The sequence below is a fragment of the Megalobrama amblycephala genome, linkage group LG6 (assembly GCF_018812025.1).
Source record: "Megalobrama amblycephala isolate DHTTF-2021 linkage group LG6, ASM1881202v1, whole genome shotgun sequence".
Classification (NCBI taxonomy): Eukaryota; Metazoa; Chordata; class Actinopteri; order Cypriniformes; family Xenocyprididae; genus Megalobrama; species Megalobrama amblycephala.
The window spans coordinates 33,622,780-33,754,520 of record NC_063049.1 but is presented as its reverse complement, the minus strand read 5'-3'; the positions used below and the strand labels follow the sequence as shown (position 1 = coordinate 33,754,520).

Genomic DNA, 131,741 nt, shown 5'->3' with positions numbered 1-131,741 from the left:
CTGTTTATAATGTATATTTAATACAAAATATTAACATATTTATGATCAACTTATCAGTGAAACCCCTTGTGGCTATACATCTGTGGCATGTGGTCCATATAAGCTGCAAATGCTCTGCATACCCAAGCTATTCATGGACTCGGCAATTAACATTAACACTATCTATAACATATCTATTACATTAACATATATGGTTGACTAGGAACAGGATATGTAATAAATCTGAGCCACAGCAAAACTGACTGGAAAAAGAATTGGCTTCAAATGCATTTAGCATATCTGTGGCTTTGAGCGGTCCAATACCGTAAAATTAGCACCTTTACGGAAAGACGTAAGCGTCTGGACAGGAACCAGCCAGAGCACTGGGGGATATTTTGGCAGCTGCAGAGGTAGCGGTTAATGATGGAGCTGATAATATTTCTGTTTTTATTGACCTGTCAGTTCTTATCAGAGACTTTCTCTAAAAACATCCCTCGCCTTTCAGCGCCACTCTTCAGAGGTTGAGAAGTGGAGGAGGCTGCCGCAGGGGTCAAAGTTCAGTTGAATTGTTCTGAATTAGCAGGAGAAGATTCAAAGAATATGACATTTGGAAAAAGAGAAATTAACGCATGAAATTTAAACAAAAGGAGTGTTGTACAGATTTTTGTCCCAGTGACCTCATTCTTGTATTGTGGTCCTAAATCATCTTCAAAAGAAAACAACAACAACAAAAAAAAAAACACTTTAGCTTTGGTTTTTGAGTGAAGACTAAAATGAGCAAATGTTTCTAATTGTACATAAAATACACATTGCAAGAGGGCTACTCATGCTGACAGGTCCAAAAGAGTAGACATCATGCAGATACAAACGGCTCAAACCCAGTATACAAGCTGCAAATCCTGACAACTTTGCGCATGAAGTTAGGTTCAGTTTTAGCCTCCAAAATAAACCATCATTCCTTGGCCAGCCCTCATGCTTCATAAAGACCCAGTGTAGTTATCACCTAAAGTGTGAACCCACTGCTCACACTGTTTTTTATAAACAACAAGGCACTGCCAAGTACAACACACACAATTCCAACTATTTACTATAAAAGATTTGATCTCTGACTGTAAATGGACAAAATATCCTCAATACCAAAGGGAAAAAATAGCTCTCTTGCAGGTCCACCTTTGTTCATCTCACTTTGACTCACGAGAGGAATGTACAAACTTATCAATTTACTTTTTCTTCTTTCCTCACTGAGTTTCAAATATTGCACTTTCAGATGACGCCAACAGAAACTGAAACTAGACACTAATATACCACTAAATTAAATATCCATTATTATTTGCAACCCAATTGTCTCTAGTGATAATAGTAGTAAGAGAAATATTAAAAGATGTATAAAGATGTCCATTTCTAAAATATATATTACATCTATGCAAAGTCCATCAGAGTGCAAGGGATGTTTTTCATGGTATCTGAACAAACCGAACATATTCCTTTATATCATATAACTGCAGTGGTAAACAAACATTGCAAAACTGCATGGCTGAAGAGCGCTTCCACCCTTTGTTCTTGACACCAGAAACACAGTAAACGATGACCCCTGCAATCAGCTCCTACCCCTTTGTGCTGAAGCCAGAGTTCCACAATAAATCATGCAGGCAAAAGATTGTTGTGCGCGATGTGGAATCTTCATGTGATGTGATGATATCTAGAACACGTACATGTGGTGGCTGCCCTCTCACATGCCAAGAGAAGCTTCTGTCTCTGCTTTTAGACCATCCACTCACCCGGACCTTTAATGTGAAAAGCTCTTGCCGCTGTAATTTGTAGCCTGCTGAAACCTGTCAAGAGATTCAGGGTGGGAAAATAGATGGTGGAATGTACCCAGAGATTGGGTACATTTTCAGTACCTAAGTGTCGTTTTAAGGGGGGTGGGGAGACATGACCCTTCATCCATGCTGAAAAGAACTGAGTTTGAGATGCCAGTAAATGAAGCATTGACAGCTACAGGGCTCATGCATGGTGACAATGAAAATTAGAAGTGACTTAGGACCTTAAGACAATACAGGCTGAGGCTTGGGGCTTTAAGGGCTTCACTTTAATTCAGGTCAGCATCTATCTTGCAATCTGTGCCACATTCCAATTCTATTGGATTTGGAGAGGGTGATTGTGAAGGCCACTGTCATATCTGAGAAGTGAGCTTGAGCTGATTAGTGTTTCGGGACAATGTGTGTAATTCTAATGGAGGCAGCCACTAATGGGCCTTTGATTTTATTTATTTATTTATTATTATTATTATTATTGGATAAAATTATCTGCTAAAATGCCTAAATGTAAATGTAGGTAGGCTGAGGCATTTAAAATAAAATGAAAAATAAATTATATATATACAGTGAAAACAGTAATATTGTGAAATATTATTATAATTTAAAATATATTCTATTGTAAAATGGAATTTATTCCTGTGGTGGCAAAGCTGAATTTTCAGCATCATTACAGTCTTCAGTGTCACATGATCCTTCAGAAATCATTCTAATATGATTTGATGCTCAAGAAACATTTATTATTATTATCACTGTGGAAAAAAGTTGAGAAAGGTTCACCCAAAAATGAAAATTCTGTCATTAATTACTCACCCTCATGTCGTTCCACACCTGTAAGTCCTTCGTTCATCTTCTTAACACAAATTAAGATATTTTTGATGAAATCCGATGACTCAGTGAGGCCTCCATTGCCAGCAAGACAATTGACACTTTTAATGCCCAGAAAGCTACTAAAGACGGATTTAAAACAGTTCAAGTGACTACAGTGGTTCAACCACTGCCAAAGTCACACCCCCCAGTGGTGAACCATTGAAATTTTGAAACACTTATAAAGTAATGAAGCCTCGTTTACTGAAATCACGTGACTTTGGCAGTTTGATACATGCTCTGAACCACTGATTTGAAACAAAAGATTCGTAAAGCTTCGAAGCTTCATGAAGCGGTGTTTTGGGATTGCTCATCACTAGATATTGTTGAATAAAGTTATTTTGTTTTTTTGGCACACAAAAAGTATTCTTGTTGCTTCATAACATTAAGGTTGAACCACTGTAGTCACATGAACTGTTTTAAATATGTCTTTAGTACCTTTGTGGCCATTAAAAGTGTTAATTGTCCTGCTGTCAATGCAGGCCTCACTGAGCCATCGGATTTCATCAAAAAATATCTTAATTTTGTCTTGCGGGTGTAGAATGACATGAGGGTGAGTAATTAATGACAGAATTTTCATTTTTGGGTGAACTAACCCTTAAATATTTTTATAACATTTTTATAATATATTTTAACATTTTTCTCAGCATCTTTTGATGGGCAGAAAGAACAGCTTTTACTTGAAATAGAAATATTTTTTAACATACTAAGAGCCAGATTTACTAAACAGTGCAATTCCAAAAAAAACACAGATGGATAGTTCTGTTCTGCGCATAATCTACTGACAATGCGCAAATTAAAGAACACAGATGCAGCTGGATCATTTCCATAATGAGTCATGAGTCACCAACACAATCCAGGAGCAGCGCAAATTAGCATCTGGTTTAAAGGTGCCATCGAATTGAAAATTGAATTTACCTCGGCATAGTTGAATAACAAGAGTTCAGTAAATGACATACAGTGAGTCTCAAACTCCATTGTTTCCTCCTCCTTATATAAATCTCATTTGTTTAAAAGACCTCCGAAGAACAGGCGAATCTCAACATAACACCGACTGTTATGTAACAGTCAGGATCATTAATATGTACGCCCCCAATATTTGCATATGCCAGCCCATGATCAAGGCATTACACAAGGGCAGCCAGTAATAACGTCTGGATCTGTGCACAGCTGAATCATCAGACTAGGTAAGCAAGCAAGGACAAAAGCGAAAAATGGCAGATGGAGCAATAATAACTGACATGATTCCTGATAACATGATATTTTTAGTGATATTTGTAAATTGTCTTTCTAAATGTTTCGTTAGTATGTTGCTAATGTACTGTTAAATGTGGTTAAAGTTACCATCGTTTCTTACTGTATTCATGGAGACAAGAGCCGTCGCTATTTTCATTTTTAAACACTTGCAGTCTGTATAATGCATAAACACAACTTCATTCTTTATAAATCTCTCCAACAGTGTAGCATTAGCCATTAGCCACGGAGCACTATCAAACTCGTTCAGAATCAAATGTAAACATCCAAATAAATACCGTACTTACGCGATTAGACATGTTGCATGACGAACACTTTGTAAAGATTCATTTTGAGGGTTATATTAGCTGTGTGAACTTTGTTTATGCAGTGATAGAGTCGTGAGCTCGGGGCCGGGGAGCGCGAGCAATTAAAGGGGCCGCAGCCTGAATCGCCGCATTTCTAATTATGCCTCAAAATAGGCAGTTAAAAAAATTAATTAAAAAAAATCTATGGGGTATTTTGAACTGCAACTTCACAGACACATTCAGGGGACACCTTAGACTTATATTACATCTTGTAAAAAAACGTTCGATGGCACCTTTAAGACACGTTTCTTTTGGGCGGTAAATAATGGTGCAAATACCAGTAAATTGACCAGCGCAAACCTTAATAAATCACCTTGCATGATTCATTTAAATACTCTCCTCCCATAAATTTTGTGTCTGAAAGGTGTCTTTAGTAAATTTTTGGTTTGTGCTGGTGCAAGATGTTAGTAAATCGGGCCATAAATGTTTTGTCACTTTTTCAATTTAATGTGTCCTTTCTGAAAAAAAGCATAATTTCTTTCAAAAACACTATTACTGATAAACTAACAAATTAACAATAATCCTTACACTGACCGTCACAGTCGGCTCACTTCTGGCCATCACTTCATGTTTCTGACTGTGACTTCAGTTAAGCAGCTCCGCTGACCAATATTCATCTCCCTCATCACTCAACACCAACATTGAAGCACAGTAATTACCGGCCCTAAACTCATCTCCACTCAGACTTCAGACAGAGACTGTCCACATGCAGCTCTAAATCCCTAACCAGATGTCACAGTGTACAACTTACTAGGTATCTGCATATCAAATAGCCAGCCAGAACTGTCTGTACTAGGGACAGCAGAAAGGTCATATTAGAACAGCTGAAGACAGGAGTTGCATTTCTCAGTTTGAAGCTGTCTAGGCCTCTGTTCTCAATAATATGAACTGATAGATCAGTCGCTGACTGATGAACAGAAAATTTCTGGCTAGCCATCTTAATTAGTTAAATAATGTTTCTAGACATATTTTGGTCTTCAAACTACAAAACGATTTAATTAAACAGTGTCATCAGACTGATGCTGTCTGAAATAAATGTAACGACCTGGTGACACATGTATGGTGTAAACTATCAGAAATGTGGCACCAGGACAGAGAGAAACATATCCACCGATATTAGATTACATTAGTCTGCTCTCAAGTACAGCGATGGTCACGATGTGCCGTGGCCTTCTTACTCTGTGCCGTAGCGCTCATCAGAAACCGATGGAGTTTTAATTATGCACTTTGGATTTAATTACGCTCTGCTTTGCATACCCGTAATGTTATCTCTACACTCTATCCATTACTAATGCGATTTTAAAAATTACAAGCCAGCATAGTGACATAATGATGCAGAAAATAAGTCTCTGACCATATAGTTTCTCTGCAGGGCACCGCACATTGTACCGAAGATGAGAATATAGCAATTTGTCAAGCTGAACATAATGAGTAACACCTGCTTCTCAGTACAATGCTGTACACGACCACAGTCACACATTGTATGTGGCCACATACGCAGCGAGGGTCAGTCGCATTCTCTTGTGACACAGAACACAGGTGGCCGGTTCACTCAAGCCTAGCTATGATAATCCCCACATCCCATGCCAGTTTGTTCCAACATCAACTGGCAAGACTGAAGACCTTGCATTGTAACAGGACAATTACTACAAATTTACCTTTGACTTACACGTCGCATTTATTCGAAGCATTTTCGCTTGAATGCACTCTTGTGTTGCAGCTGGTTTTAGGTTATGCAATATAAGCCGATAAGCTGGGCTATAAATGAACAGAGAAAAACAATTAATGTAATGTAATATATTAATTTTTATCAAAAATATATGTTGATCATCCCGCTGAAGGTGAAAGGTTTGTCTCATTACGAAGTCTGCTGTTCCTCCACTGCCCCATGGTGCTGAAACTGAGGTGTTAAAATGAGGTCTTGATTTATTAAGTACTAATTGTTGGTGTGAATGTCTCTGCTCTAGTCTGGTGCGGGTTACTGACAGTCTCCACTGAGTGTGAACTTTTAGCGGCTGGCAGATTCATGGGATGAACCCCTGCTGAGGAAAGAATATTTTTGAAAAGTTGCAAAGTTGTTGCCACCACTCGAAAATCGCCTCTCGTGTCCTAGGGGGGTATTGTTTATTTTTTTCACCTCCAACAGGCTAGTGATTGATGAGAGGAGGGCTGTCAAAAAAGAACAGAGACAGGAGAGAGAGAGAGAGCGGGGGTGGTTGGGGGGCAGGACAGGGAGGTGGAAGAGAAGAACAGGCCTAAAATAAGCTAGTCATGGGTTTGGACTGCTCACAGGTCAGTGGCGAAGATGTGTTCACAAGCCATCACATTGGCCACATGACAGGCATGGCAGGACATTGCTGGAGGCCCAAAAAAGAGAGGCCCGCAGCTCTATTTATGGAGCAGAAATTCAGCAATGGACACGCACTGTCAGCTCATGATGGATCAGTGAGAGGAGGCCTGGGATGGGTGGGCAACAGGGTTATATTATTGCAGCACTGGGGTTTTAGGGACAACATTTCACCAAGCATGCACAGGCCCCATTCATGGTACACACTGACATCTGTGCTTTTATAGCTTTACTAAAAGAACGTGATCATGTCAACAACCTATGTAAAATGAGCTTTATCATTATATAATTGGGGTGTAACGGTACATGTATTCGTGACGTTTTGGTGCATGTAGTCAGACGACGAATACAGTCAGTCACAAGCGATCCACACTCCAATCCAGAAGGGGGGGGGGGGGGGGGTAATGCAGTGCTGTTTGCTAACCGCCATAACAGGAAAAATCTCAGAAGAAGAAATAAAAAAGCTTGAGAATAATATCTCACATAGCATTACATTTACCTCAGGCAAGTCATTTAGTGTCCACAGCATGTTAGTTCACTAGAGAAATGAACTCTAGAGGGGAGCAGTTCACTAAATATAGTGATAATATTAGCTTATTTATTATATTTACTTTACCTGTTAGTTATTTCTTAATTATTTAATATGTTTAAATAAATGTGTCACGAAAACAAGGTCTGACAGTATATTTCAAAATTGAATTGGAGTAGAAAAATAATTGAAAAATAATTTTATATTTAGATTTAGAAATTAAAGCAAAACCTGCCTTATTTGCAATTTACATGTTTTTTATTATTGTTATTATTATTATTTGAGTGTTGATCATTATATCTAAAAATAAATAGCAACTGAATTTATATATTTTTTTTAATATATATATATATATATATATATATATATATATTTTTTAATATATATATATATATATATATATATATATATATATATATATATATATAGCCTATATATATATATATATATATATATATATATATATATATATATATATATATATATAGGGTTGTGTGTTTAGGGGTCAGGTTAGGGTTAGGAGATAGAATATACAGCTTTTACAGTATTAAAATCACTATGTCTATGGCAAGTCTCCAACGCGCGTGCCTCTGTCTGTGTGTTTGATCAAAGAAATGCAGCCTTGGTGAGCATAGGAGACTTCTTTAAAAAGACTTTTTTCAACGTTTAAACAAATTATATATATATATATATATATATATATATATATATATATATATATATATATATATATATACATATATATAGTATAGCTTAATTGTAATATATATTGCAATTATACTAATATATGTTGCATAATCAATGAGTCTAAATTAATAATTGATTATGGTAAACAGATTACGGAAAGTCATGAATGATGTCATGTTCAATGTGTTTCCGCACAGAGAAGTTGTTTTCATAGAACAAAGCAGGGCTTCCTCTTACAATCCAGCATTTAATACTCTCCAGAATGTCATTATAAAGGCTGCTGAGTCTGTCTCCCAGCTTTCTCCAGCACAGCTGCTGCAGAGGGTCGGGTGCGTTCTCCAAGACTGAGCCAGGTTTGGAATAGCAGTGATGACCCCTGGAGTGAAAGTCTGCAGATCCCGTTACGACCCCCCTTCAGCCGTCCAGCCATTTGATTTATTTATCTGCTCAGAATTTACAGCTTGTGAAATAGTCTCAGTTAACAGCACAGAGTGGGATGGGGCACAGAGCAGTGCTGGGGGGTAGGTGGAACAATAGAGTCCGCTTCACGGGAGGCGCAAAATCAACCTGTGCGCGTACCAGCGTTTGCAGCTGGTGTGTGCGTTCCTCCTGTCTGACGCACCTCACTCAAGGAGAAGAGTATAAATCCAGGCCATAAGGAGGAGGGGACGTGTCACATAACTGGTTGTCGTTTTTTTAAGACGTGAGGAAACATCACTCGGCTTGATTTCTTTTTGAAATACAGCAATACCATGAAAGCTTGTGCAAACATTTATAGATAAGAGCACACTGGGGTCTATTAGTGCCACTGACCCCTACAAAGCTGGCGTATGGCGTATTTGTTTAAAAACACTCGACACTATCGTTAAAACCATCCACACTAAGGTTTGCTGGCATTTTCCAAAAGTTGTTTGTCCACACTGAAACCTCAAAAAAGGCTTAAATGGACAGTTCAGCCAAAAATGAAAATTATCCCATGATTTACTCACCCTCAAGCCATCTTCTTTCAGACAAACACGAGTTATATTAAAAAATATCCTGGCTCTTCTTTATAATGGTTTGAATGGCGCTCCTGATTTTGAAGTCCAAAAAATGTAGTATCCATCCATCATAAAAATATCCACACAGCTCCAGGGGTTTAATAAAGGCCTACTGGAGTGAAGCAATGGGGTTTTGTAAGAAAAATATCCATATTTAAATCTTTATAAACTAAAATAACTAGCTTCCAGCAGACGGCCTAAGCAAATCGACTTATGCCAAAAGAATAACATCTGACACGTGACCTGCGGAGGCACAAAGGATAGAGCAAAACAAAACACCGGTCATGAATTAGAAGTCTAAAACAAGAGTTTTTAAAGAGAAATATCGGAGAATTTCGATATGAGAGAAGAGGAGCATGCAGGTATGGGCAGGGCTGACAATCACACTAGCCAAATGGGCAGAAATATTTGCATGCTAAGGTGCGAATTACGGGGTGTTGTTGCCTAAATTACTTGTAAATATTAATATATTTATATCTCTGATTGATTATATCTCCGGCGCATACTAAAATGGGTCATATGAGCCGTTAAAATGAATTCAAGAACGTGCATTTATTGCATGGACGAAGCAAGAACATAATGTGTTTAAAATGCATATGCATTGTTCATTTGAAACCTTGCCATCTTTTGCTTGCTGTGCTGTTAAACGTACGAGGCAAACTGTCTGCTTAAATAACAAAGATATGCTTAAATAACATATCTTTCGACTAGTCAAACAGAACGCGTTTTAGCGGATAAAATCGCGAGAAGTTGAACTTATTTTAACTTAAGAGCCACGTTTTTAGAACACTGCGTCATGCGCAAGACTGTGCAAAGGGTGTGAGACGTGAGCGCAAAGGTCAAAGTCTCAATTCAACTCAACTCAACTCAATTTTTATTTGTAGAGCACTTACAAAACCATAAAAATGGACCAAAGTGCTGTCCATAAATAGTAAATAATTATAAAAATTAATACAAGCATAAAAAGAGAACCAGGAAAAACATGCAATCAATTACTCACAGTTGACCAAATCAAACTCCAAAAGCTTGATGAAATAAAAAGGTCTTCAAGTTCTTTTTAAAAATATCTATGTTTGATGAAGATTTAATAGAAAACGGAAGCACATTCCAGAGTGCAGGAGCCGCAACAGAAAACGCGCGGTCTCCACTACGCCTCAATCCAGACCGAGGGACGGTTAAAAGCATACTCAGAGGAGCGCAGATGACGTTGAGACTGGTAGGGAATTAGTCTTTTACATACCCAGGTGCCTGATCATGCAATGCCTTATAGACAAACATTAACACCTTGTATTGTATTCTATACTTTACAGGTAGCCAGTGAAGGGATATCAGTACAGGTGTTATATGATCCCATTTTCTAGTGTTTGATAAAATTCTCGCTGCAGAATTTTGAACAAACTGGAGACGTCTAGAGCGTCCGTCTAGAGCGTGTTTAAACAATGAAAAACAATAGAAAAGTAGCGCAATTGAATTGCTAAACCTGGTGTGTGTGAACGGCCCAATTCTGCGTAATTAAAGTTGTGTTCATTACTAAAATAGTAGACTTCCGTCGCATTTACTTTCTAAATTGTCACTGGACAGTAGAAAAGTGAAAATGGTAGCATTTTATTGAAAGTGAAAATAAGATAAAAACTCCCATATAATGGAGAGGCATGTTATAAAAAATGCTCAGTTTAAATAATTAAGAATCTATCTATCTATCTATCTATCTATCTATCTACACCCCCCCCCCCCCCCCCCCCCCCCCAAAAAAAAGCCTACCGTATATACCCTTCTAACCAGGCCTTGGAGTTGAGTTTGTTGCCCATATGGATATTTTTCTTACAACAACCCACTGCTTTGCTTCAGAAGGCCATCCATCATTAAAGCAATTCATATGACTCCAGGGGATTAATAATTCACTTTTTTGGAATCAGGAGCTCCATTCACTATCATTATGAAGCTGGAAAGAGCCAGGATATATTAAATATTTTTTAAAATATTATTAATATTATAAAGCTGGAAAAAGCCAGGATATTTTTAATATTTTATTAGCAAAATATCCCATCACTTCCTGGTGCATCATGTCCAAGTTGCACTTAAAATCACTATTCCATGTATGGTCTAAAATGCAGTTACCCTCATGTTTTGACACAGGACAGCAACTGTCTGTCATCTTTGCAGGAATAAAAAATGTGTACAAAGTAACATTCATTTTTAACGAAACTATGAAAATGGGTAGCAGGCACAACAATGCAGGTATAACCATATATAATATGCGTCACATAATTAAACATGCATCATTTCAGAATACCTCAATTTTCACAGTCCACAATACAGTGTGCTAATGGCATTTTCAATTTACCCACTTGGGAGAAAGCTCACTTTTTGCAGGACAAAATTGGGGCAGATTTCAGGCTGACCCGCTCATTTTCACGTTAAGTCATATCACAGTTTTATTTGCCATGCGATCCACAAGTTAAAGCTTGGCGAGCCGCGGAATGAGTAACACTGGTGTAGAAATGTAGAGAAAAAGATGTATCCGTATTAATGCAGAGGTAGCCTTAAAGGGTTAGTTCACCCAAAAATGAAAATAGTGTCATTTATTACTCACCCTCATGTCATTCTACAAAAATTGGCCATCACTGGAAATTGTTGAAAAGTCGTTATTTTGTTTTTTTGGCACACAAAAAGTATTCTTGTTGCTTTATAATATTAAGGTAGAACCACTGTAGCCTACTCACATGAACTGTTTTAATTACCTTTCTGGATCTTGAGAGGTGACACTGTCATTGCTGGCAATAGAGGCCTCACTGAGCCATTGGATTTCATCAAAAATATCTTAATTTGTGTTCCGAAGATGAACGAAGGTCTTACCAGTGTAGAACGACAAGAGAGAGAGTAATAAATGGCAGAATTTTAATTTTTGGGTGAACTAACCCTTTAAAGGTTAAAGCACTGAATATTCACAGGCACTCCTGTCCCCTTTTTAGTTCTCCACGCTGTGGTTTATTTTGCTCTAAAACTCACGCCTCTCAGAAGCATAAGCACAGAGCTTGGAGGTCTGTCAGTGTGTGGCTTGTAAAACACCCCCTCCGCATAGCAGTGCTCTCCCAATTTCTTCACTGATATCACACTTTCCAAATAATTATCTCCTTAATTAATTGTAACAAACAGGTTCTTTATTAAAAGCATATGCCACATGATAATTATGCAGTTGGTCATGGGTTTATTTTTATTTATTTATTTTTTTTATTGGATGAGTCAGAGAGTGCCAGAGAGGGGGTGTGACAAACCTCACTTCTTTGACTTTATCCTGTTGTGAACTAGGCTGAGGTGAGTGTTTGTGCTGGTGGTTGTGGTCTGGACACTGTGGGGGCCAAAGGTCATAAAGACTTACCTCATAAATGTCTGCTCTGTGCCTGCAGGTCATGATCTCAATGTGGCAGTGGGAACGTCTGACTCTATGCATATATTTCAATATAGTGGCCTCCACTGTTAAATATTTGTCTTTCTGTGCTGTTTGGCAGAAGAACGATGCTGGTTGGGAGTTGAATAGCTGTCGGGGGACCTGGGGATGTAGCATTTGAAATCACAATGTACCCTGTGTTACCATTTATATGCCCCTGATCTGCTGGCATGAAGAGATGCTTCAGACTGATGTGAAACAGGGACTTTTGTGAAGAAAATTTTCAGCAAAAGATTTTTATATAGATTTCACATTAATAAACAGGCCAGCCAAAATAATAATATATGTTCTGTAATAGCTGATAAAATGCTTTCAGTTGTTATTGTCTAAAAAAAATATATATTACAAAAAAGACAAAATTCTCTTCAATTCTCTTTAAAATTCAATGTGTTTAACAAGATATATATCACAAGGTTATTCTTCCAATAAGACATAAAATGACTCAAATAAGAGGAAACTGATGAAAGAAGTAAACAAACAACTACCCACCCCAAATGTCATCAACCCAAAGTGGGGGAGAGTTGCAGGGCTGGGGGGTAGACTAAAGGGAAACCAAGAGTGGAAATGTCATAAATCAGCTGGATTTTAGAATCTGATGACAAACCTAATTCCTGTCTGAAAAGAGCCGAGCCATCCCCTCCTGACTGTCATCGAAGCCGGCCTATAAACATCGCAGCTGTCAGCCAAACTCGCGAGGCCCGCGAAGGACATGCCATTGTACCTCTCGCATGCTCTCTTCCTGGGCCAATTCTGGAATGGAGGTGCTGGTGAATTCCATTTTACATTTTGTCACATTCAACCCTCTTGCTCAAACTCCACAAAACTCCACCCCGACAACCCGATCCACCAGCCAGCACCTCCAGCCCTCACTTCATTTGGTTGTGTCTGACCATCTGTTGAAGGGCATTAGTTCTTTAAAATCACTTCATCCTCCTATTGCTTCTAAAACAGGTTGTGAAAACTTAATATGGAAACATGGGTGATGGTGGGATGCTGAGAAAAGGAAAGGGGGGGATAGAGCTGGGGGAAGGGGATATACATACAGTGCTAAATGTTACCACTGCGAAAGGTGAGTAGAGGAGCTTAAGAGGCCATTTTCCACTCAACAAATGTCCCCCGCTGCTGCCAAACATACACACACACAGTAACTCTCCACACAGATCGTATATATATATATATATATATATGTGTGTGTGTGTGTGTGTGCGCGCGCGTACGCGTGTGCGTGTGTGTATTGATGATGATTATATTTATTAATAATAAAAATAATAAAACATATTTTAGTACATAAAAATTTAATTGGGCAGGAAGCAGCCCCAGTGACATTTTCCTGCTTATTTGTGACGTGTCACATCCAATGTAGAGGCAAAATAACTGAGTAAATGCAGCCTTGGAAAGATCAAAAAAGCAAAACAAACCCAAAAAAGCAACCATTGTCACTACAATTCAGTCATTTTGTTTCTGTGGACAGACTTTACAGAGAAACTCTGTTTCGCCTCACGCAGAGGAAGTCTAGGGACCCGACTAATTGCAGCTTCCTTCAAGTTAAAGTGGGACATAAATGCTACAAAGAATTATGGCTTGAAATAAATTTGTAACAAACTCCAAAATGGGGGGCTTCCACCTCATCAGTTTTTTGGCCTCTGCATTGGACGCGACACATCATAAATAAGCTGCAGAATGTCACAGGGGCTGCTTCCTGCCTAATTAAATAAACGTGCTGCGTGATGCTGTGAATGCCCGGTGTTGTGTGTGTACCATATGTACTACAAATGTACACATCTTGCTGCAACACACATGCAAAGGTCACAAACACAAACTTCCTGCCTTCATCTTTCTCTCTCTCTTCTCAATCAAGTCCTGACAAACATACAAGAATAAATCAGTTCCTGATCTCTTAATAAGGACTATACGTCAGCCTCTTTTTCAATATAATACAAACCCTCTGCAATTCATGGAGCAGATTACAACATCAGCAAATACCTATTTTATACATTTTGGCATGCAATAAATATAACCTGACAGTAACAGAGAAATAAAAAAGCTGATGTGTGATTTATTTGTATTCATATACAGTATGTACACCTCAGTGATTTAGTCACCCAATGCCGCACAGTCTCATATCCTTCTCAAGTCAAAAGCAATCTAGTTCAACTCTGTTGGGAAGGCGGTCACCAGACCTGAAAAAGGCCCTGAAACATTGAGTTTAAAACCCTTAAACTCACACCCCAGGCTCAGAAGATGTCAGTCAACACCTAAATACTCTTGTCTAAGCTCAACCCTAATTGTATCCATCATCACCTGCAGTGATCGAGACATCCAGCCAACGCAAAGCCGGTTTTGCCGAGGCTGGACAGACCAGCACTAGGGCAAATGGCTGCCATTGTTTCCATTCTCTAACACACCAACTCCATTGTCATTTTTGGGAGGGTGATTGCTGTAATAGCCTTGTAATTGGCTTTAAATGGATTAGGACCAGGCACAGCAGTGAAAGTCTGGACCGCATACAGCTACACACAACACATAGGCTGAGCTGGACACAGACAGTCTCTTCATGGCAACTTAATTCAGTGGTGGTTCAAACAGTTTGTAATGGAAACAGTGCAGAATTTAAGTTGATCATTTACAGGTTAAAAAGTAGTGAAAATGGTACCATATAAAAAGTACCACTCTACAGTTTTGTTTTTATTTAATACAAGAAGGAATCCATTTACCACTACCACATACATTTGCACAACTCTGTTAAGAGGTCTGCAGTGAACCAGATCTCATAAGCTTTCACAGGTACTCATATGTAATGTTAAACTCACATTTTTGTCTGATATACTCTGAAACATAAAATATCGGTATACTGACAGGATCTATAACATAAAAATATAATTACGAATGCACATTTTACTATTATATAGATATTTTGGATACCCTAAACTTAACCACTTTTCAACAATATAAAACACAAATAGGCAGATAAATGAATACAGTGAAAATACTTTGTTACATTATACTATTATATTCCACATTTCGCTGGGTTAACTGATGTGCATATTTTGCAAAATCTGACAGATTATTACTTATAGTTGTGACCGTAACATGCAATCCGTTGAGAGTAATGTCAACATCTGAAGTGTGAGATTCACTTATTATTGCCCAGTTAAGTTTTATTTTGTGAACACAACTGAAGGGGCGAAGTCACTCGTTTCTTTCAAAAACTATGTATTTTCCCACATGAACATGATTCCAAAATGCACATAGTAATTATCATCTGATTACATAGCATTTTTCTTATGCAGACTAAAATCTGAAGTATTTTGCAAACATTTATAAGAATGATGCTGATTAATGAAGATGAATGATTAATGTACATTTTCAAAAAAAGTTCAGTGTAGTTGAGATAAATAAGAAGTTAAACAGCTATTATATGGCAGCTACTTTCATGGTAACACTTTATAATAAGATTCCATTTGGTATAACATTAGTTAACTAAACTAGCTTACATGAACTAACAACGAGAAATACTTCTAAAGCATATTTGTGACCCTGGACCACAAAACCAGTCATAAGGGTCAATTTTTTTTTTAATTTATACATCTGAAAGCTGAATAAATAAGCTTTCTATTGATGTATGGCTTGTTAAGATAGGACAATATTTGGCTGAGACAACTATTTGAAAATCTGGAATCTTTGGGTGCAAAAAAAATCGAAATATTGAGAAAATCACCTTTAAAGGTGCTAAAGAGTTAGTTAGTTAGTTATTTATTTATAAAGCACATTTAAAAACAGCCACAAGGCTGACCAAAGTGCTGTACATTAGAAACAATACATAAAAGAAGAACTTCAAATACAGTAAAAATACACACAATCAAATTCAACTGTTGTTAAACACTGTAGATAAAAAATAAGATTTTAGCTTTGATTTAAACATGGAAAGAGATGGTACCGTTCTAATTGACATTGGTAAGCCATTCCATAGTTTGGGGCCAGCCTTTGCAAAGGCTCTGTCCCCTCTATGTTTTAGCTTAGTCCTGCACACAGAGAGTAATCCTAAATCCCCCGACCTAAGTGACCTAATTGGGTTGTGAGTGGATAGCAAAACAGAAAGGTAGTCTGGAGCTAAGCCATGTAAACATTTATAAACGAAAACCAAGATTTTGAACTCTATTCTAGATTTAACCGGAAGCCAGCGCAGAGAAGTCAAGATTGGAGTAATGCGATCAAATTTTTTGCTGCCAGTCAACAGCCTAGCAGCAGCATTCTGAACCAGTTGTAGACGCCCAATTGATGAGCTATTAGCTCCATAATAAAGTGAGTTACAGTAGTCAAGACGTGTGGTAATGAATGCGTGGATAACAGTTTCAAAATTCTTGAGGGAAAGAAATGATTTAACCTTTGCAAGGCGCCGTAGATGGAAAAAACACGATTTGACAACAGAATTAATCTGTTTATCAAACCGAAGTCCTGAGTCAATTAAAACGCCAAGGTTTTTAGCACACGGAATAATATAAGAACTTAAAGGGCCTAGATCCAGATCACCACGGTCATAAAAGTCACTTGGACCAAAAATTAAAACCTCAGTTTTTTCCTCATTTAAGGCCAAAAAATTTTGCGATAGCCATGATTTCAGATCTTGTAGGCATGCTATCAGAACCTCAATAGAACAGGAATCATTGCGTTTAAGTGGGAGATACAGCTGGGTGTCATCGGCATATAAATGAAATGATATTCCATATTTAGAAAACAGGGATCGATCCCTGGGGAACACCACAGGAGAGGTGTGCAACTGAAGAAGTGTGTTTTCCAATACATACAGAAAACTTCCTATTGGTTAAATATGATCGAAACCATTTTAAAACAACACCCTGAATGCCTACATAACTTTCCAGTCTAGAAATTAAAATGTTATGATCAACCATATCAAATGCTGAACTGAGATCTAAAAGAACCAAAGCTACAGCATTCCCGTTGTCAGTAGACATCATAATGTCATTAGTAACTTTCAATAATGCAGATTCAGTACTGTGTTTTTCTATAACCTGACTGAAATGTTTCATATATTGAATTTGAACTTAGAAAAGACTGTAGTTGAATGAGTACCACCTTTTCTAAAATTTTTGAAACAAACGGAAGATTAGAAATCGGTCTAAAATTACTTAACACAGAAACATCAAGATTGGGTTTCTTCAAAAAAGGGGTGACGGCAGCATGTTTTAGACAGTCAGGAACAGTACCAGTAAGCAGAGAGCTATTAATAAAATACAAAAGATCAGACCCAACAATGTCTATAATTTGCTTTAAAAAATGTGAAGGAATAAAATCATAATGACAGGAGGTAGGTTTTAAGTGTGCAATAATATCTTTACAAGAGGATGTTTTGTTTTATACATTTTTGCAATATTACTTGAAACTGTCTTTACTAACTGATAAAAGACTATTTATTAGGTGCACTGAAAGGAATAATATTAATATACATCATCTGTGCACGAGGTAGGGCCTTAAAAACATCAGCCAATCGTTTACGTGATCATCGCGTAAACGATTGGCCCTCTGGCTTGTCAATCACTGCCATGACGTTCCTTGTGCGAGACATGCGCAGTTGCACGCTCCAGTGACTTTCCACACTCCACAGGCACCGCATGCAATGTTTTTGTCAGGAGACAGGAGTAACAACTGCAGATTATGAGTTACCTGCGGTGAGTCCGACATAATGAATCCACTAACACGACACAGCGAATGCCGGTGGTAAACACTCGTGTTCCAATACTCGTGCATGAGTTTTGGGAGGCGTTCCCTCGAAATGAGCTGTGAAGGAGGGGGGTTGTTCTTACGCATGCGCTCATTTCAAAAACAGTCTTTGGTTTCTCAGTCGACGAAAAGATCCTCTGTAGCACCTTTAAAGTTGTCCAAATTAAGTCCTTATCAATGCATATCCACTAACAAAAATACATTTTTGATATTTACAGTAGGAAATGTATAAAATATCTTCATGGAACATGATCTTTACTTAATATCCTAATGATTTTTGGCATAAAAGAAAAATCGATCATTTTGACCCATTGTTGGCTATTGCTACAAATATACCCGTGTGACTTATGACTTATTAAAATCAAAAGGTGTACTTGTTAGTATTGGTCCCACTTTATATTAAGTGGCCTTAACTACTATGTACTTACATTTAAATTAATCATTTGATACAATGCGCTTATTGTGTACATACATGTTTTTGCATTGTACTTATATTTTAAAAACACCTGCATGTAATTACATCTGTAATTAATTTCTGTAATTGCATGTATAATTACACTGTTGACCCATCCCTTACACCTTACCCCACACTTAAACCTACCCATACCACCAAAGCTTTCCCTAACCTTACCCGTGTCCCACCTCAATAGCAGCAAAAGCGTTTTGCAATTCAATATGAACCCAATAAGTACATTGTACTTATTTTTTGATGTAAATACATAGTAGTTAAGGCCACTTAATATAAAGTGGGACCTTAATATTTGACTTGAGCTAACATGAACTAACAGTGAATAGTTGTATTTTTTATTAAATAATTTTAACAAAAGATTATTAAAAACTAGAACAAATTCATTGCTTAATGTTAGTCAATGCATTGTTGTCATTTATCTGAAATAAATGTATAATCTCCATTAAATTTAGCCTTACAATAGGGTTGCATATACAGAATTCACAACAGCACCTCAAAAATAAGCATTTCTTACATGCACACTCAGTAATAAATGAATAAAAGTGAGTGTTTGTTTTAGTGGAAGAGAGAAGTCCCTTCAATTAAAAGACCGTCTCTCACTGGGGCTCTCCTTACTGCAGTAAATTTAACTTGGCATTCCTTTGTATGGAGCAGGTGTTTGGGATTACTGAGCAAACCCTCTGTCTGAAGAAGGCTTGGGAGGAGGGAGGGTGGTCACAGAGATGGAAAAAAAGGTCCAGGGTACAGTTGTTGTGGGACATATGAACTTAAACTTCATGCCATTCCTATATTAAGATTTGTTTCCTCTCTCAAACTAGTCCACAAACAACCTGGCTTGCTAGAAAAGTATATTAGTGGACGTCCACATGCACTGATTAGGTTAAATGACAATAATGGAGCGCTTCATCTCTATTATTACATTTATAACATATTCCACAATGGAAAATTTCTCTGTTCGTGCATTTACAACTGACTCCCCTGCACCCTTTCAGCACCTGCTTTCTGTACCAATAGAACAAGAGTGTAACATAAGGATGCTAAGCTAGCCATAATGTTTATTGTTTCCTTTAAAAGCCTGTGAGACTGTGAAACAAAAGCTGCTCACTAATTCCAGTCATCCTCCTGCTTGCTGCTGTGGTGAATGAGGTGTTATAGGGTTAAACTCAAACTATCCTGAGTTACAGAGACACATGGGTTGCCAAGCAAAAGGGCACATAGGAACACACACAGACAGAGGGGTATTTTCATGTAGCAATCATGCACCCTAACAACTGCCTACATTTCATGGACTTAGAGGAGCTTTATCTTGCAATCACGAAGTAGCCCTGCAAAGCCATTATGCACAAAAACACCCCAGGTTTGAGATCTAAACGGGTGCGCTGATGCTAAATGCCATAGGTGGGGCAAAATTAGGGCAGTAATGTAATCTGGGCCGGCCTATAGGCCTGCACTGCCAGAGAGTTTCCAGCAGTCTCGCTAGCTACTATGGATTCGTTGTGCGATGATAGCGTTTTGCGACCATGTTAGAATGCCATTTTTACACAAGTAACTGCTCTGAAAGGAGATTAACATGGAGCTTTTTGGAAAGGCTGGCTTGAAGTTTCCATGAAATCAATGGCCCAGGTAGGGGGCAGAGAAGAATGCAGCGGCTGTTTGTCAAACCTGCATTCAGACACACACCAACACATATCTGCATGTCTCGACAAATAGATTGATGAGCGGCTAACGTAGATGGCGAAGCACTGGCATGGCCACTGTTAGGCCCAACTCTACAAACACAATCTTAAGCCAGCCATCATAGTAACATTTTATGTGACAAGCATTATAAAGGTGATTTATTGTTCGCATGTGTGTTGGCAGAATATTTCCCAGAATATTTAACTGTTGGGGAGGGGGTCTGGATTAGCTCTGCATTTTCAAGCAGCCAGAATGATGGCTGTTCACGCTGTCCATCTATCGACCGTTAAACAAACTTCCTGTGAAAATAATGAGCGGAACGAATCAAACTGCAGAATGTGGTGCAGAGTCCTACTCGAGGACTGAGGAGGTGCATTGGTTTATAGAGAGAAGAAAAGCGTGCCAAAAGCTGTGTGGTGTTTTTACAGGCCTATATTATTTACGGCTTAGGGATTTACTCAAACGTTGCTGCACTGATCATCCACCCGAAACAATTTCTACAGGTCAATATTTTGGACTATAAATACTTTATCCTTGCTATATCATTTTGCAAAGGCAACGTCTAGTCAATCACAATTACAGTAAACATGACTCTAAGGCCACATTTACACTGCAGGTCTTGATGCCAAATTCCTGATTTTTTTGATGACCAGCTTACTTGTGTGGATTGCAATATTTTATGTACAGCTGTAGGCCTACTATTGCTCTGATAACTCAACCTAGCTCAACCTTCATACTGATGGAATGTAAAATCAGTTAAGATGCATATATTGAAGTGAAACATCCAACACTATATAGGCCAGTGTTTCAGTTTTATTGTCCAACCCTGTATATATATATATATATATATATATATATATATATATATATATATATATATATATATATATATATATATACGCTCCACATTATTTGAGCGGACTTTGCTTTTCCGGTGAGCGTGAGTGGTACATGAGTGGAACGTTTGGGCCGTAAGCAACTGAGTAGAAAGCGCACACACGGAGCGGAACATTGGGCAGGGTACACAGCGCGCACACGGAGCAGAGCGCGGAGCGGAACATTGTGCAGAGCACGCAGCGCGCACACGGAGCAGAGCGCGGAGCGGAACATTGGGCAGAGCACGCCGCGTGCACACGAGCAGAGCGCGGAGCGGAACATTGGGCAGTCGCTTCGAAGTTGTGCATCTTCGGATGCGGAGCCTTTTGCAAAGTAACAAACTTGAACACGGAGGGGCGGGCCGCACATTTTTGGCTTATAATTTCGGCCTTTTTTCTCTTGGCTTTGCTCAAAAGCAAGATCAAAGTCCATGTCAAGTCAAACTAACAAGAAACTATGCTTCTAAGTTACCACAGGTCAAGAGCTGTAGTTCCAACCACACAATTTTGGGGATGCTGTTTATGAATGTTGGTTAGAACTATGGTTTTGGGTAACCGACAGAATCGCTGGACTATGTTGGTACCAACAGAACTTGCGACCAGTTGACTAACAATGTTTTTGGGAAATGCACCCCAGAAAGCAGGTTTCTCATGTGATTTGTTTTGACAGTTTGGAATTTCAGCCACACTCTTCGTACTTGACATATGGTTTTCGGGATGCTTAATTCAGCATCTGCTTCAGCAGGGTCAATAGCAGGATCCATGGGACTAGGCCAGGCCGGACTTCTCTCATTAGAGGAGGAAGTGCCTCAGTGGGGTGTTTCTGTACTCCGCAGGTACTGAACCACAGGAAAAAGGGGTCTGGCCCCAGACTCAGCTGTTTCCATCTGGAGTTATCGTTTCATCAGAACCACTTGCTTTGAGAGGGTGTTGGTATCTCATACATCTCTTTTCTTCTCTCAAGAAAAAAAGGTTCAAACACTTCCTTTTGACCTGAATGTCTACATTTTATTTAAATAGAAGAAACCTATTAAAGGCACATTATGTGATTTTCGCCTCTAGAGGTTGCTTATTCAAAACAAAGGTGTAGCTTGATAATGCTGTGAATGAGCGTGGAATCATGGGAGTTGTTGTCTTCACCTCCGCTGATGGAAAGCAATCCGACGGACTCTGGCAGAAATCATGTAGATGGATGAGAAAATGCATAAAATTTATTATCTTCATGGTGATATGAAGCAGGGGCGCAGAGAGCCGTGGCCTGTGGGAGCAAATGCTAATGAGAGACACCTGCGATTCACACCAGTCTCGAGAACAGCGGAGCTTTTATTATGCTGCAGTCGGCCACTTCCGCTCTTTCCGTTGCATATGTGGGGTAACGCAGCACTGTTTTACATGGTCAAAACAATCATACTAAATACATTTGAGTGTGTTGAAAGTTGTGTTAACATGATGTACATTCGCTCGGAGGCTGGATGAGACACTCGTTGCACATTGCAGTAATCTAGATCGATATTAGAATATCATTAATAAAAGCTGGATGACTAAATGACTGTTACTAAATGACATTAATTTTTAAATGTATGATGGAGAAAGCTTTCTCTGATTATGCCATGTTAGCCACTTGACAAAATAGTGCTGTCTCTGAGGTGTGGTAAAACATTGTACTCGTGGTAAATCAAGAAAACAATTCAAACAATAAGACTGTGTTGAGCTGTATAACCATGATCAGTTTGTTGATAAATGTATCCAAACAGTTGCTCACCTGTCTAATAAAACACAATATATTAAATACAGTATCTCACAGAAGTGAGTACACCCCTCACATTTTTGTAAATATTTAATTATATCTTTTCATGTGACAACACTGAAGAAATTACACTTTGCTGCAATGTAAAGTAGTGAGTGCACAGCTTGTATAACAGTGTAAATTTGCTGTCCCCTCAAAATAACTCAACACACAGCCATTAATGTATAAACCGCTGGCCACAAAAGTGAGTACACCCCTACGTGAAAATGTCCAAATTGGGCCCAAAGTGTCAATATTTTGTGTGGCCACCATTATTTTCCAGCACTGTCTTAACCCTCTTGGGCATGGAGTTCACCAGAGCTTCACAGGTTGCCACTGGAGTCCTCTTCCACTCCATGACGACATCACAGAGCTGGTGGATGTTAGAGCTCCTCCACCTTCCGTTTGAGGATGCCCCACAGATGCTCAATAGGGTTTAGGTCTGGAGACATGCTTGGTCAGTCCATCACCTTTACCCTCAGCTTCTTTAGCAAGGCAGTGGTCGTCTTGGAGGTGTGTTTGGGGTCGTTATCATGTTGGAAAATCGCCCTGCGGCCCAGTCTCCGAAGGAAGGGGATCATGCTCTGCTCATTCATGGTTCCCTCAATGAACTGTAGCTCCCCAGTGCCGGCAGCACTCATGCAGCCCCAGACCATGGCACTCCCACCACCATGCTTGACTGTAGGCAAAACACACTTGTCTTTGTACTCCTCACCTGGTTGCTGCCACACACGCTTGACACCATCTGAACCAAATAAGTTTATCTTGGTCTCATCAGACCACGGGACATGGTTCCAGTAATCCATGTCCTTAGTCTGCTTGTCTTCAGCAAACTGTTTGCGGCTTTCTTGTGCATCATCTTTAGAAGAGGCTTCCTTCTGGGACGACCAGAAGACCAACTTGATGCAGTGTGCGGCGTATGGTCTGAGCACTGACAGGCTGACCCCCCACCCCTTCAACCTCTGCAGCAATACTGGCAGCACTCATATGTCTATTTCCCAAACACAACCTCTAGATATGACGCTGAGCATGTGCACTTAACTTCTTTGGTCGACCATGGCAAGGCCTGTTCTGAGTGTAACCTGTCCTGTTAAACCGCTGTATGGTCTTGGCCACCGTGCTGCAGCTCAGTTTCAGGGTCTTGGCAATCTTCTTATAGCTTACGTCATCTTTATGTAGAGAAACAGTTATTTTTTTCAGATCCTCAGAGAGTTCTTTGCCATGAGGTGCCATGTTGAACTTCCAGTGACCAGTATGAGAGAGAGAGAGCAATAACAGCAAATTTAACACAAGTGCTCCCCATTCACTCCTGAGACCTTGTAAGACTAACGAGTCACATGACACCGGGGAGAGAAAATGGCTAATTGGGCCCAATTTCGACATTTTCAGTTGGGGGTGTACTCACTTTTGTGGCCAGCGGTTTAGACATGTGTGTCAAGTTATTTTGAGGGGACAGCAAATTTACATTGTTATACAAGCTGTACACTCACTACTTTACATTGTAGCAAAGTGTAATTTCTTCAGTGTTGTCACATGAAAAGATATTATAAAATATTTACAAAATGTGAGGGGTGTACTCACTTCTGTGAGATACCTTATATATATCTGCCTTCAGAGGATGCATTCCAAGGTAGGAAGGCATCAAGGCAAGTCCGAATCCAATGTTAGTGTAACACTGTTCGTAAGTATGTGAAGAAGGAGGCGGGAACCGGCGAACGTTCAACAAAACTTTAATTCAAAATAAACAAATACAAAACGAAAGTAATGCCGGCAGACCCTCGTGGATGTCTGCCAGCTACACAAACATAATAAAACATTAAAAAAGTCCTGGCCTGGTCCTCTCTCGTCCTTCACTGTTATTGCTCCTCCTTTTATGCTTCCAGAGCTCCTCCGTGAGAGACTCGAGGCCGGTGCGACTCGCAGGTGAAGATCGTTAACACTCGTGTCACCGGCCTCGCGCCGTTCCCTCACAGCTCTCGCCCGCCCTGCTCGTCACATACCCCCATCGCCCCTCGCAGGCCGGGAGGTACTCCAGAGACTCCCCCCCAGGGCCTGTCTCGGTGGCCGCAGCAGCTGGGTGTAAGGACAGACGACACGAAAGAAAGGAGACGAAGCACAGGGAGTGACAGAACGAGAGAGGGAAGAGAGGGAAAAAAAAAATTCTTGGTCCAGTTCCCGGACAAACTGCCGCTCGGTCCTCAGCCAGCCGAGAGGCTCTTCTTCGCGGTGCCATGCGATGGTACCGGACGCTCTGTGGACGGCTCGATCCTCCTCTGCCCCCTGGCGGCCGGCGATGGCTCCTCCGACTGAGGGCAGCCGGCAGCAAGTCCGCCGTTCCCTGCTCCTCCCCTTCATGGCGGACGGCAGCAGGCTTCGCCCCACGGCGAACGGCGGCGACTCCTCCGCTCCGTCTTGGACGGCAGCCACCCCACCTCGTCCCAGGAGCACCGCAGCGAGCTCTCCTTCCCACCTGTCACTAGGCACCAGCACCACAGCCTTGGGCAGCCTCTCGCAGTCTTCACACTCCCGCGCTGCCCGAACTCCGCAGCACCGAAGGCTCTTCGACAGCATGTCCCTCCTTCCTCCCAGGTTTCGGCACCAATGTAACATAGTTCGTAAGTATGGGAAGAAGGAGGCGGGAACCGGCGAACGTTAAACAAAACTTTAATTCAAAATAAACAAATACAAAACGAAAGTAATGCCGGCAGACGCTACACAAACATAATAAAACATAAAATAAAGTCCAGGCCTGGTCCTCTCTTGTCCTTCACTGTCGTCGCTCCTCCTTTTATGCTTCCGGAGCTCCTCCATGAGAGACTCGAGGCCGGTGCGACTCGCAGGTGAAGATCGTTAACACTTGCGTCACCGACCTCGTGCCGTTCCCTCACGGCTCTCACCCGCCCTGCTCGTCACAGTTAGATTCACTTCCTCTGTCCTGAGATACCTTCATCTGAATGATTTTTGAAGGCAGAAAATATGTATCCTATGCTTTCCATTCAGTGACAGTTGAGCTAGAAAAAGAAGGATGCCATCTGAAAGTTGCAGTTTCTGGTCAGTTTATGTGTAAATGTATGTTTTTGACCAACGTTTTCCACTTCTGATGTCATTTCTAGCGAGAAATTACTAATAAATATTTGTTTAGTTCTCACCATTTTGCTGTAGATCATTAAACTGTTATGACGCCTCAGAAGTCTGCCTGAAGTCTGTTACCTTCAAACGCAAATGACTGCAGAGCCATTGCCTATAAGGCAGCGAGGCAACAAGTCAGTTGCCTAAGTTTTTAGATGCAGCCCATGTCCTCATAGAGCTCGTAATTACAGCTTGTAACTTGTACAATAACTTGTACCACCTGAGCTGCAGATTCATTTAGGTGTTGATAGTGGTGCCATAGAAACGCATTATTCCCACCCTGCATCTCAATCAGCTCCCTAGCTTCCTAGGTCGTAAATCAGTATATTGTGTAAATGAATGTGGCCAACTACTGAACTAGGGAGCTGATTGAGATGCACGCCCAGTCTGAGGACGTAAACAGCTCCGAATACAACATCACGTGTTGTTATGTCGAGACTATGGTAATTACGACATGGCGTAAATACAGCATTTCTTCTCTGTTGTGATGTATGTCCGAGAGAAACATATTATTTCCAATAATTATGTGTATTTATTTGTCTGGTACTTAGAAACAATGTTGTGCCAAAATTTCAAATCTGCCTGTTCTCTGTGAAAATAAATTATGTCCTCTCACACCCAGAATGGACAGGTATTTAGGAAATCTGAATGCAAATGTGTACCTCTACCCTTTCTTTCTGTGTGAAATGCACTACTGCAATGCAGAGTAAACAAAAATTCACATTTGTGTAGTAATTCCGACATAAAGGTAGGAGCATTACATCAGACGATACTGGCATGATTTAATTTTGATGTGCCGTTACTACAGTAGCATTCCGGATGAAACTTAGAGTTATTTACTCAAATAACACGTTTAGTGCTGGTAGAATCATTTGGAAGAGAAACACAAGAGGGCAATAGTTTACCAGAAATGTTATTTTATATGGCCATACTTCAAACCAGCTGTGCGGATTGTCAGAAGACACACTTCCGATTTCACAATGAAACATATTTGTCCTTTTAATTATTTCAAGACTGAAATGCCTGCACTCGTTCTGATTTTGCTCAGGCTGATGGAATGTCATAGCAATTGTTAAAGGTCAAAATATCTTGCCAATATGAATTTCACTTCTGAATGAGAATTTCATGATAATTTACTCAACCCCATGTCATCCAAGATGTTCATGTCTTTCTATTTTCAGTCGAAAAGAAATTAAGGTTTTTGAGGAAAACATTTCAGGATTCTTCTCCACATAGTGAACCCCAGTGGGGTTCACTGGGTTGAAGGTCCAAATTGCAGTGTCAGTGCAGCTTCAAAGCGCTCCACACAATCCCAGACAAGGAATAAGGGTCTTATCTAGTGAAATGATCTGTAATTTTCTTTAAAAATTTTTTTTTTAAATGTATATACTTTTTAACCACAAATGCTCGTCTTGTACTTCTCTGCGATGTGCCACACATTACGTTGAAATGTCACGCGTGACATAGGCGGAAGTACCGCAGTAGGGTGAAAAACGTAATCTAATTTTCTCCTCCAACTTCAAAATCATCAGATATCATTGTTTTACCTTTTTTTTGTTTTGTTTTTTGTAAAGGCCGTTTAGCTTAATCTTTGCACATTCACTTTGTAGGATCAGTATTTACGCCTACGTCACGCATGACCTTTGTAACATGATTACAAATGCATTTGTTGTTAAAATATACAATTTTTTTTTTTTTTTTTTTTAGAAAATGACAGATCATTTCACTAGATAAGACCCTTATTCCTTGTTTGGTATATATGGAGAAGAATCCTGGAATGTTTTCTTCAAAAACCTTAATTTCTTTTCAACTGAAGAAAGAAAGACATGAACTTCTTGAATGACATGGGAGTAAATTATCAGGAAATTTTCATTCAGAAGTGAACTAATCCTCTAAATACTAATAATTAAAATGTGTTAAAAGAAAGAGAATTTAAGCAATTCTGGTTTATTTTCTGAAAACAACACAGTAGTAAATAGTGTGGGGTTTTTTTGTTGTTGTTGTTGTTTTTTTTTTGTAAATATGAATGAAATCTCTCTATAGTATTTGCATTCAGATTTACTAAATGTACCTGTCCATACTGGGTGTGAGAGACCATAGTTTGTTTTCACAGAGGACAAGCAGATTTGACATTTTGGCACAGTGTTGTTTCTAAATACCAGACAAATAAATGCACATAATTATTGGAAATAATGTCCAGACAGATGGAGATGTGCCAAATTATGAAATCATGCACTCTTCGATTGCATATCCAGTTATTACTAGAGCTGCACTTGGAAAACAGGTGTTTCTAATACAGAGATGTCTCCACGGTTTTCTACCCCGTTTACTTTCTGATGATGATTCAGATATGATATTTCATGGCTGGAACTGAGCACATGATGGGATGTGATCTGAGAAAGAAGAAAAATAAAGAGGAACAGAGTGAGAGAGAAAAAAAATTACTCACTTCTGAAGACATCCATGTAATGGATGCTGATTGTGCTTTTAAATCAACGAAGTCTGTGCCGGGATAATGAGGGCCAAAGCCCAGACATGAGAGAAGTGATCATAAATACTGTAAACGTATTAAGAGCAGACATATTAAAACCAGAAATGTAAAAATTACCCACATCTAGCGTCTAACATATTCCTCTCGTCCCACTCCCTCTTGCCCCCATTCGATCTCTTTTAACAGGTGGCATATTTATATGCATCACCACAGTGAAAATGATGAATTTGAGCCACATGGTCTTCTCTTTCTTCTTTATATCAAAGAGAACAGCAGGATCAATCCCTTGTTTTTGCACATTTATTTTTACACATATTGACTTTCAAATAATCATTTTCAGTTTCTCTTTATCTCACGCCTATGATTATAATAAAGGGGAAAATAAGAGGGCATGAGAAAGATTGATTAGTAAAAACAACTTTTTTGTAGGACTAGTAATGGGTTTCAGATTGTGAAGATGAGAACTTTCTTTCGATCCTCCTGCTTTCTCTATGAAATTATGCACATGGATTAACATTTTTAATTTATTCAAACATATAGGCTACATAAATATTCACTTGAGTAGGTCCATATTTTGATCTGTGATAATTTCTGATTTAACATCCACCATATACTGCATGATATCATTTCAAAACCACAACCAAAAGCAACAAAACCCTTGATTTTTTTTTTTTTCAAGAAACAAAGATGACTTATAATATGTTTATTTAATGAGCTTTATGTGCTTGGCACTTGTATTTACAGTCTTAAAAGCCTAAAACAACATTTGTTCATTCCTCCCACACTGGTTTTAATTCAACATACACTGGCCATATAATTGCTTAGCATTTAAATATATTCATTTACAAACACTCCAAAGCATATACCTTAATTACCTTGTCTTCCTATGGTTTTTACCCACACAACAATTTAAAACCTATGTGCTTTACGTGCATTCACTATTGTTTATATGTTTATGTTCCACTCAGGATATGGTTAAGCCATTTCCAAACCAATAGGCAAAGGTTCAGCATTTCAGTAACAGATTGTCAGAATCACACAGACACCCTGTTATTACAGGAGGATTTAACTTTGCCATCCTGAGAGAGTCAGTTTCCAACATTGTATCGCAACCACTATGACAAGCATTGTATATTATCGACAACAAAAACAACATACTGACAACATTTATTCGTCACAGTTTTGAGGATATGTTTTGTTCTGGCTGATGTCTCTGTTCATGTGGGCCATTATTGCGGTTATTATTGCACCAAATATGAATCCTCACCAGAATCCATCTTCTAAAAATCGGACCTCATTTGATTTAGTTCAGTTTTTGCACATTGTTGAGGACGGCAGGTCAGAAACAACAACAGTCAAGTCATTTTTAGCTTGTATATCCATTTGCTTTGACGCCATATTAAGTAAGAGATGAAAACAAGTAACACTTTAACTCCATTTTAGTCTGATGAGTGATAAGGCAATGAGATGACAATAAGTCCACATTGAACGGCTGGTGTCACCAATGTCATGATGGCGAAATGCTCACACCAATGTATCAGACCTTTTGAATAATGAAACTCTGAAAACCCTGTAATGCTGAGCAAAAAACTGCAGCAGCTGTTCGTGTTTTTATCTGTTTTTGGTTTATTTTACTTTTTCAAGCGCTTTAAACCATGTGCATGGACATCTGTGAAGAGGGGCCATACTGGCGGCCATCACAGCTGCTGGCCCCCTGTTGGCTGCCGGCGGGGTTGCCGATCATGTGCATACTGTCCATGCCACTATTGGACAGGTACTGGCGTTCTGCAAATGCTCCAGCAGAGGAGGAAGAGCACAATAAGCCACCCTGAGGCTTCTCTGGGCTGGCAGCCAGGCGCGGTGATGCCGGGAAGTTGTATCCGTACAGGTTGTAGGGATTGTGAAGGGAAAAAGCGTTGTATGTGCTCTGCTGCACATGATGATGGCTCCCAGAGAACATATGGGCGGAGGAAGGGGATGAGCCGGATGAAGCTGATGACCCAGAGGCGGAGCTCGCCCCTGCCTGCATGACGTACTGCAGCTGGGATGCGGGAAAAGAGGCCAGCTGACTTCCATACGCATCCATCTTACCCCCACCGCTGCCACCGCTGCCGTTACCAGCAGCCAATGAGGCATGAGCCCCTCCCTGCATTCCTGCAGCGATGAGAGAGGAAGTCCTCTGAGGCAAGAAGGAATCGGAGGCCTGGGCGGAGGTTACAGTGCCTCCTGTGGTCTGGAGGCGGCCGTAGGAGCCGTCGGCCAGTCCTCCGTAGCCCTGCAGGGCAGCCATGTTGCTTCTAGCACATGCGGGGTACTCAGACAAGCCCAGGTTACATAGCTGGCTCTCCCTGCAGCCCACATTGAAGGTGTTGGGTGCCAGATGGAAAGTAGGAGGGGAACAGGAAGGGGAGAGAAGGTGTGTCGCACCGGAGGGAGATGGAGTGCCAGTGCTGGAGGTAGTGGGAGAGGTGCCAGTGCTCCCTCCTGAAAAACACAGTCAGCAAACATTCAGAAACATCCAAACCCCAAAGACACACTGTGGATACACGTTCCTATGCATGAAGAATAAGTACACACTCAAGAGGAGAACGGCGAGACAGAGCCAGCTCTGAAAACACACGCACTGTCCAACAATCACACTGAGAGCGTATCTCTTATTTCATCCCATGGACCACGAGCAGTCACTGTGACTCCTTAGGGAGAGCATTTCATCTGGTTACAAGAGAGGCCTGTTCAAACCTGGCAACAAGTGCCACGAATTAACCCATAATGGAGCGCTCATCTCTAGTGCTATTCTACATAACAAAAATCATTCTTTAAAAGTGGCTGAGATTTCTTGAAGGGATTCTGTCATTATTTACTCACCCTCATTTCGTTCCATACCTGTATGACTTTATTTATTCTGTGGAACACAAAAGAAGATATTTTGATTTTGAAATGTCAATGTTTTTTGTCCATACAATGAAAGCCAGTGGGGTGTGGGTTTTGGACCACACTGACTTTCACAGTTCTTTAAAATATCTTTTGTGTTCCACAGAATAAAGAAAGTCATTCAGATTTGGAAAAGCATGAGGGTGAGCAAATAATGACAAACTGATGAATTTTCATTTTTAGGTGAACAATCCCTTGAAGGTATTTTTTATAGTTAAAACTGTAAACCCGAGATCATTCTAAAAACTGAACTAACATAACCCAAGTTAACTTTCTTCTTTGCAGATTTACGTTGTCAGTATGATTGATTGGATGAACACAGTATGCAGCCTGCTTAAATAATGGCTTGTCTTGCTCTTGCAGTTGGGCTCATATATGCCTGATTTTGCCATTCAGTTTGACCTCAATAGACCTTTCAGACCATGAGTATAACAATAAAAACACTCTTCTTCACTCCAACAAGCACATTTTCTGTCATTGCCTTTTTTATTTTTCCCTCAAACACTGAAACAAAAGACAATGTGTAAAAGTTTATGATTGATTGATTGTTGCTAAACAACTGGCCATTACATTCTAACACATCTGGCAGCGAAATGCACACACTGTGTGAGACGTTGAAGAAGCGGGGTTTAAAGAGATGATCACCAGAGGTGAGGCGCAGTGTGAAAATCCCATTACATGTCTTGTCAGCTAAAACCATCTCAGGGATACTGTGACAAATGTTGATCTCAAATGTGGCTTGAGTTTGAGAATATGCATGTCTGTTCAACAGCACACTGGCCGTTTTCTCTCAGTATGACATGCAGCATTTGGGCATATGTTCATAGAGGGGGAAAAAATTCACTGGCACATATGCACAGTGAATAAGTCAAACACATGGAACTGAATGATAGCAGTAGGATATCTACCACATATTTCTTTATTAATGAGAAACTGGCCAGCACTCAGTTTGTTGTTTTGAAAATGTAGTCTGGTATATGGCTCTGAACGGGAAAGAAACTAAATAATTCAGAACTCTCTTGGCTGAGGCTTGGGCCAGCTCCATATGCGTTCGATAATACAGCTGAGTCGAGTTCTGGTTCGCTCGACGTGGTTCTGTTCTGTTGGCTGAGGGAAAGGAGACCTCGCGGTGATGTCATGTTTTTCCCCTGTTGTCAGGCTGGGGTGAGAGAGGCTTCAGCGGTGCTTTCGAGAACAACTAATTACGCCAGTAGATCTGCATGTACTTCTTGACGGCAGTCGGTTTGGGCTGCGGGGTGGGGGCGGAGGGAGAGAACACGACGTTTTGTCAGCCGTGCGAGAACTTTAATTAACATTTAATCTGTTTCGAGAAATTTGTGATGACAAACAGATGTCTACTCAGACAAAATACCATGCTCGCATTACTCTGACCTTATGACGAGAGAAAAAAATAGTTACATCAACATTTGATCATCTGGGCCATAACTAGCTATGAGTAAGACTGAGCTAAAGAGATGATTTTAGCAAAATCATCTGTAAACTGTAAGAGCAAAATTCACTTTCAAAAAAGACTTTTACTTTTGAATAATTTAAAGGGTTAGTTCACCCAAAAATGAAAATTCTGTAATAAATTACTCGCCCTCAAGTCGTTCCACACCCGTATTCATTTTCAGAACACAAATTAAGATATTTTTTGATAATAAAAAAAAAAAATAAAAAATCAGTGAATCAGTTGTTCTGAGTGTGTATCAAACTGCCAAAGTCACGTGATTTCAGTAAACGAGGGTTCGTTATGTGTTTCGAAATTTCAATGGTTCACTACTGGGAGGCGTAACTTTGGCAGTTTGATACACGCTCCAAACCACTGATTCGAAACAAAAGATTAATAAAGCTTCTAAGCTTCATGCATTGTTTTGAAATCGCCCATCACTAGATATTGTTGAATAAAGTTGTTATTTTGGGGGGGTTTTTTGGTGCACAAAAAGTATTCTCGTCGCTCATAACATTAATGTTGAACCACTGTAGTCACATGAACTGATTTAAATATACGTCTTCAGTAGCTTTCTGGGCATCTGAAAGTGTTAATTATCTTGCTGACAATAGAGGCCTCTCTGAGCCATCGGATTTTTAAAAAAAAAAAATCTTAATTTGTGTTTTGAAAATGAACGAAGGTCTTACGGGTGTAGAACGACATGAGAGTGAGTAATTAATGACAGAATTTTCATTTTTGGGTGAACTAACCCTTTAAATCCATCAACATTAATTCACCCTTATGACATTTCAAGCTTCAAAATATACACAAAAATACCTTAAAAGTATATTAAAAGTGGTCGAAACACCTTGTTGGCTATATTTCAAGTCTTCTGAAGTCATACGGTAGCTATGTGTGAGAAACAGACTGAAATTTATGTTGTTATTCACTGAATCAATATAGTCGCTTTTCCACTGTTGGGCCAAACCTTTCTCAACTGTTCCATTCCCTGCTGATCTGGCCCAGCTGGTATGGATATGGTTTCATTTTCCACTGTGTGAGGTTGATAACGGACTTTGGAATGTAATACAAATGCGTCAGTTGTTACATTGGTAACTGTTTACAGACGATATGAGATGTAAAAAGCGACTGCGTTAGATATTTCTTTTAATATTTCTTTTATTATTAATTTGTGTTTACATCGCTCAAATAGTGAGCCAGCTACAGAGGAACTAGCAGCCAGGCAACAGACAAGTGACCAATCCTGAGTTGTGACGTCACTACACGCATTCTACCATCACTGTTTAGCACAGTTAGCCAACCATGCTGAGAATTTCCAGGCCAAAACCGGTTTGTAATCATGCCGTGCCGTACCAGGCTCAAAGTGGAAATATAACTGGAACCGCTCCTTACCATTCTTAGAACCGTTCGGCCCAGTGGTGGAAAAGTGGCTAGTTGAACTGGAGAACTAAATCAGTTCGATAAGTGAACAGATTGAAAAAGATCAGATTGATAATTATTTTATCTACAAATAGAATGTTATGAATGTTACATTTTTTTTTTTTTAAATATGAACACATTTTGGTCTCTTTTTCATATAAAGCTATAATATGGTTTTAGGGTGAACTGTTCTTTTAAGAGTCTGAGGAAGTGAAATAACATTTGATCTATTGAACAGGCATATAGACAACCTCACTCTTGGACACAAAAACCCAAGATTGTCCAACTTGTCCCACCCATTGCAGAGCTCCCTACAAGCTTACAGTCATTCATAAATCCTCTGTGGTATGTGATTATTGCGGCCACACAGTAACTTTAAAAATGATTTATGAAGCAATATTTTGAAATCCAAAGCCTCTGTTATTTAAGTAGGCATGTTATAAACATCTCCAGTCACAGGGACCATGCACATACCTTGCTGTTTCTGCATGTTTGTGAAGTCCTCAAATGTCAGCGTTCTCACCGGAGGTCTCCAGAAAGCATACGTCTCCATTATTGCCTCCAACCCAGTCCTGCACAAGGGATAGTGACAGAGAAAGCCGGAAGAAGAGACGTGAAATGGCAGAGAAAACAGGTGAGACAGTCAGATTATGCACATGAGAAAAAAGGGAGAAAAAGAGAGGGGGAGTTTGAGGAAACTAGAGCCCGTAAAAAGGAGTAGGTTTTTACTGTGCACATAAATCTTGGTGATGTTTCATCTCTGCTCTGTACATGGCTCCCCTTCCTGTGTGATTTACTCCTCTTTGCAGAGCTCCCTGCATCAGCCCTCGCCTTGCTGCTTAACAGGCAGTAATTCTCTACTCCTTTCTGCTCGTTAGTGAGACGCTCTAATGACTGACTGAGACTGAATCCAAATACTGCTCACCAAATGACAGATTTTTCCCATTAATATCACAAATAAGAATTTACATTAAAATATTGATTTATATTTAGGTTAAGCAGATTTGATTCCACTGATCATCAAAAGTTAACAACTTAATCTGCGGAGTGTAAACCAGGATGAGCAGGATTCATTGCATAAATGGAACTGTGGTTACTTTGTGACAGATCAACTGTTTTGCTATATACACATTTTTTTACATTTTTTATTGTACGGGCAAGAGTGTTTTATATATATATATAAAATCTTACTCCTGAATAATCTTTTCATCTCTATTTTTCTGCAATGAAAATCTAATGCTAGTTCATAAATCAGGCGGTCTATTGTTTGAAAAATGAAAAAAGATGTCTCAAATATCTGTGGCGATAATACTCTCCAGATGGAAGTGTGCTTTCATGTGCTGAGGGTCTGTCTCAGACTTTCTCGCAGTATTCTGACTCGCATCTTATAGAGACGGAGCAGTGAAGTGCATGGAAATACAGCGAGAGGGAAAGAAAGGCGAGTGAAAGGGTGGGCGAGATTGAGGGAAGGGAGTTAAAAAAGCGAGAAAAGGAAAGAGAGGCATTTTTCTTTCCGCTGCTCTCAATCAGATCGCTTTATCACAGATCGACCAGGTTTTCTTGGCAGCTGAACGAGGGAGTGATTTTAATGTAGCAGGACGTGGGATTAGGAAGGATCCTCCTGGGGTTCATATCCATATGAAAGGCCACTGCCGAGATATGTGTGTATTTGCACACGCAGCATGGACAATACAGAGCAAGGGTAAGATTTCCTGAAAATCTACCTGTTTCTCCCTGAGTCCCGGAATCCTTTGGCAAATGGGTTGCGGTCGATCTTTAGACGGGTAATCTGTTATAAGAGAAGAAGTCCAAAACAGACTCATTTAATAATATTTTGACATATTCAGAAACTTCAAACACATATTCATCATAGCAATTTAATAATAAACAAAGTCTTTTTTCAATGTTTTGTTTTTGAAACTGATGCGTGAAATGGGATGCACAAAATATTGCCACCATATTGGTTCCTGGTTCCTAGAATTTTTTGAATTTATCAGTATGTGAATATTATTGGAATATTTTATATATGTGACCCTGGACCACAAAATCAGTCATAAGTCGCATGGGTATATTTGTAACTGTATGGGTCAAAATTGTAGATTTTTCTTTTATGCCAAAAATCATTAGGATATTAAGTAAAGATCATGTTCCATGAAGATATTTTGTAAATTTCCTACTTTAAATATATCAGAAAATTATTTTTGTAAGTAAGGTGCATCGCTAAGGACTTCATTTGGACAACTTTAAAGGCGATTTTCTCAATATTTTGATTTTTTTGCACCGTCAGATTCCAGATTTTCAAATAGTTGTACCTCGGCCAAATATTGTCTTATCCTAACAAACCATACATCAATGGAAAGCTTTTTTTTTTTTTTTTTTAAATTGCCCCTTATGACTGGTTTTGTGGTGCATATATAATATTGTATTTATATTTTTACACTCACTTAAGGTTAATCTTTAAAAACACTAATATATATTAATATTAACATTGTTAAATGTAATCAAAATGAATTTCCATTTTTCATACTGAAAATCATACTAAATTCACTCAAACAATTGATTTTAGTTTTTAGTGTCTGTCATTTAGACAAAACAGTATAGAATTTCTCTAGTTGTCAAGTTGTATTATGCCTATTAAGACCCGAACTATGCGTTTCATAGTCACAGTGGTGCTGTACACTGACAGTCAGTAATGGACCTGTTGGTTCTGGTAGGCTGTGACCGTAGTGAACACGGTCTCTGGGAAGCTGAACGTCTTTACTCCTTCCCCTGTAGGAACAGGTTTAGTTGGAGAAAGCTCACTGCTGAAGTCTTTCCGGATCACGTGGACACGGGGCTGATACTTGTGCATCGAGTGCAGGATGATCTAGAAATAAAGAGTTATATCATCAACTACTCTGCCACAACCACAAGAGCGCACTTACACAGCTGTATGGATTAAATGTCTGTGGCATAATGAGGCTGTGAATATCAAAGCTGCCTGGACCAATATGAGAACATGCTGTATCACAGTGTGTACACATGTTGATGAGATATGAATCAGGGCAGCTCGAGGGTGAGTATCTCACACCGATGTGTTGGCGTCAGAGCATAGAGGCTGTAGCCTTCCCTCCGGCCCTTAGTCTGTTTCTAATTACTCCCAGTGTCAGTGTGCGTCTCCTGGGTCCACCGCAACCGAGGAGGTCAGGCAAGAGAAGAGAGGCCTTTGCAAAACAGCTTGATGACAGTAAATTTAATATTCCGGCTCCCCCCATTCCTATCCAGTCCAAATGCACAGCCCAGGAGAGCCCAATGCTGCCCAAGGCCAGACAACACCAGCTCAATGAAGACCGACTGAGGAAGTGTTCAAAGCCACACTGCTGTAATTCCACAGATCGGAGATATTCAGGATTGAGAATATTGTCTGGGGCCTAAAAGGAATTTACAGGTGATATATGAGCACAAAAATTACACATTACGAGTTTAAATGTTTCAAAAGATGTGTATGTACACCCAAAATTACAAAATTAGTATTTCATACTAAGTACACTTCAAATCCATGAACATATTTATTGACATATCACTTAAAACTTACTGATATAAAATTATAATTAAACTTTATTTGGAGTATTTCTTTATTGCACAATGCACATTTCTTAATATTACACCTAAAATATGTTTTAATATCACTATTAATAAGGATTGTATGATCTTTGTATAATATCAGTCTTTAGGTACACTTAAATATCTTGCATTTAAAGTATACTTGCAAAACTTCCACTTTAGCTTAAGTATGTCTTTAGTTGGACCTCAGCACTACTTCCACACAATTAAAGTGCATTAAGTACAAAATTAGCTTTTCCAATTTAGCAGACTTTAAGTTTAGTGTACGAAAAGTACAATTGCAGGGTATTTTATTAAGCACATAAATATGTAAATGTATTTGTAGTATACTTAGCACAAAAAAATGTATTTCAAATACATTTTAGTATATTTCTTTTCACTAGGGCATATATATACATATATATATATATATATACAGTATTTACATACACACTATTTAGATATAGTGTGTGTGATTATATATATTCATTCTGAAAGTATACATCTCAAAAGTTGTGTATTTATATTATATATATTATATATATATATATATATATATATATATATATATATATATATATTTATAAATTAATTCTGATATTAAAGTAAGATGCCCCTTATTCTACACCAGTAATATTTAAATCCTCTTTGCAACGAAACTGCGATCGAAATGATTTTTGGTCAGGAGGAGGAACGTGAGGTTCATATATTCCATGGCGGCGTGGTCCCACACAGGACGTTCCAGGGTTAACTTCAATTCCGGCCCTCACTCGCCCTCCAGGCGAACAAAAAATAAAGTCTCTTTTTACGAGGTTGTGGTATAAGAAAAGTCCCCTCTCCTCTTCCTGAAAAAACACCAGCCTGCTACAGTTGTAACACCCATATGTTATTACATTTGTCAGAATACTCGAGTGATAGCATCAGTGACTCGAGTCAAAACAGCCCCATATGCAGAGGAGATGCCAGTAGAGCAGCGAACTGTGCAGACGTGGCCTAAGGCGACTATTCTACCCACATCAACCCTGCATCTAAAATACTGATACACTGTATCTTTTGGTAAGGAATACGCAGCCTGTCAGGTGCAATTATTCTATACTTCCTTTCTGTGCTCTGGCTTTACAACACCATTATACTGCTGGTCATGGGCAGATGCATAAATGAAAAGTGGATGATCGCATGAATTGAAACAACGTTATTGATCTGCTTCAATAAAAATAAATAATAGGTATAAATAGATAAAATATTGCACTTTATTTATTTAAATCAGCACTTTATTTATGTTAACTTTTATTCTTAACTATTTTCTGATTGTTTTTTTGTTAAAAAAAACACATACACAGACAGATTTTTCAAAACAGGATTTTCTAACCCATGCACTCTTACAGATGTGTCTAGCTAACATCACATGACATAACTCATAGGGCTACCAACACAACAGCACAAATGCAAACAACGTAATAAACTATTAAATTATTAATTAGTGAGATTTATGCTACAGTGCATGATGGGAACTGGCTATCACATGCGCATCTGGTTACGACCAACGAAAAGAGAATTCATGTAATCTCAACAAAATTGGATTAAGTAAATTTTCATTTTACACGTTTAAATTGTTTGCTCATTTCAAAATTACTAATATTGTTTTAATACACAGGGTTGTCTTGGACCCCAAACACAGTCAATCTCAAAACAGGAAACATTATAACAAAACATGAGGGCTTGGCCTTTAAAACCATACTGAGCAACTTAAGCACATTTTTCTTGTGGGTCTCATTATTCTGGATAGAGTTGGATGTATCACCTCATTTCTCAAAGTCACTGTCACTGCGATGATACATAACCAAGACAACCTAAGAAAACATGCTGGGGATGAGTGTCATCTGATGCTCTGATAATGAATTCATTCCTGTGCACTCACTGCCTCAGCACAATGCCACAGAACAGAGCCAGGCACAACACAGTCACACGAGAACAATGAGAAAAGATGCACTGGACACAAAAACGGGGGGGGGGCGGTGAATACATTTCCAAATAATAACATGCGCTTACATTTCGTTTGTACTCAGCTGTTGTTCAACACAGACGCATGGGGAATATCAGTCAAGTACATTCAAATCATTCTTTTTCCAATTTTGCCAGTTCTTCAGAGAACACACTGAATAATGGTTTTCTTCCTTGAGAGAATATACAGATGTCTTCGGGGGAAATGGGGGTTGTTATCCATCAACTAATGTATGTTATGAATACAGCGATGTGGATAAGCAGCTGTATGCAAAGTCTCTTAACTCAAAAACATACATTTAATGTGCAGAAATTGCATTTGTTGTAGTATGATGAGTTGGTGGCTTTAGTAATCATATGCATGGGTCAGTAAGATTTTTAAGTATATTATGCACATCAAGGCTACATTTATTTGATCAAATGTTTTGAAATATTATTACAGTTTTCTATTTGAATATATTTTAAAATGTAATTTATTCCTGTGATGTCAAAGCTGAATTTTCAGCTTCATTACTCTTAGTTACATTTCATTTCATTAGTCTTCAGTGTCACATTATTCTTTAGAAATCAATCTAAAATGCTGATTTGATGCTCAAGAAACATTTCCTATTATCAATTTTGAAAACAGTTGCGCTGCTTAATAGTTTTGTGGAACCATGATAATTCTTTAATAAATAGAAAGTTAAAAAGATAATAAATGTAATTAATAAATGTTTACTGTCACATTTGATCAATTTAATGCATCCTTGGTGAAGAGAAGTATTAATTCCTTTAAAAAAAATTAATAAAATCTGACTAACACCAAACTTTTAAATGGTAGTTTGTAATATATAAATACTGACATCATTACATTAACAGTAATCAAATGTGCACTTACATGGCCTTGATCATCCAGTTCATTGTTGGTGAGTTTGAGTTTGTCAAAGCTGACCACTTGTCTCATCCAGGTGTCTCCTGAAGCCAGTGAATCCGGGTGGATATAGACTCTGGGCGGCACTGGGGAATCTGCATTTCCCGCCACCATCCACTTTGAGCTGTGATACACGTACCTGCAAAAATACATGCATGACTTGATACCCTGTTCCAGCGGCCCATGAGTCTGTGTTAATAATACCAAAAATTACATGTGCTCTCGCATCCAGATTTTGATTGTTCAAAATACTTCTAACAGACCATACAAATTCAAGATAAACATAATATCCTATTAAACCTGTTTTGGACTGAAAATAATAACCTGTACTAAATGGTATGTAAAAGTATGTTAACATTAACATAATTAATGGAAAGCATTAAAAAGATTCTAATACATGTGTTTTTAGGCATTTCTAAAGTGCTGTTTGCAGGGCATTCCCTCAGCTGGATGCCTTTAGTTCTGGCCATGCATTTGAAAGTGCTTAACTGCGACGCCTCTGCCAAAGTCATCACCCAGCTCTCAAATATGGACAAAACTCTCATTTGGCTCCTTTTTGTTATTGCTTGGCAGCATTAAACATCCTCTGTGTCTGTCTTATTCTCTCCCAGAGCACCCCACTACTACGGACAAGAACACATGTGCACATTCACAGGCATTAATCGGTTAGATCTAAAATTGTATTGATAAAGGGCATATATATTTGTACAAAAACATGTGCGCTTTGACACAAACACTAACACGTTGTCTGTCCCTTGCACACATATGTATATAGAGCCAGGCGTTTTTGTAATTTCCTGTTTGGAGTGCTGTTTAGGGTTATGCTCTATGTAGCAGGGAAAGTGTTAAAGCAAAGGGAAACCTAAGACCAAAAAGGACTGGAAATTTGATTAGCTCTCTTTCATCTTTCATAAATCTGCCATCTGGCACTAGCACAATCAATAAAGATCCAACTTTATGTGACACCTTTTTGGACAGATGGTGGAGCGACTGCCCATTAGAGTCCAGCAATATTTAACACATGCATTACACTGTACACATGCGGAAGGCAGCATTTATATACATTTAGATGATAGGGGGGAAAAACAAAAATGGCTTTATTATTAATGTAAGGACCCTTCAGTAAAGTACAGAAACAAAATAACAGGGTTAAAAACTAGTCTATGCATACCAATATCATTTTTTCTAGTAGTTCATTATCAGTGTTGGGGGTAACGCATTGCAAGTAACTTGAGTTACGTAATCGGATTACTTTTTCAAGTAACTAGTAAAGTAACACATTACTTTTTCAATTTACAACAAAATATCTGAGTTACTTTTTCACATTTATTGACTGACAGCTCTCCTGTCCACATGTTGAGAGAAATGAAGCGCAGAGGTGTTGTGCATGCTGTGTGTAAACATGACAGTTATTTTAGATCTAGACTAAATGTGAACATGCATTTACTCATCTCACTTGCACGAAAACATTCAGTATTCCTCAAAATTAATAAAAACTGTGAAATGCAATCTTAGAATTTTATGCAAACATGTAATAATTAACTATATTAAATTACACAAATATACTTTATGTATTTAATCTCACTTTATTAACCAATGTCTTTGCTGCTGACACTTAATAATCTAATTCAACCATACTAATTATCAAAAATTACTTTAGATTAGATTTATAAATAAGAGTGTTGAACCTCCTTCTCCTGTATTCTATTCTTCTTCAATCCAGAATGGCGGCACAGCTGAAAAATTTGTTTGAGTTACGCCCTCTACTGTACAGGTGTAAATATGCACTTCCTTCAGCTTATTCATTTCTCTTTGGGTGTGAAAGAGCCTTAACATTTGCCAAAAATAGAACTTTTTTGTTGTTATTAAAAAACAAATAAGCGAGCCCAGGCCAGGTGAGAAAAAGTAACACAACAGTAATGTAACGCATTACTTTTCACAGAGTAACTAAGTAACGCAATACTTTTAAAAGTAATTTTTTCCCAACACTGTTCACTATATGCTTGTGCTTTCTCATACACACAACACAGCAGCAAAGAGACCAAGTCATATATTGGGTTACTTTACTGACAGAGTAAGTGATACTCTGAAGTGTGGACCAGAGCATGTGCTCTGCGTTTACATCAACTTGAGTCTGCACCATGTGCGTTTATTGTGTGCATATATAAAATAAGAGGACGTGCATGTCTGAAGTAGACAGCTGTACAAAGCAAAAAAAATAAAGAAGAGACAAACAGGCCAACACCTAGAATTAATGTAGGATATTTGTTAATAATTTTGCTAGAGAGAGCCTCCGTCAAGGATCCGAAAATCTGGGCCGCTTCGCATTTTCCTACTTCTTCTCTCAAACGTAGGCCATACCAAATGCCCACATTAAAGAGTAAAGTAATTCAAGTAACACGTAAAGAAAGATTTAACAAGTCTAGTATAAACTCTATGTCACTTAAAAAGGGCAGTGCGCCTAAGTAAAGTGAGTAAATTCCAATAAAGCCTGCGTTTCCAGACCCGAGCCCTCGAGACACATGAGGCATTCCAGTGACAGCTCTTTGCTCCGTTTGCAAAGCCTTGTGGTAAATTCCCCAGCCAGGAAGAAAATCCTATTTAATTTTACAAGATCTTTTGGCTTCTAAAATCCTCCATGATATTTGGGGGCTCTAAATGGCTCTCTTCAAGGCCAGTCCTCGAATGGCTGTGGTTTTATTTTCAGTAAATGATTACATTAAGTTTAATTGAACTGGAAGATTATTGTGTTGTCCACTTAAAGTGTCAAAATGTAATTAACATAATAACATCCACAATGTTCTGCATCATTTATTTTAAAATAAAAAAAAAAAAACCCTTTCTAAAGTATACATTATATAAAATGAGAAAATATTGGTTTTTGCTCTCGGAGACTTGTAAACTTATTTGTCACCTTTTGCCTCTAATCAATGTCCTGATTTCAGTCATTTCCAGTACTGCTCTCAGAAATCAGTTTGTGGGACTAAAGCATAAACACAACTCAAATAGTTTCACTGAATATAAACAAAAATCAGATGCTTTTATTGAAACAAGGAGAGCTAACCTTGATCATTATGCCTCTATTATTTAGTGTTAAATAAAAAGCGACTTATTTGGGAAGACTTAAACTTGTAATGAAGCGCGGCACATGTAATTATGGAAAGGACAAGTGCACTACAGCAAGCCGTACATGCAGGCTTTAGTTGTATTCATGTAAAGCTTGTCTGTAAGCATGTGTGATGGAAAGTTGTCATGGTGAGAGCAAAATCACAGGGACACACTACACCACCTTCGATGCTGATACGGCAACTCTGTCAGGGCTGCCGTCAGCGTTGCATATTCATGTAAATCTCCAACTCCATTTCAAGAGGGCTCAATTTTCCAGTTTATAGACAAACATCCAGTCAAATTTGTCATTTTCCTCTTTACTCATTGCATTCTAACAGAGCTTCACACTCTCTGCAGCTGTGCTTACCTGTATCTCTTGTTGTCCACTGGTACAATGTCCATGGCAATGTAATACTGCTGATGTGGATCCAGTCCGACGATTTTAACTCTCATGGCAGGGAACATTCTCCTGAAACAGAAAATTAATTAATATTATTGCATGTGTTTATCGAACAATTGCATTAACTGTGATGCCACTGACAAATAAAAAAATTAAAATAAAAATAGTGAAAAGAGAATAAAAAAACAAAGTTAATGTAAATAAGACAGGAAATGAATTAAATGATTGAAAAAGAATAGCATGTGTTAAAATCATGTCTATTATATTGAAATATACCACTGTCTGACACCAACAAAAGCATAAAACAATAATAATAAAAAAGAATAAAATATTTTAATCATTCTTATCTTTGAAAGTATCAAGTCTCACTGAGCATTAGCAAATAATAGGATTCAGATACATTTTGGTAAATTAAAAATATGTCTAAAATAAAGAACAGCAGACAAATGAAAGAACTCAGAAATGTCTATAAAAAGTTCAAACAAACTAAACTGAACAAAGAGACCATGTCTAAAAAAGACATTTTTGGCTAATTCCTCATTTTACACTTCAAAAGCAACTTCTTTGTCTTTTCATTTTAACGTCATAAATCTCTTTGTTCATAATGAGAGAAAAGTGTCTGGTCGCTCACTTCCACCCCCCTACACCTCGAAATTTATAGGGTTATTATTAGCAGGGGCATAAAATACACGGGGCTATTCATGAAGTCGTGTTACACGCGTTCATATCAGAGTAATTATTATTTCAGGCTCCATTTTTGACTAAACATACAAACAAGGAGCCTATATGTTAGTTTGGACACGAGTTACTTTGTTTGATAAAGGGTTCTTCTGGTAGGCCTACAAACAAGATTGTTTACTGTTGCAACGAAAAATTGCTACACTCGGGATTATCAGTGCGAAAGAATCAGAAGAAAGGGTCTATTGATGATGAAAAAAGTGTAGGCCCAAGAAATATATCAAAAGTTATTGAGAGAGAAATATTCAGTATTTTAAACAAACCTTTATTATGCTAGTTTTAGAATTTAGATCTTAATTTTTCCCTAGAAATTTTTTTAGTGTTGTTTTTTTTTTCTTTAGACCCATCTTAATCAGCATATAGGCTATATATTTGTTGTCTTTACCGAAACACATTTAAACTTTTTTATTCTCCGTAATTTATTCTCCGTGAACTGGGGACATAACGAGATTTTTACACAATTACGCAAAAAAATAAAAAAAAATAAAAATAAAAATAAAAAGTCTAATAATTTGTGAATATGGGTTCGTTAAACGAGGTCCATTTTTTCTTACTTGTGTAGCTAAGCCACGACAGTCGTATTAATAAGCTCTACTTTACAGCTCTCCAGTGCAGTCAGGAAGTATTCTTGAGTACAAGTTTACCCTGTGTTTTAAAACAAGGAATTACAGCAATAAATGGAGACATGTTATCATGTTGGTTTGATCGTAAAGTGTAAAAATGGCACGGAAATACCTGGCAATCCCCCAGAGAAAAAAAAGGGGGCGAAAGGTCTTACTGTGAACTGTGCAGGTTAAGTTATATGCTCGGTTTGGGCTGTAATTGACGCTCAAAAGAGCAAGAAAACGAAAAACATATTTCAAATATATTAATTAGAAACAGTTGTTGTTGTGCTGTTTCCCTACCGTTATAGGGTTGACTAAGTAGTGGAGTAGCCTCGTAGCTCGCCATGTAAAGGTTGTGGTTTGTGATTTGTGACTGCTGCCCCCATGTGTAACACATTAGCGCCCCAAAACAGTGTTTTCATGTTTTCAGTCCCCGCGCGCGGTCACATCCCTTTGCCAAACAATGGTATGTTACCTTGAGCTTATTTGCGCGTACGTGTGTCAAAAAGGAAAAAAGAGAGTAGTGCTTGTAGGCATATGGGTCGATGACAAATGTTCGAGATGATAAAAGAGAATTTTAATAAATAAAATTATTAGAATTGAATGTATTAAAAAATGTTTTAATACATTTTTTGAATATTTTTACAAGCAACTGAAAAATACTTCAAGACGTTTAGGTACTTCTTTTAATGATCCTAAAAATGTCAAGTTGTGTAAGCCTAACCATCAAGTAAAATTATTTAAATACTTTCCTTGCCTGTTGAAACCACGTGAGTGCACACAACTTCAATGTAGGATAAATTTTCAAACTTATTTATCAAGATAAAAAAGCCTTTCCTTTTGAAGTGTAAAATGAAGAATTAGCCAAAAATATCATGAATTTTTAAAACATAATGAAATCTTTAATAAATAATAAAAATAATAATAATAATATAAAAATAATGACCTTTTTATTTAATGGTTTTCTTTTGGCTCATGGCACACAAAATGGCTTGCTGCATGTTGGTTACTCCACACTGATTTTAGTTTGATTTTTAATATTCATTATGTATATATATATATATATATATATATATATATATATATATATATATATATATAGATATATATTGACTGCTTATTTTAAAAAGAAATACTAATAAAATATTATGAAAAACTATTTTTGCCAAAAAGAATTTCAGCCTTTTAATACGTTTTTTTTTTTTCTACATTACAAACTTTAAATTCAGAATCTGAAAACATGTTAATCACAGAAGAGAACGTGTAAGTAGTCCCATTTATATCGTATTTTTAATGTACGAATGTCAAAACTACAAAAGGGGTTATACGCCTATCTTTAAATTTGGTTACATATGAATAAAATATAGTCAAATTTAAAAATAAATGCTGGTTATTGTCTGGTCAAATAAGTTGGAATTCTAACATGAGATAAATTCAATATTTTACATTTCATAAAAGGTTTACCTTCCTGCTTTTGTGATGATCATTTCTGTACCAATGTCGTGGAAGCGCTTCCACAGGTCAGCGCACTGCAGCTCCACCTGGATCTCCTCCATTGACGCGGAGGGTGAAGGGTCGCAGGCGGCAGGGGTCAGGTCCGCCGGGGAACCGAACGAGCAGGACGTCCTCTCCGCCAGACCCTCGCCGTCAGAGCCCGGGCTGGCCTCCGAATCTACAGCGAGCAAATAAAATCATTATAAACGCCAGCAGCAGAAAGGAAGCCTCGGGAGGCTTGTTGACAATATTGAGCGGTAGAACCAGATCACCTGCAGCAGTAAACGATAACGACTTGGATTCACTCAGACCATCATGGGTTGAGGCCTTTGAAAAAAAATATATAGCAAAAATAAAATAAAGTGGAAAATCTGATTCAGCACATTGGCTCCAGAATATTTCTTTTTGTTTTCTTAAAATACATCGTATGATGTTTTTGGACACGCGTGGGGTTAAACCGACTAAAGACATGTTCCCCAGTGACAGATCTATAGGCCTATTCTAAATAATAATAATAATAATAATCACAGAACGAATAGAAGATTATTCAAAATTAGATTTATGAACGAAATTGCCGATAAAATAAAAGCTATTATTATTATTATTATTTATGCCCACGTTCTTTGCTGTTTTAGCCTAATGTTTTGGAGGAAAAGCTGCAAATCTTGCGCAGAATCTAAATTAGCAGTCTAAGTTAAACTTTTAAAATGGTTGGCATTAGAACTACCACATCAAAAAGCATGCACTTAAAAAAAAAAAAAACATTTGAATTACCAAATGTGCGCGCACGTTAGTGATAGTTTAAAGACAAACGAAAAGCAGAGAAATTCAGGCCTTAACTCTGATGCAAAGCAAAATGAATGAGTGCATGAGTTAAACAGAAAATTCACAAGAAATCCATGTATTATATTTTAAGGCTAATTATTTACAGATTTTATTACTGAACTGCTTACGCAACCTAAGGCTTATTGAAATTATTTGAATTGCTTTGGCTGTACATTTCATGCAAATGAGGCTGTGCAACCGTAAGCTGCAGAGAGACTGGCCAGCAGCCCGGGTAAAACCGCCATCACCCCGTGCACAGAACCCTCTGAGGCCACGGGAAAGAGGTTAGAGAGCCCGAGTCAGAGGGAGTGCGACTTTTCATCAACCTCATGAGAGATTCAATCAGCGTAATTACAGTAATGAACCCCATCGTCTCTTTCATGCGATCTCTCAGGCATGTCCTCAGCTCCATCCAAACCCGTCAATGTGCTGTCGTTCCTGAGCTGCTGTCTGTCAATGAGCCATTCCACAAGACTAATACCCTCTGCCAGAATTACGTACAACACAACACAACACAACAAACTGTAGACTAGCTACCAGCGTCAGCTTCACACAAACGATAAACTATAGTTTCAAAATAAGACAGATAACAAAGCTTCACCTTTACCATGGACATGATAACACTGCCTACCAAAGCAGTCAACTATAGCTTGTAGGTGTTCTGTTATTAAGACTATAGTGAACGCGTAAAAATGGAATGGAAACGGTACTTTGAGTTGACGCAAGGAAGCAAATACAAAAACATCATTAGTAGCTATTATAGCATACTACTAATAGCAGATTCATATTTTCTGCTGCCCGTTGATACCGCAGCACACCACTATCACATAAACAAATTCACTGTGTCTTCTTTTATAGACTTGACTTACTTGTGAATGACCTAATTTTTTTCTTGGGACAGAGGCGAACTAAGCATGAAATTGCAGAGTAACCCAATCCATCAGGAACAGAACCACCTGTTTCTGCTGGACTTCATTCAGTCTCATGTAAGAAGGAGGTAATAAAAATAAAGATTAAGACTCCTTTTAAATGTACACATCTGTCGTCTTTCATTTTTACTTTGCCTCTCTGGGAATTATGCAAGCGAAGGGTGAAAAAAAAAAGACATCGACCGTCATTTAGAACAGCTGACAATGGCAGACTTTAGCAATATTCATTATCCTATTTATTGAAGAATTTAAAGACTTTTTGAAGTATTGAACCAAACAGAATGCAAATCATTCAAGATTTTGACATTAAAACCAATTAACTACACAATGGTCCAAGTTGAAAGTGATGTTTTCATTAAATATTGTAGACGTCTTACTTTTAATATTTAGTTGATATCACACACACGATACTCTCTTTGTTTTACCTATATGATTCATTTATTTGTATATTTATTTATTGCAAACCTTGTCTTTGGTTGTGAAAAGCAGAATAAGCAAAGTAGGTTAAACTCATAACATCACGTTAATTTTTCAATGATGTGCCAGTTAGAAAGCCTAATATATATATATATATATATAATTTGATGTGAAAATATATAAGGGTAGCATAAATCTATATCAAAACAGATCGTAATAAAAAAAAAAAAAAAATTATAAAAATTTTTTCAGTGTGACCAAGATGAAAACAGCACGTAAGGTGAAAGAATACTTTGGGGTCAAAAACTGATTGGTTAATTATTTCTTTAAAATTATATTTCTAATTGATAACGATTTATTAAAAACATAAAAGCTTGTTGTTGATTAGCGCCTTAGGCGACCTGCTTTATACTAAGAAGTCTTCACTCCAGTGTCTAAAAAGATTTTGTAATAGCCTAGCTATATAAAGTATATTTTCCTCTGTAATTAAATCAAGATGGATTCTACCTGGAACTGTAGATATTGTTGTTCAAAGACGTAGAAATGTTGCCATTTGTGTTGACTGAAACAGTCGGAAGATCGTAGAAACTGACTCAAATACAAAAACATCCGTGTCTGTTTATAACATCAGCCTCGAACAGATGAGAAATTAATCTGTATGCATGCGCGTGGGCAAGATCAAGACCAATGTATTTAGATGAACTGAAATTATTGTGCCACGTAATTAAATGAAACAATCTATTGTTGTCCATATTATAATCCGCGTTGTATCACAGCTGAACCAAGGCCTATTCCCATTGGTCGTGTAGCAACAAAGATGTTCTGTTTTATTCTAGCCTATTCATGAACTCTTTAGTTAAATAAATACATGAAGCACAGTTAAGTTAGAGAGAAAATGCTTTAAATATGTTATATCATTTGAATCTGAATTTTAAAAAAAGTATTTACCATGCAACATGCAACCATTGAACATGACATTAGGCCTATATCATAGGTATTAAAGGAATAAGCAAACGCACGTTTTGGAATTTCCGTGTAATGTGCATCAATGGTTTACAATTCGACATGAAATAAATGAGGTTTAATTCTTGTTGCGTTAATTGACAACATTTTTAAATAGAATACAATCCGTTATGGACACACATAGGCCTTATGTGACCTGTTGACCTGAACGCGTAATCTAATAGAAATCAAGTTAAATCTTGTTCGTTAAAAACAACAACAACAAAACCTACTAAAAAGCTGTCCGACATTTTAATAAAATGAAAATTATCTGGATGCTACTCACCTGTTGCAATTTTTTTTTCTTCCTCTGTAATAAAGCTGCTCTTTTGTTTCAGTATAGCCTAACTAACTTTTGTCTGTGCCCACCATTATTTTTAAAATGTGGAGAACGGTCATATTTATCCGGCGTCAATATCAGAATATGTACAGAATGATCAGTCAGCAGCCTGTTGTGCGGAACTTAATGGTCTGCCTAATGGCAAATGTTCCTGAAGCGAGACTAATGAAGTGATGACTAACGTTGCAACAGTTGAACTACAGCGATGAAACCAAGAAACACACACACACTCACACACACAGTTACAGTATGTGCATGAGCGCCTGCTCGCGTGAACTCACAATAAGAGCACTTATCTTTTGAGACGACCTGGAGAAGGGTTAGTATGTACAAACTGACATCTACAGGGAGTCGTGTTAAACTCTACGTTCATATTTCCAATTAATTTGTATAATATATATACTTTTCTGTTTACCTAATAAAACATAAGACCACGATTTGACAATTGTCAGGCCCTCGTGGACACACCGTCTATTAGTCGATATTTTACATCACTAAATTTGCATTTACTTAATTCTTAGTCTGAATTAAAACACCAATCCTTTTATTAAAGGGGAAAAAAATCACAAGTTACAAGAGTTCTATTCTAGACTCCAATTTCGTAGTTTAAAATAATAAAAGCTGTGGTATTTCTACACTGTTGTATTCATTTGTCTAGTATGAATTACTGTTCTGGACACTTTCTTTTGGATTGGTAAAATTTCCCTGACAGAAACAACGTCATATTTAACTATTTTGTGCAAAGTAATTTAAGAAAACACGGTTATCTGTTGTTTCGTTATAAAACATTTAAAATGCTATTATAAAAAAAAAATGTTGCTTTGTAGAATTAAAGTGATATTTGGGCCTGTAATTGTAAGCTAGGCTATTTGAAACATTTTAGTCCAGTGCAAAACGTTAGTTTGTAAATGCGGTCAAAAGTTAAAGCTTTGGGATGTTTATGTTGTGCATGGCAATTCAGTTTGCCATGTCATCATTCATTCACTAACCCGGATCAATATCCAGACAATTAGCAGGATCCTCGCCGTCTCCCAATTGTCCGTTGCTCGCGAGGCTCTCCATAGACAGCTCCAGTTCCTTTTCTTCCCAGCCCCGGAGCTTCCGCTTCTTGTTTGTCCCGATCAGGGCTTCAACCGAAAAGGCGTGCGCTCGTGAACTCAGCGCGGCAGCGGATCGTCTCCTGTCACTCATCTCTCCCACTGCAAATCCAACGGAGGACAAATAGAAACTCCGTCCGGGCGGCAGGCGCAAGAATGCCGCACGCGCAAAATGTTTATATCGGGTGGATTTAGGTCTCCGGTGACGACGGTAATCCAAACCCAAGTCTAATTTATGCCCGTTAAAAGCTTAAAAATAAAAGAACCCATTCCCGACGAAGAGGCTTCAGCTGAATACCTTTTCCGAGAAGATAGTTTGTTAGTAGGCTATATCTCGATGTTTTGCGTCTCCGTCCAACTTCTCTGCGTCTCTTTTTCTGTCGCTGAGTCCTCTCTGATTGATATTCACTTCTGGAAAACTTTTTTTCGAAGCGTTAAGGGCAACCCTCTCACTGTTTGTCAAACCTAGCGTGACCAATGGGAAACGCAGGAAGGGAAAGAGCCAAAATATGTTGTCCAATGAAAGAGGAGGGAAATAAGCACGGTGGAGAAACTCTGAACTGGAATTTGGAGATGGCCATCTTACACTGAATTAACCTCATTCGATTTAACAAGCAGATAAATGTTCTGAAAACATTTGTTTTTGTTCCATTAGCGAAACAAAGCATTCCCTTTTTTGTGGTAAATTAAGTCTACAATAAATAATTTTAACAAGATTTCTTTCTAAAGTTTTTTTCGTCCTGGTGGGTCATCGTAAAATGTCTTGTTGATTAAGTAACCTATCTGACCTTTAAAATGTTTGATTGCTTATTATTAAAAAAAATGAGTCAGCATAAAATTATCTTTTTCTTTCTTTTGTCAGTGACATGTCTTTTTGAGCTTGATTGCATGTGGATGCACTTTATTCGATTATTCACTAAGATTAATGTTAAACTTGATGAATAGCCTACTAGTAGGCTAAATAAAAGACTGGTCTAAGTATCCCATAGATTTCCTCTTAAGTTTAGGCCTTGGCCTAATTATAAAATATTAGTTTTTTATAAATACAGATTTCATCTCCTGCTCTTCATAATCAAATATCATCACAGTGTGTAGCCTAAATGTTCCACACAGAACCAACACCTTCGTATAGTGAAGAAAACAGACGATGCGATCAAGGCTGTGACACGTTAAAATGACAAAAGTGAAAAGTTAAATCATGCTTTTCATTGTTCTCATGTTTCACGTTTTCATCAAGATTGTTCCAAACAATTAATCCCTTTACATTATTAAAATTAAATATTACTATTATAAGTGTTCAAAGAATAACTATACATGCATTAACGTGTAGCTTATTTATGTTTTTCTTACAAAAAAGGAATAATTAAAGCTTTACAGCCGGCAAGTAGCCTAATAATAAATAATAATGATAAAATAAACGAGAAATTAGTAATGAACTATATAGTAGTTGGATAAATACAACTAAATCAACTAGAAACAAATTTAATAAATAGTCTAATTAATATTAAATTTCACATTAAGACGGATATAGAAGAAATATAGTTACATTTAAAAATGCTAAATAAACTTACAAAAAATGATTCAAAGTTTATGATTCTAAACCGCTAGTATAGTGGTAAAGAATCATAAACTTTGAGTCTTTTTTTATGCAAATTACGCAGGTAACTTTCTACATGCATAACATAATTTACATTTAACTGCGAATTTATTTTATCAAAACAGTGGTTGAATTAGTAGCTGGAACATATAGATCACGCTGCATCCTAATTTACATGAATAGCTAATTTACACTTTAACCCTAAGATTTAGTTGCCTGTACGATGTTACTTCGAAACAAACCGGTTCAACTTAAACCATAGCAATTAGGCTGACGGATGTGGATATAGGATCCGGTAATATTATGGCGTTGATAAATGGTTATTTCCGCGCGTTATTTTGAATACTAAACATATTTTTTCCTTTTATCTGCTCCAATTAATTGTTAACTAATTTATTAATGCATGATGATGCAATGCTCTTAATTAAAGTGTGGATTAAACAGTTTAATTCTAATTAAATATAATTGAATTAATTTAATATGTATACACGCAGTCCTGTTTTGAAGGTCACATTAAAAATAAATTGACTAAGAAACCATTATTATTTGCCTATTATTATTATTACTACGAAATAGACAGACCATTTGTTTTGGGAGAGAGAGGGAAAGCTATTGGTGCGGTAAGTCTCATTAGAGGGACTCTTTATTCTCGCTAGATGAAACGTTGCCAAAATACACTGGATCCTTTTTAAGAAAATGCTAATAATCAGGTTTGACAGCAAAATTCCATTGTTTCGTCAATGAACGCAGTAGACCTACATTTTGATGTTTGTTAACGCTTAATTAAAGAAAAAAGGCTGACCCCCATCTTTCAGAAACAGAGCTCAACTGGCTCTAGTATACGCTTCACATGAGCCATTACCCAACTAACTCAACACATACTTGACCGCGCATCGCTTGGTATCATGAGCGCTGCATCCGATTAGCACACTGCACTGATTATGATAAAACACGTACTAAATGTCTTACACGTTTTGTTGTCATTTTACTGGTTATTTAACTCCAGCAATTCAATATTGGCAAATGAGCATGCTTGCACTTTGGGTAGGCTATTATTTCAATTTAGCTGCGCATATGGAGTCTATACCAACGCTGGCACAAAACTCAACAGCTAAAAATAGCGTATTTGAACAAGGCGAAAATGAATGACACTTCAAAGCAGAGTAACGCGAAATACTGTCAAACAAGCGACTGTTCTTCGCCATTCCATCAGCCTGTAGGATATATAGAGAACGAAAAAACCCAGCTCTAAACAAACGAATCATTTTGCTGCACTGATCATTAATTGCCCTGTGGAACGAATAAACTCCCCACCTAATCCTCCCATATATCCTTGAATTCAGAATACTGCTTGGAGAAAAATACATGTTTGTGCAGGCTACATGATGATGGAAACGTTTCCAATAGCAATTTAAAAGAATCCGAGAAAATGCGGGTACAGTTAATAATGTTTTCTCATTTCATGATTTATGATGACTTCTTTTAGGATTATTTCATCGAAAAGTAGGCAGAAACGGCTGAAGTCATTATAAATGTGGAAATGTTATTTTTTGACTGAATTTAAGTAGCTAGCCTATATGAAAAAGACCTAGGATTTGAAATTGTTCCCAATTTAAAATTACAAGCATAACTCATTATTTTAAAGTACACTCATTTATAACATATCCACTCTTGGGTTATGAATTTCAATATCAGCCTGTGCAGTTTTTTTTTTTTTTTGAGAAATTTCTTTAATACCCTCCTGGCTACTTTTATTCTTTAAATGTAGACAGGAGCATATTAAATGACAAGATTTTATACCTGAAAAATTTGTATGATAATTCTGGTTCATCATAGACCAAGTGCATCAAAACATTGAAACATTTCCAATTTTATCAATTGCCCTGCCTTAAAATGTATCATTTTGCTTTGGACAATCTTGACGCCTCTTCACAGATACTTTCCCCGAATAAGTTGGCAAAACTCAAAAAATTGAGGCAATCAGTTGCCTCAAAATTTTTAAGTTAAGAAATCCAAAGTTTAAGTAAGCAGAACTGGAAGATTTTTATTTAGTACTCTTACATTTAACTTAAAATGTAACCTCATTGTAAACATTTTTTATTAGTGTAAACTTAACTAACAAGCTAATTCAGAAAATACTAACTTGCTACTAATTTGCTAACATGTTAACAATAGCATGGTATAGCACTTGCTGAATGAATGAAGGCAATATAAAGCATTTAACATACTTGCTCTCAAACCAAGCGGCATGCGCACTTGTCACCATGACAAAAACCCATCTAAATTAGCTAACAAAACATTAATAACTAAATCTCCCTCTTAACATTAATCTTGCACAAAAAAAAAAAAAACCTTACAATAACACATAATTTTAGCACTTACTCTGCCATGAGCAAAGCATGCAGGGAAATAGAAATCCCAGCCCACTTTCAGTTAAACTTAAGTTCATCTAAATTAAAAGAAATAAGTTCATAAAACTGTGAAACAATGAAACTGTTCAGTTTACTTAAAATATGTCAGTTCTGTGAACTTGAAAGAAAAAGAAAGTGCTAAATACTCATAAAAGTTGATTTGACTGAACTAATTTGTTTAATTTAAGTTTGTCCCACTCAAACCAATTCATTATTTTGAGCGTTAGGGTTTACAGTGTATAGGAGGGAAAAAAACAGTGCAATAGGCTACAATTAAATTATTATTCTTACACAAGCATGCATAGTGCGTGTGTGAAGTGCCATGTCAACTAACGGCCTTGAGCAGACTTTGCCAAGTCTTCAACTACAACAGGACTGGCAGTTTCTCCTGCTAAGCGTTTGTGTGTTGGGGCACGGGTGAGATTGAAATAGATTTTGAATGCTGAAAGTTATTCATATACCAATAATAGAAAAGAAGATTATTTATTTTTATTTTAAATAAATAGAAAAATGGACAAAAATACAAGATTTAATCAAACAAAACTGAGCATTTTGACAGACATGGGCAATTTATGGTATTTACTTACCAACATTTTTTTCACCAGTAAACTAAAAGAATCTTAGACAGACAAAGAAGAGTTTGTTGCATCTCACAGTTTATGAATTGCCTTAATAAAAGCCCACCAGTTTCCTGACTTCCGTCATCACGGGAGCTGCGAGGCTGCGAGCCTTCTCTGCTCCTTTGGCTAACAGACTTTCAAGATGGCCTCGGTCGGCCCTCAGTCTTTGGATCTCCAGCCGAATGGGTTGCAGCTTCTGTACAATAGCCTCAGCCACCACATTCTTGTACTGTCCGGTGTCCATACCCGCAGCCAGCCTAACCACCTCCGCCACGCTCTGTCCAGACACAGCCGCATGCATGGAGACTAGGTTTGAAACACCTGGCCGACTCTCAGGCTCATAGGTCACTTCAGAAGTAAAGTCAGTCACAGCTCTGCGAATCTTAAAGACAATGTCATCAGGCGTATCGGTCAGGAAGACTGTAGATAACTTTTGGGGGTCTGACTTGGACATCTTAGAAGAAGGATCCCTCAGAGATTTCACCTTTCGAGTGACACCTGAGAGTTAGAAGGCAGGAATAGTTAAACATTTCATCTGCATTGCAATCAAGTGAATGTTTTTAACACTCTCAGAAAAGGTACAAAAGCTGTTACTGCACTCTAAAAAATGCTGGGTTGTTTCAACCCAAATTTGGGTCAAAAATGGACAAACCCAACCGTTGGGTTGAAACAACCCAGCATTTTTTAGAGTGTGGGGCGGTACCCTTTCAAAAGGTACACCTTTCTACCAAAAGTGTACATATAAGTAACTAAATGGTACATTTTTATAAGGTTCAGTCCAAGTGACAACTTTTTGTACCATTTTTTTTTTTCCTGAGAGCATGTCTTTCCTATTAAGTACAGTTCAAAAGTCAGGGTCAGTAATTTTTTATTTTTTAAGCCTTTTAAATAATGCTTTTATTAAACAAGGACACATTAAAGGATTAGTCCACTTTCAAATAAAATGTTCCTAATAATTTACTCACCACCATGTCATCCAAGATGTCTTTCTTTCTTCAGTTGAAAAGAAATTAAAGTTTTTGATGAAAACATTCCAGGATTATTCTCCTTATAGTGGACTTCAATGGCCTCCAGACAGTTGAAGGTCAAAATTACAGTTTCAGTGCAGCTTCAAAGGGCTTTAAACGATACCTGACGAGGAATAAGGGTCTTATCTAGAGAAACGATCGGTCATTTTCGAAAAAAATACAACTGTATATGCTTTATAAACACAAATGATCGCCGCGCCGAACGTTACGTTCATTCCGTAAGTAGAATAGAGAAGGTGTAGGACATATAGCGTAAGCTTTTTGGAGAATACAGAAGTGCGGTTTTGGCGGAAGCACGTGCAAGGCGATCATTTGTTTATATAAAGCATATACATTTACATTTTTTGAAAATGACCAATCGTTTCACTAGATAAGACCCTTATTCCTTGTTTGGTATCATTTAAAGCTCTTTGAAGCTGCACTGAAACTGTAATTTTGACCTTCAACCGTTGGGAAGCCATTGAAGTCCACTATAAGGAGAATAATCTTGGAATGTTTTCATCAAAAACCTTAATTTATTTTCGACTGAAGAAAGAAAGACATGAACATCTTGGATGACATAAATTATCAGGAAAATTTTTTTTGAAAGTGGACTAATCCTTTAAAGGATCAACAATGTGTTGTTGTTTAATAAAAGTATAATCGATAGTAATGTGACAGTAAAGACATTATAATGTTACAGAAGTTTTCAAATAAATGCTGTTCTTTTGAACAGTCTATTCATCAAAGAAACCTGAAAAAAAATAAATAAATACTGTTTCCACAAAAATATTAAGCAACACAAATGTTTTCAGCATTGATAATAATAAGAATGATATATGAATGTATAAGAATGAATAATAAAGGGAAAGAATAATAAATAATAATAGAATGATTTCTGAAGGATCATGTGACACTGAAGAATGCTGAAAATTCAGCTTTGCCATCATAGGAATAAAAAATATATTCAAATAGAAAACAGTTAATTTAAATTTTCTAGTATTACTATTTTACTGTATTTTTTTTTATCAAATAAATGCAGACTTGGAGCATAAGGGACTCCTTTCAAAAACTATATATATATATATATATATATATATATATATATATATATATATATATATATATATATATATATATATATATATTCAAAAAAGTAAGTCACTGACACAAAATGTGTGTGAGATATTGAATTAAGTAACTGCTATGATAGATTTAGTTCAGTAAAGAATTTGCCTTATTCAAACTGGTAACTGCTTCTTTAACTATTCATTAAATTAACTGGCTTGTATAGTTGAACCAAAAAGCGGTGCTGAAAATGGTGCAGGAAACTAGTCAATACAGATTTCTCTGAAATGCTTCCTTCACAATACTGCCAAATCATTTCAATACAAAAGCAATCACAGAATGCAATTTTCCACTTTTTATAAAATCAAGTTCAGTAAATTAGCATTAAACAGTAACCACAAACCTCAAACACTCATCAGATTGAAATTAAGAATCTCAGGAAAGCAACTGGGATGTGTAAATATTATTTCTTTGTGAGATCACAACACAGATGGGCTTTAATGGTCAGATCTTTCATTTAGTTTCAGTGCAACAGACAGTGTTTGGCTTCTTCAGCTTTGGCTCTAGGATGCAGGCACAGTCTTCCATCACATGTAAGAAGAGCGACGTGAACCGGTCCTTTGTGAAGTCACTATAGGGAAACCCCCCAAATCCATTATCACCCCATCGCTCAGATAGAGGAGGAAGAGAACATTCCTTTAATCAAAGCGCCATTGCACACATGACTGGTTTCATATTGTGCTTTTATGATGGCGATAATTATAGAAAATGAAAGACTGTAGTTCAAACTGATGGTCCAACATGCCTGCCATGTGTGCGAGTGACTTATTATGCGAGGGTACGCTGTTGTGCGAACGCGTAACATACTGAGAGGAAGGCAGGGAGCTTGAGCAGACACTTGAGAGCACTGACTCATCTGTGTTCGCTGAATGACCGAGTAATTTGTCTTACTTTTCCGCTTTTCAGAGTTTGTGCACAGGTGAATCTTTATGAGAAAAACAGACTGATTAAAACGGGAAGTTAATGTCACGAGATAAATTCAAGAACTCCCAAACATACTGAGCAGGGCACGAGGCTCGGGGAAGAACTCTCCATACTGGTTGTTAAAGATGCGGGCCAAGTCCTGGGCGAGCTCCAAGTGCTGGATCTGGTCCTCCCCTACTGGCACATGTGTAGATCTGCACAACAATAACATCACACTCTCTCAAACAAAAAGCTGGGAGTATAACCGCACTAAGAACAAAACACATTAAAAGCAGAGCCGGTCATACTTGTAGAGCAGAATGTCCGCTGCTTGCAACACTGGGTACGTATAAAGCCCCACACTGCCTTCATTCTTCTGCTTGCTCTTCATCTGCAAGGAAAAGAAATAGAGGATTTACCAGTGGAAGGACAGAGGGGAAAGTTTGAAATAAATCTAAAGCACCTTTCATTACATTTGGCTGCAACTGTCTGTTTTCTTATTACAATGAGGTCTAACATCAAGCGCTGTCTCAGTGTCCCAGGTCGGGCTGAATGAAGGAGTTTTGCCACATTAACACACACAGGCAGCATCCAAAGGCCACTTTCCGCCACGTTTCACATGCACTCAGCTGTTGAGTAAACAGCTAGGTGTTTTCCCTGCAGCGGTGGGAGGCTTCTGGCCGAGCGCTCCGTCAGCAGCAATATAAAAGGGTTGTCCTCTCTGGGTGAATCACAGTCATTATCAAGCCCTGTCTCTGCCTGCCAGGTCCGCCCACCCTCACGACCGGCACAGGAAAACCCTGTCGCCGTGCCACATAGACAACAAACAGAGGAGGGAGGCTTGAACATTTAAGTTGGCAAGTTACCATCTTCTAGAGGGCTCTAATGTATCATGTGTCTTTTTATTTAACATGATCACGTGCAGATAAAAAACTGTTTTTCAGCTGATAAACGCAGCAAAACAAGCGTGCTGTCATTACCTTCCATTGAGGTAGGTGCCGTAAACGCGGCATGCTGGTAAGGCAACCTAGGATCCATGAGAGCTCAGCATGTTCAGAGACCTGCACAGATCAATTGTATAATTACATTTTCACAACAAAAATTACGTGGCACACATTTCTTTGTACTATCAATTTATTTAGGCACAATATGTATTTTTTCACCGCCTATTCAAAACAATGGCGTAGCTTGATGGCGCCGAATCTTGGGAGTTGTGGTCTTCACCTCGCAGCCAGGGAAAAAGAATCTGATGGGACTCGGGCAGAAATCATGTTCATGGATAAGATTATTAATGTTACTGTAGTATGAAGCAGAGCAGGGCCAAGTGCTGTGCGAACAGAAATGAGGCCGCTGGAGAGATTGCTAATGAGAGACGAGTGTGACACATGGCTCGAAAGCAGTGGAGCTTTTATTATGCCGCAGTCGCCGCTTCCGCTTCTTCCGGTCAAGCGCATGTGGGGTAACGCAGAGCTGTTTATCATATGTTAAAGATGTTATAGCGTATCGCTGAGCGTTTGCTCTGAAGCTGCTATGAGACATTTGTTGCACAATGCAGTAAGCTAGATTGATATTAGAATATCACGTTAATATAAATCAAGAAACGAGACTCAAACAATAAGACTAATTGTCTTGAGCTATATAACAATGATTAGTTTTCTGTCTATTAATGTATCCCAACAGTTGTTCCCTTGTCTAATAAAGCATATAATATATTAAAGTGTCTTTGGTGTTTTCATGGTTTCTACAAAATAAACTGGAAATTGACAGGCGATGCACGGACACGGCCCGTGTCCTGGTTAAAATTGCTAATTTCTCTGGATTTAAACATTCTTGGAAACTTTTGGGATAATGTAAGTACACAAGTCAACAAAATATATAACACTGTTTTAGTGGTTTTTTGATATTTCAATCCAAAAATCTTACATAATGTGCCTTTAAGAAATACATTGAAAATGTAATTTATTCATGCAATGCTTTGAACACACTTATTCTATGATGAGTAAGTTTTTAATTTCTCAATTTTATTTTGACGAAATCAGGGTGACAACTATCCAGATATTATGTTGTAGAAAAAGCCACATTAAAACATTAAAAGAATGAATTTCTCCATTTCTGAGTTAGAAAACCAAACAGGAAAGGCTACCATATACTGTAGAGTGTTTCAAGGTCAATAAGACTTTTAAAATAGATAAATTGATGTTTTCATGACATGGCAAAGGTTATTTCAGGTTGTAAAATTTATTGTAACTCCACAAAAAACTTAATGATATTTATGAATTATATACAGTATGGTCACACTTTAGATTTAGGGTCCAGTTCTGACTGTTAACTAACTGTTAACTACAGCTCTTGCCTCAATAAACTCCTAATTACTGCTTATTAATAGTTAGTAAGGCAGTTGTTAAGTTTAGGTATTGGGTAGGCAGAAAAAGTCATTAATATATGATTTATAAGAAGTAATAAACAGCCAAACTCCTAGTAATATGCATGCTAATAAGCAACTTGTTAATAGTGAGAATTGGACCCTAAACTACAGTGTTACCAAATGTTTGTGTGTGTGTGTGTGTGTGTGTGTGTGTGTGTGTGTGTGTGTGTGTGTGTGTGTGTGTGTGTGTATGTCAAATTAATACAGTACATTATGCAAAACCCGTACATTATGCATCAACTAGGCATCTTCGTAGCGCCCCTGTGTGGTAGTGAAGAGAACAAGAGGTTCCCCACCTTTCAACAGGTGCATAGTAACACAGTATGGCCTCTCTGCATCTAAACTTTATCACAAGTACTCAAACTAGTCTTTCTCTCATTACAAAATCATGAAAGAGCTTATTTGACTGCTGTTGTGAAATCTGCACAGCTCCCAAAAGAGCTCCAGATTCGAAAGAAAAACACTCCTCAAAATCGTTCTGCTTCAGAGAATTAAACTTTATGGGTGCTGGCGACACAGCCATCACCTCTCATACTCACAAAAGGATTCTGAGGTATCTGACGTAAACCCTGAGAGGAATAAACATAAAATATGATTTTATGGCCTAGTGTTGAAAGAGATATTTATTACAGTTAGCTAATCTACATGAGAGGGTGAGACAGCGGATATGAAGATGACTGAGGGATCATGGCAGAAAATCTGATATAGTGGTGGTATAATGTCTCAGATGACTTCATTTGTCAGATTTGTGCAATGAATTAAGACTAGGAAAGGGTAAGTGAAACAATAAAGCCCTAATTATAAGCTGTTTATTCCTCAGACACATCAGTGAAAAGAAATTTAAAAGAAACATGAAGGTCCAGAGTGTAAAAAAGGGTCATAATTGTTTCGATTTATGCATAGAGCTCAATTACGCGAGTCTGCCAGAAACGCACACATAAATCTCTCTGTTGTGTGGATGTTATTCTGGTAAAAGGGTTTCTAGTGCAATTTATCCCAAACACACATACAGCTACAACACGAAGCCCCGTACTTAAGATCCGATTGATTTTAGCTTGTCACCATTTTTTCAATGAAGTCAAGTGTTTTCCTTGGGCCAGGGTATTATTTTCACATGTGGAACAGTCTTGTGCTCATATGTTCTATGGGAGGTCTTCAGTCCTGCCAAGATATGTGGCATGAAGTTAAAATGGAATAAAATCAGGAGGAGTGCGAGTGTGTGCGTTTTCACATGCTCGCTGTAAAGTTCCAGTGAGAAAACACACAAAAACCCGACACACTTTCACTCTGCTGCACAACACACACAAACACACACAGTTGAAAGCATATCAGGTGGCTGAGAGGAAGAACATGTCCACACTTATTATAGTTACCCTTCAAAAGTTGCTCAATTCGAGAAAAAACTTGCTGGACAGCTAGCGAGTTGCTGCGTACAGTAAAATCTATTATTATCCTCCTCTTTCTGCTTCATGTGGTCACTTTGAAGTGGGCCGTGAAAACGAATCTGTGTGTTTTCCCCCCATCCCGAGAATTTTTAGAGATAGGAATCAGTTTGGTAGAATAAGCATTTAAAGCTAGCCTCTATTAAATAAATATTTGTAATGGAAAATATGTTTTAGCTGACTGCCAGTAGTTCAGCCCAATAAAACGACCAGACTCCTTTATAGAATGAGACTTCTGAGGTTATTTGAAAGGTGCTTTTGACGTTATTTGACATTGTTTAGGCAGCAGGGATGAACAAAGATCTGCACGGTTCAAAAATATAATACTAGTAGCAGTTATGCATGGTTAAACTATGGGATAGTTTAAACTCTGTAATCAATTACCCTCATGTCGTCCCAAACCTGCATTACTTACTTTGTTCTGTGGAAAACAAAAGTAGATTTTTTTTTTTTTTTTTTTTTTTCATACAATGAAAGAGTTGCTTTGAACTCCATTGTCTGTCACTGTGTGAATAAAAACATCAAAATATCTTCTTTTGTGTTCAGCACAAGAAAGAAATTCCTACAGGTTTGGAACAACTGTGTAAATGATGACAACATATTCACGTCTGGAAGAACTATCCCTTTAATGTGAATTAAAGGATTACTTCAGAATTAAAAATTTCCTGATAATTTACTCACCTCCGTGTCATCCAAGATGTTTATGTCTTTCTTTCTTCAGTCAAAAAGAAATTAAGGTTTTTGAGGAAAACTTTCAAGGATTTTTCTCCATTTAGTGGACTTCAGTGAAGTACAATGGGTTGTAAATTGCAGTTTCAGTGCAGCTTCAAAGGGCTCTACACGATCCCAGCAGAGGAATAAGGGTCTTATCTAGTGAAACGATAGGTCATTTTCTAAACATTAAAAAAAAAAAAAAATTCAAAGTACCGTGGTAGGGCGAAAAACGTCATCACGTTCGCTTTGTAGACACTGGATCGGTATTTCCACCAACGTCACACATGACCTTTCCAGCGCGATTACGTAATGCGTGCCGCATCACAGAGCAGTGCAAGATAAACATTTGTGGTTAAAAAGTTAGATTATTTTTTTTATTTTAGAAAAATGACTGAACGTTTTGCTAGACAAGACCCTTGTTCCTCAGCTGGGATCATGTAAAGCCCTTTGAAGCTGCACTGAAATTGCAATTTGGACCTTCAACCCATCCAAACCTGGTGAAGTCCACTATACGGAGAAAAATCCTGGAATGTTTTCCTCAAAAACCTTAATTTTTCGACTGAAGAAAGAAAGACAAACATCTTGGACGGCATGGTGGTGAGTAAATTATCAGGAAATTCTGAAGTGAACTAATTCCTTAATACATGTTGTTTACTTGGAAGCAAGTCTTCAAAGCAAGACTCACTTGAGACTGCTGAAAGAGGATGGAGCGAGTTGGGTCAATGCCACAGGCCAACAGACTGGCGGCCATGTCCAGGATGTTGTCTCGCAGCATCTGAGGGTCCTGAGGCTGGGTGATGGAATGAAGGTCTACGATGCTGTACATGACTGTACTGTACTCATCCTGCAGGGCCACCCAGCTCTCTAGAGCTCCCAGATAGTTCCCCAAGTGAGGAACACCTGTGGGCTGGATTCCTGAGAAAACCTGCCCTTTAGGGAGGCTCTGTAGGGAAAAAAAGAGGAGGAGACATAATCCGTTTAGAAGAAAGACAAACAGTAATAGGAGAAACAAAAGACAGCATAAAAGTGAATGTATTAAAAGTTGGTAGTCCAGCTACAGGAAGAAAGCCTTACACAGTTTTATGAATGTTATCAAAGCGATAAATCCAAAGTATGTCTCACACTAACAGAGCACCCTACCGGGTGAGAGAGTGCTAGAGCGGAACTGCTCCACAGCCAATGAAAACACTCCACAGTTCACAGCCAGCCAATAGCAGCTTTAAAGAGTGACATAGTTGTGGAATAACAATCACAGTAGTGGTCCTACCCGAAACAGCAATAGAAGAAAGCAGTGCGATGTTGTAAACCCATAAAGTATAATTTAAAGATTGGGAAGAATAAAACAAAGAGCTCATTTTAAAATGCTTGAACTGAGAAGGAAGCCCCTACTCCTTAGTCTTTATGGGAAAAAAGAGAGAGAAAGTTCTCACCCACTGACCTCTGGACAAATATTGTGATAATAGCAGGCTTAGATGAGCCAGGTTATGACAGTGGATGGTGGCAGTAAGCTCAGGCAAGTTGAGGATATACCTAATTAGCTGTAGTTGATGCTCTAAAAATACTTTATATTCATATTCAAGTCATAGTTTAGGCTCCAATTCTCACTATTAACTTACTATTAACTATGACTTTTGCCTCAATAAACTCCTAATTAATAATAGTTAGTAAGGTAGTTGTTAAGTTTAGGTATTGGGTAGGATTAAGGGATATGGTCATGCAGAATAAGGTATTAATATGTGCTTTATAAGAACAAATAAACAGCCAATATCCTAGTAATATTCATGCTAATAAGCATCTAGTTGATAGTTAGAATTGGAGCCTAAACTAAAGTGTTACCAAAAAAACTAAATTCAAAATTTCCAAACTCCAACTTCCAAAACTCCCAAATTATCTAGTAGCCTTTAAGAAAAGAGTAACATTACAACATAAGAACATTCAAACGGGGAAAGCACACTTGCATGAAAATAGTTGTTAACACCTGCATCACATGTATGAGGTAACTTACTTCGGGGCCCATTTACAATCTGAGATCTATGGCTGATCTGAAATCAGTTTGGCTTGAGGGAAGCCTATAGCTAAGGGAATACATACAATCACTGATCCAGTATCATTAGCTAGTTAGCCTATACGTAGAGAAGGAGAAGGCTATTTATGCCATTACTTGGTGAGTAATTGCAGTGCAGTGGCCCGAATGCACAGGGCCTCTCTGAGGTGTCAGAAGTGATTTGGGGCAGAAAGGAGCCTGGTTCATGTGTGTTCTCACCTTGCGCCATTCCCCTCTTCCCCTCCGGCCGACCATTAACCATCCAGACATGGTAATGGTGTCATTTGAGACAATCACACATAAGCTGAAACAACACTAGTCCCAAATACCGAAGGAATAATCAGCCTATCGTTCCTCCCATCTACCGACAAGAAGGAATGTCTGAAAAATCAGATTTTTTTATATCAATTTTTTTGGCAGCTGGTGTGATGATGGGGGAACTTTATTCAATGGGTATTACATAGTAACCTGAAAAATGCCCATTTTCAATGTCATTCTTCATTATTTATTAAGGGTGTAGGTATGGATTTAACAATTATAGTGATATCAGTTAAACAATACAAAAATTCCTAATCCTGCAATTTTTATTTATATGTGTTTATTTACATTTGGCTGTGTTGATGCCATAAATAATTTTTTTTTTCAGTACATTTCCTTGTCTAGTCTAAAGTTAAATGAAAAAAGCTTATTTATTTTATACAGTGTAAAATACATGCATCAAACCATGTATTTATGCAATATGATTTCACACTGAAATGATTCAACAGAAATGTACAAGTCTTGAGGCTCTATTGTAATTTGTAAATAAGTCAAGAATAAACAATGCTTAAAGGATTAGTCCACTTTTAAATATACTTTTCCTGATAAATTTACTCCCAGGCTTTAAACGATATCAGATGAGTAATAAGGGTCTTATCTAGCGAATCGATCGGTCATTTTCGAAAAAAATACAACCGTTTATGCTTTATAAACAAAATATCGCCTTGAACGTACTTTCCGCTTCCGCATTCTTCATAACGCTTACGCTGAATGTCCTACGCCTTCCCTATTCAAGTTACGGAAAAAAACGAAACTGGCGCCGCGTTCTTTCTGAAACTTGAATAGGGAAGGCGTAGGACATTCAGCGTAAGCGTTATGAAGAATGCGGAAGCGGAAAGTACGTTCAAGGCGATATTTTGTTTATAAAGCATAAACGGTTGTATTTTTTTCGAAAATGACCGATCGATTCGCTAGATAAGACCCTTATTACTCATCTGGTATCGTTTAAAACCCTTGAAGCTGCACTGAAACTGTAATTTTGACCTTCAATCTGTTGGTAGCCATTGAAATCCACTGTAAGGAGAAAATCCTGGAATGTTTTCCTCAAAAACCTTAATTTCTTTTCGACTGACGAAAGAAAGACATGAACATCTTGGATGACATGGGGGTGAGTAAATTTATCAGGAAAAGTGTATTTAAAAGTGGACTAATCCTTTAAGTCAAACACAGATGTTAGACAGCATCCCTGTTGTGAAATAAAATACTTTCATTTTACAACTAAAATCATGATACTATTCCCATGCTCACCAACCATAATTTCACCCATTTACTCAAATTTACTAGACTTGCTCTCTCTCCTCAGCTGTCCCACCAGCACAAACCCCTTCTTGATGACACCTGGCAGGAGCAGGAACTTCTCTCCTAATGTTTTACACTGACAAACACAACACTGTTGTACCACAGTGCTGCAAAAAAAATCTTACAAGTCTACCATATGGAGTACACATTAAACCGTAAAAGTGTGTGCGCAAGCCGATAGGGTTACATAGTACACCTACAATCCCTGTTCTTACACTCATGTAGGCACTTTGTAGGAGTATTTAATTGTAAGAACGTCTGTGTGTGTTCCAGTGTAGGTCAAGAACCTCCATTTGACCACTTGAGATGGACTGACTCTTCTGTATCAAAAAAGTATTGAAAGTATTGCAGGACAGTTAGAGTGATGGAAAAACAATTATAAGAGAATATATAAAGATGTTATATTTTCATGCTTAAAAGGACTAAGCCAGAGGTTTTTAATAAGGGTCATAGAGCAGTGAAAAAAACAATTATAAATGCAAATGATTACATGCAACTAATCATATAGATAATCAGCTTTTCAAACACTTCTCATATCTTTTGTTGACGTCAAAGGCGGTGTGTCCAATCAAAATCAATCAAAAAAAATGTTATCTGTCACTTGGTAAAAGGAAAGACATCCAGAAAACCTATTAAATAATAAAAACATAAAAAAAAGATTGAATCATTTCAATTTTTGATTTCAGGAAGATTTTATTTACTGTTGTATTTACGCAAAACATCGGGTCTCCATTAGATGTCCAAATTAAAATTGGAGATGGACTGTAATTAACAAAAATTTCTAATAATAAAAAAAAAAATCCACCAAATTTAAAAATTAAGTTCAGCTACTGCCTTAAATTAAGTCATTTCAACTCATTAACAGTTTTTAATACCTAGTAATTACCTAGTCTAGTTGTATAATATAACTTAAAGGTGCTATAGAGGATGTTTTGTTTTATACATTTTTGCAATATTACTTGAAACTGTCTTTACTAACTGATAAAAGACTATTTATTAGGTGCACTCAAAGGAATAATATCAATATACTTCATCTGTGCACAAGGTAGGGCCTTAAAAACATCAGCCAATCGTTTGTGTGATCATTGCATAAACGATTGGCCCTCTGGCTTGTCAATCACTGCCATTACATTCCTTGTGAGAGACGTGCGCTGCTGCGCGCTCCAGTAACTTTCCACACTCCACAGGCGCCGCATGCAATGTTTTTGTCAGGAGTAACAACTGCAGATTATGAGTTACCTGCGGTGAGTCTGACATAATGAATCCACTAACACGACACAGCGAATGCCGGTGGTAAACAAACACTCATGTTCCAATACTCCAATACAGTTTTGGGAGGCGTTCCCTCGAAATGAGATGTGAAGGAGGGGGGTTGTTCTTACGCATGCGCTCATTTAAAAAACTCACTAACAGCCTTTGGCTTCTCAGTCGTCAAAAACATCCTCTATAGCACCTTTAAAAATACAGTTGAAATTAGTTCAATTATTTTGATGAGTTAAAGTAATGGAAAAACATATGTTGCCATGAATTATGGATCACATCATTTTTTACAGTGAAGAGACATTCACCAAGAAATGAGAAGAACCCTAAAGAACCATCAAGACCTTGACGAAACTAGCTGGACTCTGACATCCCAGCAGAGACGGCCATCTTTGCATGCCAATTCCAACACTACCTTTCACCACCCTTTATGGTTCTGCAGGAAAGCATCAGCAGCTCAGTAAATGTGGAGAAGCTCTCCACAGGAGCTGATATCAGAGAGGGAGCGTGAGGCCGGTTCTGAACGGCACCTTTGACCCTCCCGCCCCAGTCCATTTGTCCCCCACTAAGCTTCAGACACACAGAACCTACTGTTACAGTGTCTATCAGCATCGCCTCACTCACCCTATTAAAACAGACATCACGCTGAACAGCAGAAACACATGCCTTAATCCTGCCACTCTCCGCTGGGCTACCCAACAAAGCCCGGCTTTGGTGAAGCATAGAGCAGAAAATCATTTTTATGCACCTTCCCGTGCCCGAAACGGTGGGGAATGTGTGCTTTCGCCGTACCGAAACACACTCAGCTTGAAGCGTGAAGTGTGAACGACCGAAAATAAAACAGGAACGAGACCCGTTTCGGGGGGAAAACACATTAGAGAAAGCATGAGTGACAAAGCCAAAAAAGCAGCGAAAGAATGAGCAGGAGACAGACCAAAAGAAGAGGTATTTTGTGGGGAGGAGGGTGGCGTACAGGAGGTGGCAGGGGGGCAGGAGACGGAGCGTTTGATTAAATCTGCGGTTGACGTTTCGGACAGGTGAGATTGATGAGGTTCCTCTACGCTTCACACTGTGCGGAGAGCGCAGGGAGAGGAACAGAAACTCGCAGTGTGGAGAGCCAGGGCTGGGGGCCCTCTCACACCGTGGGGTCCCCGGCCTGATTAATGGGGCTGGAGTCCCTTCAAAAACAGCGCTCCCAGCAGAAAGGGCCGCACCGCGCTCCAAAAATAACCAGGACGGGACAGACGCTCCACTACGGACCGCGGCTCGGAGGCCAAACCCTGAACCGTTTAGGACCAATCGCTTTTCTTTCACTACAATCCTCCCTCTGCCGATCGCGTTACATATTAAAAGATAGGTTACGCTTAGTCTGACATGAAATATAATCATTTGCAAGCTACACAGAAAAGGCTGCCGGAATCTCAAACCAAAACCCAACGCCTGGCATGGAGAATGATAAATGTCTTGCATGGATTATATTGCGATATTTGGACTCTCTTTATAAACTACGCTATGCTAATAAAGGACAAACCCACTTTGACCTTTTTTCCCCTTTGAGCCTCGACAGGAAAAACGCAGAGGCGCTAGCCTACTATTGACAAATTAAACACATAAAAGTCACAACGAAGCAGAAATAACCTGCATACACCTCATAAATTTATCAAGGTGTAATTATGGTAACACTCAGGAACTCATGAGCCAGGTTTTTTTCTAATTTCCTGCAGAGCTGACTGTTGGTTTGAGCACTGCCCAGAAGCTTGATACCAGATAGTGGGTGCAATTCAATTAACTACGTCAGATTTTCTGTTACCATAAGTCTACGGGGTATGGCACAAAACTCCAGCATTACTCTACAGGAATTTAGAGCCAAAATACACTAAATTATCAAAAATATTATGAGCGCTAGAGGGGTCAGGAGGATTTATTCAGCACATATTGCATTCATCCTTCAGAATGATTAACCGAATTACGCAGTGGAGAGTGAAATAAAGTGCTTAGCTGACATGTTAAAACAAATCGCGTAATTAATAAATATAATCAGGCCAAGCTCATGTGAGCCTCCTTTCCTACGGTTTCCTCTCCGGGCGGCTCTGGGAGTACGTTTAATGGTTTTAGCTGACATGAGAGTTAGAGCATTTAGACCTGAAGAAGAATTAAGAGCCGTTTCCTTTTCGTGCAACACAAGGCTGAGATGACTGATATCAGCCATTAAGACCACAGGCGATTAAGGGCCGGATAGGGAGCGTCATGTTTTATAACACAGCTTGGAGCGAAGGCCCACTGCATCCTGCTGCCTCACGCTGCAACGTATGGAAGGATAATCAGGGAAGTTTCAGGATGTGATTGGAACAAAAGCTTAAAACTGACATCAGTTTTATTGTCTAAATAAGTGCATAAAACACTTACACGACAGGGGGATTTCAACAGCTCCAGAAACAAAACAAGAGTTTTCAACACAGAGCGAAAGGTTAATGCTGAATTTAATTAGTCAAAACTTGTTTTTAACACACCCGTATTAAAGTGCTTAACAAGTTGATTAATTGAGACTTTTTTGACATTTTATAAACAACATTTATTTATAGGCATAGGCATGAGGTTAAATTCCCCTCTCACTTATACTTGGAAAGAAAAATCCATGCTCATCTCTGGCTTTTCACACCATATTTAAATGACTTTTCATAACCCTTCCTTTGCCAGGAATACACTCCATATTTTGACGCACATCACACCTAGCAGCATTGCGAACATCCGCATTAGCACGCGGTCCCCGACATTTGGAGAAAATTAAAACAAATGAAAACCAACACCTCATTTCAAATGTTGTTGCTGGTAATACAGGACTGCTGGGATGGTTTTGACGTCTTTCTGTAACCTCACTCCCACAGTCGCAGCACTCCGCACTTTAGTGTCCCAAACGACACACTGCCTGTAGTTAACAAAACAGAGACTGGCTGCCAGCGGTGGACGCACATTCCTACACGGCAAGTGTGCAGAAGTCATCAAATAAAACCTGGTTGTCAATCAAGTCAAGGCAGTGAGGGCTTCACATGCTCAGTAAAAGGCTCACAAGTTATAATTTACTGTGCTTAGGTCCAGTTAGGGTTACATACACTTTGGGAATTGCACTGTTTAATTAACAGTTCCTTAACATACTCCAGTTCACTTTGAGAACCAGGATTCCCATATAGAAAAAAGGCTGTAATGGCTGTTACAATCAGTGTTATTTTAGGATGGTTTCTAACAGTGAGACATGGCTAATTGAGCAAGAATGAGTGAGTTTTGCATTGAGGGGCAAGATAATCCAGATATAAAAGTGGTATAGCCAAGGTTTAATTATTAATAAATAATAATAATAATAAAAAGTAGTTCATGGATATTTTCTGTCAAAACTGATAATTCTTATTTTTTTTTATGGAATATTGCAGTATTCACAGTTTTTTTTTTTAATATGTGCCCTCGACACCTCTTCTCTTCTCTGATGATGTGATTACTAGGGTGAGGGCGGGATCAACCTGTCACTCACATGAGATCACAGCAGTTGCAAACCACAACCATCCAATCAATTCCTGATGAACAAAATCAAGTCCCGTCCCGACATTTTTTTTCTTGTTCAAGAAGTCTTCAGTCTTTTTCTTCAATCGGATATACATCACAATAGACCTTATCCTGATTAGACATTGAATCTAACATTAATGAAAACATGGATTTAAGGGATAGACTTACAGTAATGGAAAGCACTGTAAAAAGGTCTAGATCACGTCATTTTCAGAACTCATAACTTTCAAAACTTTTTTTTTTTTTTTACTTTTTTCCCGAAAAGACGTTTTATCAGCTGAACAATGTATGTTGTTAAATCAACTGTACAATCCATTGAACACACTGTACTTCTATCTCTCACAGCCTCATTTTCATTCCTGATATGGCACTACTATAAGATCTATAGGAAAGAAAAGACTATCACAGTTTGCATTTCATACCAAACTTAAAAATATTTGGTAACGCTTTAGTATAGGGAACACATATAAACTATTATTTCCTTCAATAAACTCCTAATTTACTGCTTATTAATAGTTAGTAAGGTAGTTGTTAAGTTTAGGTATTGGGTAGGATTAAGAATGTAAAATAAGGTCATGCAGAATAAGGCATTAATAAGTACTAATAAATAGCCAATATTCTAGTAATATGCAAGCTAATAAGAAACTTGTTAAAAGACCCTAAAATAAAGTGTTACCAAATATTTCAAGAAAGTTTCTGTCTTTTGACAAAGCGCGCAAATCTATACAATAAAATTCAAAGACCTTCAAATGCTTAAACAGTCTTGAGAATATTTACAGTAAAAATGAGAATATTCGTTGTGCACTAATCATACAAGGTAAATATATCTTTCATGATAGTTAAGCAAGAGTGAGAAAAATATAAGATTCTCCACAACTCATATGCCAAGCCACAGCAAGGAAATGCCGCAACTAAACAACTCATTTTTTTACTGTTTTCTTTCACTATTTTCATAGTTTAAAAAATGTAATTCAGCACAAGGGAGTAGACAAAATTTCAACATTTTGTTCTACTCTTTTTTTTATTTTGATTTACAAAAACAAGCCTACAGACTTCTGTATTCACCAACTCTAGTTAAATGATAAATTAGTGTAATAAAGGACGTCATGAACCTACAACCTCTCAGCAGAGTTGCACAACTTGGGTAAAGTTGGTTTTATATTCGCACATTCGGACTTCTGATAAATTCAGACTTTCCAATAAATGTGCAATAAATTAATGTTTGCGAATTTTAAGCAGCGATATGATATTGACAACCAACGACTGTCAACTTACAACATTTTTCACAGTCGATCAAAATAGGCAAGTATTGTTTTAATGGCATATTTACTTGTGAATTTCCACTGAATGTCCAATGTAGTGTGATTAACAAGGCTATTGAATACGGATGTCTGAATGTGCGAATATAAAACCAACTTTACCCAAGTAGTTGCACAACACAACAAAACTTTTCCCAATGTATGTTTGAAATAAAATGAAATTCACAAATCACAACATGATGTAGTTCTTCCAAACTCTGCTGCAAAACATGTTGTCTTTTACAGAATCATGAGATCATCTTAATGTTGTTATTGTTACCACACAAGAAGTGAAAGATTAATGTTAATTATTAATTATGATTAATGCTTAATGTTTTTGAAGTGTTTTTGAAGGCTCTTATGCTCACCAAGGCTGCATTTATTTAATAAAAAATACAGTAAAAACAGTTATATTATGATATAGCCATTAATCGAGTCTTCAATGCCACATGATCCTAAAGAAATCATTCTAATATCCTAATAATAAAAAAAAATCTTAATTATTTCAAACCTTTGACTGGTAGTATGTGCATAAATAAGCTACAATTCTTCATCACTGCAGAACCTAATTAATTCCCTGCAAATAACAACTATTTCAAAATGCTTAACTACATGTTACTGTACATGTAATGCTGCATATATAAATGTTTACTGCCACTAATGTCTATTCTAGACCTTTAAAAGCTTCAGCAACTTGGTACCTAAAACTAATAACTAATAAAGGCGCTTTTTAAACACTGCAGTTATTTACACATTAGCCTATATTTGAAAAGACTATACAGGCTACTGTAATGTGTTTAGATTGACAATTACACTTGTCGGATACTTTCAATGTATTGCAGAAGGTTTCCACTGAAGGTGAACCATGTAACAGATCCTCCGTAAAGCTCTCAAACAGCCAAATAACAAAATGGCAAAAAGAGAAGAACTTCTTACCGTCGTTCCCGTCGCTTTCCCAGCTTTAAATAATCTTCGATAGAAATTACTCTTGTGAATAAAACGAAATACAGATTTCACGTTACACTTCATGGACAGCGCCATCTTGAATTATTCATAAACACACACGTACGGTGTCCAATAAGGGACATAAGGGCAAAACAGATCGGTAACTCACTCATATTTCAAAAGGAGCTGCTCAGAAATTCCCACCTCAGCAAAAATATTGGGCGAGCCCTTGAAGTGGGAACTTAGTTTGGAGGGAGCTGTGTGCTTGTGTCATAATTAATCCGTTTGCAACTCACTTGGCAAAGTGAGCAATGAGAGACAGTTTCCTCATTATCTTGGAATGTTTCCACGATGACGGCTGTAACGCGGAGTCCATCACCCACAGGAATTTCCTAGGTAAGAAACTTATTTCACATATTATTAATAGTCCTATCTATATGTATAAACGTGACTATTAATGATAAAATTACTTCCTTGAAGTGACAATGGCATGGCATGTAGAGGGCCTTCCCTTGTTAGAGGGATTCAGGTGTTCACTTTTGTTTGGAAAGTGCCTACAAACGGCGTTCCCATCCCTTCCCGAAGTGCCCTTCAATTAGGGCGCAAAAACGCTCTTCACCCATCAGTGTTTACCACAACAAAATCTCATAATGAATTTAAAAAATAACTAATTCATAAATAAATAAATAATTTCATTCAACAGAATGAAAGTGAATGGTAACCGAGACTGTCATATTCTACCACAAAAGAAAGTGAAATAAAATTAACCAACTCCTGCGAGGACTTCAGAAAACGCAATCATCTGGATCAACATGGACATTCCCAAATTTCTGTATATCCTAATTATTGTTAATATGTAATTATTTTTTCCAGGAGCTCATTGCTTCTACCTTCAGTTAAACTGCTAACAGTGATTGTAAATTAATTGCCTAAATTATTACATTATTTGCTGACTGCGTTCTTTAAATTGTAATGTTGACATGCATTCTCTGTAAAGCTGCTTTGAAATGATATGTATCGTGAAAAGCGCTATACAAATAAATGTGAATTGAATTGACCCTTCGCTAAGCCACGCCCGAAAACCGCCACAGGCCAATCGTGGTTTAGCAACTGTTACTAGGCGCAGGAGGTCTGTCAAGCTTTCGAGCGAGGGAACATGCCAAAGCGTTGTGCTTATGGATTGTGTTAACCTGATACCCGGTATCCTAAAAGTTTGGACGGGGTGGTGGAATTTTTTTCCCTTCCCGAAACCTAAAACCCAAGGGGAGAAATGCCGGTGTTCTGACAATTTGTGCTACCCTGTCAGATTTTGCTACCTCCCATTGAAACAGTAGGTAACGTTAGCAAAATCTGAAAAATGCTAACGTTACCCATCAGATTGTGCTTCCAGTGTGATTGATATTAACGTGGTCTATGGCTTTATTAACATCTACACCTACCCCAACACTAAACCTACCCTTACAATAACGCATATAACAGTAATTTTGTGTTATTTATCATGACAACAATGATGTTATATTGATGTATGCATATGCAGTAAGCCCAGGTAGGACAATCTGACGGGTAGGTTAGCTAGCTAGCTAACTCAGCACATCATTGCTTGGAAATAATGATGGTTCTTTGTTCATAATGCATATATTTGAACGTGAAATAAAATTATTAAAGGTAAGACGGAGTTACGTTAGCCTGGCGTGCTAAAAATATAAGCGGGAGAATTTTATCATTGCAAAGTGGTCAGGCTAATGTCTTCCACAAGACTTATGGACAAGCTGTTTGATTTATAATTATTAGGTTATTTTCACAAATTTCACTTAACCTGCTGTGGATGAACAAAGCTTTTCCTCAATAAATTGTGTGTTTCCCCTTTGAATGGTCAGCGTATGAGGCAGCTGCTGCTCGCGCTGGGAGCTTTAGCTTCAATTTTGATCGAATTATTTTCTAATCGGTTGCATATTATGTCATGGATATATCCCTCGAATGCATACTGCAGTCCCTTTTGTCTTGCTCTCTCAGATATTTCACCTGTTCGCCAAAAATGACTAATTATCTCCTTGAAAATATCTGACACCGGTGCATACATACTGTAAATGACTTGCCAGATGCGAAAGCTTGACAGGCGTAGCAACAGTAACTAAGGAGGGCGGGGCTTAGGGAAGGGTCCATTGAACCTTCAACCGTTTGGAGGCCATTGAAGTCCATTATAAGGAGAATAATCCTGGAATGTTTTCATCAAAAACCTTAATTTCTTTTCGACTGAAGAAAGAAAGACATGAACATCTTGGATGACATGGGGGTGAGTAAATTATTATGAAAATTTTATTTGAAAGTGAACTAATCCTTTAAATCAGTACATATGAGTACAGTGGTTCAATATTAATATAATAAAGTGACGAGAATATTTTTGGTGCACCAAAAAAACAAAATAATGACTTATATAGTGATGGCCGATTTCAAAACACTGCTTCATTAAGTTTCGGAGCGTTATGAATCTTTTGTGTTGAATCATGATTAGAGATCTCGTGTCAAACCGCCAAACTGCTGAAATCACGTGACTTTGGCGCTCCGAACCACTGATTCAACAAAAGATTCATTATGCTCCGAAGCTTCATGAAGCAGTGTTTTGAAATCGGCCATCACTATATAAGTTATTTTTATTTTTTTGGCGCACCAATAATATTCTTGTCGCTTTATAATATTAATATTGAACCACTGTACTCACATGAACCGATTTAAATATGTTTTTAGTACATTAATGGATCTTGAGAGAGGAAATGTCATTGCCGGCTATGCAGGCCTCACTGAGCCATGCCGAAGATGAACGAAGGTCTTACGGGTGTGGAACGGCATGAGGGTAATAAATGACATTATTTTCATTTTTGGGTGAACTAACCCTTTAAAATCCAACTCTAGCATTTCATTTTATGTAATTATCGACCCCCTGGTTTTTCTAACAGATGTTTTTCAAACAGCTCTGTGTTTTGCTGTATTTCAGACTTCTGTATCCCCTTCAAGCACATCTGCTGCTGATTAATCTCACCTTTGCATCTGGTTGTATTCACACACATATTCTATATTCAAGACCGTCTCCTGCGGCACTGTGCACTGTAACACATAGACCGTGATCAAGCAGCGTGTCTATACCAAAACCTCACTTTGTGTTTGCATCACGCTCTGTGATTCCCGCTCTCTCTGTTGGCTGTTAGTGCCTTTGGCATCTATTTCCTGGCCACCCAGTTGCATTGCCTTGTTCTGCACCTCTCTAAAGAGGAATTTCTCATGATATGATGATGATGATATATCTCTTTCTGTTCTTCTAGAAAAGGTGGTTTTACTACAACATCTTGTTATAGCCCCCTTCTTCTTTCTTCCTTTAATGTGCTGCAGCAAAATAAAAAGTTTGTGGTGCTTGGACAAACCACTTATGCTTACAGTTGACATTTTGTGTGATTGAGTATGCGAGACAGAAATAAAGGGGTGGAGAGACGGAGAGACAGAAAGAGAAAGAGAGCAAAGCAGGGTGGATGCAGAGACAGAACTGGCAGCACCCTACTGTGATAGACTTCAGGAAAATAATATGTGGCTAATCTCTGTGTTTGAGTGTGTGTGTGTGGTCCATGAATAACATCTCTAACTTTACTGAGGTTCCTTTGTTTTACAATAAGAAAATCAGTTTATTTATATTTTTAAGCAAATGAAAATCCAAATAAATGTAACTTCAATAGAGTGTGCCCCCCCCCAAAAAAATTGCTCAATATTTATGTATTTTTGGTTTATTCAAAGTTAATATTTTATGCATTTATTTAAATAATGGCCCAAAACAGCTATAGATCTTATACAACATAACTTTTTTGTGTGTGACAGTTTAGCTTTTTCAAACAAAGTTCATAGTTCAGAACTTGGCTCCTTTTTAATTGATAAATGGGAACATTAATTGAATTAGCTATGCCAAACAAGAAGTTGAATTGAAATTTACTTTCAATTCAAAGTAATTCAAGACAGCTAAATAATACATTCTTGGAAATTAAAGGGTTAGTTCATCCAAAAATGAAAATTCTGTCATTAATTACTCACCCTCATGTCGTTCCACACCTGTAAGACCTTCGTTCATCTTCGGAACACAAATTAAGATATTTTTGATAAAATCCGATTGCTCAGTGAGGCCTCCATTGCCAGCAAGACAATTAACATTTTCAATGCCCAAAAAGCTACTAAAGACATATTTAAAACAGTTCATGTGACTACAGTGGTTCAACCTTAACGTTATGAAGCGACGAGAATACTTTTTGTATGCCAAAAAACAAAATAACTTTATTCAACAATATCTAGTGATGGGCGATTTCAAAACACTGCTTCATGAAGCTTTACGAATCTTTTGTTTCGATTCAGTGGTTCGGAGTGTGTATTAAACTGCCAAAGTCACGCTCCCCAGTTGTGAACCACTGACATTTCGAAACGCTTATGACATAAGGAAGGCTCGTTTGCTGAAATTACGTGACTTTGTCAGTTTGATACAAACTGCGAACCACTGAATCGAAACAAAAGATTCGCAAAGCTTCGAAGCTTCATGAAGCAGTGTTTTAAAATCGTCCATCACTAGATATTGTTGAATAAAGTTGCTATTTTGTTTTGTTTTTTTGTGCACAAAAAGTATTCTTGTCGCTTCATAACTTTAATGTTGAACCAATGTAGTCACATGAACTGTTTTAAATATGTCTTTAGTAGCTTTCTAGGCATCTGAAAGTGTTAATTATTTTGCTGGCAATGCAGGCCTCACTGAGCCATCGGATTTGATCAAAAATATCTTGATTTGTGTTCCGAAGATGAACGAAGTTCTTACGGGTGTGGAACGGCATGAGGGTGAGTAATTAATGACAGAATTTTCATTTTTGGGTGAACTAACCCTTTAAGTGTTCTCTAACCTGTTCCAAAAAGTACCTATTTTAATGTGTAATATAATACAAGTAGTATCAGAACTTTTCTTTTTTCTTCTTCTTCTTTTCTTCATATGGTGATGTACATCATCCGAGTGAAGTGGATTATCAAAAAAGAGAAAAAAAATGTTGACTTGGACTTGATTCTATCCATCTGTTGTTGATTGGATGGAGGCACATCTAAATGCAAGCTTGCAGTCGATTGTTAATAAGAGATAATAGGGTTATGTGGACTAAATGATTGGAGAAGTCTGACATACATCACCAGAAGGAAGTCCATCGTTTTACCAGAGGATTGATTTATGACATTTTAATGAAAATTAGGAGCTCAATTTTTTTTTTTCAAAAATGAAACGTATATGGATGAATCGTTCACAATAAGATCAATAACATGCATTTAGAAAATAGATAGATTTCATGTCGACTTTTATAAAAAATTATAAAATATTTCTTGCCATAAGGCCCATAAACCTTTCAAATCTTCAAAAGACTTTTTTACACTTTTTCAAAATTTTCAAACAAGGATTTTTCATGCGAACATTCAAAGTTGGCTTTTGCTTTTCTTGTAAAAATTACCAATTACCAAATAACAATTTTAATTCTGCTTTCTTACATCCAAATTCGCATTGCAATACTGCATCTTGTCGGCTACCTCAATTCAAATTCAGGAATTTAAATCTGAATTCAATTCTGAATGAAGCATAACCCTGCTATCAACTGTCCAAAAGTTTTTGTGCCCGTTACTGCATATTGAAAGGCTGCCTGTCTGCTGCGAGAACGTCGACCTCTTTCATCGCCCTCCCTGATCACTAATTGTTCATCTCCTCACCGCAGATCTATCTGCCCAACCACCCTCATAGATCTGTTCTAAAAATCCTGGCCAAGTTTCAAGTAATAGAACCAGGGCCTATTGACCGCCCCTGATGTGCTGTGGAGAGAATGGGCAGGGTGGCTGTAACCAACAGCCCACCTGTGATAATATATAGAGGCAGGGGGCCATGGCCCACCACGGGGCAGGGCTAGGAGGGCACGGGCCTGGGGAGCGCAGGGACCTCAGCCTGCATCAACAGCTCCCTGACTCGCCAGCATCCTGACACTGACAGACAGGCCTTCCCCTCTGACACTGCAGCCCACGGGGCGCCTGCCACCCAAGTCGATAGATGGATGGATGGATGAATTGATGAGAAGATGGATAGGTATTTGGATGGCTTGGCTAGTTGAATGAACGGTTCCATTTTATTGAAGAGCTTTTGGAAATTTCCACGTATTTTAATTATTTTTTCCCCTCCTACTTCGGTCCGTTAAGGAAAATAAGCAGCTGGTGAGAAGTATTTTGTGTAAAGCAATGTTTGCTCCTGAGAGGAGAATCTGGTTTCCATTACAGCTATGGCTGACTAGCCTGCAGCACCGAAAGACACAGTAGTCCAAGACAAGTACACAGGGCCGGGCTTTGGGTGGGCTATAGTAGAGTTATCTCTTTCAGTGTTCTTACTTCAGAACGGCACACTTTTGCTCCATTCGCTGGGACCCGAGGCTTCACGGCGAGCACGGGCCACCAGACGTCCCTCTCAGCTGTGGGGAACATGTGCTGTGGTCCTCCTGCCTGTCAGAAGCAAATGCATGACCGTTTTCAAACAGGCAGGGAAGCAGCCAGCCGTGTGTGTCTGTGTGGTGCTGAGGTGGGAGGGGGTCGTCCCTCAGGAGGGATGTGTTTCAGCACCTTGTCTCCTTCTCTGTTTTAGCGCTGACAGAACAGGAGGGAAGGAGTGACGGGGGTGGAGAAAGGGGCTCTGCTCTCTCACTCCCATCTGCTGTCTTCACTCTCCGGCTATCATACAGTAGAGCACGAGTGGGGTTAAAGATCATGTTTAAGGTCATGAGCTTGGAGAAGCTAAACTGCATATAATTCAGTAGCATTTTGATCTCGGCCAGTAGAGACTCGCACACACAACTGGACATCTTACACTACTGTTCAAAAATTTGGGGTCTGTAAGATTTGTTTTTAAAAGAAGTCTCTTATGCTCATCAAGGCTGCATATATTTGATCAAAAATACAGTACAAACAGTAATATTGTGAAATATTATTACAATTTAAATATATTTTAACATATTTTAAAATGTGATTTCTTCTTATTTTCAGTGTCATGTGATCCTTCAGAAATAATTCTGATTTGCTGATTTGGTGCTTAAGAAACATTTCTTATTATTATCAATGTTGAAAACAGTCGTGCTGCTTAATATTTTTATGGAAACCGTGCTACACTTTTTTCATGATTCTTTGATTATAAATGTATTTGAACATTATAAATGTCTATTTCTTTAAATATTCATTTCTTTAAAAAAATCTTACTGACCACAAACATTTGAATTTTAGTGTACATTTGAAAGTTTTATTTATGCATATAAGTATATGAAAAATACTTTCAAACCTTGACCATCTGCCTAAATGAAGACAAGTTGTGCACATCAGAAGATATCACGTGGCTGCCCTAACGGAGATTGCAAAGAAAGAAAATTGCATGCTTTTGATTAGATGTCACAATCAATAAATTGACAAGCTGCATTTATGACTTTCTTTTATTCTTTTTGCTTTCTATCTTCTTTTTCTTTATTTTTTAGGTTTGATGATTACATGTTAAGTATTGGAATAATGATTTCCAGGTCTCTGAATCCATAATGATGTGTAGAGCGATACTGGAAACATGAGACTTTTCCTAATTTGACCACAGAAAACACTGGTTGTAAGTGGATGGACATTATTACCATGGTCTCCTTTTGATGGAAAAAAACAACAATTGCTCATTTAGATGAAAATTTCACCCCAGCATATCCAAAATGACCTTATATATATATATATATATATATATATATATATATATATATATATATATATATATATATATATATATATATATATATATATATATATATATATATATATTTTTTTTTTTTTTTTTTTTTTTTTTTGTGTTTTTCATAATAGATTCAGGATGTAGGGAAACAATTGCTTTAGACAGTGACACTTTCTTTCTTTCACACATAATAACCTGGTGGGTTTACTGGTTTCTGCACTTCGTGACTCAGCAGCATGAACTGGTAGCAGATTCTGGATAGACCAGCGAGATTTGGTTTATTTTGGCCATGCTTTGATGATTAAATCATTTATTGGTTCAGGCTTCATTACATTAGGCATTGCTAATAGCCCCATCACACTTCACGCTTACCAAACTGATGACTGATAGACTACCACTACACAGTTACACATCAAAATCCAGAAACAGTTGGGTTTCCTTCTATTGTGAGGAATCCAATCATAGCTACATATGTACAGTTACAAACATATCTAAATTTAGGAAAAAGTGCAATATACAATTATTCTGTAGTCTGAACATCAGAATATTCAGTATCACAGCACTTTTTTCATGCATGTTGTATTGTTTTTGTACATTACATTACATTTCACATACTTTCTCATGTATGTTGCATCTGCACAAGTCACTGACCCAGTCATGTGGGCATAAAAGATTTTATTCTATTCCATTATAAAATTGAGGAAACATGCAAATGTGCTATTTCATAAGATGACAAAAGGTATATTTATAGTCACTATAAAAGCAAAATGGATATTTCTTATTTTCTATGGAATATTGCAGTTTATACAACAGTTCTTTCTGGTTCTCGAATCTGATTGGCTGAGAGCCGTGCAATATTCTCCCAGTATCAGCACTGGTACCGTTTCACCATTTGTATCACCCAGCTTGCGGCGACTGTCATGGCAGTCGAGCAATGAGAGTAGTAGTTATTTAGACCTCAAATATGTGACTCTTATATAAACCAGTGCTGTCCATCGATTAAAAAAAATAACTCGATTAATCACATTTTTCTGAGATTAATCACGATTAATCGCAATTGAAAACTCACGTTTTTACATGTTAAATACTTGTTTAATGCCATCTTTTTATGAATGAAGGTCAGTATCACTGATACTAATACTGCTACTGGTGTCTCAATGAGATTGATTCACCCCCCCCCCCCCCCCATTTTTAAACATGAATTATAGCCATTCAAAATTACAGTGTAATTGAAAGCTATAATTTTGTACATTTTATTAGGTTTCTTTTAATTTAGGTGAACTTACCTACCAGTGCCCGTACCTGTCTAACAGATAGAAAAAATACAGAAATTGATTAGTTACCAAACACTCTGCACTGCATAATTTATAGCCTAAATGAATCATCCATACGCACAATTCTGGCGCGCGACTTTCTGTGTGTCGTGTGTGTGACAGGACATTAACGTGTTCTTTTTTTCCTCTTTTGGCGCACTTAAATGGTTTAAAAGCATTTGCATGAATAAGAGCGTGATCATATAATGTAATGCTAGACGAAGGATGACAGGAAAAATGGATGCTGCGTTAATTGCGTTAAATATTGTTAACACGTTAAACTGGAAAAAATTAATTGCATGTGTTAATGTTGACAGCCCTAATATAAACATAGCGCTTATTTTACTATTTATTTTGACGCTTTTGCAGATGCGAGCTTCAGGCCGCCAGCGGCCATTCAATGCTCATGTACCCGCAGAGAACAGCTTCATCTCGGCCAATCCTTTGGGTATTTTAATTATTTTAATATTTTAATACCTTGTAATCTTTAATAAAAATAACTTCCCCTCCCTCTTGCAAGGACATCTCTTCTTTATTCTAATGATGTGTTTCTAGCACGAGGGTGGGATCAACCTGTCACTCACATGACATCACAGCAATTGCAAACCACAACCATCCAATGACCCAATCAATTCCCAACTGACAAAATCAATGGTTACACTTTATTTTAGTGACATAGTTACATTGTACTCACTCAAGTACTGAATAATATTAATTAACTACTACAGAGTTAGGGTTTGGTTTAGTTACTTGTAATTATGCAGAATTTACTGTTATTACTATAGTAAGTACATGTAGTAATGTGTATCTATGTCACCTTAAAATAAAGTGTTACCAAATCAAGTCCCGTCCTACATTATTTCTTGTTCCAAAAGCCGTTTCACTCAGATAAACTTCACAATATAGAAGAAAAGACTCGCAACTTCCATTTTATGCCAACTTTAAAAGGGAAGGAGCAACAGCTGTCATTATAGGTGTTGCTGCTGTGAAGCAAAAGAAAGAAGGGGAGAGAAAAACAGACGGAGGAAAGGAGGCACCGTAACATTGGAACAGGACTCTGATTATATCCAGACAGCCTTGTTTCACCACCGTGCATCATTACAAATGTGCCCCCTCTTTTGAATCTTCTCACACACAGACTGCTCTACGCAGTGCATTATAAAGCATGCATCAGTATGTGTGTGTGCCCTTTTTAGGCCCTTCTGCTGTCAGCAGGCTACTCTTCAGAGTATGTAAAGGGTATCACTTTACAGTGAAGTCACAGGCCTGGAACCTCCTCCCTCTAGCTGCAGCAAACCCTGTAATTTCTATTTGCATCTTATTTCAGCGTAATCTCTTTACATTCTTCACAGGAAACACAAAGCTGCTGTTGTTGTTAAGTGGGGGGAGACCTTGGCATACTCTAGAAGAGGGTACAAAGATAGTTAAATGGTACAGTATGTCTCAGTTTAAGGAGGATTTACAGTGTACAGCCATGTATGAACAGAATCAAGGAAACAGATACACAGTAGCTGCAGTCCACCTTGTGGTAACAAGTGTACATTAGCTACTGAAATTCAGAGGAGACATTGTTCGCATTTGCTGCTAAATTGTCATAATTCCAAATGTACAGGAAATGCCATGACTGCAGGCGACACAAAATCACTAAGCCCAAAATAGAAGCGTCAATATTCTTTGCATTCATGACTGAAATTAGCTGGTTCAGTGACACACAAAGGCGATGACAAAAACCTCTTTGAGTGTATGCATATAATTAGAAACATAATTAAAATGTACAATATGTGGCTCTGAGAAAAAGCAGGATCTGCTAGCTGGTTTACGGCCTGTTGGTTTACAGCTGTTTTCCTGAATAATTAAGTGGGGAGAAAGCAGCCATACCCACCACAGCTGGAATCTTTTTTCATATCCTAAAGACGGCTGTCTAAAGATTAACACTAATTTAATAGAAACCATAAACATCTCAGATGGATAAGTAAATAGTCATTTGACGAGCAGTGACAGATATAGCAGCACCAATCATTTTCAGTAGCTTGTTCTATCTGTGTTCATTTTTACATAATTTCACTATAATGATGATAAATATATTTGAAAAAAGTACCAGTTATTTTGGTTTATCGCTGTATCTACTTATTTAAAATTGATATGAAATAAGTTTCTTTGGAGTGACATAGCCCTATACACAAAATAAAGTCAACAAATTCCATAAACAAAGATTTATAATAATATTATTGTAAAAACAAATATAGAAGAGAGACATTATCCCATTCATACCTGAGAAAGACTTGCAGTGTGCTAGTCAAAAGGCGTTCTCTGCTGGCAATTTTTACTGCAAAATGTAAATCTTAAAGCATAAAAACTGAATTTACATTTCCAAACACCTATTTCGTATTACTTGCTCATTTTTACAGCTGGTTTTTAATTTTGTTTAAAGATCATGTGAGCTTGTGCCCAGAACCAGCTGGTTATGATAGCTCAGACCATTAACTGAAAATATGAGGCCAACATTTCCGTGCCAATCTGAATATGTATATTTTTCCCCATTAATGAAAACACTATGTGTATTCGACTTTTAAACATTTCTAGCTGCTTGTCCAAGGCCTGCATTTTACATTTAAGGTTAAATATGTGTGTTACAATATGAAGGTGTGAACTACTGTGGTCTTAGGAACAAATATTAGCAACTTTCAATGTGTCAAGTTTTCTGACACATTTGTAGTTTCTTTCTTGGACACTAATACTTCCCAACATTAGGAAGCATGCAGAGTAGTAAAAGAAAAGGTAATAAAAAAATAAAAAGCCTTGGTACATTCAGTTTGGTTGAGAGAACAGTAGCAGTAACGATATATATTTTACACATATTTATCATTACCATTCATACACATTCATGTTTACTGTAAGATATAGACTTACTAAACAAAAGCAACACAAATATATGACTGCTTTGTAAACGCGTTTTAAGCAGAGATAGCCTACAAGAGATCATAAGCCTACTTTATAATCTTTAATTCACATCCTATATTATTGTTTGTGCTTTTAGAATTCTTAACCACCTTACAACCAATTTTGTAAACAGACGTCCCTCAGTCCCTCAGCTCAGAGGTCGTGGGTCAGTTGCGTGATCATAGGTCACCCTCTAGTGGAGACACCGCAAAGCGTCTCAAAGAACGTTCAATAAGTCATTCAATACAGAGGATCTAGCAATTAGGATCTTGCTCTAAGTTAATTAACCGTAAGAGCACTGATAGGGACGGGGCATATAATGAAGCACATCTAGACCGCATTGCACGGGTGAATGAGCCGGCAGCGCACTGCGCTAATGGAAATGATAGACATGATTAGCCTTTAATGTGGGCTTGAATGAGGGTATCGGGTATCATAGGCAATGCAAAGACAGCACGGAGAAGGTGCATTTATGGGGAACTACATCTGTGCATCAGCATCCTAATGAAAACGATCTTCATTCCTGAGCAATCAGGACCCGCAAGGCAGAAAACAGGCCGCGCACTGCGGAGGCGCGCGCGAAAGTGGCCAGCGTTACCGTGGAAACCGAATACTCAGCATGTAAATAATGTGATCTATCGATGCCATCTGGAAAAGATTGGGCCTGGGTGCCGTAACTGCCTCTCTACCGATATGTGAGGGGGATCCATTACCATATTTATTTGTACTGCTAAACTTAGTCGGTGAATGGGATTATGTAGTGGCGGATTGAGAGTAAATCCTAAACAAACACATATATTAAAGCAGGATTTGGAGTATAACCTGGACAATAATGGATTTACAAGACAAGAGGGGTTTTCTCCCTTTTTCACAAGCTCTCTTTTTGTCAAAAATTGAATCCAGACTTTTTGGGGGTGAGTCTTTTTGCTGTGAGAGCGCAGTGAGGGGGTGGGATCTGGCCAAGGTATTTATCATATTTGAAAAATCTAGTGTGATGGGGAGGGGGATGCTACTCTATCAAACTCACAGTCTTGGACAGAGAATCATGCACGATTTGCTTGTGGCACAAACATGAGGTCCCTCCAGCTCTGTAAAAATGGCATCCAGCTTACTTTTCCCGATGGATGAATGCAAGACTCTTCTTTTGCTCTTACAGTCATATCCCGATGAAGCAGCAGTCCATGTGTTCAGAGGAAGGACTGGTGAAATGGTCTGGCTCACAGACTGACAGCAGCCTTGAAAGTGAGTTTACAGTGAGCTCTCTTTATCTACTGCTCAGACTGCTTTTCCCATTTAGATTCCCTCCACAAATCCTCGTCTCCTTCCAGTGTCACAAAATAACAGATTCTCCATCCCTTGACCTCTGTTTTTATCTAGTTCTCTACCCTCTCTGTGCAGATAAACTTAATGTACTTATTATGATGAAGTCAAGAGTGATGAGTGGTCACACAACAAAGACAGAGATGAACAAATGTGTTAGCAAATAGGTTAAACAAATAGGTTAAAATAAAATACACACTCACACATACACACACACACACACACACACACATATATATATATATATATATATATATATATATATATATATATATATATTATATATATATATATATATATATATATGTCTCTGTGTGTGTGTGTGTGTGTGTGTGTTTTATTTTAACCTCATAAAGAGAAACTAAGTATTGTGTTTCACATGTTTATAAATAATTTATTAAGTGTTAACAATGAGATTATGTGTTTTTTATCAATTCTCAATTATCAATCAACACTGCTTTTGTCATTTTTGTTACAAGATGGACAAAATTTGTCTCCAAAAAAGTCATTATTTAACCAAAATTTCGGTTTTACCAAATGACACTTTTGGTTATACCAAATGATATTTTCAAACAATGCTAACAGGCTGATATCTAGTTAGCTAGCAAAAGGACAATCAAACATTTTATATTTGGTACAAGTTTTTAAAATATTACAACATTTTCCATGTTTTATAGCGGTTGTACCGAATGACCTGACGTACATGCGTATGAGCAAGTGAAAACATGAATTTTTCAAATAGTTAAGAGAGAGTTAGTTACTTTGCTTTATGACCATGTGGTCCTTTGCACGTGTCTGAATGATGTCACATCCTGTCACATGATATTGAATGCATGACTTGATCCAAAATGGTCTCTTTATATTGGTTACTCCGAATTATATTAATGATAATCATTTTTCTGGACATTCTTTCTCATTACAAAGCAATGACTTCTACACATAATTTTAATACCATTTTGCACTGTTGATATATGATGTCCTAAAAATAACATTTACATTTATTAATATTTTAATCACTAATGAAATGGCTGTATTGACCTTTGGACGGTTAAACCGAATGACCTTTTGACACTTCAGAATCTTTAAAATACCTTCATATGTAACAAAATATAATTAAAACCTTTTGAATTCAATAAAAGTGATCCAGTTACCTTACATGCTTTGGATGTCATATCTATGTTTTTATTAGTTTTTCTTAATCGATTTGACTCATTTCTCCAAAGTAATGTACCTGCTCTCAAAACAGTTAACACAGTGATCTAAATACACTCTTACATATGCCGAACGGTTCAACTTTACTGCAAAATAAAGCACTGCATTTTTTTTTAGTAATGCATTTATTAAAAGTAAATACTAACATCAAAACTACAGGCGTATTGTCTATTGATTTTAGGACATTTTCAGCTATGGATATACAAATACACTAACAAAAATGCACATTTATTGTAATGTTTTTCCAACAGGTTTTGTTATATGGGTAATTCAGCAAATAAAGCTTCAAAACAGTATTTTTTAAAAATCTTTAAAAACTGTTGTAATGCATATTTTTGAGTCATGAACAATGTGTTTAAACAAGTTTCAGTTGTTACATAACATTTCAAAGTGTTTAATTTTTTTTTTTTTTTTTTTTGTCAGGTGGTACAAACAAATATTTGTAAATATATTATCTACCCATACATGAAATTAGCTGTTTTTATCAGTATTTGAGAGATATCTACAACCCTTTTCACTCTGCCACAATGATCTAATGGGGTCCTCTGGATGTTGCATTGCAGAATCAGGCTTAAGGTTATTACTTTGTCAGTTGATGATAAAATATTTGCAGTTGTGCCACCCTGACATTTGAGAATATACAAATTGCAGAGCAGAAGTTTTTCAATTATCTCAACAACTTTAAAACTACATAAATTTATAAAATTTGTTTATATGTATATTCAAACATAACATAATGCAAAACAGAGTATTTTATCATGAATTTCTTATAAACAAAAAATAAAATTTGGGGGCTGAATCCAAAATCCCCCATACCCTCAAATAGGGCTCCCCAGGTCCAGGATTCAGAAACACTGAATTAGAGTAATTCTGATTTTAAATTAACTTCTCTTCCCTCCCCTTCCACCCTGCTGTCCACTTTCACTATGTCCATGTCTTCTTACAATTTCTCCTCTTGCTGTTTCCACTACACCAATGCCCTCCACTGTAGTCAGCTCTTCTCCAATCCTCCTTTTTTTTTTTTTTTTACTTCCTTCTCTCTCCTCTATGTTCCACTCTTCCTTTCCCTCTCATTACACCCCTTCCTCAACCCACACCACCACCTTTACACTTACACCTCTTTATTTCCCTCTTCTCTTGCGTATTTTCTTGCTCTATGTATACTTTCCCTATTACGTAATGCAATTGTGATAAATGTGTAAACAGATAGGAAAACTGAATTTCCTGTGTTGTGTGTATTATTAATCAAGCAGAAATCAATTTGGGGTTAATTGAAAACATACCATGTGCATTTGATAATATGACAAATTCCAGAGTTTTGTTTGTTGTGTTTGGACAAATGGTACATAAATGTTTAGGAATTGTGTAAAGTCAATAAAAAAAAGCTGTGATCTTTTTTTCCTGATTTATTAAAGTTTTGGTTGGATGTATTAACTATTATGAAAACATTTGAGAACTTTGTGCATAGTGTTTTGAGAAAAGGATTCACATGATTTGCAATTTGTGTGAAATGAATGAAAACTAATAAACCGTTTAGGACAATTACAAAGTGTCAGATCACTGTATTAACCGTTTTGAGAACAGTGATCTGGGTTTGGAGAAATGTGTCAAATCTATTGAGAAAAACTATATTAACTGAAAAAAAAGACCTAAAATATATAATATATATATATATATATATATATATATATATATATATATATATATATATATATATATATATATATATATATATATATATATATAGATGATAATAGAAATGTTCTTGAGCACCAAATCAGCATATTACAATGATTCTGAAGGATCATGTGACTGAAAAGTAATGATGCTGAAAATTCAGCTTTGCATCACAGGAATACATTACATTTTAAAATAGGCCTTAATAAAATAGAAAACACTTGAGCTATTGTATGTGGTAATAATATTTCACAATATTACAGTTTTACTGTATTTTTAATCAAATACTGTAAATACAGTCTTGGTGAGCAGAATTCTTTCACTGTTTCACTTCACTGTTTTGGCTAGTAATTAAGGCAGTACTTCCTTATCATGACATGTTTGTTATTCACAGACATCTGTCCAGTAAGTCCCTACGTATATCTAAGCCAATTAGGACCAGGTAGGAATGGGAAAACCACAGCGAGGATCCGGAGATCCTGCAGACATGCTGACAAAAAACAGAGATTGCTGAAGCGAGATAAGAAAATGATGGATGGTAGTAGACAGACACCTGCTCCTGTCATCATTAAAACAAACATCTCCCTTTGAGGGCTTTTTTTTGGGGGGGCGGCGGGGGTGTGTGTATTTTGTAGCCTGTCATATCATCCTCTTTCACATCATTCCTTCTCTCGTTCTTTGTATTTCCCTCCCTCTTTCTCTTTCCCATCATCTGGTATTGATATTTCTTTCTCTGTCCTCAACTTGCCTATCAGATGTGAGCAGTGGGGATTGCAGAGCATTTTTTTTTAACTGTGTGTCTGCTTTAGGACATTAAGTCCTTTATCCTTATTTGATTAGAAGAATGTAGCATATAAAACTGCAAAAAAGAGTAGTTTTGTTTGAATAATAATTCATTCAGATATCTGTACTGATAGTGGAAGAGTATGCAGAAGAGTATGCAGAAGAGCAGTATCGGGAAAGTAGTGCTAATTAGGGCCTCTTGCGGGCCAAGAGGAAGTGGGGCTGCCAGGTCTCCTTTCCTCTGCGATCCTTCACCCTGAAATGGCTGGCCGGGACTGCCCGGGGCTCGGCCACCTCCTCTGGAGCTCCCAGGGTATGAGATGCCAAGTCCAATCTCTCCAATTTCTATTCATCATTTTTTGAGTCTGTCCTGCAGGGGACAGTAGAGAAGATAGGGGTGTCATGCTGCTGTTTCTTAATTTAATTTAAATGCCTTCATTTACATGCAAACCTGTTAATTTAGCATCCTTTTGTAGAGCCATAAGGTAGGCTGGGGAAATGATCAAAAGTTAGATGTGTAAAGACGTCTGGGGGCTGCAACCATATATGGTAACTGCAAAGTGAAAATACATACAACAATTGGTTATGTATTATTAAGTTAATTATTAATTTAATAATTGATTATCTTTACAACGGAATTGAATCAACACTGAACTGTCTTCAGCTGAACAATGACACTTTTTTTTTTTTCTTTTAGAGCTGCTGTCGAAATGAACTGTTTGAAACAAACTCATTTTCCTGTTATCACTGTAACACTGCTTTGAAACAATCTGTATTGTATTAAGTGATATATAAAAAAAGGTGACTTGACTTGACAACACACATTGTACTTAATTCTGAACCTAACAATATTAGGCCTGGTTTCAGAGACAGGGCTTAGATTAAGCTAGGATTATGCCTTAGCTCAATAAGGACATTTAAAGGTGCTCTAAGCAATCCTGGGTGGATAACTTCCTCTTGACGTTCGAAGTGTTGTCAAACAAAACAGACGCTAGCTAGACCCTCCCTCCTCCTCCTCCTCCTCCCCCCCTCTGTGCTTCCTGAAACAGTCATGAACGCGCATTTAAAATCATTCTTGTCGGTTATTGGCTGGAGCATGTTTATTATGATTCGTGGTCCAGGCTGCACCAGTTTGTTTTTGTTGCTGTTTTTGGAGGTTGTGGCGACTACAGAGACCGTGTTTTTTTACGGTGTGTTCAGGGGACAGGCAGCTAGCGGATAGTGAGGAGATGTTTGCTGTATGTGACAAAAAATGTTTTGGCCTAAAAACATGTGACATCGCTTAGAGCACCTTTAAGTATCTTTTATAAATGTTCCTTTAAAAAAAAAAAAAAAAACATTACTGGTGTGCACCTTGAGACAAAACAATGGCACTGACATATTTTAAAATATGTCAGTGGAAGTTGCTTTCAGTTAAAACAGCTCAAACATGCATTTTAGTGTAGGATTAGTCTTAAGCCTTGTCTGTGAAACTGGGGGTTAATCTTTTAATTCTCCTGGCCCAGTTTAACACTCTGTGGTATGCATTATGTTCCAACCATGAAATATTGTTTTTCAAATAAGTTTTTATTTCCTATTTATTACAATAGCTTCAGTCACGCAAATCAACTCAGGGAAATGTTGCTATATGGCAACAGTGTACCACAATGGTCAAAAAAGTAGTTTTTCTATAAAATTATGATTTTCTTTTCTATTTAATGCATATTTCTTTTAGAAATTGATAGATTCATATACTTGGAACTCATGCAAACTAAAAATAAGTAGCTCTAGATCCCTATCATTTAATCCCAATCATTTTGCCAACTCATCCTCACTCTCATCACATGGAAGAGCTAACTCTGCACTCTTCCTATTGCCGTTTCTGTAACAATATTGCAATACTTCAAATAAATAAATAACTGCAATCATATTGTTGATGCTACTATCTATAAAAAAACAGGTGTGAGGGTGACAGTGGAAAAGAGAGTTTTGGAGGGACATTCAAATGTCATTTGACTTAAAAACAGCACATCATTGGCTACCTTAAGGCCTGTCCTTATAACTCCCAATTTCCCATAGTGAAATATATTGTATTTTTTTTCTGAATAGCCAGGCATATGTAGGCATAGGCATGTTAGGGTGTATTCATGTGAAAAAAAGAAAACCGCAGAAATCATGATCATTAATAATGCACTACAATTTATTGTAAATTCATGGTAAAATTTAGAACCAACTTAAACCACACCTAAGTAAAAATGACCTAGCCTAGTAGCTTGAGGAACAATCTATTTGTTAAGCCAATTTATGTATAAAAACTATTTATTCATTCATTCATTCTGGTTTTGGGAACGCAACACACCAGAAAATCTTGCTGCGCATGCTCACAGATGAGAACGCGTGCGCGAGAGCAAATAGTCGTGTATGAAAGTTAGCGAATCTGTGGTTGTACGGGTAAACCCTTATGTGGACAGATTGTTTTAACAGTTTGTTTTAAACAAATTACTTGCTGTGGCCACAAGTTTAGTTCCTTCAGAGTAATCTGGATTCATGAACATTAGAACTGGTATTACAACTGGCCTGTTGTGAATCCGGCGGAAATTTGGCGCAGGTAATTAGGGCCTACTGAAGTTGTACGAAATTATTAGTAAATGTGGTCTATTAGTTTTTTCAGTTTAGTTTGTTGGAGCTATGGCTCAGAAATTACACTTAGCGTAAGTCTTTCTGCTTGTGCTAGACATGTATCATATACTAAGAAAAAAAAAATCATATATGGAAAGGAAAATGATTGGGTTCAATATGCCTTTTATTGTTTGGCAAAGAAATTGTAATTTGATCACAAAGCCTGCACACATGCTGGACAGACTGCTGCCCATCTACTTCACAGCACCTATTTGCTCTGCCTAATCTGCCACACAGATGTGGAGCTGAGCCACAGTTGCTGCATTCATTTTTTTTTTTTTTTATCTAAAGACATTAAAACAGATAAAAGCCCCAGTAAGATTTTACTGTCCAGACTCAAGGGTGATGCCATGGGTTTGCAAGGTTTACCATAAAGCGCTCAGCTGGACATGGAGGATGAGACACAGGGAGTGATGAAGTTATCACCTCTGAGGCCTGCTGATCTTTCTTTAAGCTGTCTAGTGAGAATAGACTTCATGGGAAAGCAGAGCTGACTGTAAACAGGTTATTTTTATTGCATATATCTTTGTCTTCATCCATTGTTTCATTTTGTAAACTGTATGAGGGTGAATTCTGTTAAAAAATGTAGCACCAGTATGCTGTACTCATCCTTAAAGGATTAGTTCACTTTAAAATGAAAAGTTCCCCAAGATTTACTCACCCTCAAGCCATCCTAGGTGTATATGACTTTTTTTCTTTCTGATGAACACAGTTGGAGTTATATTAATAAATATCCTGATTCATCCAAGCTTTATAATGGCAGTGAATAGAGTTTGAAGCTCAAGAAAGTGCATCCTTTCATAATAAACTTACTCCACACGGCTCCAGGGGGTTAATAAAGGCCTTCTGAAGCAAAGCAATGGATTTGTGTAGGAAAAATGTCCATATTTAATAAGTTATAAAGTAAAATGTCTAGCTTCCGCCAGACCGCCTTCTTTATTCAACTGAAAAAAAAAAGTTTTGTAAGTTGAATAAGGTAGGCGTAGGATGTAGCGCAAGTGTTTTTAACTGAGAGAGGCATTATACTTTCTTCGTAAGTTGAATAAGGAAGGCGGTCTGGTGGAATGTGGATATTTTACTTTTCTTACACATCACTTCGCTTCAGAAGGCCTTTATTAACCCCCAGAGCTGTGTGGAGTATGGTTATAATGGATGGATACATTTTCTTGAGCTTCAAACTCGTTGCCCCCGTTCACTGCCATTATAAAGCTTGGATGCATCAGGATATTTATTTATATAAATCCGATTGTGTTCATCAGGAAGAAGAAAGTCATATACACCTAGGATGGCTTGAGGGTGAGCAAATCATGGGGTAATTTTCACTTTAAAGTGAACTAATCCTTTAAGAGAACAGGACATTAGTAGCTGTTTGGAGAACCCTAAAGCCGTAACATACATCTCTGCTGATATATTATGAATCAGAATATTATTTCAATAAAATAGCAGCAAAACTTATCCTAGCTGGTAAAATATTGTCCTAAATTCACATTTAGCCTATTTCAAATTGTCTTCTGTCTCTGTCTGTGACAAAAATTAAAATATTTAAGTTACTCATATTTATAACATTTTTTTTTTTTTTTTTTGGTTGCATGAATACAAGGAAAATATGACAGCTTAGATAAAAAAAAATAACTATATACTAGCCAAGGCCTCCAGTGCCATTCATGAAAACACAAATGGCATTTGGAATTTAACCTCAGTGTGCAAATTTATCTCTGCTTCTCTTTCTTTTTGAATCTCTCATGCTCTAAAAGTGTCATATAAATAGTATGCATTGATTATGAGCCCTTGAGCTATTCCTGTTTCTGTTCTGACAGGAAAGCCAGAAGAATACCAGTAGTCCAGAGCTACAGCACCAGACTCTCATCAGCGTCGGTACCAGACTCAACAATTCTGGCACGTGCACAGATCGGTAAGTCAGTTGACCTTTTTCCTAAATTTATGTACACCACTTTTACTTCATATTACCCAGTCACTTTTAACATAATATAGAGTGAATGGGAAAAGGCCGGACACTAGAGAGATATGCAGATACTGGGTGGGAGCAAAGGAGAGTGGAGGGTTCCAGGAACACGAGTATATGTGGTAGAGAGGAGTTGAGCAGAGTTTCTCTATCAAAGACCTTTTCCTTCCTCTCATAAATACCACATCGATGAATAATAGCCCTCCCTCTGCACCATGGGCACTTACTCCAGCTCACAGATCTGGACAACATATGAAATCAGTACGCACCGGGCCATGGCTCCAGCTGAAATCTCCTCGCCTTTCACTCATCAAGCAGTTCATCTGGTGTTTAGCAGTCACACTCAGAGGCAGTGTGTGTATACAGAATATGCATGAAGCGTAACCATCTGTAGGTGATCTCACATGCACAACACATACAAACAGGAACTGTTATATCATTCTTGCATTGTGGGTCAAGAAATGAATGAATGATTCACACAGTTTTGAAATCATAGATTGTTGTGCTATTTCTAAAAAGCTTGTTCGTCCCAAACTAAAAATTCTGTTATTAGTTTCTCAACCACATATGGATGCCCATTTCTCAAAGTAAAAAATTTAACTGTGAGATACAGTTTAAAATAAGAAATAAAGTCACATTATGAGAAACACAAGATATATAAATAAATATGGTATAAAGTGTAAGAAACTGTGAGATATAGAGTCAAAAATTTGAGAAAATATGAAAAATAAGGTTGCAGTTGACAGAAATTAAGTTGCACTTATGATATACAGTACAGTCCAAAAGTTTTGAACCATTAAGATTTTTATTGTTTTAAAAGAAGTTTCGTCTGCTCACCAAGGCTACATTTATTTAATTAAAAATACAGTAAAAAACAGTAATATTGTGAAATATTATTACAATTTAAAATAACTGTGTACTATTTAAATATATTTGACAAAGTAATTTATTCCTGTGATGCAAAGCTGAATTTTCAGCATCGTTACTCCAGTCTTCAGTGTCACATGATCCTTCAGAAATCATTCTAATATGCTGATTTGCTGCTCAATAAACATTTATGATTATTTTCAATGTTGAAAACAGTTGTGTACTTTTTTTTCAGGATTCCTTGATGAATAGAAAGTTCAAAAGAACAGCATTTATCTGAAATACAAAGCTTCTGTAGCATTATACACTACCGTTCAAAAGTTTGGGGTCAGTAAGAATTTTTATTTTTATTTTTTTTTAAAGAAATTAAAGAAATGAATACTTTTATTCAGCAAGGATGCATTAAATCAATCAAAAGTGGCAGTAAAGACATTTATAATGTTGCAAAAGATTAGATTTCAGATAAACACTGTTCTTTTGAACTTTCTATTCATCAAATAATCCTGAAAAAAAATATTGTACACAAATATTTTGTACAATTGTTCACATTAAATGTTTCTTGAGCAGCAGATCAGCATATTAGAATGATTTCCGAAGGATCATGTGACACTGAAGACTGGAGTAATGATGCTGAAAATTCAGCTTTGCCATCACAGGAATAAATTACTTTGTGAAATATATTCAAATAGAAAACAGTTATTTTAAATTGTAATAATATTTCACAATATTACTGTTTTTTACTGTATTTTTAATTAAATAAATGTAGCCTTGGTGAGCAGACGAAACTTCTTTTAAAAACATTAAAAATCTTAGTGGTTCCAAACTTTTGGACTGTACTGTATAGAGTATGAGAAATTGTGAGATATAAAATCAAAATGATGAGAAATACAGTCGTAATTGTGACATAGGAGAACATCATTGAAGCATGGTGAAAAAAATGCTCTGAATGAATTTGAGAGCTGTAAAAAAGTTAAGATTTTCAGTGAATGATGGTAACGGTGGTTGATGAGGGTGAGCAAATAATCACTGAATGTTCATATTTGGGTGAAATATCCATTTAATGCTACACTGAAACAGTAAATGTTTCTTATGGGAAGAGTGCAGGTTTCCATGCTGATTGCATAACTTGAGTTTCGCCAGACTGAAGCTGAGGTCTGCCTGTCTCATTATCCAGAAAGACTCAATGCATCTCAGTGCAGCCTTAGAAGAATTCCTAAAAAAGAAAAATTTCAACTGGACATCCCTGACCATAAACAGCTCATCGGAGGATAAAGTGCTTTGTAGACGGGTGCGTTTTTATTGTGCTTTAGTTTTTATGTCTCTATCAGCTCCCCCTCAGAAGCAAAGCTGTAGGAGTGAGACGGGATGAGGGAGAAAAGTGGGAAGTTGGTGAATGAGCTGAGCTTTGAAAGTGAAACATTAGAATGGCAGATCATAAGAGCCAGGAAAACTGATATTCTCCTTGTTAAGGACCTCGCTAGCTTCATTCTCTGTTGTGCAGAGTTCAGCTTTTAACAGGAAACAGGTCTGAAGGAACCTGTTTGTAACAGACAAGCAAGAATTGTGCATTCACACAGACGCAGCCGTGACGTGTGTTATATGCTGCTTCACTTTCATTCTTAAATAATCAGATCGACCGATACCGCCAGTGTATTCTGTCACATTATGGTGTGCGTTGTGAGGATAAGATCCCTTAAGGCTGTCATTTTGCAAACATGGATATATGAAAGCATGGCGGAGATGTGTTATCAGCTCTGGTTACAGTAATAACTGCCACGTTTACTGCTGAATCTTCATTGGCTAAGCAGAGCACTAGTAAGCTCAAAGCATATTTGCTATCATTTGCTCCCATAGGACGCCTCAGGAGGTCCGTATAAAAACGTCATTTCCCCCATCTACGTGGCATACTCTTCTTCCTCTCCTCCTTTTTTCTACCGCTTTCTAATTTTTCTTTGTCATCCCAGTTCCTTCCTCCTCATAAATCTCATAAATCATGAAAGACATTAAGATTTTACTATGCATCATTAATATCCGTGTTAGAGAGTAAACAATGTCAAGCTGTGTTTTTATTAGTAACTGATTTTCCTCTAGCTATTTTTTTTGCCAACAAGATATAAATATCTGTTTATATTTGATTATATAAATTAGTATATTCAAAGTATATTCTATTTTTTAGTTGTTTTAGCATAATTGACATATCAATATTGTCTTTTCTGAAAAATTTGTCAAAAGTTTATGCTTAAAAAAATGTCAATGGTGTAAGAAAACAAATTTAAAGGATTTTTTTTTTGCTGTTTAACCTTTGATATAATTTACAATTTAGTCAAATACATAACAAAAACTGAGGGTTTTTGAGTGAATTAAATCAATTACAGCCACTTAAATATTGATAAACACATAGCTTGGAAAGCAGACGTTTCAAAGTAACTTCCCCAATGCTGGTGTGTATACTTGACTAAAGATCTTCTGCAGTGGCTTGCAATGTAAAAAAAAAACTCCCTCACACAGATGCAAAACTGGTGTCTTAGCAGGTTTGCTCCTTTGAGCCCTGCCAAGGCGTTTGTTTTCCATTTGTCATATGATAGTGCTGATTTTTAGAAGATTTCATGCTTTGTTTAATAAAACAAAACTTGTGTAAAGCTAATGTGGCGCCACTTTTCATTCAAGCAAATATGCTTTTGTCTCTGTCACCCTGAGACTGTTTTTCTAACATCAGTGCAGTGTGTGCTGAGACATCTGTCTTGGACAGCAAGTCCAGTGGTGTGTGGAGCTGAACGGACAATCATTTTTTAGCATTGAAGCTAATCGGGTGATTGATATTTCTGGGTGGCATTAGCTTATGTCAGTTTGAGCAATGGTTTGGACATGCACAGCCATACAGATGCTCACATAAACACACCTTGATGTTTAATCATATTTAACATTCCACTGAGTCCACCACAGAGCCAATAAAAGCATGCTTTAGTCATCTGTTACTGTAGTTGTAAATAATTTGGTTATCATGTGCTTTGTTGGCATAATTTGGCCAACGTTCCCGTGCACTGCAGTGGTCACTCTATGATGGACAGCTTTACATCTCTCTGTGAAGTTTTTTTTCTTTTTCTTCCTCTCTAAAACGAACACACTCACATGCAAACATCTGCTCTATATCATTAAAAATAAAACCCAATGAAAACATTCACATGCCTCTGCTCTGCAGTGCATTTATATAGACTTCTAGAGACTCTAGAGTGATTGGTGTCCTGAAAAATGGGCTTTCTCTCTCTCTTTTGTCCAGCTGTAACAAATTGAATGTCTGACTCTCATCAGCAGCTTTTGCCGCAGCCCTGAGATGAATTAATGCCACACAGCATCCCCGCGTGAGCGTGGTGAACACAAGGGATGTGGCCTTCGTGACTTGGCGTTACTGTTCGAGTAAAAATAAAAGACAACCATCAAAACAAACAGCACAAACTTGACATGTGGAAGTGCATGATATATGACATTTTTTATTGTGTTTAATTACAGAGGGTAGGCATCTAATGCAACAGTTTACAGAAAAGAAACACATTTTTTTAATTTATTTATTAGCTCATGAGTTTGATGAGGATGTTATGATGCGTTTACACAGCAAAATCTCCAGAGTTACATCAGCTCTGCTCAGAGTACATATGGTCCCTCTCTAATAACACTAAAGCAGAGTTAAAGTTAATGAAATATTAATTAAGTGATGATTGTGCATTAGTGATGAACACCTGCTGTTAACAATCTGTGATTCTTCAGAATCACTGAAGAAAAGAGAAATACAAGAACTACAACTGACTTCAGTCACAGCTTTATTAATTGCTTAATTATCTTAATAACTTTAACTCTGCTTAAGTGTTACTTTAACACTATTTAGAGAGGGACCATATGTACTCTGAGCAGAGTTGATTTAACTCTGGGGATTTTACTGTGTAGGTTTGTAATAAACCATTTTTTTTTTTTTTTTTTTTTTTTTATAAATGGCTTGATGATGTACATTTAAGTTTACTCAACTATGACCACCTCTGCTTCTGAAAAATCCGAAATGTGAAAATGGTCCATTGAGAAATATCTGGCATGATACATGAAAAAAGTCAAAAAGAAAAGAGCATTTTTTAAACATATTATTAAATGAATATGTGACTTTAAAATTCATCTGAACAAGGTGTAACATTAAAATTCACTCATTACATGTCTCTCTGTAATACTTAATTCTGATTGGTCAGTGGTGGTCTGATATTGCTACGTTCACGCTGTGTTGTAATTACCGTAGTCAACATGTGACATTCATTTCGGAGCTGTTCACGTCCTCGGACTGGGTATTATGGCTTAAATGAATCTGTAGTGGTCACATAGTAAGTATGAGCTCTCAGAAAAATCCCATTTTACAAGCTGTAATTATGAGGGCATGAATGCTTTTTACAAGTCGAATTCTCGTAATTACAGTAATTACAACATGGCGTGAACACACCATGTTTCCTAATATTTGCTGTCGTCCATGCTAATGCTGTGTATCAGTCTGCTCCTCCGAGTTTATCTGAAAACTACGCTACTTTCATCTCCATCATATCACACCGCTGTGCCCGAAATCAGCCCCATATAGTGCACTATTTTGAGAAGGCCGCCATTGTAGTGGTGCCCAAAACCATAGTGGATATTATTGAGTACTCTCATTCAGTCCCATAATGCACTACAATAATCAATGTGAAATAATTTAAACTCAATCAATGTTTAATGTCATACTCCACATGATACAAGAACTTCATGTCAGTGTTTATTTTGCTAAATGACCAGCCAACTGCGTTATCCAGTGATGTCCAACTCTGTCCTGCAGGGACACTGTTCTGCAGAGTTTAGCTCTAATTTGTTTCAACACACCTGCCTGGAAGTTTCTGGAAGTATGCCTAGTAAGATCTTGATTAGCTGGTTCAGGAGTGTTTAATTAGTGTTGGAGCAAAACTTTGCAGGACTTTGGCCCTCCATGAGCAGGATTGGACACCACTGACGTTATCCCTTATTTTTAAACTGTGTATGAATTAGTAAAAGATATGAAAGAAAGAATGAAAGAAATCCAATCTAAGGTGGACATGAGGACACATATACACACAAACCATAGAATAAAGGCATATTTGATGCTTCCAGCTGGACCAACTATATGGTATTTTGCATAACTACATAATTGTAGCTGAGCGCACACACACACACACACACACACACACACACACACACACACACACACACACACACACACACACACACACAGAGTTGATTAGATGTGGACACTGAGACTGAGGTCCTTCACAGGACAGAAGAGGAGTGTCCCAACAAGAGAAGTCAATCTGACATCATTAATCTCATTTTTACTGCTCTGTAACTGGAACCCAACACAAGTTTAAATGACCCTAAGGATCCTTTCCAAATTACTCAGGATAGCAGCTGAATCTAAATGAGTGCACTCAATTTTTCCATTCTCCTTTTCTTAGTGTATGTATGAGTTTTACTTAGGATGGAAAATGAGCGCATCTGATCAAACAAATATCCTTGATTTCACCTAGTTTTATGTAATCAATGTGCTTGAACTCATCTTGCTTCTTGGATGGCTGATAATTACTTGGGCCATAACAATTCTGCCAATGAGGAGAAACATTTATATGAAATTGATCCAAAGTTATGAGAGCGATTTGGGGCGGTCAGATGGTGCTCTCATATGAATTGACTTTGGATGCTGTTTGTTAGAATGTTAGGTATGGTATTTATACAACTTCACAAAAGTACAAATAGTCAACTAATTTAAGAGTTCAGATGCAAATATTTCCACTTTAAATGGTCATTTTAAATACAGAGACCATGCAGACGGCTTCAGATTCTATTTTACAGAACTGCTAAGTTAAAAAAAGTTATTAAAAATGAAATGATAATTTTATTGATCAACGGTTATACAAGAAAAATATTTGTATTTAAGTTTTTAATGAAATTAAATGTAATAAAAAAAGGGATGAAAGTGCTACATTGGTTGAAGAGGTCTGAGGAAGTGTCAAATCCAGATAAAGAGCCCATGTTCTGAGCTATCCAGAGTGCTGAACCACCACATAACACAAATACTTTCTAAACAGCAGAAAAGTACAGTAATTAAAAATGTAAATGTGATTGTGTAAATTAATTTTGTATGGGTATTTTATAAGCATATGAACCATAATACTTATATGTGTCTCAATATAATGCTTCATTATTTGCAATAAATTCTTAGTCTGAACAAATTTATGGCTACTAATTATAAAATCAAATGACCATCGATTATAAAAGTGTCTTTGCACAATATATCAGGCATATAAACACTGCTAGAATACATGAACTGTCACTATATACATGTCACTATTTTAAATTTTATACTGCAACTGTACATTCTGATGTAATTGATGTTTTGGAGTACACTGCAAACCATAACGCTCAAAATAATTAATTGGTTTGAGTAGGACAAACTTAAATTAAACCAATTAGTTCAGTCAAATTAACTTTTATGAATATTTAGCACTTTCAAGTTCACAGAACTGACATATTTTAAATAAGCTGACCTGTTTCATTATTTTGAGTTTTATGAACTCATTTCTTTTAATTTAGATGAACTTAAGTTTAACGGAATTTTCTATTTCCCAGCATGCTTTGCCCATGGCACTCGAAAGGGAGAGTAAATGCTAAAATTAAGTGTTATATAATGTTTTTTGTGCAAGATTATGGTTAAGTGGGAGATTTAGTAGTGATTGTTTTGTTATGCTAATATAAGAGTTTCTGTTAATGTGGGTTTTTGGAGAGTTACCATCATGGTGACAAGTGGTGCATGTGGTTTGGTTTGAGAGCAAGTATGTTAAATATTTGCTAAATGTTGCTGTACTTATTCAGCAAGCACTAAACCATGCTATTGTTAACTTGTTAGCAAATTAGCATTTTCTGAATTAACTTGTTATAGCTAGCTAAGTTTGTTGTTCACATTGAGGTTACGTGGAAATTTTAAGTTAAATGTATGAATTAGTGTACTCAAACATTTCAAGTTAAGAACAATTAAAATGTATGAGTACAAAATAAAAATCTGGCAGTTCTGCTTACTTAAACTTTGAATTTCTTAACTCAAGAAAAAAAAGAAAAAAAAGGTTTTGACAACTTATTTGGGTTTACAGTGTAGCAGAGAGTGTTTTCTTCACATGCAAGTTTCTTCATGTTAGCTATTCATTCAGCAACACTCACCGTTTAGACAGTGAATAGATAAAATTTAACTAGGCCTGTAGAATATAATGAAATAATCCAAATGTTATACTGCATGCAGGGTCCTCACAATTTAGACCATCAAAGTATCATTTCAGTGGGTGTTTTCCCTTGATTTCCATGCCTGTAATCCATTTATCTTCCAAATAAAATGGAATAAGCAATGTCTCGGAGTAAATCATCAATGTAAACTGTGCTGAGTGTGCACTTTCCCCTGCATTTCTGTATGCTCTCACAGCAAAAACGGCAGACAATTATATATCCATCAATCAATCTGAACTCCTGATTTATGAGCCGTCTCCAATCTACAAAGAAAGCAAAAGAAAGATCCAGAGAAATAGCGACATTAGGGTGACAGAGAATGACATTGACAAATTAAGAGGGATAGGAGGGTTTTTATTAGTGAGTTTGGTCCCACATCCTCTGAATTCTCAGACAGTGAAGTGACAGAGGCGAGAGACCCCAGACGCCACAGTTAGCACATGAAGATTGTATTATGAAGCGAGTTTGTTCAAGTCAAATCCGTCTTACAGTTAAATGATGCTATTGCTAAATGCTTAATTCAGGTATTGAAATACACACTCTATAATCTGTAAAAATACGATTATCCGGTACGCTTATCTAATGTACCGTCTTTACATGAAAGAATTTTTTGTATTGATTTTCCACGTGTTTTACCCGTATTTTGAATTACGCATTTCGTTGTAGGGTTGAAGGAAATGTGCGTAAACTTAACGGAAAAGATACTTTTCTGCCATGGCATTATCCATTTTCTACCGATTTAAGTTCTGAGAAAAAAAAAGCATCTGACCATTTGACCTCTCTCTCTCTCTCTCTCTCTCTCTCTCTCTCTCTCTCATACATGCATAAACAGTCATACATTCAATAATGTGTGGTGAAGATCCATGTGTGATGAACTCAAACTGTGTTTGACAGACAGAGTGGAGTGTTTTTGATCTGGAGGCTGTATTGTGACGAGCAGTAGGCGCTGTTTTGATTCACAAAGATGTGAAACGAAAGGACATAGAAGAAAAAAGCATTAACTCTTCAAACTGGACTCAACTACTATGCCCAGAGAGAGATGGAAAGAGAGATTGAGAAAGCGAGCGCTGAGGTAAAGACAAAAGATTGTGACCAGGGCAGGAGAACTCTGCTCAATCTAACACATATGTTGTGGGCTAACGGTGTAGTAGCCCAGGGGCACAGACAGCAGCAGAAGCAGCATGTGAAAAAGGTTTTCCACCCAGACCTCACTTCAAATTTAAGAGAGAGGGAGGAAGAAAGAATGAGGGGTTGAACTGAGATGACTGAAAGGTTGTGTGTTTGAAGCAGGATAGAGAAACTGAGAAGAAAGAGAGATGGAAAGATATGATTAACATCAAAGCCATCTGTGCATTAACGCAATTAACACCTCAGTAAAAGCAGGTCTGTCAGCACCTCAAAGAGCCCGGCCCGGCCTGGTCCTTAAAGCTCTCTCTGCGAGCCAAAATAAAAACGCACACTCACAGAAATACTGCGTAAATATTGTAATTTGATTTAAATTAAGTAAGTGGAATAAAGAGGTAATGAAATAGACAGAGAATCTGATTTTAGCTTTAGCACAAGCAGGGCGTGCATAGCGTTAAGTGGAGTTTTGTTTCATTCACGGTGAGTTCAGACACTGATACTTTCCTTTAACATGGGGGCTTTCAACCTCTACAGTCACTATAAAAAGCAGACTTTCTTTGTAACACTTTATAATACAATGTATTTAAACATTTACAGAAATGTATTTAAACATTTACAGAAATGAATGCTTATATTCAGCAAGAAACATTCAATTGATAAAAAGTAACAGTAAAGACAGTGTTTCAAAACATTTATATTTCAAATAAATACTGTTCTTAAATTTTATATTCATCAAAGAATCCTTAAAAATGTATTGCTCTTTCTACAAAAATATTAAGCAGCACAACTGTTTTTAACATTGATAATAATAAGAAATGTTTCTTGAGCAGCAAATCAGCATGTTAGAATGATTTCTGAAGGATCATGTGACACTAAGTAATGGAGCTAAAAATTCAGCTTTGACATCACAGGAATAATTGACTATATCCAGTATATACTAGATAGATAGATAGGTAGATAGATGGCATTTTCCGGTGAAAATTCTTACTTTGGTCATACTTCCAAGAAGTAGAATCTGTGATTCTGAAGTATAGTATCCACACCGATGTTGTGACTGACGGCAAACAAATTTGTCCGCGCTGAGGAGCCGTGTCGATACACAACACACGTAAAGATGAGAATTCCACAATTGACTGCAATTGCAGGTTTCAAACAGAGATGGCGACAAAGAGGCAAAACGTACAGACTGCGGCTTTAAAGGTGCTCTGTGTAAGTTTTTAACTGTACTAAAGCATAAAAATACTATAGTATGTTTGCAGATATTTATTGAACATGCTGAGTTCACATACTCATTTCTCTGAAAACCATTGCTACAGCCAGTTATTTTACTTTGAAATTTGCATTCCGTATCGGAATGTCTGTTTTTGTTTTGGTCTGTGCAAGACCGCAAGTTCCCAATGGTATTTCGCCACCCCGGGTTGCCAGTTGGTGGAAAACACAGCGAATTGCAGCCATGGAAGCCAGTGAACAAACTGAGTCAGAGATTGCAGATTCTACCCGACCTAAAAAGCCTCAGCATCTATCTAAAAATCTCTATGAACTGGAGCGTATTAAAACGCGATATCAATTTATCATAAATCAATAAATCAACTAATTATCTTACAGTGTGTAAGTCTCCTCACCTTCCAATATCAATTGAGCTCGCTCCTGTTGTGTGTCTTCAAACTGGCAACCCGCAAGAGCATCAAGTCTGAGGAGGAGGGGGCGGGGATTTGGACTGCAGTACTCATGTCAACCACTAGCTGTCATTCTTACATAGAGCATCTTTAAATAATTTATAGCAACTATCTATTATCTTTCTCTTCTTTTTTTTTCTTTTTTTGAGGAAAAAAAAAAGTCACTGAATCAAGTGGTGGCATAAAATCCTCATTGCTGTAAAACTGCTCACAATAACTGAAATAGTACATTGTCCAAAATATTGACGTATTAATTTAACAAACACTTTTATCCAAAGTGACTTGCAAATTAAGAACAAGCAATTAGTCACAGAGCCAACAATATACAGAGTATACACAGTATTTATTCGAAGGCTATTCTCAGAAAAATACTGCAAAATTGTACCAAAGAAAAGCAGAACACACACAAGCACATTGATGAAATGCCAGTGATCCTCACTCCAAGCATACAATTGAAACAAAAAGTTGTTTCTGGCCCTTTTTTACCCCTGTACAATACGATGACTGGGCTAGTGCTGACTGTAGGGCTTAGTGCTGACTGTAGAGCTTAGTGTGTGTAGTGTGTGTATGTGTGTAGTGTGTGCGTGTGTGTGTGGCAGGCCGGAGGCAGGGGCTCGAACCACTGTTGTACAGTCCTACCTGAACACATGTGGCAGGGAAACAGAACAGATTTCAGGAGCAAATCAAGAGCTTCAGTGACAAGGTAAGACATACATCAATTACACATACACACAGGAAGGGTACAAATGAATTAACACACTATTAAAAAAGATTCCAAAATTGGATTTTCACAGCAATGGCTTAGAAGAAACATTTTTGGTTCCCCAAAGAAGCTTTCAGTGAACACTTCTTAAAAGAACCATTTTTCTTAGTGTAAAGAATATTTTAAAAACCTAAATAATCTTTTTAGACAATAAAGAACCTTTGGTGTAATGGAAAGGTTCCATGAATGTTAAAAGTTCATCCTGGAACTGTAGATGCTAGTTTTTAAGAGTGTAGCCAAAAATAATTAACTCAAATATCAAATATGGTTACAAGTAAAGCAAATAATCGTTTAAAAGTAATATAAAACAAGCTTTAAATAATATAATAATATAGGCGATTGGTCCTCAAAAACATGCTTTGAAACATGAGTGACAGCAACTGAAATGAGAGCTGTCACACAACTGAAAGCCAGTCACTATAGTCAATCTTAGGCAACTTTTATCTCATGTTACCTTTTTCCTGGACATTTCTTTTTATGGGGTGCTAATTTAGTTTAACATCATAGAAGAAAATAGTTTGACCAGACTTTGGTTTGGAGCTTGCCAACATGTTTGTTGATAAGTAGGGTTGTGTGCATTAAGATTTTGTCTTTATGTGCTCAAAATCTTTCTAAAAATGTCTTTATTTGCTTACTATCGCCACCTAGTGATCATTTGTTCTGTTGAAGAGGCTTATGTTGTCTGAAATAAATGACAACATATGGAACAAAAGATGAAGGATAAATGAAGAAACATTAATAGACAAAACAATGAAGTGATTTTGTTTTGTAATTTTTTTTTCTTCTTTTTTCTAGACTGTCTTACACATGCAGAACTGGGGTGTCATAAAAATATGAACATATTTAGGGGGTAAGTGACTAGCAGTTTGCTAACACAACAACATGAGAGATATTATTGAGCACACATCTGCCGGAAACACCTAATCAGGATGCGGATGCCAAAACCAGGCTGTATGTAGAACTAACCAACCATAGGGAGATGGTTAGATAAGAGGGTTGAAAAGGCAAAATAGGCCATGTGTCAGAATGTAGTATGTGATAAGTGAGTGTAGTTTGATTGAAAAAGGATCAGTGAGACAAGTGTTATTGCTGCTTTATTAGTTGATGACATAATTATTTATAATGACAGACGCTTGGTTATGAGGAGGTTTTTAATGTATTGTGGCAGGATTTGACCCTATACTGACACAGACACAGATTTGCATATATGTAAGTGACTGTTTATTTCGGCTCATTGAGAGTTGATGCAGCCAACAACAGACAAATAAATAAGGAATTTCATTTGGATAAAAAATGTCCAAAAGTTTAATCTTTCTGGATGGACAGAAAAGTTGCTTTAGCAGTTTGTTGCAAGTGGCATCTGATGTTTGTTTAAATGGCATGTTGTGTGTTGGTTGTTCATTACTCAGTATAGTGGCTACTGTAAGAAAAATGAACTGTCGGTCTGCCTCAATTATGAACATGCGTGTGACATTTTGAGGTGTCTTAAGTGTTTGTAATCTGAGCAATAAAAGAAATGGCAGGAGTTTAGGCTCTTGCTTAAATGGCTGCTCTCATTAATGCTTGTCAGGGGTGACATTAAATAGGCTACACTATGCCAAACAGGTTGTAACATTTATAAATAACTGAGTAACTTGGCAGTCTTGAGCACTGAGTGTCAAAGGGTAAAATGGGCAGAATTAGTTACTTTTTCATAATATTAAAATGTCAGAGTACTGCACTTTTTACCAGAATAGTAAAGATTGCATATACTTCTTTTTCATAAATGTCTAGTTTAACTTTTTTATATGAAAACTAACTACTGTTCGAAAGATTTTTAAATGTTTTTCAAAGAATTCTAATGCAACTATTAATTCTCACCAAGGCTGCATTTATTTGAAAGAAACAGAGTAATAACAGTGGTATTATGAAATATAATTACATTTCAAAATAACTGCTTTCTATTTTAATATGTAATAGAGTTGTACTTTGGTACCTAGTTAGTAGTAGTTAAAAATGTGATGCTTTAAACGCTGTTGAGCGGATTCGTAAAAACCTCTGATTGGCCATTGTGTTCATGTGCTCATTGGATATGTCTGTGAGATTGGCTACAATGATCAACGCTGTAAATAGTCATTAATGACACTCTTGACCATGTGTTTACACAGATGCACACATGAGCGCTTCAAAGCAGGCGTCTATTGTGGACCAGTCTGCTGATAGACGCCTGCTTTCAAATGCTCCCGTGCGTTGATAATTGTAGCCAATCGCAGACACATCTGTTGAGCGTTTGAACACAATGGCCAATCAGAGGTGTTTACAAATCCGCTCAACAACGCTCAAAGCGTCACAAGTTTAAAATTTAAATACCGATTGGTACTGAAGTCGGTACTTTTGACAAGTCTATGTAATCTATTCCTGTGATGATTCCTGAATTACTCCAGTCTTCAGTGTCACATGACCCTTCAGAAATCATTCTAATATGCTGATTTGCTGCTCAAGAAACATTTCTTATTATTGTCAATGTTGAAAACAGTTGTGCTGCTTAATATTTTTTGTGACAGATATGATTTTTTTTAAAAATCAGGATTCTTGATTTATAAAAAGTTTAAAAGAACATAATTTATTTGAAATAGACATCTTATAAAATTCTAAAAGTATTAAAAAAAATAATCTTATTGACCCAATACTTTTGAATGTGTGTATTTCGTACATATCCAAAAAGGTTGAAAAAACAAACTCATGAGATTCCTTGTATATCTGAAGGAATAATGTAACATGGTACAAATATGATTAAATGATTGAATCCACTTGCATTCTACAGTTCTGCAACAAAGCTAGATAACTTAACACCTCATGTGAAATAGAGAAATATACCAGTTTTGGCTGTCTTTCAGAATTTGATTTGACTATTTGACAGGTCCTCAAACAGACTACGCTATCTCCCTAGTTAGACAGAACAGGTGGTTGCGTCACATGTAGAGAACTGTGATGGAGGCTTCACTTGTGCTCATGCACCTGAGTTTATTCTATGGTCAGCACATTTCCAGCCACTGCAAACACAATAAACACCAGGAGTCAGTCCCAGGCCCCATTTGTTAGGTTATAGCAAAACTGCATTGCACACAGGCTGCTTTCATATAAGTCTGTATTAGGCAGTGACTTGGGTTAGATTTACAATGCTTAGTAATTCATTCCAGTATTTTTAGCAAATGGTTGTTTTGGGTTCTTTCAGAGTTACGGGTACTGATGGATGAGTAAACACTGAGTTGCTTCAGTCCTTTAAAAGCAGTGCTGGGTTGAGTCCATAGGTCAGGAGTTTCTGATGACTACAAGAACAGATCTGGTGTCCTGCTTTAATTATTAACTTCTAGTGGTGGTTGTGCATTTTAAAAAAATTTATTGACAAATTGATACACTGATTTTTCTAAGAAATATTAGTATGAACATACATTCCAGTTCACTATGTAATCATAAAGGGAATACAAGGGAATGTCTTGTAAAAGCTAAGTTCTGGCTCATAGCTAGAGTTCAAAAGTTGTTCCCAACCCACTTGTGTTTCCATCCTCCTGGTTCAGTCTTTAATGTTAATCAGTGTTTTGACTGCCAAAGGTAGTTGGCTAAAAGCAACGAAGCAGTCCACTGTGCTGTGACCTAAATTTGTCTAAACCTTCAGAAAAGGTAAAACAGGCCTATTGTTTGTGTTTTCAAAGTAGAGTTGTTACATATGATACTATTAAACTGTAATATTCAACCTGAAGTTGAAAAGAAAAGATGCATAAACATTAATATTCTGATTCTTTGTTTAAATGCAGGTGATTTGTTCAAGGGTTTTGAGTACTAATCAATGTAATACCATGTTAAAATGTTTAAGCAGCAAATTTTTAAATTTTTATTTTTCGTCATTTACTAGTGTAAAATCGGCCTTGAAAAATATGGAAATATTTTGGTTGATTTATCTATATTTGATATTCATTGACCTTGAAAAAGTAAATTATCTTAATGGTAAACTAATATTGACGTTCATACTTCTCTTTATACATTGTTGTATTTATATACAGTGATTATGTGATATTAATGCTGATATTATATCAGTTGTGTGTGCGATGTCATGACGATGTTTGTGTTTTTTTAGTGAGGAAGGTGTCTGTGCAGAAATGACTATGGTCTGCCTGAATGATTTTGAAGAATATGCCAAGAGGCACCTCCCAAAGACTACATGGGACTATTATGAAGCCGGAGCTGATGAATGTACCACCAGAGATGACAACCTGCAGGCTTATAAACGGTACCATGCTGCATTTAAACGTGCAACTTTATGCTCCACTTTATGCTTAATGCTATACTTGTAATTAATCTCACTAATCCCACATAATATGAAAATATCAGGATCCGCTTCAGGCCACGGATCTTACGTGATGTGTCGATCAATGACACTCGGACCACTGTGCTGGGAACGGAAATAAGTTTCCCTGTGGGAATTGCACCCACAGCCTTTCACTGCCTTGCATGGCATGAGGGAGAAATAGCCACTGCTAGAGGTGAGAGGAGGACTGAATGTGATGAAGTGGTTTAGTTGTACTACACAACACTTCCACAACACTTTAAAGGGTTAGTTCACCCAAAAATGAAAATTCTGTCATTTATTACTTACCCTCATGCCGTTTCACACCCGTAAGTCCTTTGTTAATCTTCGGAACACAAATTAAGCTATTTTAGTTGAAATCCGATGGCTACGTGAGGCCTCCATAGGGAGCAATGGACACTTCCTCTCTCAAGATCCATAAAGGTACTAAAAACATATTTAAATCGGTTCATGTGAGTACAGTGGCTCAATATTAATATTATAAAGCGACGAGAATATTTTTGGAGCGCCAAAAAAAACGAAATAACGACTTATTTAGTGATGGCCGATTTCAAAACACTGCTTCAGGAAGCATCGGAGCACAAATGAATCAGTGTGTCGAATCTGCTGTTCGGAGCGCCAAAGTCACATGATTTCAGCCTTTGGCAGTTTGACACGCGATCTGAATCATGATTCGACACACTGATTCATTTATGCTCCGATGCTTCATGAAACAGTGTTTTGAAATCGGCCATCACTAAATAAGTCGTTATTTTGTTTTTTTGGCGCTCCAAAAATATTCTCGTTGCTTTATAATATTAATATTGAACCACTGTACTCACATGAACCGATTTAAATATGTTTTTAGTACCTTTATGGATCTTGAGAGAGGAAGTGTCCATTGCTCCCTATGGAGGCCTCACGGAGCTATCGGATTTCAACTAAAATATCTTAATTTGTGTTCCGAAGATTAACGAAGGTCTTACGGGTGTGGAACGGCATGAGGGTAAGTAATAAATGGCAGAATTTTAATTTTTGGGTGAACTAACCCTTTAACCACTAAATGGAAACTAAACTGAAGCTACTAGTTTTAATTTTTTCCATTTTATCTCTCCACTCTGCTCTTTTTCAATTCCCAGCCACTGAGGCAGTCAACACCTGTTACATAGCCAGCACATACGCCACATGTTCAGTGGAGGAGATCGTAGCAGCAGCACCTAATGGGTACCGCTGGTTCCAGCTGTACTTGTACCAGGACCGTAAGCTCTCAGAGCAGATTATACGCAGAGTGGAGGCACTTGGCTACAAAGCTCTGGTGTTTACAGTGGACGTGCCCTACACTGGCAAACGCCGCAATGACATACGCAACCAGTTTAAGCTCCCACCTCACCTGAAGGTCAAGAACTTTGAGGGAATGTTTCAGGTAAGGCAACTATTTATTTATTTGTTTATTTATATTTTTGGACATTTCTTTTATAATGCAGTAGAGCAAGGGTTTTCAAACTTGGGCTTATTTTCTTTTGAGGAAAATGTATTTTTTTAGGGCTGTCAATTTCAATGTGTTAACTTAAGATATTTATGAAATATGTTTAACTCAATAATTGTTTTTCACACTTTTTAAATTTATAATACAGTAGAGCAATGGTTTTCAAACTTGGGCCAGGGGTTCACAAAAAATTGACAAAGAAAACGATTATGGAAAATATATATTTGTAGGGCTGTCAAAGTTAATATGTAATATTTATTATAAAATGTACAGTATAACATTTAAGTAATAATTTTAATAATATATATATCATATAATATATAATGTATATCATATAATAATATAACATATTCTTTAACATGCTTTAGAATAATATTTAATGTGAAAATCACTTTACAAATAAATCTTAATGTAATATTTTCATTTTGGCTTTAGTGCATTGAGCTAATTGTTACATTTTGAAAATTATGCTTAAAAGTTTTCTAACACAAAATAACTGGGTCTTTATAAAAGCAAATATACCGCTGCCTGTCCCTCCAAGAGGATCATCACTTTTGGGTGGGGGGTTCACTGCAATCGAGAAAGGCGAGAAGAAATAATGGTGAGAAGTAGTAGGAAATATTGTGAGCTGGATTCAAATTTGCGCTGCCTGAAGGAGCGCTATGCGTTTGAGCATGTCTTGTTATGCACTGTCTGTTTGTATGAATCCCTTTGGCTCTCTTTACAGGATCCGCCAACATCCCAGGAGGTGTACGGGACCCCAGCTAATACCCTGGACCCGTCAATCAGCTGGAAGGATGTGAGCTGGCTCCAGTCTCTAACACGGCTGCCTATAATCATCAAGGGCATTCTTACTAAAGAGGATGCAGAGCTGGCAGTTGAGCATGGCGTCCAGGGAATAATTGTGTCTAATCATGGGGGCCGACAACTGGATGGAGGTCCCGCTTCAGTAAGGGACTTTATCAATGTGTCTGTATTTTAAATATGTTTCCCACCATACAGAAACTCAAATCTTGACCTTACATGTAACACAGATAGATTGTCTGCCTGAGATAGTGGACACAGTGCAAGGCCGGATCGAGGTCTACATGGACGGAGGGATCCGCACAGGCAGTGACGTGCTGAAGGCCATAGCCTTGGGAGCCAGATGTGTGTTTATTGGCAGACCAGCAATCTGGGGTCTTGCTTACAAGGTAACTTCGTGTTTTTTTTTTTGTTTTTTTTTATGGTTTCTGATGCTTGAAAATTTGCGTCAGTCTGTTTAAAGGATTATTTCACCCAAAAATGAAAATAATGTAATTTATTACTCACCCTCATGTCGTTCTACACCGGTAAGACCTTTGTTCATTTCGGAACACAAATTAAGATATTTTTGATGAAATCCGATGGCTCAGAGAGGCCTGCATTGACAGCAATGGTACTTCCTCTCTCAAGATCCATAAAGGTACTAAAACCATATTTAAATCAGTTCATGTGAGTTCAGTGGTTCTACCTTAATATTATAAAGTGATGAGAATATTTTTTGTGCACCAAAAAAACAAAATAATGACTTTTTAACAATATCTAGTGATGGCCTATTTCAAAACACTGCTTCGGATCTTTACGAAACGAATCAGTTGTTCGGAGCACCAAAGTCACGTGATTTCAGCAGTTTGACGGTTTGATACGTGATCCGAATCACTGATTTGACAAAAAAGATTCGTAATGCTCCGAAGCAGTGTTTTGAAATCGGACATCACTAGATATTGTTAAAAAGTTATTTTGTTTCTTTGCCGCACAAAAAATATTCTTGTCACTTTATAATATTAATATTGAACCACTGTACTCGCATGAACTGATTTAAATATGTTTTTAGTAGCTTTATGGATCTTGAGAGAGGAAGTACTATTGCTGTCTATGCAGGCCTCACTGAGACATCGGATTTCATCAAAAATATCTTAATTTGTGTTCCGAAGATGAATGAAGGTCTTACGGGTGTAGAACGACTTGAGGGTGAGTAATAAATGACATTATTTAAATTTTTGGGTGAACTAACCCTTTAAGCCTGTTCTAAAGTTACTATTAACAAATAGTTGGATACTCACGTGGTATTTGTTGCAAATAAGATGTTCATATAAGGTATGTTTGGAACAGGGGGATGAAGGAGTGAAAGAGGTCTTACAGATACTACATGACGAGTTTCGTTTATCCATGGCGCTGTCAGGTCAGTCTACTATGTAAAATGCAGCGTGCCGCTTGTCACATAACAAAAAATAGGTCACGTTTTGCTGTCTGAATATTCTCTTCGCATCAAATCACCTCTTATTCTTCTAGGTTGCAGAAATGTTGCTGAGATCAACAGGAACCTCATTCAGTTCTCCAGACTTTGAACAGCAAAAAGGACTCTAGTAATTTCTTTTTTAACACTGAGAGCAGAGCACTGCAAAGGTCCACTTTATCCACTATTAATACTAAATGTATTTAGGAAACAACTGTTGCTTTAAGTCACAAGAATGACATTTTTACAAATGTTCACTGTGTCTGGATGGTTTTAATACAGTTTTTGTTTATTATGAACGGCACAACATAAATTCCACACTATTTTGACTGAGAGTCCTGAGAGTGAATTATTTTATTACCTGATGAATCTCCACTCAGTAATAGTCTCATTTATTTATATAGCGCTTTTAAAAATACAGATAAAAAAAAAAAAAAACAGCATCCGGATCAGGATTTAATCATTTCATTTATAATTACAACTTCCGTTTCAACCATAAAGCAGCTCTACAGAAGATAATAGTCTGGCAAATTAGTTTTTTTGCACTCTGCATGCTCTACAAAGTTATCTTTATGATGGTGGTTTTGAAGATGTCTTCTGTAGCTGGTAACAGACTAATGTGCAATGGGAAAAGTTGACTATAATCAGAATTGAAGTGAGACTATAATCAGAATTGAAAGGATTTTGAGCATTGAGTTAATATTTGGTTAAAATATTCAGTGTGGCAAAACTAAACGATATGAGATTCTTGAACGTAATAATGGTGTGTGTTAATTCAATATTTTCAGTCATAATATTTATCTGCCAATAAATACTCTACTCTTTCTGCTGTCTTCCTATACTTTTTGTATGAGGTTAACTAGATTTTTTTCACACTAAAAAAACTAATTTAATGGCTGTATGGCTTTTTAAAGTGCAATTTTTCTCTAATTTAATTGGTAATTGGTTCTTTCCTTGGCCTTAAACATGAAGCTTTTTTGTTTGGCATTTTTACAGTCACTACAGTAAATAAACTGTTAATGCAGCACATAAAAGAAATGCAAATCTGCTGTCGGGCTTCCTCATTTCACACCGGGTATGGGTTCACCTCATGAGTATCAAACACAACATCACAGTGCAGATGCAGCAGAACGAAGAGCTAAGGCTTGAACTGAAGCCTATTATAAGCAACATGTCAAAAGGAGGAAGAGAGAATGTTTTGAAATAACATGTAAGGGTGTGTGTGTGTCTAAGAGAGAAAGAGAGAGAGAAGTGACACAGGAAGTCAATGAGGTTGTGGTAAACAGACTCTGCATACCCAGTTGTGTCGACTGAGTGTGATCACAGCGTGATGCTTTGTGTTATAATGAGAAGACACTTTTGAAACCCCCAGAGAAAGCACCACGTCTCGGTAAGCTCCTTTTATTTTATGTAGTCCATCTTTCCTGAATTTCCCCCCTCTTATGAACTTTACATTTGTGTGTCAGTGCTTTGAAGAGGATGGGTAAAAGTAGTACTGTTCCTTAGAAGTATTTAGCTTAAGCTTATCTGCCAATTATCTTTGTGATCCTAACTAAAGAAACTCCCTCATTCTACACACACACATAGAGATGAGGCCATGTCTGTCTAATCGGCATCTTTTTTAGTGTTCGTTGCACTTAGATGGTAGCGTTAACTTCCCCTTTCTGAACTTTTTGTTTGTTGAAACTTTGTTACTTTGATCCAAATATTGTTCTTGCAGATCTGGTGAAACACTTAATCATTTGTTCTTATTTTTCTACCAGAAATCACTTTGTGGACAGCAAATAGGCAGACACCAAAAGCATGGGGTAAGTTCTGATTGTCTTAAGATAGGCCTTACTTTAAATGACAGGTGGATTCATGTTATATTTTCATATTTTCAACTTTATACTTTCATACATCATTTCTTTATTGTTATGTTGAATACCTAAAGATAGATCTCAGAGCTTCCGTTTAGTTTATTTAGTAGATTAGTATTTTTTTTTAAGAAGACATGCTTTCTTGTTGAGGCTGTCTCCCCCTTGATACAGAAAAGGGTTCAAATAAAGTACATAAAATAATGCAGTTGGTTAGAGAACTGTATAAATTGGATAAAAATGGTCAACTAAATATTTATATTAATTAGTATTAAAATTATTATAAAATAAGAGGAAATGAGGAATATGGGTCTTTCATGTGGCCTCACAATAGCACACCTTTGCGTGCTCTCTGACTGTAGAAGTTTTTAAAAATGTTTTTATTTCAGAAACAGTGGGGAGGAAGGAAAACTGCATCGCAGACTTTCACGAATAGGAAGCAGATCACAGAGGGAGCCGCCACGACCCCCTCCTCAAACAGACAAGCCCCCAACGGTGGCTCCTCCAAGACCAGCTGAGACTACTCCAAAACCTCCAGAACATGCACCAAAACCAGTTGTAATCCCCCCAAAACCTCCAGTGGTTCAAAAGCCCAGTGCCCCTCCGAGGCCACAAATACAAGTGTTCAACAGCACGGAGCATGGCGCTGCCATTCTCAAGGTAAAAAAAAAGACAAGAAAATATGAAACCAGGCTGTTACTAGCATAGCTGACTGCCTAAAACAGAGGAATACACTGTGTACTTAAAAAGAGTGGCGCATTTCACTGTAAATAATATATATTAATGGCAGATTTTGTTGTGTCCCAGGGGTTGGATCATTTTCGTGGTGATGAGACGCTTTGCGATGTGACTCTGGTACCTGGTGACAGCAGTGAAACTTTCCCGGTTCACAGGGTCATCATGGCTTCAGCCAGTGACTACTTCAAGGCCATGTTCACAGGTACTCACCAAATCCAGGAGGACGATTTTCTCTTTTCAAAGCTTATTAAAGTTGTTGTTTTGGTTTCTATATGTTGTTTAATATACCCGCTGTTTATCAGTTTGTATGATTCTGGCTAAGGGGCCGTTTACACAACAGCGTTTTCAACTAAATACGGAAAACGAGAAGAACGTGATGAGAAAATGTGTCCATTTTTAGTACATCGCTGTCATGTAAACCTACAATCTGGCTCTATTTAGCCAGTCACTTAAAGTTAAAGTAATTTTTAGTAAATATATTTTTCATGCTGTACATTATAATGCCGTGATCCCTAAATTCATAATATTTATTTTTAATTTATTTAGACAAAAATAGTTTATATTTTAACATCATTTATTGGTTATCAGCCATAATATCAAAATAATTATTACACTGTAAAAAATTTAATTTTAACTGTAAAATACTGAAAAAGTGCTACAGTAAAAAAAAAAAACTGTTAATTGATTAACAGTAAGTTCCCTTACTAAACATGGGGAAAAAAACTGTAATAGATTTAACATTATGTAATTTTACAGTAATATATTGCTAAATGTACCAATTTGGGATGTAAAAAAACAAATAATCTTGTGATTTACAATAAAAAGACATTCACAGAATTCCCTGTGTAAGTGTAACTAATCTACAAACCCAGTTCCAAAAAAGTTGGGACACTGTACAAATTGTGAATAAAAACAGAATGCAATGATGTGGAAGTTTCAAATTTCAATATTTTATTCAGAATACAACATAGATGACACATCAAATGTTTAAACTGAGAAAATGTATCATTTTAAGGGAAAAATAAGTTGATTTTAAATTTCATGGCATCAACACATCTCAAAAAAGTTGGGACAAGGCCATATTTACCACTGTGTGGCATCCCCTCTTCTTTTTATAAGAGTCTGCAAACGTCTGTGGACTGAGGAGACAAGTTGCTCAAGTTTAGGAATAGGAATGTTGTCCCATTCTTGTCTAATACAGGCTTCTAGTTGCTCAGCTGACTTTAGGTCTTCTTTGTCGCATCTTCCTCTTTATGATGCACCAAATGTTTTCTATGGGTGAAAGATCTGGACTGCAGGCTGGCCATTTCAGTAACCAGATCCTTCTTCTACACAGCCATGATGTTGTAATTGATGCAGTATTTGGTCTGGCATTATCATGTTGGAAAATGCAAGGTCTTCCCTGAAAGAGACGACGTCTGGATGGGAGCATATGTTGTTCTAGAACTTGGATATACCGATTCGTCTGAGCACAGAACAGTTTTCCACTTTGCCACAGTCCATTTTAAATGAGCCTTGGCCCAGAGAAAACACCTGCGCTTCTGGATCATGTTTAGATATGGCTTCTTTTTTGACCTATAGCGTTTTAGCCGGCAACAGCGAATTGCACGGTGGATTGTGTTCACCGACAATGTTTTCTGTAAGTATTCCTGAGCCCATGTTGTGATTTCCATTACAGTAGCATTCCTGTATGTGATGCAGTGCCGTCTAAGGGCCCGAAGATCACGGGCATCCAGTATGGTTTTCCGGCCTTGACCCTTACGCACAGAGATTGTTCCAGATTCTCTGAATCTTTGGATGATATTATGCACTGTAGATGATGATAACTTCAAACTCTTTGCAATTTTTCTCTGAGAAACTCCTTTCTGATATTGCTCCACTATTTTTCGCCGCAGCATTGGGGGAATTGGTGATCCTCTGCCCATCTTGACTTCTGAGAGACACCGCCACTCTGAGAGGCTCTTTTTATACCCAATCATGTTGCCAATTGACCTAATACGTTGCAAATTGGTCCTCCAGCTGTTCCTTATATGTACATTTAACATTTCCGGCCTCTTATTGCTACCTGTCCCAACTTTTTTGGAATGTGTAGCTCTCATGAAATCCAAAATGAGCCAATATTTGGCAAGACATTTCAAAATGTCTCACTTTCAACACTTGATATGTTATCTATATTCTATTGTGAATAAAATATAAGTTTATGAGATTTGTAAATTATTGCATTCCTTTTTTTATTCACAATTTGTACAGTGTCCCAACTTTTTTGGAATCGGGTTTGTAGTATCCAAACTTAACTATTGTTTATTTTTATCCCTATGTTTTTATTGTATTGTCCTGTTGTCGACTGGGTGGATGCATGTATTTCTTTGTTTGTTGCCACTGACTGCAAAACAATTTGCCCCTCAGGGATCTAATAAAGTGTTGAAGTTGAAGTGTCCACCAAAATGTTAATATTTATAGTATTTTGTCCAAATGTGTCTATTTTTTGCATTGTAGTTTAAAATTAGGCTACCAAGGAAAAGCAGTTGCTCTTTGCATTCTACTTCTCACTCATCCTCACTGATCAAATCATTTCTCTCTCACTTTTGGTGTGGCAGGAGGCATGAGAGAGCAGGAGCTGAAGGAGATTAAGCTCCATGGGGTGAGCACAATCGGCCTGAAGAACATCATCGAGTTCATCTACACATCTCGTCTGAGCCTGAGTCTCGGCACCCTTCAGGACACACTAGAGGCAGCGAGCTTCCTCCAGGTGCTTCCCGTTCTCAGCTTCTGCAACCAGCTACTTAGCAGTGAGGTACAAACACTTAAGAAATGGTGTTCATTTTTACTTTCCATTAATTATTCATCTGTTCTCAAATAAGCCACATTTTTACATGGCAGATCACTATAGAAAACTGCGTGGAAGTGGAGCGCATCGCCAGAGATCTTCTTCTGGAAGACGTCCAAAGACACGTCCACATGTTTGTGTGTGAGAACTTCTCCGCGTTGATGCAGAGCGGCCGCCTGCTGCAGTTGTCCGAGGCGAGCATGACGTACGCCCTCTCCAGCGACTCTCTGAGGGGTTTCACTGAGATGGAGCTGTACCGCATTGCCCGTGCCTGGCTGTCCCATAAACCCACCGAGCGTCGTTCTGCTGCTTACTCCCTGATGCGCCATGTCCGCTTCCCTCTGATGACCCCTGCTGAGCTCCTCCAGATCTCTCAGGAGGACCAGATGGAAGAAGGAGCAACAAGCGGGGGAAAGGAGGAAGTGGAGCCGTTCATGCGATCGGACACAGCCTGTGTCAACCTCCTCCTGGAGGCCAGCAACTATCAGATGCTTCCCTTCCTACAGCCGAAACTGCAGACGGAACGGACCCGGATTCGATCCGACTGCACTCATCTGGTGGTTCTGGGTGGTGTGATGAGGCAGCAACTCGTGGTCAGCAAAGAGCTCAAGCTGTACGATGAGGAAGACGGAGGCACTTGGAGAGCCCTCCAGCCTATGGAGGTGCCACGTTACCAGCACGGAGTGGCTCTTCTCGGGGGGTTTCTTTACATTGTAGGAGGTCAGAGCACTTATGACACCAAGGGTAAGACAGCTGTTGACAGCGCATACAGGTATGATCCTCGCTTTGACCGCTGGTTGCAGGTGGCCTCTCTGAATGAGAAGAGGACGTTCTTCCATCTGAGCGCTCTGAAGGGGAAGCTCTATGCTGTTGGAGGGAGAAATGCCACAGGGGAAATTGGTAAGGACATGTTTTAGCAATTACACTGTACAAAATGTTCTGTTCTGCCTTAAAATACTGTGGAAAAACAGAAAACTGTCTGTCGTTTAGATTCGGTGGAGTGCTACAACTTGAACAAGAATGAGTGGACTTTTGTTGCACCGATGAATGAACCTCATTATGGACATGCTGGCACAGTACATGGAGATCTGATGTATGTGTCAGGTGAGTATCCACTCAAAAATGTGAGATCAATGTGAAAAGGACAACTGTATTATATGTAGTTGTGGATTAATGTGGTAACATCTGTCCTACATAATGAGGGGAGATTTTGTAAACTAATTAAATCTGGCTCACAAAGCATGTGGCCTTAATCCACCACAGTCCTCTGCATGAGTCTAATGAATGCACCGCACAAGAATTCTTTTATTACACTTTTTTTTTTTCCTTTTTTTTTAAAGAAAGAAAGAAAATGCTGTTTGTAGGTCTCTTAGCAACTTTGCAACCTTCACCTAATGCTGATGTTTCGTGAACAAGAATCAAAAGCAACATGAAACAAATAACTAGGAAACAGAGCAGCATCAAGCTGAATTGGGTCACTCATCTGAGGTTAGACCACAATCTAAAAAGGGCATGGCAGGCCTCTTGTGAAACCATGAGAAAGTTCCAGCTTGAAGAATCACAAACATTAGTATTCAAACACAGGGCTTCACACTGTGACCATTTCGCTCGCATTTGCGCCTGACAATAACTGTGTGCGACTGTGAAAAAATATTTAGGCGCACTGGTGCGAGTGACCCGATCGATTCTGATGAATAGATCTATAAAACAACAAAACAGTACAATGACAAACTAGCTTAAATATGGGCTTTTACATTTCACTTTGCAACCAAATCTTCATCCATCGTCTTGTCATTCAGAAAAGTAATGCGAAAAGGGCGAAGTGAGGTGAAATCTGACTCCTGCTGCTGATCTGTGCTGCAACTCTCGCGCTGAACTGAGCAGACGTGTTCGGTTTTAAACTTCTGTTCTCTAACTAAATTAAATTATTTTTATTACTATAAAATTCAAAACGACGGGTGGGGGGCGGTGCCGTGGTCACGGTGGGCAAGTGATATAACGGTGTTGCAGATGAACACAGGTAACACCGTTGAGCGCAGCAAGTCTAATATGTAAGTAATACTGTTTCTCCGAGTATTGGCATGATTGCAAATGTGATCTTATTTAAGTCCATTAAACAAGTTGATATTAAGTGACTTAACATTAGCCACAATACTGTCTGTTTTTGTTTGAAAATAGTTTCAAACAAAGTCACACCAGAACTATTGCTCATCTCCAAGCAACGGTGATTTTGATTGAATCTGCGTTTTGAAGACTGAATGAATGACTCGCACATTAAGATTTACCGCCACCTACTGGCAGCAAATGTAAATACATTTATTTTCATATTTACACTTTCCATAGAATGTTTTTACTTAAAATATAATTTTTTTTTACATATTTCTAAATAAAATAAAAAATACATTTAAAAACATTCGTACAACATTATTTACCAATGAGCTGCATTAGGCAGTCTATGTAAATGTGTCTAAGTAATACCACTTCAGATGGAGCTTCTGTGCCACTTCTGCAGTGCAAAGATGGATTTTTGATGATTTTTTTGATTGGTAACAGTCTGATTGGGTTCTAACTGAATGTATTGTTTAACATTTAAAAGCAAATTTTCTATTTTTATTTAAGAAATATGATGCATACATTTAATAAGATTAGAAAAAATTGCTCTTATAATGGTAAAAATGCCCCTATAAATTAAGTTAAAGGGGCAAATACTGCCCTGTAATGGGGAAGTTAATGTCTGTTATTGATCAGAAAGTGCTCCTAAATTTGTGACTGTGCTCCTAAAAAATTTTATTAAGAGCACAAGTGAAACAAAGCCCTGAAACATAATCAAAAAGAAGTATATTAAAGAGAAAAAAAATTATTTGAGGTATAGGAAATAAATATAATAATAATATAGAGGCGCTTTACAGAATTTTGTAATTTCCACCACACCAAGTTTTTCAAATGTTCTTGTTTACCAAAGATACAAAAGTATCAGTAAAAATCAAGCTTCAGCTGAAATAAACATGTGATTTGTGAAAAACACCAATTTCCACCACAAAATGCTGTTAAACACAGAACATCATTTGAGTTGTAGTTGAAATGACGCTGGACCTGGTATGAAATTCCATGAATTTTTTAGACTTATCTTGTCATGTACGCACTGTTGGACATTTTTGGTGGACTTTTTTGTGAGTTTTGTGCAAGTAACCTCAAGTCTAAGACTTGAGGTTAAGGGTCCTATACTTCAGCCTCGTAACCACATCCTTTCTGCTAAATTTGTGTTTCTGCACAAAAATGAACTTGTTCTAAAAAGTAAAATGAATATCCATTCGTCCCTCAATAACAGCTAAAACTAAGTTAATTAAGTTCCATTCATCTTTTATAACATCAGGTGGGATAACAAGAGATGCTTTCCAGAAAGAGCTGCTGTGTTATGACCCCGATAGAGACGTGTGGAACAGACGAGCAGACATGATGGAGCTTCGTGGTCTTCACTGCATGTGCACCGTGGGCGACCGCCTCTACGTCATGGGTGGAAACCACTTCCGTGGGACTAATGACTACGATGATGTGCTAAGCTGTGAGTTCTACAGCCCCGCAACTGACCAGTGGACAGTGGTGGCTCCGATGCCCAGGGGTCAGAGCGATGTCGGGGTGGCCGTCTTTAAGGAGCGCATCTACGTGGTGGGTGGTTACTCTTGGAACAGCAGGTGTATGGTGGATATCGTGCAGTGTTATGACCCTGAGAAGGATGAGTGGGAGAAGGTCTTCAATGTCCTGGAGCCTCTCGGAGGAATACGGGCCTGCACCATGACAGTTCATTGTCCAAAAGGTTCAATAGATGAGGCTGAAATACAAGAGTGTCCTCTTTCAACATCCAAAGGCTGAACAGATGTTTTGATATCACTTTCGGCCTTTACATGTGAGATACTGAAATTAGCTTCACGTTGCTAGTGATGTGTATTGCAAAAACAGATTTAATGGTTTTATTATTGTACATGCCACTTTAGTAATGTCTAAGCTGGGGCAAGGGAAAATAATCTGCTTGTAAAAAGCTGTTAGTGTACCGCTGTTTTTAAATGTGCTTGTCTGTGCTTAAATGCTGTTCTCTTTCAGTGATGGCCACGGTGCTTAATATTGCATCTCTAAATTATTTTGTTCTATGTTTTATATTTGCTTCAATTACTTTTATATGCCTTGCAAAAATAAACTTTTTTTTAATCAATTAATTTGTGTTTGGTACCTTTTTATATACATTTCTCTATATTGTTTACAGTCAAGCAAAAAAAAAATGTATTACTTGTTTTTCAGTAAGGGTAAGAGAATATACACTATGTATATATATATATATATATATATATATATATATATATATATATATATATTTCTACATTGATAATAATAATTGTTTCTTGAGCATGAAATCAGCATATTAGAATGATTTCTGAAGGATCATGTGACACTGAAGACTGGAGTAATGATGCTGAAAATTCAGCTTTGCATCACAGTAATAAATTACATTTTAAAATATAGTAAATAGAAAACAGTTATTTTAAATTGTAATAATATTTCATAATATTACTGTTTTTACTGTATTTTGATCGAATAAATGCAGCTTTGATGAGCATAAGAGACTTGAAACATTTAAAGATTTAAAAAATATATATATTTTTTTTTAAATCTTACCGACCACAAACTTTTGGACAATATTGTATAATCACCACTGACAAAACAGTTTAAACTTAAATAAAATGTAATAAGATCCGTAAACTGTCAGTGGTGGTCAAAGTCATTAGATTATCAGAAGCAGTTGTGAAAGACTATTACAGTCTAGACTGACTAATGAATGTTCCCTCTTTCATATCCAGGAATCTAAGTTGTTTTAAAAGAAGTGGAGAAGTCAACAATATACAAAGAGCTGAAAAAGTGAAGTATATCACTTTTAATTCTGCATTTGAAGTTCAATTCATATGTTGATATAATATTTCAGTCCAAAAGCAGTTTCCTAAAAGTTCAGGAAATATGTGTATATTTTATTTTGCACAAAACTAAGACAATACAAATATGCTAAAACAAACGGAGAGAAAATGAAACTTGTGAAATGGTTATTACACCCCTAAGATCCCCTTACGCATCTCCCATTTGACCACATGTAAAGCCACTGCATAAATAAAACCTGATTTCATGTCAACAGTTGCTGTCTCTATAAAAACAGGAACCTTTAAAAAAAGCAGATTGCTGACTAGCACCTTGACCCTGTTTCTCAAATCCCGTTCCCAGCCTTTGGCATTGAGGCTGTCCTTGGCAGATAGTAGGGCTTAAAAACACACCACCCTCCCAGTCTGCTCCACCATCTCCGAGGACTCATCACGTCACTGTGGTTTCCAGTACCTCTCTCTAGGATTTCATCAGAGTGGCATAACACAAAGTGTTACCCAGAAGTGAAGAGGTGCTGGCGCTGTTGGCAGTTGCCATGGCTCTGTCTGGAGAAGTGTGTGTGGTGACAGGAGCCTGCGGGTTTCTGGGAGGAAAGCTGATCAGATTGCTGCTGGAAGAGGAGAAGCTTGCAGAGATCCGACTGCTGGATAGAAACATCCAGTCTGAGCTAATACAGTCTCTTGATGGTAAGTGGATACTCCCATTACAGTATTTCTCATCTAAAATAGCAAATCCCTCACGTATTTCTCCTTTTTGTGAACTCTGTTGGTCACTTTGGTTTTGTGGTGTCTCTTAGTCCTAGTAGTTGATATTCTTCTTCCTGTTTTGCACTTTGCTTGAGAATATTAAGAATGTAGATGTAAACTGTTCACATGATATTTCTGTCTTTTTTTTTTTTTTTTTACTTTCTCAACTCTTTATAAGCAACAAATATAGGGGGAAAAAAATCAACACTCTGACTTTGATTTGTTTTTTCTGTCTGTGTCCTCAGATTGCAGGGGCGAGACTAAAGTGAGTGTTTTTGAGGGGGATATCAGGGACTGTGAGCTGCTGAGAAGAGCCTGTAAAGGAGCAGCACTTGTTTTCCACACTGCGTCTCTTATCGATGTCATTGGAGCAGTTGAAGACAGTGAATTATATGGAGTTAATGTTAAAGGTGAGAGATCTGTACTGGTCTTTGGCACATGCTAACAAGTCTGAATTAATTTGAGCTAAGATTAAAAAAATTCTAATACAAGTTTTCAGGATGAATATAGAATATAGATGAATATAGCATTTGTATCAGTGGTTCTTAAACTGGAGGGCCGGAGCCCACTAGGGGACCACAGAAAATTTAAAAACAAGCTTTAAAATAAGCTGAAATTACTAAAAAAAACTATATATTTCTTATTTTAATTTATCTTCTCAACAACTGTGTTTTGTCTTTGAAGAAACAGGATTGCCATGGTCTTGGAAAAACTGGATATAATTAAATTTTTATAAGGTATACACATTTTTGTAGGTATGCCAAGCTCTAAAATATTTTATCAAGTATAAATTGGAAAAAAAAAATGTAGTAAAATATTTTTTAAAACTCCTTATCCTTAAACCTTATTCTATAAACCACAAACAACTGGAAAATTCATGTAAATTAATTTGTTAAAAAGAAAGAGGCCCCTGAAAAATATTCAGTACTTAAAACTTCTGGAATCCTGAAATGTAATTATTTTAATTTTAGTTAGGCAAACAAAAACTTTGTCAATTAGCTGCACATGTACCAAAGGAATCCTATGGGGGACCTTGTAGTCAAAAGGTTTGAGAAATACTGAATTAAATGAGATTTCCTTTAGCAATACAAATAAAACCATTAGAAAATCCACTCTGACTAATAAAAATATGCCAACACAACACAATATGTGACCCTGGACCACACAACCAGTGATAAGTCGCACGGGTATATTTGTAACAATAGCCAACAATACACTGTGCAAAAAAAAGTGCTATATAGCACTAAAAGTGGTTCTTGGCTCGTAATCATAGGGGAACCACTTTTGGTTCTATGTAGCACCATATCTTTAAAGGTGATATACAGCACCTTTGTCAAATGGTGCTATGTAGAACCCATAAGAGGTGCCATATCGCATTTTATTTCTTCAACAAAAATGGAGCTAAACAGCACTAAAAGTGGTTCTTTGGCTTGTAAAGAACCTTTAAAGGGGCTTAACAGGTTCTTTATAAAGTAGTGGTGCTGTATAGCACCTCAGTCATCCCAAAGAACCACTGAAGCACCAAGATTTGTGATAAAGTGGTTCCCCTATGATTACGAGCCAAAGAACCACTTTTAGTACTATATAGCACCATTTTTATTTTTTTAGAGTATTATAGGTCAAAATTATTGATCTTTCTTTTATGCCAAAAATCATTAGGATATTAATACGGAAGAGGATTAGGGCCAAGCAATAATAAAAAATAAAACCATCTTGAGATTAAAGTTGTTAAATTTCTAGAAAAAACTCGTTAAATTTCCAGAAAAAAGTCGAGATAAAATTTGAGAATAAACTTGTTATATTACGAGAAAAAAAACGTTAAATTTCAAGAAAAAAGTCGAGATAAAATGTTGAGAATAAAGTCATTAAATTACAAGAAAAAAGTCGTTAGATTATGAGAACAAATTCGTTAAATTATGAGAAAAAAAGTTGTTAAATTTTCAAGAAAAAAAGTCGAGATAAATGTTGAGAATAAAGTCATTAAATTATGAGAAAAAACTCATCAAATTTCCAGAAAAAAGTCGAGATAAAATGTTGAGATAAAATCGTTAAATTACGAGAAAAAACTCGTTAAATTTTGAGAAAAAAAGTTGAGATAAAATGTTGAGAGTAAAGTCATTAAATTACGAGAAAAAAGTCGTTAAATTATGAGAATTTAATGACATTTGACATTTTTCTCATAATTTAACGAATTTGTTCTCATAATTTAACAACTTTTTTCTTGTAATTTAATGACTTTATTCTCAACAGTTTATCTTGACTTTTTTCTAGAAATTTAACGACTTTTTTTCTCGTAATTTAATGAGTTTATTCTCAACATTTTATCTCAACTTTTTTCTCGAAATTTAATGATATTTTTCTCATAATTTAACGAATTTGTTCTCGTAATTTAACGACTTTTATCTTTTAATTTAATGACTTTATTCTCAACATTTTATCTCGACTTTTTTCTCGTAATTTAACAAATTTGTTCTCGTAATTTAACACGTTTTTTTCTCGTAATTTAACGAGTTTATTCTCAACATAATTTAACGAATTTGTTCTCGTAATTTAACGACTTTTTTCTTGTAATTTAATGACTTTATTCTCAACATTTTATCTCGACTTTTTTCTCGAAATTTAACGAGTTTTTTTCTCGTAATTTAATGAGTTTATTCTCAACATTTTATCTCGACCTTTTTCTCGAAATTTAACGGGTTTTTTATCTTAATTTAACGAGTTTATTCTCAACATTTTATTTAGGCTTTTTTCTCGAAATTTAACAATTTTTTTCTTGAAATTTAACAACTTTAATCTCGAGATGGTTTTATTTTTTTATTATTGCTTGGCCCTAATCCTCTTCCGTATATTAAGTAAAGATCATGTTCCGTGAAGATATTTTATAAATTTCCTACCGTAAATATATCAAAAATGTATTTATTCCACTTTCAGATGATGTATAAATCTCAGTTTCAAAAAATCGACCCTTATGACTGGTTTTGTGGTCCTGGGTCACATAGTAATAATAAGGTTCAAAGACAATGAACATTTTTTTTTCCATGGCAGGAACACAGCTGCTGCTCGAGACCTGCATCCAAGAAAACGTAGCCTCCTTCATTTATACTAGCAGCATTGAGGTGGCTGGTCCCAATCCCCGTGGTGATCCAATCATTAACGGCAATGAGGACACCCCCTACTCCTCCTGTCTTAAGTTTAGCTACAGCAAAACCAAGCAGGAGGCTGAACAGATTTGCCTTCAGGCCAATGGAGAGCTGCTCCGCAATGGAGGTCAGCTGGCTACTTGTGCATTGAGGCCCATGTACATCTATGGACCAGGCTGTCGATTTACTTTAGGCCACATGAGGGATGGAATCCGCAATGGAAACGTGCTGCTGAGAACATCACGACGTGAGGCAAAAGTGAATCCTGTCTACGTGGGAAATGCAGCCCTGGCACATCTACAAGCAGGTCGGGCCCTCAAAGATTCTCAGAAAAGGGCCGTGATGGGTGGAAACTTCTATTACGTCTCAGACGACACACCACCTGTCAGCTATGCAGACTTTAACTATGCTGTTCTTTCACCATTAGGCTTTGGGATACAAGAGAGGCCCACTTTGCCCTTTCCACTTCTATATCTTCTGTCATTCCTCATGGAATTACTGCACGTTGTGCTCCGACCCATCCTGAGGTTCACTCCACCCCTAAATAGGCAGTTACTGACCATGTTAAACACACCATTTAGTTTCTCATATCAAAAAGCTCACAGGGATTTCGGATATTGCCCTCGCTATGACTGGGAAGAGGCACGCAAGCGCACTACTGATTGGCTAGCGTCTGTCTTACCCACAGAGAGACAGCAAATTAACTTGAAATAAACTAACATCATGTTTATGAATACTGTGCTAACCTGTATTTCTCAACAGACATGTTCTGCTTATTGGTTAGTAATATTCCTTCTAATTCACAGTAGTAGAAAACAGTTGTCTAGTGTCTTGGATAATGCATGTATTACATAATAAAAAAACCTGGAAATGACTGTATATTATGTTTAAACTTGTCTGATAAATAGAAATAAATATCCACATAAAGAAAAAATTTTACTTATTCCACCTTACACTGTTACTTATTCCAACAGAAGATGGTTGGTATTGTATAAATTAATGTATTTGAAAATGCATTTAAAATGAAAAAATCATTTCAGAAACAAAGAGAAAGAAGTAGGCTATCGATAGTCAGGCACTATATAATCTGTGAATTTTGAATGCAAATAATGACTTGTAAGTTAACTTGTATTAATTCAGGCCTACCTGACTGAGTCTGCATTACTCTGCTTGTCTGTTGTTGTAATTCGTTACACCTGTAGGTGTGACATGTGACTGTCTGTATTCATTTGCTCAACCGATTCGTTCAAAAACACTTCTGCGTTGTTCAGGAACTATTTTCGTTGGCGGAGTAAAAATTGAAACAGTAAATGTCAATATTGTGAATGAAATGTATGGGGCACAAATTGTTTGTGCATTTAAAAATGTGA

General features: G+C 37.3%; 5 protein-coding genes across 14 annotated transcripts; 3 read left to right on the top strand and 2 right to left on the bottom strand.

Annotated features, from left to right (window-relative positions):
• Window positions 1–29,166: 29,166 nt before the first annotated feature.
• Window positions 29,167–52,154, bottom strand: tbx15 (T-box transcription factor 15). 4 transcript variants are annotated; one of them, XM_048194241.1, is made up of 9 exons: window positions 50,579–51,612; window positions 47,392–47,446; window positions 47,090–47,297; window positions 44,250–44,351; window positions 40,742–40,913; window positions 36,980–37,147; window positions 36,006–36,070; window positions 34,756–34,853; window positions 29,167–30,962 (listed from the first exon to the last, which is right to left on the bottom strand). In XM_048194241.1, exons 3-9 carry the CDS (start codon window positions 47,179–47,181, stop codon window positions 30,127–30,129), a joined length of 1,533 nt encoding a protein of 510 aa, XP_048050198.1. In that variant the 5' UTR covers window positions 47,182–47,297; window positions 47,392–47,446; window positions 50,579–51,612; the 3' UTR covers window positions 29,167–30,126. The 4 variants fall into 4 exon arrangements, with proteins under 4 accessions (XP_048050198.1, XP_048050195.1, XP_048050197.1 ...); XM_048194238.1 differs by lacking the exons at window positions 47,392–47,446; window positions 50,579–51,612 and adding an exon at window positions 51,622–52,154; XM_048194240.1 differs by lacking the exon at window positions 47,392–47,446.
• A 3,791-nt stretch (window positions 52,155–55,945) lies between these two features.
• wars2 (tryptophanyl tRNA synthetase 2, mitochondrial) lies at window positions 55,946–75,093 on the bottom strand. Of its 3 annotated transcripts, none has more exons than XM_048194237.1 (6): window positions 74,992–75,093; window positions 64,662–64,919; window positions 60,376–60,456; window positions 59,704–59,786; window positions 59,492–59,610; window positions 55,948–56,855 (listed from the first exon to the last, which is right to left on the bottom strand). In XM_048194237.1, the coding sequence occupies exons 2-6, from the start codon at window positions 64,800–64,802 to the stop codon at window positions 56,407–56,409; spliced, it is 873 nt and encodes a 290-aa protein (XP_048050194.1). In that variant the 5' UTR covers window positions 64,803–64,919; window positions 74,992–75,093; the 3' UTR covers window positions 55,948–56,406. The 3 variants fall into 3 exon arrangements, with proteins under 3 accessions (XP_048050193.1, XP_048050194.1, XP_048050192.1); XM_048194235.1 differs by lacking the exon at window positions 74,992–75,093 and adding an exon at window positions 74,687–74,979 and having other exon boundaries at window positions 55,950–56,855; XM_048194236.1 differs by lacking the exons at window positions 60,376–60,456; window positions 74,992–75,093 and adding an exon at window positions 74,687–74,982 and having other exon boundaries at window positions 55,946–56,855.
• On the top strand, window positions 75,076–116,479 carry hao2 (hydroxyacid oxidase 2 (long chain)). Of its 3 annotated transcripts, none has more exons than XM_048194234.1 (9): window positions 75,076–75,091; window positions 96,199–96,293; window positions 112,192–112,344; window positions 112,446–112,597; window positions 113,541–113,824; window positions 114,615–114,836; window positions 114,922–115,080; window positions 116,021–116,090; window positions 116,201–116,479. In XM_048194234.1, the coding sequence occupies exons 3-9, from the start codon at window positions 112,214–112,216 to the stop codon at window positions 116,254–116,256; spliced, it is 1,074 nt and encodes a 357-aa protein (XP_048050191.1). In that variant the 5' UTR covers window positions 75,076–75,091; window positions 96,199–96,293; window positions 112,192–112,213; the 3' UTR covers window positions 116,257–116,479. The 3 variants fall into 3 exon arrangements, with proteins under 3 accessions (XP_048050191.1, XP_048050189.1, XP_048050190.1); XM_048194232.1 differs by lacking the exons at window positions 75,076–75,091; window positions 96,199–96,293 and adding exons at window positions 107,487–108,017; window positions 108,873–108,927; XM_048194233.1 differs by lacking the exons at window positions 75,076–75,091; window positions 96,199–96,293 and adding an exon at window positions 111,612–111,737.
• A 140-nt stretch (window positions 116,480–116,619) lies between these two features.
• On the top strand, window positions 116,620–125,772 carry si:rp71-68n21.9 (kelch-like protein 9). 3 transcript variants are annotated; one of them, XM_048194230.1, is made up of 8 exons: window positions 116,620–117,534; window positions 117,908–117,952; window positions 118,396–118,660; window positions 118,808–118,940; window positions 121,327–121,532; window positions 121,619–122,465; window positions 122,556–122,669; window positions 124,939–125,772. In XM_048194230.1, the coding sequence occupies exons 2-8, from the start codon at window positions 117,948–117,950 to the stop codon at window positions 125,433–125,435; spliced, it is 2,067 nt and encodes a 688-aa protein (XP_048050187.1). In that variant the 5' UTR covers window positions 116,620–117,534; window positions 117,908–117,947; the 3' UTR covers window positions 125,436–125,772. The 3 variants fall into 3 exon arrangements, with proteins under 3 accessions (XP_048050187.1, XP_048050188.1, XP_048050186.1); XM_048194231.1 differs by having other exon boundaries at window positions 118,390–118,660; window positions 121,336–121,532; XM_048194229.1 differs by having other exon boundaries at window positions 118,390–118,660.
• A 420-nt stretch (window positions 125,773–126,192) lies between these two features.
• On the top strand, window positions 126,193–131,305 carry hsd3b1 (hydroxy-delta-5-steroid dehydrogenase, 3 beta- and steroid delta-isomerase 1). Its single transcript, XM_048194228.1, has 3 exons — window positions 126,193–127,171; window positions 127,477–127,641; window positions 130,277–131,305. Exons 1-3 carry the CDS (start codon window positions 127,021–127,023, stop codon window positions 131,083–131,085), a joined length of 1,125 nt encoding a protein of 374 aa, XP_048050185.1. The 5' UTR covers window positions 126,193–127,020; the 3' UTR covers window positions 131,086–131,305.
• The last annotated feature ends 436 nt before the right edge of the window (window positions 131,306–131,741 follow it).

Coding starts and splice junctions, on each gene's coding strand:
- wars2 (XM_048194235.1), bottom strand. CDS start 74,791: ATGGCGCTGTCCATGAAGTGTAACGTGAAATCTGTATTTCGTTTTATT. Junction 64,920..74,686: donor GGAAAGCGACGGGAACGACG/GTAAGAAGTTCT, acceptor TTTTCCCTACAG/AGCCTCCCTAAAGGGCAGGT. Junction 60,457..64,661: donor TCCTCTTTCAGCAGTCTCAA/GTGAGTCTTGCT, acceptor TGATCTGTGCAG/GTCTCTGAACATGCTGAGCT.
- hsd3b1 (XM_048194228.1), top strand. CDS start 127,021: ATGGCTCTGTCTGGAGAAGTGTGTGTGGTGACAGGAGCCTGCGGGTTT. Junction 127,172..127,476: donor GCTAATACAGTCTCTTGATG/GTAAGTGGATAC, acceptor CTGTGTCCTCAG/ATTGCAGGGGCGAGACTAAA. Junction 127,642..130,276: donor ATATGGAGTTAATGTTAAAG/GTGAGAGATCTG, acceptor TTTCCATGGCAG/GAACACAGCTGCTGCTCGAG.
- si:rp71-68n21.9 (XM_048194229.1), top strand. Junction 118,941..121,326: donor CTTCAAGGCCATGTTCACAG/GTACTCACCAAA, acceptor CTCTCACTTTTG/GTGTGGCAGGAGGCATGAGA. Junction 122,670..124,938: donor AGATCTGATGTATGTGTCAG/GTGAGTATCCAC, acceptor TTATAACATCAG/GTGGGATAACAAGAGATGCT.
- tbx15 (XM_048194238.1), bottom strand. CDS start 51,823: ATGAGTGACAGGAGACGATCCGCTGCCGCGCTGAGTTCACGAGCGCAC. Junction 40,914..44,249: donor GTGGACAACAAGAGATACAG/GTAAGCACAGCT, acceptor GTATTTTTGCAG/GTACGTGTATCACAGCTCAA. Junction 30,963..34,755: donor AAACATGCAGAAACAGCAAG/GTATGTGCATGG, acceptor TGTGTTTTTCAG/GAGGGAGCACTGGCACCTCT.
- hao2 (XM_048194232.1), top strand. Junction 112,598..113,540: donor AGAAATAGCCACTGCTAGAG/GTGAGAGGAGGA, acceptor TTCAATTCCCAG/CCACTGAGGCAGTCAACACC. Junction 115,081..116,020: donor TCTGGGGTCTTGCTTACAAG/GTAACTTCGTGT, acceptor TGTTTGGAACAG/GGGGATGAAGGAGTGAAAGA.